Source organism: Salmo salar, chromosome ssa07 (assembly GCF_905237065.1).
Source record: "Salmo salar chromosome ssa07, Ssal_v3.1, whole genome shotgun sequence".
In the NCBI taxonomy this organism is placed as follows: domain Eukaryota; kingdom Metazoa; phylum Chordata; class Actinopteri; order Salmoniformes; family Salmonidae; genus Salmo; species Salmo salar.
In genome coordinates, this window is record NC_059448.1 from 42248647 (window position 1) to 42370542 (window position 121896).

Genomic DNA, 121896 nt, shown 5'->3' on the forward strand with positions numbered 1-121896 from the left:
CATCGCAGGTGACCCCTCTCCAATACGCGTCACACTCGCATGTCCCATCTCCATGGATACCGTCGTTGCACCGGCCGTTCTTACACCTACAGTCTGCAGAGGGGGGGGAATCAGAGCGAGAGAGAGAAATATGCTGATGATAGTAGCATATATAGTGATTGTGTTTCTGTATTGCAATAGCATCCCAATGTTGAATTGCTGGATTCTATATTGTAGTGGCAAGTTGATAGTGGATATATCGTGTGACAGTACCTTGGTCACAGTGGACGCTATTTTACTACACTCTTAGAAAAAAGGGTTCCAAAAGGGTTATTCGGCTGGAGAACCCTATGGGGACAGCCGAATAACCCTTTTGGGTTCCATATGGAACCCTCTGTCGAAAGGGTTTTACATGAAACCCAAAAGGTTTCTGCTTGGAACCAAAAAGGGTTGTTCAAAGGGTTCTCCTATGGGGACAGCCAAAGAACCCTTTTAGGTTCTAGATAGCATTTTTTTTTCTAAGAGCTTACAATACATTACTACAGTACCTTGGTCACAGTACCTTGGTCACAGTGGATGCCGTATTTGCCCTCCTGGCACGTTTCACAAGCAGTCCCGTTGAAGCTCTTGTTACACTGGCAAACCCCTGTACCGTTGGTCCTGTCCTGGCACATCCCGTTCCCATAGCAAGGCTGGCCTTTGGGCCCTGGACACGGCTCACAGTGCTCCCCGTAGAACCCGCCACAGCACCTCCGCACCTACAGGGGGAGCTAGAGTCAATCACAGGGACACGCACTTCTACTCTCACTTCAAATTGGCGTGAAGGTAAAGTATGATTGCCTGTCAATTCCCTCACTCAGGTAGAGCTTCTCTAGACCCTTGTTGATTCCTCTTCTTGGATTTAAAGCATTGAATATGTGTAAGTAACATGCAAACACAATGCTAACAAATTATGTTAACAGTGCTTTTGTTTCTACACCACTGACCCATTCTAGACTAGTGATGCATGCCAAATTACACCCTATTCCCTATGGGCCCTGATCAAAAATAGTGCACTATATAGAGAATAGGGTGGGACACAGTCCGAAATGTGGTAGTATTCCAGTGATAGTGGTGCTGCTGGTGTCTCACGTACAATGGTAGTGTTCTTGCAGATGGTCCTGCAGCCGATGCTGAGCAGCCGTTCCCCCTGGTAGACCCGACTGAACATACACTTTTTCCTGACCAATGCCTGTAGGGAAAACAGCCATAACACAGAGTAATTCGTGAAACATGACAGCCATTTTGGATCCACAATACAGTAGCTGGATATACTTGAAAGGTATCATACCACTGGGGTAGCTCCAGCTGGACAGGGGTTGAGTTGTGGGTAGAAGCAATCTTGACAGGATCCCTTCAGACAAAATATAAATGAATTATTATCTGAGAAAATTAATGTCAAATGTTTAGAAAAAGGAAGAAAGGGGCTTTACTGGAAATGTCTTGAATTGCTGGAAGTCGCAGCGATTTCTGGTGATATCTAGTACTGCAGATAGGCCGTGGATCACCCCTTTACCACCCTGGATGTCTGACACATTTACCTGGGCCTCATTCACAAACAACTACAGAGGAGAGAGAAGAGAAGAGAAGAGGGAAAAAAGGAGCACCACATTTTGAGAGGACTCAAACAGTAGTAGACTATAGCCAATATGGCTGATACAACATTAGTAAAACACAAACAGAATTCCCAGAGCATCCCATAATAATAATACCTTGTCATCCCTGGGTAAGATGCCTAGCTGGTAGGAGAACCCCAGCATGGTCTCCTTGTAGGCTCCAACCAGCAGGTCTACCTTCATTAACCTATCAGACAGCACTATGTGGTACCGCGTCGTATTCAGGTCCTGACAACAACCAAAACACACACAGTACTACAGTTCATACATTATATAAGCACGCACACTCGCATCCACACACACACACACACACACACACACACACACACACACACACACACACACACACACACACACACACACACACACACACACACACACACACACAATGTGTAACAACATTACAAAATCGTTTCAGGTACCATGGTGTCTGAAGCGGTATTCTTGAGGTACTCGAGGACAGCGCCGTCTGTTGGAGCGAATACTGTGTAGGCCGAGGCCTGCTCTATCTCTTCTGTCAGGTTGTGATGCTGAGAGGGAACCGACAGAGACAGACATTTTCCTCAGATATGGCTGCATATGGAATCACACATATTTTTATGGAGAACTTTAATAAGACATTGATAAAGCTGGGGTTGTTCATCAGAGTGCTCCGTTCAAAAATAGAGTTTGGGTGCTGTACGAGAGTGTGGATGAATAGAATAGCAGCCTTATAATGTACATACGACAAGGTAACTCCTGAACAGGGAGAACTCTGGCCTCCGTGCAAGCAGCTCCAGCAGCCCCTCACTGAGACTCCTCTCTGGAACCAACACTGTGTCAATAATGTGGATCAGTCCATTGGTTGAAGCCACATTCGCGGTTGTTATGGTGGCTCCTCCAATCACTGTGGACTGACAGACAATACAGGGTTCACTTCAGATCATGTGTTACAGTATCGCAGTTCCTGTTCACTTCAACCTTAGGATGAAACCTGCCTCTAAACTCACCTCATTGGTAATAGTAACAGGAAGAGCCTTCTTCAGAGCGGAAGTGAGCTGCAAGTTGGAGGATGCATCGCGTAGGTCATCTAGTGAGTAGACACCTTGGATCATGTGATTTCTATCAGGGGATAATCAGAAATAAGGATTATCACAATGGAAGAATCTCAATGCCTATAGCAAAACGTTTTTAAAAGTTGTCCAAGGGAAAATAAAAGAGACGGTTCTTATTGGACAAGTCCAAGTAGTCTCTTCCTGTTTTATAACATATAATTTTGTTTGGTGCCTGATGAATATGACCCAGGTCTTACTTGATGATACTGAGTAGGTTCCCCTGGGTTGTCCAGAAGTCCTTGTCCTCTTTGGTCATCTTGTCTGTAGCTGCTGTGGACGGCACCAGCAGCGTTACGTTCTGACTGTTCATGAGTGGCAGCTGGGAAATGCCTATGTCCTGGGAGAGGGGAGGAGACAAAAGAAAATACTAAATGTCATGCCGACCTAAAACCATACGACCAGCCTCTTACAGGCATACTAGCAGGCTAGCAGAAGGTCATGGTGAGTTGTGAATATGACCTTATGCAGATTGTTGCATGATGTACTACAGTACCCATAATGCTCTGTAACCATATCCGGTTGTATCTTACTAAACGTTCCTGAAGCTTACACTATGTACTCTTAGAAAAAAAGGGTTCCAAAAGGGTTTTCGGCTGTCCACATAGGAGAACCCTTTTTGGTTCCATGTAGAACCCTCTACATTGAACCAAAAAGAGTTCTTCCTGGAACCAAAAAGGGTTCTTCAAAGGGTTCAGCTGAATAACTCTTTAAGGTTCTAGATAGTGTGGTGTGACGTCTCATTGATACAGGATGTCAGAAGTGAAAATAGGTTGTTTCTTATTCAGACAATAAAGAATCTGAACAACAGCATCAACAACACAGGGAAAACGCAACCCCCCCTGCTGTAAAACGGTGAGAAATGACAGTGGTCAAACTCACAGTCACCCATTTGGCGAACTCAGTGACATCAGGAAGGGCCATCAGCTCCTACAGAGACACAGTGGAGGTCAGGTTTGTTATTCAGATCAGTGTAGGTATGTCAGTCCCCTAATCCACAAACATATGTAGCTACCTGTCTTGGCAATAAGGTAGGAAGTGCTCACCTGTCCCACGTTGCCGTAGCACACCTCTCCGTCACCTGTGTATCCATCCTCACACACACACTTCCATGCACCGGACACGTAGAGACAGCTTGCCTTTAGGAGAGAAAGTAGATCAAAGTTCATGAGGTCAAAGGCTATCATCACAGTCAATCAGTATTATGGTCGGTGATTCTATTGGTTCAGTACTTATCGTGTCAGCCAATGAGAAGTAGCGGGCACCCACCAGATAATGACAGCCACCATTTTGTGCCACGCACGGATTGTTCGCCTCGCACTCCCTCCCATTGCCACGGAAACCACTCTTGCACGCACAGCCGCTCTGCATTTGGAAATAGGAACATGCATAGAATCAACTGGAGACTTTGGGCTTTATTGAATGGATGGTTAAGATAGATGGTAGGGGAGAAAATATAGAAACAACATCGCATTGAGTCAATCAGACTGTTTTGGGAGTTTGATGCCCTACCCCCCTCTCTCACCTGTCCAGGGCCCACGTAGATACAGGTGGCATTGGGATGGCAGCCCCCTCTGTCAGGGCCCAGGCAGTCATTGACAGGCTGGCACCCATCCTCATCCATCTTCCATCCTGCCAAACATTGGCATGTGTGTGAGCCTGGCCCTGTCTTTATACACTTGGCCTGTAGGGGGTAGTGGAGAGCACAGTCAGAACAGCTCAGTACAGCAAGCAGGCTACCATGCTTAGGGGAAAAAAGGTTCAATTGAAAAAGGTACTGAAAGACGTTGATGGTGAGATGTATGGTTTTCATACATTGTTTGTGTGTTTTCTGTGCTTACATTCACATCGCATCCTCCACGGTTCGGAAGGGCACAGGGTTCCATATACACGCACGTGATCCCATCGCCTTGGAAACCCGGATTACACACACACCTTCACACACATAAAAAAACATGCCTTTTACTTAGAACTACATTTTGCAGGAGGGACAATCTTGGATACAAAGCACTGTGTTGTCATGAGAATTTAGAACATTGAGTGAGAGAAAGGGATTCTATTTTTATACCAACATCCCCAACAAGGCCGCAGTGAAGCCTGCACATTCACCTGACTGCCCCTCCATTGAAGTTACACTCTGCGTGGGCATGACAGAAGGTCACCTGGGGGCCACAGGCCTGGGTGTGGCGCTCACAGTACTGGCCAGTGTAGCCCGGCTGGCAGGAGTCCACCTTACAACGCCCATCTGCCTCGGGACGGTTATCACACACACCATGGATACAGTCACAAGCTAGGGACAGAGGGGGAGAGACACATCATCAACATGAGACAGACGTGTCATCATCTGGGGACACTGATGTGTCCCTTTGTCAATATAGAAGACGTGGGTGTACTTTTGTCGCAGGCTGGTCCGTATTTGTCGGGGTTGGAGCAGTAGTGACACCGGGAGCCTTTGAAGTTGGTCTCACAGACACACGTCCCGTTTCCCTCGATCCCCTCAGAACACTAAGACACACGGTAGAAAATAAGTATAAATACCTACATGCTGAACATAAACACAAAGAGGAGGATTACGCCAATCACTGCATAGATTCTTTTCTCAGTCAGACTGGTTAAGTGGTTAAGGGATACGTTGGTTAGGTGGGGTGTCTCACCTGTCCATGACGGGAGCAGGGGGTGTTGAACCCTCCAGGACACGGGGTGCAGTCTGGCCCATAGAAGCCCTTACAGCACAGTGGTGTCTGGGGAGAGGGTGATGTAGAGGTGGGGTTAGGGAGGAGGATGGGCATAAGAGGGTGCAGAACTCAAATCAGGTCGGGCCTACAGAGTGTGTGAGGGGTGTTTGAGGTGTGCGAGGTGCGAGGGATGTTGTGTGTGGTGTATGTGTACATGTTTTCCTACATTATCAGGACCAGAATGTCCTGACAAGTCACCAGAATGTCCTGACAAGGCAGGATTTTTTTTTTAAGTGAATTTGTTAAAATGATATTTTAGGCTTGAAGGTTTAGGGTTTGGGGTTAAGGTTAGGTTTAGGGTTAGGAGTTAGGTTTAGGATTAAGGTTAGGTTTAGTGTTAGAAGTTTTGTGTGTGTCTGTGTGTGTCTGTACCGTGAGGGTCCTGTTGCATATGGGGGCGCAGCCAAACGTAGGGATGTTGAAACTCAGTATGTTCCGGAACACACAGCCACGAAAGAAGGTGTTCTACACAAAGGGGGCGACATCAGCAAAATAAACACAGAGCTGTATACAGTACATGGATGGCTGGATGGCTGTATGTCCCAAATGGCACTCTTTCACCTTTAAAGTTCACTACTCTTGTCCAGTGCCCATCCGGCTCTGTCAAAAGTAGTGCACTATATAGGGAATAGGATGCCATTTGTGACACAGACCATGGCGCTGAGTAAACACATACATTGCCTTCAGAAAGTGTTACAGCCTGAATTTAAAATGGATTAAATTTGGATTTTGTACATAGTGGTGTAAAGTACTTAAGTAAAAATACTTTCAAATGCTAATTAAGTAGTTTATTGGGGTACCTGTACTTTACTATTCATATTTTTGACGGTTTTTACTTTTACTTCACCATAATGTGCTTTTTACTCCATACATTTCCCTGACACCCAAAAGTTAAATTTTGAATGCTTAGCAGGACAGGAAAATTGTCAAATTTACACACTTATCAGGAGAACATCCCTGGTCATCCCTACTGTCTCTGATCTGGCAGACTCACTAAACACAAATGCTTAATTTGTAAATGTCACGACTTCCGCCGAAGTCGGTCCCTCTCCCTGTTCGGACGGCGTTCGGCGGTCGACGTCACCGGTCTTCTAGCCATCGCCGATCCACCTTTCATTTTCCATTTGTTTTCTCTTGTCTTCCCACACACCTGGTTTCAATTCCATCATTAAATGTTGTGTATTTAACCCTCTGTTCCCCCCATGTCCTTGTCCGGAATTGTTTATTGTAGTGCTTGTGCACGTTATGCTGGTGTGTAATGGGTTTTGTTTACCCATTGATTTATTGTTCTGTTAATGGTGGTTTTATTTATTAAACTGCGCCGTTGTAAATCAGTTTTTGCTCTCCTGCACCTGACTTCTCTGCCGCCAGTGCACACCCCCTACAGTAAATGATGTCTGAGTGTTGGAGTGTGCCCCTGGCTATCTGTAAAATAAAATAAACTGTCTGGTTTTCTTAATATAAAGATTTTGAAATTATTTATACTTTTACTTTTGATATTGAAGTATATTTTAGCAATTACATTTACTTTTGATACTTAAGTAAATATAAAACCAAATACTTTTCGACTTCTACTCAAGTCGTATTTTACTGGGTGACTTTCCCTTTTACTTGAGTCATTTTCTATTAACGCATCTTTACTTTTACTCAAGAATGACAATTCTGGGCCTACACATAATACCCCATAAAATCAAAGTGGAATTATGTTTTTAGACATTTTTAGAAATTAATTAAAAATGGTAACCTGAAATTTCTTGAGTTAATAAGTTTTCAACCCCTTTGGTATGGCAAGCCTAAATAACGTAATGAATAAATGTGCTTAACAAGTCACATAATAAGTTGCATGGACTCAATAATAGTGTTTAAGATGATTTTTGAATGACTACCTCATAAAATTATCTGTAAGGTCCCTCAGTCAAGCAGTGAATTTCAAAACAAAGAATCAACCACAAAGACCAGGGAGGTTTTCCAATGCCTCGCAAAGAAGGGCAGCTATTGGTAGATGGGTAAAAATTTAAAAGCAAACATTGAATATCCCTTTGAGCATGGTGAAGTTATTAATTACACTTTGGATGGTGTATCAATACACCCAGTCACTACAAAGATGCAGGTGTCCTTCCTAACTCAGTTGCCAGAGAGGAAGGAAACTGCTCTGGGATTTCACCATGAGGCCAATGGTGACTTTAAAAGAGTTATGTTTGGGAAAAATCCAACACAACACATCACTGAGTACCACTCTTCATATTTTCAACGATGGTGGTGGCTGCATCATGTTATGGGTATGCTTGTAATCAGCAAAGACTAGGGATTTTTGGGGGGATAATAAGTAATGTAATAGAGCTAAACAAAGGCAAAATTCTATAGGAAAACCTGGTTCAGTTTGCTTTCCTACATACACTGGGAGACAAATTCAGCAGGACAATAACCTAAAACACAAGGCCAAATATACACTGGAGTTGCTTACCAAGATTATATTGAATGTTACTGAGTGGCCTAGTTACAGTTTGAATAATTTTTTAAAGAATAATGTTCAAATATTGTACAATCCAGGTGTGCAAAGCTCTTGGAGACTTACTCATAAACACTTACACCTGTAATCGCTCCTAACATGACATTTTTTTCTTTTTTAAACCTTTATTTAACTAGGAAAGTCAGTTAAGAACAAATTCTTATTTACAATGACGGCTTACCCTGGCCAACGCTGGGCCAATTGTGCACCGCCCTATGGGACTCCCAATCAAGGCCAGATGTGATACAGCCTGGATTCGAACCAGGGACTTTAGTGATGCCTCTTGCACTGAGATGCGCCACTCGGGAGCCTGAGTAGTGACTTAGGGGTGTGAATACTGTCATCAAGGCAAAGGGTGGCTACTTTGAATAATTTCAAATATAAAATATATTTTTATTTGTTTAACACTTTTCTGGTTACTACATGATTCCATATGTGTTATTTCATAGTTTTGATCTCTTCACTATTATTCTACAATGTAGAAAATAGTAAAAATAAAGAAAAACTGTTGAATGAGTAGGTGTGTTCAAACTTTTTACTGGTACTGTATGTAAATGAGATATTTCTGTATTTCATTTTCAATTCATTTGCAAACATTTCTAAAAACATATTTTCCTTTTGTCATGATGGGGTATTGTGTGTAGATGGGTGAGAAAACAGATATTTTTTATCCATTTTTAATTCAGGATGTAACACAAGAAAATGTGGAATAGGTCAAAGGGTATGAATACTTTCTGAAGGTACTGCACGAGGTTAAGGAAAGAGCCATGTGAAAGCAACTGAAAGGGATGCTTAGGTCTCTATACAGTATTTGCAAACTATTTGAGGTTGAGTGTGTGTGGGTTCTTACTGTGGACACTCCGGATGGGCAGCCGGACTTGGTCACCTTTGAGCAGCTGACACAGTCACCCTGGGTAGTAACATGTCAATGAAGAGAGACACTCAAATGAGGACAAGCAACCAGAACAAACTCCCTCACTAAATCTAAATAAAGGATGACTCTAATAATACGTTATAAAGTTAATAATGAACAAAACCTCTGAAACTAAAACACTTCATGTGAATGCAGGGGACGATCACAAAACCTGGCACTCAAACTCACCTTCATAAGTTTGTTCTCTGTGATGTCACACCTGTGAGGCAGTACCGGCTCGATGGAGGGCGGGATTAGAACCCCGTCCAGCGAATAGAGGCGTCCGTTCTTGGCCTCCACGTCTGCCTCCAGTACAGCCATGCCGTTGACCAGGATTTGACCCTATGGGGTTACGTCAGAGTCAGACACACACACCTACTGTACATGCACACGCACACACACACACACACACACACACACACGCACACGCACACGCGCACACACACACTATATATACCTCTTCGCTTGTGTTGATGTGTCACATGTACTTACGTTTTCAGTCACATTGAACGAGAGGATCTGATTGGCAATGGTCCTAATCCGCTGGTTGGTCACAGCATTATAGACCTCCAACTTCAAACCAATGGAAAACAACAACCATATGCAAACACATTCACAGAATATTCAGAGTAGGAGTGCTGATCTAGGATCAGGTCTCCTCTGTCCATGTAATCTAATACATTATGATATAGACAAAACATCACAGGACATAACAGATCCTAGATCAGCACTAATACTCTAAGAAGATTAATGAATACGGACCTTGAAGTCTAAGGGACTCTACATGATCTGGTTTGGTGATTGACATGTAGCCTAACATGCACACTCACATTGATTGAGGGGACCACATGATTCCTTAGTAGCTCCAGTAGTTTAGTGCTTCCCTGAAATCAGACAAAAATAAGCCAAACACGCACATCACAGTCACGGTCTGGAGACATCACATGCATTGCAAAACGATGTGTGTGTTTGTGTCATCAGAGGCATAAGAGTTTGCAAGTGTACATGCGTGTGCGTGTGTATGTGTATGTGCACATGAGGTCATCCATTCCCTACCTCACTAGAGGTGAGATAGTCCAGCTGTCCCTCCTTCATGGCATCGAAGGCTGTGTTGGTGGGGGCAAAGATGGTGGAGGGCCCAGCCTCCTCCAATACAGAATCAATATTGGCTTTCTGTACAGATGAATCAAACCAAATCAAACTTTATTTAGATTGAATATTTCATACCAAAAAATGTAGTTGCATATAAATACATACAAATAAGAATAACAATACATTAATAAGATATCAAACAACAGGTTGATGTTACTTCATATCTGATATACTATACCCACTGAATAATACATAGAATATGTTAAATAAAATGTAAATAGCATGAAATGAATACAGAAGACAGTACCATCAACAAATCCTTGAACTTGGAAAACTTCCCATAGTCTGATAGAATCTTCATCAGATTCTCCTGGAAAAGATAACATGACAAGTCATGTCAAAATGGAACTTAGCCTAACTTAATAACAACCTGTCTTGTTGCTTTCAGTTGGCTCATTCATCCCCCCTCCTCCTCTCCCCTGTAACTATTCCCCAGGTCGTTGCTGTAAATGAGAATGTGTTCTCAGTCAACTTACCTGGTCGAATAAGGGTTAAATAAATAAAAATATAGGCACAAATGTAGGCGTTACAAATGCTATTCTAAGTATAATAAACAATGTTTCTGGTTCGTCCCAAATGGCACCCTATTCCCTATGTACTGCACTACTTTTGACTAAAAGTAATGCACTAAATAGGGAATAGGGTGCCGTTTGTGACGCAACGTCTGTCTCTGGTATTTGTGCACCTCTCTATCGCTCTCCACGGTGGGTGAGACACTGTCCATCAGCTTGTTGATAATATGGATGATCCCATTGGAAGCGATGACATCAGACTGCAGGACCCCGCCCTTCTTCCTGCTGCCATGGATACGGATCTTGAGCTGCTTGTCCTGTCGGGGGGATCATCAAATTATTTTGCTGACATGACCAGCGTGACCTGTCATTAGAGCAGTGTTTCTCATTGGACCGTCTTGTGCTGTGTCATCACTACTACTATGAGAAGCACACTCTTGGGACGGTGTTCACTTTTGTCAGTCTAAATCAGGAGGGCCTTGGTAATGAGGCTTGCCCCTGTGTGTGTGTGTGTGTGTGTGTGTGTGTGTGTGTGTGTGTGTGTGTGTGTGTGTGTGTGTGTGTGTGTGTGTGTGTGTGTGTGTGTGTGTGTGTGTGTGTGTGTGTGTGTGTGTGTGTGTGTGTGTGTGTGTGTGTGTGTGTGTGTGTGTCTCACGTCATCTGTTGTCACCGTCTCCCCTGCCTTGCCCGTCAGAGTGTAGTAGATGACCCCTTTGTTCAGCATATCATAGGGCATCTCTCCGGCAGCAATGTGCAGCTTACACAGGTACTTAGCCTTCATTGGGTCAGCCATCAGAGTTATCAGCTGAGATAGGACAACAAATATGATAAACATTTCAGCTATAGGGGGAAAAGTAAAAAATATTGGTCTTGTGTTCCAAAAGTATACAAAATATGCAGCAATATAGCCACAGTGTCTCCAGGTGTCTACTGTGTATCATATAGCTACAGTTCTCTAAGTGTCTAGTGTGTATCATATAGCTACAGTTCTCTAGGTGTCTACTGTGTATCAATATAGCTACAGTTCTCTAGGTGTCTAGTGTGTATCATATAGCTACAGTTCTCTAGGTGTCTACTGTGTTTCAATATAGCTACAGTGCCTCTAGGTGTCTAGTGTGTATCAATATAGCTACAGTTCTCTAGGTGTCTAGTGTGTATCAATATAGCTACAGTCTCTAGGTGTCTAGTGTGTATCATATAGCTACAGTGTCTCTAGGTGTCTACTGTGTATCAATATAGCTACAGTTCTCTAGGTGTCTACTGTGTATCATATAGCTACAGTTCTCTAGGTGTCTACTGTGTATCAATATAGCTACAGTTCTCTAGGTGTCTACTGTGTATCATATAGCTACAGTGCCTCTAGGTGTCTAGTGTGTATCAATATAGCTACAGTTCTCTAGGTGTCTAGTGTGTATCATATAGCTACAGTGTCTCTAGGTGTCTACTGTGTATCAATATAGCTACAGTTCTCTAGGTGTCTACTGTGTATCATATAGCTACAGTTCTCTAGGTGTCTAGTGTGTATCAATATAGCTACAGTTCTCTAGGTGTCTAGTGTGTATCAATATAGCTACAGTTCTCTAGGTGTCTAGTGTGTATCAATATAGCTACAGTTCTCTAGGTGTCTAGTGTGTATCAATATAGCTACAGTTCTCTAGGTGTCTAGTGTGTATCAATATAGCTACAGTTCTCTAGGTGTCTAGTGTGTATCATATAGCTACAGTGTCTCTAGGTGTCTACTGTGTATCAATATAGCTACAGTTCTCTAGGTGTCTACTGTGTATCATATAGCTACAGTTCTCTAGGTGTCTACTGTGTATCAATATAGCTACAGTTCTCTAGGTGTCTACTGTGTATCATATAGCTACAGTGCCTCTAGGTGTCTAGTGTGTATCAATATAGCTACAGTTCTCTAGGTGTCTAGTGTGTATCCATATAGCTACAGTTCTCTAGGTGTCTACTGTGTATCAATATAGCTACAGTTCTCTAGGTGTCTAGTGTGTATCCATATAGCTACAGTTTTCTAGGTGTCTAGTGTGTATCATATAGCTACAGTTCTCTAGGTGTCTAGTGTGTTTCAATATAGCTACAGTTCTCTAGGTGTCTAGTGTGTATCAATATAGCTACAGTTCTCTAGGTGTCTAGTGTGTATCCATATAGCTACAGTTCTCTAGGTGTCTAGTGTGTATCAATATAGCTACAGTTCTCTAGGTGTCTAGTGTGTATCATATAGCTACAGTTCTCTAGGTGTCTAGTGTGTATCAATATAGCTACAGTTCTCTAGGTGTCTAGTGTGTATCATATACCTACAGTTCTCTAGGTGTCTAGTGTGTATCAATATAGCTACAGTTCTCTAGGTGTCTAGTGTGTATCCATATAGCTACAGTTCTCTAGGTGTCTAGTGTGTATGTTACCGGAGTTCCTTTGAAGCCCTTGTTGATTGGGACGAAGACGGTAAAGGGGCCAAAGTTGCTCAGGGGCCAAGTAATGGCACCTGGAGCAGGAGGAGGAAGAGGAGGAGGAGGAAAAGAGAGATAGAGAGCGAAAGAGAGAGACTATATCAACCAAGGCCCATGACAAAAGAGGTGCTTTTCTGCAACTTTAATGAGTCACTGATTGGCTGATGATTAATCAATGAGACGCACCAAAGAGTGTGATGGCATTGCTGAGCTGGCCGGTCCATTGGCCCCCGGGCTCTGAGTTCAGATCGTTCAGACGCTGCATGATGTTGCCATAGCAAATCTTGCCGTTGCCCAGGTAACCCTCGTGACATGTGCACCTGGAGTAAGAGAGACGTACAAAGGTAAGATGACCTTTTGAAAAAAGGATGGTTTTACTGCACAGATATCTTTAAACACACTAAGTCAAAGAGAACAGAAACACGCTGACTCTACTATGTTCGGCTCCACTGTTGAACAGTTGGCGTGTTTGCTGCAGGAGTTAGGTCTGCACAAATCCTTCAGGCTGCAGCTCACCCCTCCTGTCAGGTGGTCAAACCCGTCTTGACACTCACAATGAGACTACGAGAGAAACCAAAAACACCACTCAGGGGGAGGTTCACCAAACACATGTCCACCCTCAAATGAATGGCACATTATCACCAATTGAAGCAATAAAATGTTATATTTGACTTGCATTATCAATTAGTTTCATTTGTCGGTTAGAAAAACACACACACGCACGCACGCACGCACACACACACAGACAGACACACACACACACACACACACACACACACACACACACACCTTCCCTGGCCCATCGTACACGCAGCGAGCAGAGTCAGCAGAGCAGCCCCCCAGGTGTGTTTGACAGGGGTCTATGGGAACACACACGTGCCCATCCCCGGTGTAGCCCTGGGCACAGGTACACAAGTGCTTGTTGGGCCCCACATGGGCACAGGTGGCATGGATGTGGCACACCTGCTGCAGGCACGGGTTTATGGCTGTGAGAGGAGACAAATCATCTTATAAACTATTATATACAGTCCATTCGGAAAGTATTTAGACCCATTGACCTTTTCCACATTTTGTTACGTGACAGCCTTATTCTAAAATGGATTAAATTGTTTTTTTCCCCCTCATAAATCTATTCATAATGACAGAGTAAAAACAGGTTATTAGAAATTTTTGCAAATGTATCAAAAATTCATAAACTGAAATATCACATTTACATAAGTATTCAGACCCTTTTCTCAGTATTTTTTTGAAGCACATTTGGCAGTGATTACAGTCTCAAGTCTTCTTAGGTATGAAGCTACCAGCTTGGCACACCTGTATTTGGAGAGGTTCTCCAATTCTTCTCTGCAGATCCTCTCAAGCTCTGTCAGGCTGGATGGGGAGTGTCACTGCACAGCTATTTTCAGGTCTCTCCAGAGATGTTCAATCGGGTTCAAGTCCGGGTTCTGGCTGGGTCACTTAATTAAGGACATTCAGAGACTTGTCCCAAAGCCCCTCCTGCGTTGTCTTGGCTGTCTGCTTAGGGCCGTTGTCCTGTTGGAAGGTAAACCTTCGCCCCAGTCTGAGGTCCTGAGCACTCTGGAGCAGGTTTTCATCAAGTATCTCTCTGTTCTTTGCTCCATTCATCTTTCCCTCGATCCTGACTAGTCTCCCAGTCCCTGACGCTGAAAAACCTCCCCACAGCATGATGCTGCCACCACCATGCTTCACCGTAGGGATGGTGCCAGGTTTCCTCCAGACGTGACGCTTGGCATTCAGACCAAAGAGTTCGATATTGGTTTCATCAGAGCAGAGAATCTTGTTTCTCATGGTCTGAGAGTCATTTAGGTACCTTTTGGTGGAGTGCTGCAGAGATGGTTGTCCTTCTGGAAGGTTCTCCCATCTCCACAGAGGAACTCTGGAGCTCCGTCAGAGTGGCCATCAGGTTCTTGGTCACTTCCCTGACCATTGCTCAGTTTGGCCGGACGGCCAGCTCTAGGAAGAGTCTTGGTGGTTTCAAACTTATTCCATTTATGAATGACGGAGGACACTGTGTTCTTGGGGACCTTCAAGGCTGCAGGAATGTTTTGGTACCCTTCCCCAGATCTGTGCCTCGACACAATCCTGTCTCGGAGCTCTACAGACAATTCCTTCGACCTCATGGCTTGGTCTTTGCGCTGACATGCACTGTCAACTGTGGGACCTTATATAGACAGGTGTGTGCCTTTCCAAATCATGTCCAATCAATAGAATTTACCACAGATGGACTTATCTCAAGGATGATCTATGGAAACAGGATGCATCTGAGCTCAATTTCGAGTCTCATAGCAAAGGGTCTGAATACTTATGTTAAAAGGTATTTTTTTATTTATTTTTAATACATTTTTAAAAAATTAAAAAAACGTTTTCGCTTTGTCATTATGGGGTATTGTATATAGACTGATGAGGAACATTTTTGCTGTCACTCACATATGCATTGATCTCCAGAGGTTCGGTAGCCAGGTAGACATTGACAACGCAGCGACCCATCAAGTGAGCCCTGCATACAGCGAGTGTTCTGTGGACAAAGCAGAGAAGAGCACTCCGGCAGCTCTGAAAGATGACAGAGATACATGCTGTTATTAAGGTGATGAGCAAGTTGTCATTAGATGAAAACATATAGGTAGGTTATAGATCAGGGAGTTAATGCTTTAGCACCCGACAGGAATAACGCATTATGATACAGTTCTAACACATTATAAGACATGTCATAAGCATGCATCACCACTGGTTCTCTTACCCAGATCACATTTTGGGCCTTTATACGCAGAGAAGCAGGTGCATATCCCGTCACCGTGGATACCAGCATTACACAGGCCATGTACACACGTGCAGGCTGATGGACCGGGAAATGGAGAATGATGGGATTGACAGGGAGAGAAACAGGTAAATATTACAATGCAATGGATCACCAACAAATGGCACCAAAGTGGACTCTATCTCTAGGTGCATGGGACAGTCACAAAATGGGGTAGATAAAGAGTCTCAATCTTAAAGAAAGGGACCGAGTTGGTTACCAGAACTACAGGTTGAGCCGTAAAGATTATCTGCACAGTCTTCACACGCAGTTCCCACGAAGCCAGGCTGAGGAGGACAAACACAGTGATGGACCATTCTTTGTCTGTGCGTGTGTGCGTGTATGTGTGCTCGCGTGCGTGTGCGTGTGCACATGTGTGTTTACTTGCATATATGTGTGTGTCTATGCGTCATCATCCAGTACCTTACAGCTGCAGGTCCCGTTGCCCCCCATGCCTTCAGAACACAGTCCATTATTACTGCAGGGCCTGTCTGCGTCCTCTGGGCACTCTGGGACAGGAAGACAGTACCATTCGCATTAGTCTCATATCAACAGAGAGATGGACAACCAATCTCAATGAAACAGTGATTGGAAACCGAATGGTGTGTGTTGTTCCAATGTCCAGGAGAGCACGTGACTTGACAATAGCCCGGACGTAATGCTATGACAGCTGTGTCTCCAGGGATCTGAGTAAGCAGACGTGTTGCACTGCAAACACAGACCCCCTCACCTCTTCGCCCCCTCTCCACTTCCTCTCCTCCTCTCCTCCGTCTCTCTCCTCCTCTTTCCTTCTCATTCTCTCATGTGTGCCTCTCTTATCAGAATTACCCATCATCACTCATCCCCTTCCTTCCCGTAAGCTGCACACACACAATGTAAACACAAGCATGCACAGTGGGTTGCCAAGGGTCTCCTTACAATCAGCAGACTCTAGGAAAGTAGTTGTTCTTGTCAGCAGATTCACACTCACTCAGGGTACTGGGGACCACACTGCATCGGTGAGTAAAACAATTGCAATAATATCCTTTAATGTTTACCCAATATTTACTTTAATAAATGATAACCTTCTAATGTGGGTAATTTGTACCTAAAATGTAACTTTGTTGCACAACATGTGGGGAGAGTAATTCAGTCGACATACATCAAGTCTCACCAGGACAGAGAATACTTCACACGTCCATGTTATCCTGTCACAGAACGACACAGGGGACCATTGAGACAGAGAGGAAGAACTATGGCCCCCGTTAATGTCCTTACTACTGCCCATCTTTTATAACCTCACAACACAATCACTGAGAGGGAGGGAGGACGGGGGAGAGGGAGAGAGAGAGAGAGAGAGAGAGAGAGAGAGAGAGAGAGAGAGAGAGAGAGAGAGAGAGAGAGAGAGAGAGAGAGAGAGAGAGAGAGAGAGAGAGAGAGGGAGATAGAATGTGTGTTAGTGTTTTTGTGTGTGTGCAAGAGAGTGTGGGAGGGGGGATAAGAAGGGTCTATGACAGGAACAAAAGAGCTAGAGAGAGGAAGCCTGGACTCAGTGCTATCGGGGTGTCAGCACATTCCTGGAAGACAGGGGCCCGCTGACGATGAGCCCTAATTGGGAGGAAGGAAGTGTGCGAGTCCCCTGCGCCGAAAGGCCTAACCTGCATCCTGCACCCAATACCACAATGTGGGTTGTCCTGGCCTGCCGGTGCACACAGGACACTGCTGACACACTTTCCTACTTTGGACAGCTTTCTCTTCTGTCTATTTGTTCCCCTGTAACAATTTTTTTTCCGAAACAGGCCACTCTTCCTCTCTGAGGAGGGATGCGAGCGCTTTCCTCCTGTTTTTTTGTCACACAGCACTCAGCACTGGGATTCAATGGCAGTAGCAGCCAAGTACACTTCTGAACTCTTCCTATCAAAACATTCCCTCAGAGTCCCCACAGCTTACCGTGTTACAGAACCACCAAAACATGAGCAAATACGAGAACCCTCTGTTTCAAAGCAAGCCTTTGAAAAGGGAGCATCTGGGGTTAAATAGCGTTTCAGAAATGATGTCACCACCACCGAAATGGTTTGTCTTTTCATCTCGTGTTGCTTTCCTCATCAATGCGGCTTGGTGACTCATCGATGAGCAGCAGTGATTGATTACAGTATTGGATGCAGTGTGTTGTTTTGCTCACCGATGCAGTCTGGTCCCCAGTACCCTGGACAGCAGCGGGGCTCAACCACCTCCTTGTAACACTCATGAGAACAGCCCTTGATAGACAGCACCAGGCTGGGCAAGGAACTCACACGGTACCTACAGAGAGAGAGATGACATACTACTGGGAGATACCTGCTGTAGGATACAGTGCCACAGTAGTCACAACGCTCTGTACAACATACCTGGTTGTGTCTTATGTTAAGCAGAGACATGAGATATTACTTAGATACTACTAAGAGATATCTCCTCCATCTATTCTATTTCTCCCTCACTCCCTTCCCCATTCTGTCCCCTTTTCCCCCCATATCCTTCTTCCACCCTCATTTCCTCCCCATATCCCCTCTTCCACCCTTACCCCCTTGCCCACTCACTTGCAGTCCGGCTTTCCCTTCCCGGGGATCTTCTTGTTGAAGCCTGCTGGACAGCCCACGTTGGAACTGATGCTACAGGAGTGACACTCTGTCTTGGTCATCACCAGGGTTGTCATGTCACACCGGTTCTGTTGTGGTGGAGGGAGAAGAGCGGATACTGTAAGACACACAGACCTGGTGCTGTGTGTCATTGTGGACTGAGGAACACCCCAAATAACCACACACAACAGTGTACCGACACGCTTTTCTTATCTCTGTTGACTTCCCATTGTGTGTCAGAAGTCATAAAGTCACATCACGGTTTGAGAGTTACCTGATGAACGTACCAGGGCCGAATCTCTTAGCTGTTCCCAACTGAATGTTGAAGCCAATGCCCTATTGAGCCCTCGCCAATCCTCTTATCCACTCAAATCAATGGAATTTTCCACAGTTCTTAAAACAGTGGAGAGGTCAGACTATTATTTCCTGCCTGTCTTTCATCATACTAGAATAACATTAACCACCACTTTATAACCCAACACCCAATCCCCGAACAGAGAAAACTGTGTTTGTGCATGATGAATAGTTTGTTTTTTGGCAGTAGTGTACTCCTGGGTATACACAGTGTTTTGACATCATCAAAGCGTATTTGAGAGGATTTGTTTACTTTGACCAGAGTTGGACAGACGTTGGGTAAACAGAAAGATATTGTTTAATGACTTCTGCTGGGACCTGCATCATCTGATCTGATCTACCCAGCATGCAACAGTACCCGGGCGCTACTCAGAGAAACCACAAAACTCAGACAAAGACAAACACAAACATGCTAGTTATGTTTCAAAACCACATAGAGCCAACCCCTGAAACACAGCACTAAGTCATCATACAGTACACCATCCAAAATCCCCAAACCACACAACAACACTTTAAAATGTCCAAAACAGTAAGCAACAAAACAAGTCAAGCTGAATTGTTAGATACTACTGCACTGTTGGAGCTAGGAACACAAGCATTTCGCTACACCCGCACTTAACATCTGCTAAATACGTGTATGTGACCAATAAAATGTGATTTGATTTGTATTGTGTGTCCAATGCCCACAGCTCCCTGACCACTCTTGGCAGCCCTTCCATACGTCTAGCTACCAATGAGGGTGTGACAGTGAGTCCGAATGATGAACGCACTGACGTGTGTGCGGTAAAAGTGGGACTCACCTTGGCGGCGGCAGCAGCGGAGGCGGTGTAGTGGTCGTACCCCAGAAGTAGCAGCGTGAGCAGCAGTGGTCCGGTCACAGGCGCCATAACTCTGGATCTCTCTCCTTCTCTCTCTCTCTCTCTGTCAGTATCACTCGCTGTGCCCCTGTATCTCCCTCCCTCTACCTCTCTGACCCACTCCCTGTCACTTTGAGTCACTCTTTTTAGCTCTCTCTCGCCCTCCCTCTCTGAGGCACGTCAGTGGACTGTGACCGCTCACTTAGCCCATCTGACTTTTCAACAACCTCCCTCCTCTCTCCCCCTCCCCTCAACTCCCCTCTTTCCTGTGCCAGTAGTAGCAGAGAGGGTCACCTGCATTCATACACTCCACACACGTGCACATACACAAACATGTATGGGCATACTGTCCATGCAAACACACACACACACGCACGCACACACGCACGCACGCACACACGTGCGCACGCGCTGGCGCTTACACGCGCATACGCACAGACATACAGACGGACACACAGACGCACACACTGACACACACAATCCCCCCCCCCGGCACACACACACACAATCCCCCCGGCACACACACACACAACCCCTTCATCCGTCTATACTCCAGCATCTGTCAGCAGTTGGAAGGGGGGGTTAGGTCTGGTCTTGTCTTCAAACAGTGGTGTTGGAGAGAAGGAGAATGGCAGGACATCCTGGACTGTAAATAAGATTCACCCTCTCCTGTCCCATCTGCACTCTTCCTGACAACATTCTGTCCCGTCATGACTTTCAGACCCAGCGTTTTCCCAGACGAGGTCAGGATGACATGCTTTATGCTGAGTGGCATTACTGACCTAACATACACACACATAGGTGTACGCACACACTCATATAAGTGTTACCAAAGCAGTGCAATGAGATTTGACAGAGTTGAGGGTGGGGTTCATCCTTTGTTTACGCTGAAGCATCAAGATACAGATGGATACATACTACACAGGCAATCTTCCAAATACCAAAACATCTAATTAACTAACATACAGTGTTACAGTGTTGACTACTCATATAATCCAATCAACACCAACCGTGTTTAATCCCATTTATCATATCAGCTTTATTTGGCAAATGGCCCAAAAAAGAAGGGATTACCATCTGTCACCTTCAGCCCTGATCCAGCCTCTCCACAAAGTACGGAATCACGCTAATCGTGCCAGAATATGATGGGGTGATTCCATTTCAGTAGAGGGGCCACTCAGGTGAGAGGGGAGAGGGAGATCCTCAGAACATCTTGAGCAGGGAGCTCAGAGGTTACGGTTGTGGTTGAGATGGACAGCAACAGCACGGCCCTGGCTGATCTAGGCTTGAATTGGGGTTTGGACCATGGCACACCATTGGCAGAGGGTGGCACAGCTTTGGCAGAGGGTACAGTGCCCAGCATCTTGGCAGTGGCCACAGTCTTCCCTCAGGAGGGCTACAGCGTCCTCTCTTTCCTCATGTTCCTCCTCATCACCATCGTCTCTGTCTCCAACAACCTTCTGGTCACGGTCGTGTTGACGAGGAACACACACTTCCTGTTGATCCCCATGAACATCATCGTCCTCCGCCTGGCCATCTCCGACCTCCTCCTCGTCCTCTACGGCTCCATCGTTGCTACGGTGACCGACTAGGTTTTCTGTCTCTTCTAAGCCTTTGCAGTCATACATTGGTGAGTCGTTTTTGATGCTATTTGTACTGGCTGTCTGATTAGATCATTATTTTAGGTGTTAATTGTTTTCAGGTTTTTTGACCTGTTAGTAAAGAGTGTCCCTCAATTAAATGAAGCTAATACAGAGATTGATTGAGACATATTTTAAAGGAATGTACAACTGCTTTGAAGATGACCCGATGAAGAAGCATCCAGGGCCTGGGGGTGGTGTGGCTGGCCTGCCTGCCATGGGCCCTCTACTGGGCTGGGGCTCCACCTGGGACAACTTCAAATCATATCAAATCAAATTTTATTTGTCACATACACATGGTTAGCAGATGTTAATGCAAGTGTAGCGAAATGCTTGTGCTTCTAGTTCCGACCATGCAGTAATATCTAACAAGTAATCTAACCTAACAATTTCACAACAACTACCTTATACACACAAGTGTAAAGGAATTAATAAGAATATGTACATAAAAATATGTGAATGAGCGATGGCCGAACGGCATAGGCAAGATGCAGTAGAAGGTATAGAGTACAGTATATACATATGAGATGAGTAATGTAGGGTATGTAAACATTATATAAAGTGGCATTGTTTAAAGTGGCTAGTGATATATTTATTAAATCAATTTTTCCATTATTAAAGTGGCTAGAGTTGAGTCAGTATGTTGGCAGCAGCCACTCAATGTTAGTGATGGCTGTTTAACAGTCTCTCGGTCCCCGCTTTGATGCACCTGTACTGACCTCGCCTTCTGGATGATAGCGGGGTGAACAGGCAGTGGCTCGGGTGGTTGTTGTCCTTGATGATCTTTTTGGCCTTCCTGTGACATCGGGTGGTGTAGGTGTCCTGGAGGGCAGGTAGTTTGCCCCCGGCGTTGTGCAGACCTCACTACCCTCTGGAGAGCCTTACGGTTATGGGCAGAGCAGTTGCCGTACCAGGCGGTGATACAGCCCGACAGGATGCTCTCGATTGTGCATCTGTAAAAGTTTGTGAGTGTTTTTGGTGACAAGCAGAATTTCTTCAGCCTCCTGAGGTTGAAGAGGCGCTGTTGCGCCTTCTTCACCACGCTGTCTGTGTGAGTGGACCATTTCAGTTTGTCCGTGATGTGTATGCCGAGGAACTTTCCACCCTCTCCACTACTGTCCCGTCGATGTGTATAGGGGGGTGCTCCCTCTGCTGTTTCCTGAAGTCCAAGGTCATCTCCTTTGTTTTGTTGACATTGAGTATGAGGTTATTTTCCTGACACCACACTCCGAGGGCCCTCACCTCCTCCCTGTAGGCCGTCTCGTTGTTGTTGGTAATGAAGCCTACCACTGAAGTGTCGTCTGCAAACTTGATGATTGAGTTGGAGGCGTGCATGGCCACACAGTCGTGGGTGAACAGGGAGTACAGGAGAGGGCTGAGAACGCACCCTTGTGGGGACCCAGTGTTGAGGATCAACGGGGTGGAGATGTTACCTACCCTCACCAACTGGGGGCGGCCTGTCAGGAAGTCCAGGACCCAGTTGCACAGGGCGGGGTCGAGACCCAGGGTCTAGAGCTTAATGACAAGCTTGGAGGGTACTATGGTGTTAAATGCTGAGCTGTAGTCGATGAACAGCATTCTTACATAGGTATTCCTCTTGTCCAGATGGGTTAGGGCAGTGTGTAGTGTGATGGCGATAGCGTCGTCTGTGGACCTATTGGGGCAGTATGCAAATTGGAGTGGGTCTAGGGTGTCAGGTAGAGTGGAGGGGATATGATCCTTGACTAGTCTCTCAAAGCACTTCATGATGAAGTGGTACCCTGCATGGTACCCTGCATGGTCCTCTGCTTCCTATTTCCTTCTGTGGTTCTAGTCTACTGCTACAGTAATGTACTCAGCACCATGAGGAGGGTACTAGGTGTGGGTGTGCTAGCGTGTACAGCATGCGTTGACTGTACCTGTATGTGTTGTCTCAGCTGAACCGTAGCGTGGAGCAGCAGGGCAGTAGATCCTAGCCATGATGGGGGCCTTTATCCTCTGCTGGCTGGCCTACTTCTCCACATCCCTTCTCTCCTGGACGCACTACCCACCTACTTGGCCAAGTCCAGTCCCGTATTCAACCCTGTTACCTACTTCCTGGCCAACACAGGTGATGGACAGAATTTCCTTGTCAGGGGTTATAGGTTAGGGGTGAGGGTGTGAAGGGTAAAGGGTGTATTTTGAGGTGCAGTTACTCTCCCCACAAAGAGGCCACCCAAGTACAGCAAATAGTACATTTAGATAAGACTGGTAAAGTACTTGGCAAATTCATGGTAAGGTAAGGATACTAGGCTTGAACTTCCACCAATTTTTACTTTGAAGATTTTAGCTTCAATTCTGAAATGGCAGTTCACCACCTCCTCTTTAACCATAGTCCCATCCCTCTCTTCTCTATCTATCTCTCTCCCTCTCTGTCTGTCTCCTTCAGCTCCGTGATTATGCTCTGTAGCTCATGTCCTGTGGCCACTACGTCCCCCGTGTCTTTGCCGATACAGATGACACTGGTCAATGGTAATTGGCTACAGACGTCGTGGAAACATTCTGCCAACACCAATACAGATGTATGATCTTCATTTGAGCCAGTTTGCTACAGCAGGAATAATCCTGCAGCAACAGGAAATGTGAATTATTATGTGGATTTCAGAAGCCTTTTTAAACCTCAACTACACTACATGTTTAAAATGTCCTCCATTGCAGGAAAGGTCTCCTGCAACAGGGTGATCAAATTAAGATCCTACTTCTGTACCTATCATCGTGGACAGAATCATTGTTCAATCTCCACTGGAACAGATCTACACTAAAGCCAGAGGACGCCATACATAGTTTTAAAGTTCTACAGTATTATTACTTGATGTGTCTTGGACCTATCCTGTGCATATAAGCTTTTACAGACACTCTTTTAATTAAATTTGACAGCAAACAAATGATAAGCTTCCAGTCGTTTCAGGAAATGGTAAGCTTGTGTGACCCTTAACCTCCTTCCAAACCCTTCAACCCATAACATTTTTATCCATGTATGTCATCTGGCTAAAAAGTACTTCTGAAGGCTTAAAGAAAACGCTCTGTCCTACTCCTTTGTCACCAGATTTGCTGAGATTACTTCCTGATTAGTCATCCCAATAAGAGCATCTATCATCCCCAATAGAGGATTAGGGGTTTCTGGATAACATAGCAACATTTATAAAGAGAGGATTTCTTATTTGATTTAGTGGATTGCCCCTGGTAAATCTGGGTGCATGTTCATACATTTTCTCTAGCAGGTTTGTCTCTTTGTATACATTGTCAAGCAATGCCTGCATTTGAACTCAAGAGGACAGCAGAGAGTACAGAATGAGAGCAATGCTGTAAGGACCTGTTGAAACAATAGGCTATAAATGCACTGCTCATCATTGGAGGCTGGTGGAAAGAGCTATAGGAGGACAGGCTCATTGTAATGTAATTGAATGGTTTCAAACATATGGAAACCACATATTTGACGCCATTCCATTTGTTCCATTCCAGACAGTTGAATGAGCCTGTCCTCCTATAGCTCCTCCCACCAGCCTCCACTGCAGATCATATTATTGTTGCTAGGGACTCTTTTGGAAGAAGCTAGCCAGCTAACGAAGAACAACAAAGAATATCTAGTTAACAGAATAAAAGAAAGAGAAAATCAGGACAGAAGAAAAAGGATATCAAAGTGAAACAGTTCTCTAAAGACACAAGAGACAATAATACAAGAAACAACACTTCTGTAGCTTGTCAACTATGTGTCTGTCTATCCCTGTTCTCTCCCCTCTGCACAGGCCATACAAACGCTTCACACCGCATGGCCGCTGCCACTCTAACCTGGTGGTCCCAGCGCGCACGACCCACGTGGAGTTCCAGGTCTCCGGCAGCCTCTGGAACTGCCGGTCTGCAGCCAACAAGGCTGAGTTCATCTCAGCCTATGCCTCCCTCCAGTCCCTAGACTTCCTGGCGCTGACGGAAACATGGATTACCACAGATAACACTGCTACTCCTACTGCTCTCTCTTCGTCTGCCCACGTGTTCTCGCATACCCCTAGAGCATCTGGCCAGCGGGGTGGTGGCACTGGAATCCTCATCTCTCCCAAGTGGACATTCTCTCTTTCTCCCCTGACCCATCTGTCTATCTCCTCATTTGAATTCCATGCTGTCACAGTTACCAGCCCTTTCAAGCTTAACATCCTTATCATTTATCGCCCTCCAGGTTCCCTTGGAGAGTTCATCAATGAGCTTGACGCCTTGATAAGTTCCTTTCCTGAGGATGGCTCACCTCTCACAGTTCTGGGTGACTTTAACCTCCCCACGTCTACCTTTGACTCATTCCTCTCTGCCTCCTTCTTTCCACTCCTCTCCTCTTTTGACCTCACCCTCTCACCTTCCCCCCCTACTCACAAGGCAGGCAATACGCTTGACCTCATCTTTACTAGATAACGTTCTTCCACTAATCTCATTGCAACTCCCCTCCAAATCTCCGACCACTACCTTGCATCCTTTTCCCTCTTGCTCTCATCCAACACTTCTCACTCTGCCCCTACTCGGATGGTATTGCGCCGTCCCAACCTTCGCTCTCTCTCTCCCGCTACTCTCTCCTCTTCCATCCTATCATCTCTTCCCTCTGCTCAAACCTTCTCCAACCTATCTCCTGATTCTGCCCTCTCAACCCTCGTCTCCTCACTTTCTGCATCCTTTGGTTTTCTCTGTCCCCTATCCTCCAGGCCGGCTCGGTCCTCCCCTCCAGCTCCATGGCTCGACGACTCACTACGAGCTCACAGAACAGGGCTCCGGGCAGCCGAGCGGAAATGGAGGAAAACTCGCCTCCCTGCGGACCTGGCATCCTTTCACTCCCTCCTCTCTACATTCTCCTCTTCTGTCTCTGCTGCTAAAGCCACTTTCTACCACTCTAAATTCCAAGCATCTGCCTCTAACCCTAGGAAGCTCTTTGCTACCTTCTCCTCCCTCCTGAATCCTCCTCCCCCTCCCCCCTCTCTGCGGATGACTTCGTCAACCATTTTGAAAAGAAGGTTGACGATATCCGATCCTCGTTTGCTAAGTCAAACGACACCGCTGGTCCTGCTCACACTGCCCTACCCTGTGCTTTGACCTCTTTCTCCCCTCTCTCTCCAGATGAAATCTCGCGTCTTGTGACGGCCGGCCGCCCAACAACCTCCCCACTTGACCCTATCCCCTCCTCTCTTCTCCAGACCATTTCCGGAGACCTTCTCCCCTTCCTCACCTCGCTCATCAACTCATCCTTGACCGCTGGCTACGTCCCTTCCGTCTTCAAGAGAGCGAGAGTTGCACCCCTTCTGAAAAAACCTACACTCGATCCCTCCGATGTCAACAACTACAGACCAGTATCCCTTCTTTCTTTTCTCTCCAAAACTCTTGAACGTGCCGTCCTTGGCCAGCTCTCCTGCTATCTCTCTCAGAATGACCTTCTTGATCCTAATCAGTCAGGTTTCAAGACTGGGCATTCAACTGAGACTGCTCTTCTCTGTGTCACGGAGGCTCTCCGCACTGCTAAAGCTAACTCTCTCTCCTCTGCTCTCATCCTTCTAGACCTATCTGCTGCCTTTGATACTGTGAACCATCAGATCCTCCTCTCCACCCTCTCCGAGTTGGGCATCTCCGGCGCGGCCCACGCTTGGATTGCGTCCTACCTGACAGGTCGCTCCTACCAGGTGGCGTGGCGAGAATCTGTCTCCGCACCATGCGCTCTCACCACTGGTGTCCCCCAGGGCTCTGTTCTAGGCCCTCTCCTATTCTCGCTATACACCAAGTCACTTGGCTCTGTCATATCCTCACATGGTCTCTCCTATCATTGCTATGCAGACGACACACAATTAATCTTCTCCTTTCCCCCTTCTGATAACCAGGCGGCGAATCGCATCTCTGCATGTCTGCCAGACATATCAGTGTGGATGACGGATCACCAGCTCAAGCTGAACCTCGGCAAGACGGAGCTGTTCTTCCTCCCGGGGAAGGACTGCCCGTTCCATGATCTCGCCATCACGGTTGACAACTCCCTTGTGTCCTCCTCCCAGAGTGCTAAGAACCTTGGCGTGATCCCGGACAACACCCTGTCGTTCTCCACTAACATCAAGGCGGTGACCCGATCCTGTAGGTTCATGCTCTACAACATTCGCAGAGTACGACCCTGCCTCACACAGGAAGCGGCGCAGGTCCTAATCCAGGCACTTGTCATCTCCCGTCTGGATTACTGCAACTCGCTGTTGGCTGGGCTCCCTGCCTGTGCCATTAAACCCCTACAACTCATCCAGAACGCCGCAGCCCGTCTGGTGTTCAACCTTCCCAAGTTCTCTCACGTCACCCCGCTCCTCCGCTCTCTCCACTGGCTTCCAGTTGAAGCTCGCATCCGCTACAAGACCATGGTGATTGCCTACGGAGCTGTGAAGGGAACGGCACCTCCATACCTTCAGGCTCTGATCAGGCCCTACACCCAAACAAGGGCACTGCGTTCATCCACCTCTGGCCTGCAGGCCCCCCTACCTCTGAGGAAGCACAGTTCCCGCTCAGCCCAGTCAAAACTGTTCGCTGCTCTGGCACCCCAATGGTGGAACAAGCTCCCTCACGACGCCAGGACAGCGGAGTCAATCACCACCTTCCGGAGACACCTGAAACCCCACCTCTTTAAGGAATACCTAGGATAGGATAAAGTAATCCTTCTAACCCCCCCCCTTAAAAGATTTAGATGCACTATTGTAAAGTGGTTGTTCCACTGGATATCATAAGGTGAATGCACCAATTTGTAAGTCGCTCTGGATAAGAGCGTCTGCTAAATGACTTAAATGTAAATGTAAATATTATAATAAGAAAGATAGTGAGTGAGATATATTTGGAAGAAATACAGAGATAGAGAAAAATAGAGAGAAGGAAAGTCAGAGAGAGAGAGAGAGAGAGAGAGAGAGAGAGAGAGAGAGAGAGAGAGAGAGAGAGAGAGAGAGAGAGAGAGAGAGATTGAAATAAAGTGAGAGTGGGGATACCACTCATTGGGCAGAAAGAGGAATCAAGTCGAAAGTCGAGGAGAGGGAAGAATGAGTGTTGTGTTGAGAATCTTAAGTGTAGTGATGTATGCTCTGGATGCCTGCCTTAGGGTTAGAGGGCACTGGCGCCAAGAATGCTCCGTCCAGCCAAACTCCTAAGGGTTGAACCCATGCCGACTGGCAGGGGTTGCAATGGACGGCACTGTGAGATTCCGGACACATGAGGACACACAGTCAAGGAAAGACACAGTCTGAAAAGAACATGACACTTGGCTCAGTCTACTATGTTTTTATGCTTGGATGCACAAGTACTTCCCATGGAAAACATGAAGAAATATATGTAAAATCCAAACAGAGACAAAACATGACTTATGGTCCGCATATGAATGCATCCAACTCTGTGGGGATGGATGGAGCACAGCAGCTTCAAACAACAGTCAGTGTCACTGGGTTTTCACTGGGTCCCAATGTGTTTTATTAAGCAGATATTACAATGCTGTCGGGGCTCTCATAGCACCTTTGAAGCAAATCCTCACCCCCTCTGTGATTGGCTAAGAAATAACACTCAGAGAAAAACCTGTCTGGTGTTGACTTACTGAAATAGGCATTGTTTTCAGCTGTGGATCTCCTGTTGAATCAACCCAGAACAGCATCCATCCATATTCACACTGTGTTTCATTCTATCGTATATAAACAGACACGCAAGGCCACAATGTGTAGTGGATTACAGAGATCTACATTGACAGACTGTCTGTTTCTCTGAATGTGTTTACATGGGTTCCAGATTATGTGGCAAAGACCTCCATCGTAGAAACATTGGGCGTATACATTACGAAAACCGTTTAGAGTTTCTATTGGACAAATTCAGGTAGGCCCCTCCATGTTTCGTTCTGTTTGCTTACGTTTAAAAAACGTTGTGCAACAGAATTGCCGTAATGAATACGCCCCTGGTCTTCATTTGTTTGGTGAGAGTGACATCTTACAAGGCCGAGTTTGTGTTTCCGTCTGTCCTGTTTAAATAAACTCACTAGAAGTCAAACGTGTGCTGCGTTCCTCCTCACATACATGTGTCAAACTACGGTCGGCCACAGGCTTCAAGGGAGACTACAGATGTATCATAACAAGTTCTCCGTGAGTGGTCTGGATTAATTGAAAGTGTTTATTTTAAAAAAAATGGATAGGGGAGAGGATATATTTATTGAGTTAAGCGTAAGAGGTGAAGATTTATTTTGGTCTTGTGGACAGAGAATAAGTTGAGCATGGCCAAGATATGAGAAAGGAGTGAGTGTTGACCTACAGTATGAATCTATTGTCATGTTGACTGTGGCATAGACATACAAGGAGACTTTTAGGATTTAGAGGTTCAGAAACAGATTAGATACATGAAAAATACTTTCAACATAACTTTTATGCAGGATATTACAGACCTGTGAGCAGTCCCATGGGGCTCAGTTGGTACCGCATGGTGCTTGCAACACCAGGATTGTGGGTTCGATTCCCATGAGGGACCAGTACAAAATTGTATGCACTCACTACTGTAAATTGCTCCGGACAAATAGTGTCTGCTAAATGACTAAAATGTAATTATGTCCTTAGTATCTCACTTTATAGACTAATTTAACTGAAAAAGGACAGCGAGAAGTAAGACATACGTAATCCTCCATTTATTTTGTGAATTCTCGGAATGCAACTGGAGCACCTGATTCCTGAAAGCAGTCCTCTGAAAACAAAAACGTGACTGAAAATCCTTGAGGTCAGAGCGCTTCGGGCACACGTCAACTGCTCTCCTCCGTCCCGTCCCACTTTCTTTAGGTCTGGGTTTCCCCCTCTCCTCTCACCAACAAGTCATAGTGCTGCTGGAAGCTTCAGGGAAATGTTAGGGTCAGTATCGTTAGACTTTTAAAGGCTCTTTAAGAGAAAGCACTCGCGGTATTTAGCACAGCATCGCCACTTCTCACATAGCACAGCCTCTCATTCAGGAGAGAGAGAGAACAAGAGAGAGAAAGAGAGAATGAAAGCGCGCGCGAGAGAGAGAGAGAGAGAGAGAGAGAGAGAGAGAGAGAGAGAGAGAGAGGTGGACAGAGGTAAAGGAATAGAGAGAATGAAAATGGGAAGAGAGTGAGAGAGGAAGAGAAGGAATAGGTTTAAATTCTTAGAGACAGCAAGAGGAATGCTCAGAAACCAACTCAAGCATCTCCATGGTTCTGCTGCCAGTGGGTCTACTGAGATCAAACTGCTCCATTCCTGTGAGGCATTCCTTCATTTATAGCTGGTCTTGGATCCAAACACAAACACAGGACAGAGAAAAAGTGGATTGGACAGCAAAAGGATAACAAAGGACCTTAGTAATACAATGATGACAAACAGAAAAGCAACACATTAAATGGTACAGTTTGACAAACACATGCTGTATGTCTAAGAACATTGGATGGGCTTGAATCTTAAGACACTCTCGTCATGTGATACAGCATAATTTAATATTTACAAAATGTAAACAATTTACAAAAATACTACGTCATTTGACATATTCTCAGTTAAAGCACCTGTAGCTTCACTCTGCCCTGAATTTTGCAATCTGAATAGTACAAAACAAACATTTTAGGTTTCAAGAAATCTTTCCAAAATATCTCAAATAAAAATATCATGGTACCATATCTTTTTTTAAGTCATTAACTATTTATTCCAAAAATACAAAGCATTTGAATGATTATTTCAAGACTTCTTACTATGCATTGATACTGCAAGCTTTCCAACAAGTATAAGCCTAATCTATCCACCGTCGATCACCATAAAACCATAGGTGGAAGCAGGATCTGTCCTTACTCCCTAGCCTGTAAGAGAGCCATAGAAATGACACAAAAGATGGTTGCCCAATCCCTGTACTGTCTATGGCTCTAGCCTTCTGTTGTCTACATGAGACTTCGTTCTGATCTGGAAATGTACTGACACTGTTTGCTGCATCTACTCTACAGTCCTTTAAAGCTGTTGCGGCCCTGCAGGACAGGGTTTCCACCCCCCTACAAGCACTTTTTGATCCCTTTGTTGGTCCTCTTACACACCATTCACTGAGTCCATTTGTAAGACTTGAAGAGTGAGGTTTTAACTTTCATCAAAGTTCAGTTTGTTTTATCATGGAGTCCGAGTTTCGGTGCTCATTTCTACTCATCAGAGTAAATTGTGAAGATGTCCATGTTTGGTAGTCAGAGTGTGTGGATCCTCAAGCCTCTGAAACACTGTGGAACTCCTGTCCCATTGGATAGCCTCCTACAAGGCTGGGCCCTGATAGGCCATTCAAAAGTCAACTATTTTCCACTGTCTTTGTCCACCTCCGATGGTGTGGTGTATAAATACTGTCTTCCTGAGGGTTGTTGATGCTGCGCCCCTCTTGTCCATGGGAGAGAGGAATGATGGGGGGAGTCTTTTAGTCTCTCATTGGGGACGGTGTGTGTGTGTGTGTGTGTGTGTGTGTGTGTGTGTGTGTGTGTGTGTGTGTGTGTGTGTGTGTGTGCCATCACCTGCCTCCCTCTCCCTATTTACAGGTGTGCATGTCGTTCATGCTCTCACACTTCTGACACCTCACATAGCAACACCACACAAACTTACACTCACACCTCTCTACGTGGCGAACCACGTGCGTATTATACCCTCGACCGCAGCAGAGCAGGTTACACCCGTCGGGGCCGGCCGAGGTGCGGTTACACCGGCGCCCTCTAGTGCCCGCCACGCCCCAGCGCCGGTCCTCCAGACAGTAGTTAGGAGACTTGTTGAGGAAGATAAGTTCTTCCTTCCCGATGGGCACGCGGCGCTGGTCCTTCTCCTTCCTCCTCACCTTCCTCTTGGAGCGGTCCAGCACCTGCACGCTTCCCTCGTAACGCTCCTTCAGGAAGTTGCCCACGCGCTCGAACGACGCCATGGTGCGCCAGCACGTCTTCACGGCGCACGAGCCCGACACGCCGTGGCAACGGCAGTCGGTGGCCATCGTCTTGGCGACGGCCTGAAAAGCGGGAAAGATGGAGAGGATGGTGTTAGGAATTACAACAGACTTACAACACTGTAGGAATTACAACACTGTAAATGTTACGACAGACTAGCTACCAGAACTCTGTTTGATAGAGACTGCCTTTTGTTTACACAAACGCTGTGGGAATGTTTTGATCAAAATCACGATCTATTGTTCTGAATGCTGGATCTTGGACTGGGACTGTAACATGAGTCCTGAGGTTTGTGCATTCTACTTCTAACTCTGACACAATAGACTCCCTGGGTGCTGTACAACATTTGGAACAAAAGTTAAACTGTCCTTCACAGTTTAAACAGAGATTGAGGAGACGTTTTCTTATGACCGCAAACCCCAGGGCTCTATAGCGGTCTTTGGATGACCCCAGAAGAGCCTACCACTTTCACCCCTTTTCCACCTCTTCTCCCACTCCCTCTTCCCTGTTGGTTCAGTTTAGTTGGAAAGGCGGTGAGTGTGTGTGTGTGTGTGTGTGTGTGTGTGTGTGTGTGTGTGTGTGTGTGTGTGTGTGTGTGTGTGTGTGTGTGTGTGTGTGTGTGTGTGTGTGTGTGTGTGTGTGTGTGTGTACGTGTGTGTACGTGTGTCTGTGTGTACGTGTGTACGTGTGTACGTGTGTGTGTGTGTGTGGTGTGTGTGTTTTACTGTAAACAGATACACTGCTACCATTGTGTCCACATCCCTCTCCAGTGGTGAAGCCCTCTCCTCCTGACAGTGGCTAGTTGATAAGAGAGAACCCCAGTAAGTGTGTCTTAGCGAATGCCATTTGGTGGTAACGCGCATGCCCTGCCCACCTGAGGATCTTTTTCAGCCATCCATTTCCTGTGTTTGAGGGGTGCAAAATCCACTTGTCACTTAAATCTCACTGGATCGATCGCTTTCATTTTACTCCTGCTTCATACTCTTGCTTGTTCCTGACGTTTTTTTTTCTCCTAGTTAACGTTACAACTGCAGAAATGGTTGTAATGACCTGTAAAACACATCCCGGTAATGGCTGAAATGGACTCAATGGCAGCGGCGTAAAGTATTTAAGTAGAAATACTTTGAAGTACTACTTAAGTCATTTTTTGGGGTATTTGTACTTTACTTTTACTTCATTATTTTCTTTAGGAATATAGTGTACTTTTTACTCACTACATTTTCATTGACACTCAAAAGTACTCGTTACATTTGAAATGCTTAGCAGGACAGGAAAATGGTCCAATTCACACACTTATCAAGAGACTACGTGGTCATCCCTACTGCCTCTGATCTGGCGGTCTCACTAAACACAAATGCATCGTTTGTAAATTATGTCTGAGTGTTGGAGTGTGCCCCGGACTATCCGTATATTTTCAAACCAAGAAAATGGTGGCGTCTGCTTTGCTTAATATAAGGAATATGAAATGATTTATTCTTTTACTCTTGATACTTAAGAATATCTGATCAATTACATTTACTTTCGATACGTATATTTAGAAGTTTATTTAGGACCAAATACTTTTACTCAAGTAGTATTTTACTGGGTAACTTTCACTTTTACTTGAGTAACTTTCTATTAAGGTATGTATACTTTTACTTAAGTATGACAATTGGGTACTTTTTCCACCACTGATAAATGGAATCATTGTTATACCGTTGAATATATAAGAACACTAAAGCTTTGTCTGGAATTTAACGCACTGTCTTGACACGTACATCACAAGAAAGACAAGATAGATAACTATTTTGATGGGTGTTCATTTTTTGTGGAATTGTTTTTAAAAAGCAATAATTTAATACAGTTGAAATGTTTACAAAATAGATGCGCTGAAATGAAAGCAACTCCCGAATATGAACACTCGGATTATAGTGATATGTCTGATCTCGCAAACAATGTAAAGTATGTTTAGATAGGCGTAATCTGGAGCCAAGCGTGTTGACTTTATCGGTAGGTATCCTGCACACCTGTTGAATTATGCAAGAGTATGTGACAACAGTAATTAATGAGGAAGTCTAGACAGCGCAGGTGAGTGTAGTTAGGGTATGCATAGAAAGTGTTGGGTGATTGCAGCCCTCTTCCACTCCGTTATGTTAATTTATTCATATATACAGCCTGTATATTTATGCAAATGAGCCACCTATAATTTTCTTTCTTTTAACACAAAATATTGGAAAATACCTGATACACTAAGAAAATGTATACCGTGCCTTCAGAAAGTATTCACAGACACTTGACTTTTTCCACATGTTGTTGTGTGACAGCCTTAATTTAAAATGGATACAATTTAGATTTTTTTGGTCACTGAAAAGGAAAAGGAATAGAGTTAAGCACTGGCAAAGTGCTAGAGGAAAACCTGGTTCAGTCTGTTTTCCAACAGACACAAATCCACCTTTCAGCAGGACAATAACCTAAAACGCAAGGCCAAATATACATTGGAGTTACTTACCAAGACAACATTGAACGTTCCTGAGTGGCCTATACCTAAATCTCCCACCAAAATCCCTGAACTCCATTCATTATTTGTCTGTGTCAGTAAAATGTTTTATGTGATATAACTAAGTCAATAGCCAATGGATTATACAATTTCAAAATGTTTGGAGTATCTTCATCCATTGTCCAACTGTTGCATTTATTAGAATTGTTTTTAAAACCTTTTAACAATTTTGATGACCGTTGCTACAATTTAGATGGCCTTGTGTCTGCTTGAACATTCATTAGTCACGCTGTCACGCCTCACCCATTAACTCCCATTATCGAGGATGTTACTCTTTCTTTCCCCTCTCTCCTTCTGTCCCGTCTGAGCATCCCCCTCTCACACTGACCTTCTTGTTCTCCCTTCCCTCTACTCTGTTTCCTCCAATCTTTCTGCTTTTCTCTGAATATCGTTCCCGCTCTCTCTAACACACACACACACACACACACACACACACACACACACACACACACACACACACACACACACACACACACACACACACACACACACACACACACACACACACACACACACACACACACACACACACACACACACACACACACACACACACTTCCTAGAACGTCTCCTGAAAGTATTTTTAACAGTGTGTGATAAATTCTATTAACCACTGAATGGTTTGGTCTTCAACCCTCTCCAACCCCATATAGTGAACGAAAGCCAGAACTGTAACAGCTACAGTAGGATTCCTTTCATGGTGCTAGATTAGTACTGTCATATCAGTCATTCATTCAGACACAATGAACCCTACACCTGCTAGAGTCTTGACTAATAGAGTTACAGCTCCCATGAGCCCTATTCAGCTTTTACATACTCCCCAGAGTACCCTTAACAACTGTGTTCACTATAAAATACTCTTTCTCTCTAGCTAGGTTGTGGATGTGTGTGTGTGTGTTTTGTTCTGTGGTGTATTGTGTCTAATCTAACATCTGACTTCAACGTTGTGCTGTTTTGGTTCTGTACACTGTGTGTGTGTTGAACATGCTCTGTGAGTGTTCTTCGCCCCTCAATGAGTGTGTGTGTGTGTGTTGGGTCTGTGTGTGCTGCGTCTCACCTGTCTCCCGGCTTCACTGTTGTGCTGGTTCATGGTGAGCAGTGTATCCCCTCCCCTGGCTGAGGACATATTCTGCACTGCATTATCTATGAACTTCCTGCTGAACCATGTACCGTACTGGATATGGTCTGAGCAGCCGCCCCAGTGCCACCCTTCGCTGGGCGAGCCTGTGCCCTGCAGGCTGGTGTCACAGCCGCACTCCGTCATGTTGCCTGCACTGCAGGAGCGCGTCACTGCCTGGACCAGCCCCGCCGCCATCACCGCGTGGATAAACGCCGTCTCCTTGGTCCCTGTCAGAGTCAATGGAAAGAGGTTGTCGGAAGGGCAAAGGTACGCATGGATTATTGCGTAACAGTGGCTGTGGACCTCGAAAGCATGCAATGGGTGGATTCTGAAAAGATTCCACTCTCACACCTTTCAGCCAATAACACTTCAGACAGAGGGAAATGGCACAATTCCAGCATTACAACTTCCGTGTATTTCAGTAGCTCAGGCCTAGATACCAATATAACTTCCATCCATTGTAGTCATATGATACATCTTAGCTCTGGAGGGATACATGTGAGATGTGAGTTCAGCAGACACATAGCCCCATGGGAACTGTCCTGCCCTGTGCGAGGGGGGCGTTGGGTTACACTTCACAGGTTAGGGGCCACAGTAGGCCCTGAGTGAGGACAGACAGCACTGGCTCAGAGAGAGACTTCGAACATGTTGGTATGATGATAAATGTGTAGCATGGATCAAACTGGTATCACAGTTACTTGTAAGACCCTCTGGAAAGCTGACCAGCGAATAGAAACATTAGATTATGTCCTGTAATGAACGAAGGCTGAAAAAAATGTAAACCCAAGTGTGAAAGGGGGTAGCCTACTAATGTTTATAGCTTATGGAATGGGCTTGTTAGACAAAACTCTAAAATATGCAGAATCTTATGGATAGAACAGAAGCATAATGGCACCTGACGACATCAAGTGTAACTATTCAGAGAGTGCAGGTTCTAAGAATGACATAGAACTATGTATGAACTTTAAACACTATCTAGGATAAAACGTAAATCAGAGGTCCAAGCCACAAGTTGATTCAAAACGTTTGTGCAATAATTTACGTGTGGGTAAATGTAGAAAGACAAGCCTTACCTCCATGGAATAACAAGAAATCACCACTTCAAAATTGAGTTTGGCACTTTGAAGGTTGGATCATTAAAACAAATGACAATTGCGGTTAGAGAGAATAAATGCGGTTATTTAGGTTCTCTCTGTTGCATTCTATTATCCCCCAAAAATTGCTGCGCCCTAACCCAATAAGAACATTGTCTCCGAGTCCGATTAGATCAAGTTCCCATTTTTAGAACACGAAGAAAATACATCTGTGATCAAACAGCAAAGAATACGTTTTTGCCGTTGATTGTACGAGTCGGGACATGGGATGGAAATGCGTAGATTTAGCCTATTGTAATATGCATTGGCCTAAATCAACATAAACTATATGGTCCGTTTTTTCTCCGATTTTTTTTCGTCTGGGTAGAGTGAAGAAAGTTGATAGATGGCATGTGACAGGGTGCAACAAGGACAGAGAGGAATTTGGAAGAATGAGTTTCATGTGAAAATAAAATGTTGATAGCTAAACCATGCGCTGACTCTTAACCATCTTGGGAAGATGCACGGAGACAGATTTCTGGAACGATATCTCTAAAACAAAGAAACTGTGTTCTTAAATTACATGTCGACCACGAATCTCCTAATTAGGATAATCCCGGCTGGTTTTAGGACCAGAGGTGAGCTGGAGTTTTCTGTTCAAAGACAACACTTGACCGTGGAAAAGTGGCGTGTTGGGACGGTTAAACCGAAACAGATGTGCGCAGACGTTCTCTCTCTCTCTCTCTCTCTCTCGCCCCATAGGGGATACAGCTGCTTGAGTCGGCAAATCAAATCACCTTCCCTCCCTGGACAATATTAAACATTTTCATGACTCAAACCAAACCGATCACGAGTAAAGAGTTATGGAAAATGGAAGACGTGCCTCTTTTTGACGCACTATCAAATAGAAAGACAATTAAGGGACTGTTTTTATGCAGCAATTGCCTAAAACGGTCAAATAACAAATGATGTGGGCACACATTAAATATCGGATTATGAAATACAACCACTATAATAGATGCGCGCAAAATATAGTCTCATTTTCCAAGTTAAACCCAATCAAAAACAACGTTATCAATGAAATAGGCCAGAAAAGTGCACACGAATTTATGCAAACGAGAACAAAGCACCCTATTGTTTTATGTCTATTAAAACGAGTATTTAAACCGCCTGTCCTTACCACTGGTTAGCTCGTAGCCGAACACAGAGAGCTCTTTGGTGGTAGAACAGTTCCACCGCTCGTGCTCGAACTGCGTCTGGCACTCCGCGATGCCAATGCGCGCGCCGTCCTTGATGCTTGGCAGGAGATGGGGCTTTCTCTTGCACAGGTCCTTCTGCTTGTGCGTCAGCGGGAGATTGGCGCAGCCCAGCTTCTCCGGTACTCCCACGGAGGTTATTCCCAACCACCTGAGACACAAAGCAATCAGCGGAGACAATAAGTTACTTTCTAAACCACTTTCAGCCCCAAACGGAATCGCATTCTATGCGTACAGAAAATGGTGCAATTTGACAAAGAGCCAAGCTTGATCACAAGCAATGAAATATACTTACATCCAACTGGCTCGACAGCAGACAGGATACAGTGAAAACAGTAAAAGAAACAGAAAGCAGATCTGATGTACTCCACAGCCGCTTCTTCTCTCCATGGCCACCTCATTTACAGAAGCCGACTGGCCTCCCGGGCACTGGGGAAGGGTATGTCCATGGAGCGCTGGATCGGTGCTGGGCTCTGTCTCATGCTAGCCCCACAGCATAGGACCCTAACAGAACTAATCCTCAATCCGTGGTTATCTCGAGCAATTCACTAAAAAAACATCCGCGGGGAAGGAGAGAGGACGCGGGCGGAATGGTGATTCTAATCCCGTGTCTCGGCGGCTAGTAGTAGCCTACAGTTGGATGGGTGATAAGTTCCCGACGGTGTTCCCCAAAACGCAGACAAACAGTTTTATCCTGGACTGGGAGAACCCACACAGAGCGTCTCTCAGCGGCGCGCTCCCAGGCTCGGATTGGCGCACCCGTGGATTCATATTAAGCAGACGCGCATGTCCTACGAGATAATTGGACGGACGCGCAAAGAAAAACGCATGCCGCCGATGCCACTGACAGGAACTGAGCAAAACGTTTGGCACATCCAAAGACAAAATTGGCAATAGCACATAGTAAAAATTTATGAAAAAAATGTATGAAAACAAAATGTAATTTTTGGTCTTAATTTGAGGTTAGGGTTAGGAATAATGTTAGCAATGTGATTAAGGTTAGGTTTAAAATAAAATGTTAAGAATATAAATGGTAGAAATAGGCGTGGTGTATGACTTCGTGGCTGTGGTAACTAGTAACGACCGAGAAGGTGGAAGGAAGCACAAAAGCCAGCAGAACACTTCTTTATGATGGTCACTTCACTCAAGCGCTCTAAACCTAATCATGGCACGCGAGAATAATGATCATTTCCCCCCGAAAAATTCATTGATACACCTTGAGTAACTTGAGTGCATAACATATTTATAATAGGCCTACAGTAGATTATCTGATACACAATGATTTGTGATAAACAAGGCCTGGTTATGAATTTTGAATTTCATACCAATTTAATTCCAACTAATCCTTATGACAAACGCATTTATATATTTGATCTATAATCATATTTATAGATTTCATATGCAATGGTTTCCAATTTTAAGATTCATATAATACTACAGTTAGAGAAAATGTGCTCATGATTTCAACACATCGAAATCATCCTCTTAGTCAAAAACGTTTTTCTGGTGCTTGTGAAATGCGTAATATTCGTTAGGTTTAGAAGATTTGGAATCTCATTTTGCCATTGAAATTTATAGCTTAAATGAATAAAGGATTGATTCAAATGCAACGACAATAACCACATTGCCCATTGTGTAACCAATTATGTTTGAGCAAATATTTTCAATCACTATTGAGTCGTTTGCCTTTTCCTGAATAATAAATATCATATCAGAGAGCAATTTCGACGAGACAATTTAATGACATTTTTAAAAGGATTGACTGACAACCTTTCTGTTGAGTATATTGGACTGGGTTATAGGGCGGTATGGGGCAAACGAGGTGCGGTCTACTCAGTCCCCAGAAATGTCACAACCCCCCTCCCCCCAAGCCTTTCAAATTCCCCGACTAAAACAGTGCAGAGTGAAAGGTCTGCCTGAAATTTGACATCAGAGTTCGGAACCGCAGCGCAGGGCAGAGTCCACCATTTCTCCTTGGCGCGACAACAACCCAGGCGGCAGGCACACCGTCTTCAGGGCGGGTACATGTGCCCGAAAGGCAAGCCTTTGTCTATAACCTTTTACATTAACCTTCCTTTCGACCGAGACTGTTGCGTCGCCGTCTACCTTACTCTACCCCTCGCCCACTCAATGCTGTTATTTAGCCACATATCGCACAAGACCATTCCATTTGACCATTCAACACTTTACGCACGCACTTGACGCTGTATGCGTTCCCTTTATTTGATCTACAAACTGTAAAACCAACGTTTTAAACAAATATGGAAATATTTTCAATATATCGTTACATTGTATTACATTTCATTGCGGTCATATAACCTTGTTTATAACGTTTTTTAGATAAGCCTAGGCTACATAATTTGTACACACAATTATTAGTGTAAATATGCCTAAATAAAATAGACTGATAACTTTCTGGAATAAGGCTCTAACATTACGTTGACCTCAAACACGATTTAGGCCTGCATTTAAATCTACATTAGTTTTACTTCTCGATCGTGTTGCTCGATCTCTGCCCAGATCACAAGGTAGGTAGGGTGATTGGATGTGTCGGATTCGCAGGACTTGACTGCAAAGAGGAGTCAGACGGGGCACATTACGCGCAAGACGGAGTTAAACCACATTACACCGACAACCATTTTATTATAGCACAGTTGTAGCCTAATTGAACATTTGTCTCCCTAATTATGTCCTTCTAACCCATGTGACACATGTATAGGCCTATGCGGGACAAGAAATGATGATCAAACTCTGGTCTTGATGGCACGAAGGAAATTACAAAACGAAGAAGGAAAACCATCTTCCTCAGAGCGTCACACGGCTTCATACCTCTGCATGGTTGAATTGGGATGATGACTGTAAAAGGATTTGTCTAATACTGTGCGCAAACAGCATGTGCAGGCTTATCCTCATGTTGTGCACAACTTAAAGAGGAAATATGCGACGCCAACATCCTAATTGTTTACAAGCTAGGGCTTTGTGGAACTTTCAAAATACAGTTTCATGCTTTCAGAACATAGTTTCTGGACACAAAGTTAAGTTAAGAAAATATATATTTTAATGTGAGAATATTGTAGCGGAATAACTGTTATATGTACCATCTGGAAACACAAAGCTGAAGTTAGTGCCATTTGAAGATACACATGTTCTTTAATAATAAATTAATAGTGTTGATAATATTTAGCATGAAGAAAATATGTCTTTCTGGTTTTTTTTCGTCAGTTTTCCTTCAAAATCACTGAATCAAATGATTAGGTTTGCTATCAATGTTCCATAGGACCACTAAACAGAGCTAAGCAGGTAGTCTCCACTCCTGTGTGTGTGTGGGCATGTGTTTGTGCCTATCTGTTACAATTACCTTCATCTTCACCAGCTCAGTTCCCTCCATACAAATGATCAGAGGACAGATCAGACAATATGTAGAAATCCATAGCATACATTACACCAGTCCTTCATTAGCATGTCAACAATATGCTGCATGTAAAACATTATACACTGATTATCAACATTATAGGCACGAATAAACAGATGTAGAAAAACATGTAGAAATATAAGAAAATCGTACATAAGACATTCACTTGAAGAATAGCTCAGCTTTCGTCATATCTTTGGCATAGAATAGAATACTTTGTGGTGTCCACAGAACAGGCGGGTGGATGAGGTACTGTACATGAGGAGGAATAGAACAGGCGGATGGATGAGGTACTGTACATGAGGAGGAATAGCGGGATATCCAAAAGTCCCTCCAATGGCGAGAGAGAGGCTTTCCTGATGCACAAAGGCATCAAAGGCACACGTCAAAAGTGGTTCTCGAACCTCTCCTCCGGGGACCCCCAGACGTTTCACAATGTTGTTGTAGCCCTCAGCTAGCTCACCTGATTAGTTGACCAGTTGAATCTGAATAAGGTGTGCTAGCTCTGGAATACATCAAACACATGGAATTGCCGGGGTTACCCGAGGAGAGGATTGAGAACCAATGCTGTACAACATTTCAACAACGTTTCCACAACTATAAAACTATACAATTGTAAGGGTTTGTGCTGGAGCGTTGAGGGAGCATTGTCGGTTGGTGGGAGAGCAAGGCTTACATTTGGGATGTGCACACGACGCACTCCTTTCGACAGTCACTCTCGCTCTCCTCTTTTTTCTTTCTCCAGCTGCTTCCCTCGTCTTTTGGCAGTAGGCCAGCGATCCCCCTCTTCGACCATCTGGAAACCTCTACCTAGCAGAGGTAGCAGTCACATGACAGGGGGCCCAGTGTGTGGGCCAATCAGAGGAGGTCTGTGTGACAGACAGTGGTGATGTCTGTCACACGGCTGACCAGTCAGGACTCTCCTGTTACTCCAGCACTTCCTGGACGGAATGACCTTTCATTTTCTTTAGAGAGATGCTTGTATGGACACACACACACACACACACACACACACACACACACACACACACACACACACACACACACACACACACACGTTAGTAAGCAAGGACACAAGTACACACACACACACAGACACAGTCAGTGGTGGCGAGGGGTGGGTCTAGTTTCCCGTGTCTCTCACACACAGTCTGCTCAGCAGGATCTGCGAGTACACCTGGTTCACCGCTCCTCTCACGTGATAGGTGGAGGAGTTAGACCCCACCCACTGGTCCTGGCGCTGCTGGGTGGGCTGATCACTGAGCCCGGTTCCAGTTCCACTGGTTCTGGTTCCAGATTCCTCGCCGTGTCTTAGGAGCTTCATCTTCCTGTGTAGCGGAGCCTTGGAGAACGACAGCTTTTCAACCTTCAAGGAACACAGCGAGGAGAACCACGTCAACACCTCACCTCTAACACAACATCTACATACTGACATTATACTGTAACTAGGTAACTAGACCATGGCCAGAGCTTGTACTACCGGAGGCTGGCTAACGTTGCCTGGGGTTTCACGGAACAGAACAGAGCGCAAACCCATCGTCACAGTCTGGGGTTCCTTTAATATAAACCACACTGGAACAATCCAAGCCTGACCTAAATCCTGACATAACAGAAACCCTGTCCGTCCCCTCAGGGGTTTGGGTTAGACATTACTTCACTCATGGATCCCATACACCTTCTGGCTTCCTTATGGGAAATCCTGTTGTCACTTAAGACACATATGAACTGGGAGGGGAGGGGCGGGGGTACGGAGGGGCGGGGGTACGGAGGGGGGCACAGGCCCTCGTATATATGACCGAAACCACTTCACAAGCACCCTGGGGCCCAGCTGCTACCAACGTGGAGCTTTACTGCCCAATAAAACCCGGCCTAACGGCTAATTACTGATTAACCAGTCCATGGGACAATTTTATAGCTGAATTAAAACAAGTGACTGTTCTTTATACAGGGAGCTGGAGAGGGGGCAGAAGGGGAGTGTGTGTGTGTGTGTGTATGTGTGGTACAGCAGGATTTACTTCTAGAAAGCTCCCTGACATGGAGGGGGATTGTTTAATCAAGAGGGCATAAGAACCGATTTCCTCTGGGCCCAGAAAATGGCAGTTCGGCATTTGGATCTACCGTAGGGTTAAAGCCCAGGATTATTTGAGCCCAAAGATTCCCTCCTGGTAAGTCGGCGTGTGCGCGAACAGTAATAGCAAGTATCCATAATGAAGTTATTTCAGAAATGACAGTGGGAGAGGGAGTCCTTGGGGAAAGAGCTTGCTGTGGAACTAGCTGTGCTCTCTGGCCACTGAGGTTTAGACAAACCATTAGTTATAATTGGTATCAATTACTGTATCCAGAGAGAGACATGCAATACCTGTGTTAAAGTGTTGGTAACATTGTGCTGTGATTTGAATAACTGACTAGGACGTAACCAAATACTGAGAATGACTATAAACTACGGTAAACAAAAGGAACATGCTGCATTTCAATAAGGGCGGGGCAAGAACTTGGAGTGCTGTGGTGTTTATTATTTAGACGAGGGTGAAGGCGGGATGAGAGGGGTTACCTCATGAAAATGGCAGGCGCACCGTCCCTGCAGGAACTCTTTGTAGCGGCCCATGGTGACACTGAATGTGTCTATGACCTCATACCCATAGTGCTTTGCGGCGGTGATGATGTTGCTGTTCTCTCTGTACAGCTCCTGTACTCCTCTCTGGGCAAGTTAAAGTAAGACAACAAAGAAGTAATCGCTACTCAACAGAAGGAAAAACTATCTTAAAACATTCACATTGGGAGCCATATCGTAGCCATAACATTTTTGTACAGTTCTCTGAGGCCCCTATTGCAACACGCCTGAAGTATAACTGGCCTTTGAATTCAATTAGTTGTATTGCTGTTGAACAGGGGCCCATTGCTGATGTTGGACCAGTCAGCATGTTGGAAGCCATGGACTATTAGCCAATAATGTTTTAGATAAATACACATGGCACGGGCAAAGAGCTATCCACCAGGTGACTAAGCACTGCCTTTTAAAAACTTGGACAGATAAGCAGTAATGTGAACAGCGTGGAAAAATAATTAAGAGTGAAGAGAGAAGCTGAGGGGGAAAGAGAGGGAGAGGAAGAGTGAGAGAGAGAGAGAGAGAGAGAGAGTGATAGAGAGAGAGAGAAACCGATCAGTCAAACAGAGAAAAGAGTTGAGGAGACACCAAGAGTGAAACTGAACGCACACAAACGGGAGGATGGACCTACCAGTGAGAGAGAGCGGATGCCGTCCACAGGGAGATGGAAGCCCATGCCCAGAGACTTCACCACCACCATGATATCCTGTAGCCCTTCCCTGGAGGAGAGAAATGGGTAATGAGGTCTATTGGCCAGTGAATAGATTTAATTAAGCAGTTGCTAATTCCTGAACGGTCAGGAAGGGCATTTGCCACAGAGTGTATTCATCAGTGGGTTTACCTCTCCAGCACTTCTCTCATGATCCTTAGGTGGTTGGTGTTGAGCCACTGGACACCTCCTGCCACCAGCACAGTCTGACGGGAGTTCTCCAGGGGTCGCGACCTTCGGAGGGGATCAAAGGTCAAAAAGACATCAGCTCGGCAGTAGGACTATGTCTATTGAACAGGCATAGGCACACATGCTGACAACGCGCTACTGCTTTCACACACACACACACACACACACACACACACACACACACACACACACACACACACACACACACACACACACACACACACACACACACACACACACACACACACACACACACACACACACACACACACACACACACACACACACCACACCACACCACCTGCTCAGCATATCCTTCAGTAGCCACATCCAAAGCAGAGTGCGGTCCCAGAGAGAGAGTCGTGGTTGGGAGACCTGCTGTGTTAAATTACACTGTGACACGACTCCTAACACATGACTCTTAAACGCAGCCCCCGGCCCTTTGATCACAGCAACTGATTAAGGCTTCCTCTCCATATGGGGGGACAGGGCTTCGAGTGTCTATGGGAGCTAAGAGCCAAAATGGCTTCTACATACATATGGTTTCTTGATGCCAATCTAACAGCTGATGAGTAGACTTCAGTGATTACAGGACATACTGTAGTGCAGCAGGGGCGCTAACGCCCACTCTCACCCATCCACCCACCCAGACTCCCCCTCTCCTTCACCTCAGTATGAGCTGCTCCAGGGCCCTCTGGAAGGTGGGTCTGTGGCTCTGCTCCAGCCAGAACTGGGGGTAGTAGGAGTAGGAGACGTGTGTGTGTCCCTGATTGACCTTGCGATAGATCAGGCTGTCGTGTGCCTTGCCCCAGTCCTCCAGACTAGAATTGACCCGCTCCATCAGGAAGTACATCATCCCCCGGTTAGTGGAGTCACCTATGAACATTACCTGAGTGACAAGAATAATGATTTTGATGTGACAGGATCGAGAACACCTGGGTTGTATTCATTAGGGCACACCGTAGAAAAACGTACCAAAGTGTTTTGGAGCATAAAACGAAAATGAACTTTTCTTATTGGACAAGTTAATTTAGTCCCTCCCTGTTTCAGCCCATTTCTTTGGTTTGCTGCCTAATGAATATGGCCCAGTATTCATTGAATTTGCACTTCAAAATGATTTGACAGTAGTTGACTGGCATGTACTTAAATATATAACTGCTGACCTTTATGGCTGACTGCAGCATTGCCAAAATGTGAACACATGAAAGGCAAATCCCACTAGGCACACTGGTTGAATCAACGCTGTTTCCACGTAATTTCAATGAAATTACGTTCAACCAGTGGAAGAGACGTTGAATTGACGTCTGTGCCCAGTGGGATGCTTCTATTACGACCAATCCACATAACACAATATGACATATCAAAAGTGATATGACAGTGCCCAAGTCAGTTTCCAGCTAAGCCAATCAGTGTGTGAAAGAGCCTTTTCAAACACAGAACAGAGCCAAAACAGATGGACTGTAGTTTAGGTGGCAAACATCTCATCTTTGTCAAAAGCTTCTGATTGTCCAAATCTGTTGATGAGAAATGGGGAAGTCCAGAGAAAGGTAACAAACACGACATCTGGAGCAAACTGACGTAACTCGTAACTCATGCATCAAATCACTATTGATACAGATCCATATTAAAGTCTCCTGCCAGAAACAGTCAAGAGTTGAAACGTGAAAAGCCAAAGGGGTAGACTGGGCAGGGTGTGTGAGGACAGGAAGTTGAGAGGCTTTATTAAAATTTGCTGCAATGTGAGATAAAGTGGCTAAAGCCCCACACTGACCTCTGACCTGGAAGTAACTGGCAACTCTTTCACAAACCACTACCCACATTCACCAGAGACAGCTTTCATTAAACCACTATCCACATTCCCTAGAGAGATTTGACTAAGCCTATAGAAAGCCCTAGGACTGTAATACCTACTATGGCTCTAAGGCAGTGGTATTCAAAGCTGGGGTCGCAAAAATGTTTTTTTGTTTTTTTTAGGAACAATAATTAAGAGTAAAGATTGTTGTATGGGGCAATACACAAACATTTTTGAGAATGATCATTTGAAAGATGCAATTTTATTGAGTAAATGTATTTATTGGTTTCTTTTCATTTTGATCAAATATGAAAATGCAATGAATCAAAGGTTATTTTGTTGATGTAAAAATCTAAATTGACCAATTTGAAGGTTGTGTCATTAGATTTGGGGTGGGAGCGCAATAAATTCTTGGGAAAAAAATGGGGTCCCCAGAAATTCTCCCAGACAAAATGGGGTCCCCGCTAAAAAACTTTAAATAACACTCCTCTAAGGTATTATGCCTTATATATTATGCCTTATATATTTCCTGGGTTGGTTTAACGGCTTTACATCCCTGAGGCCCGCTCCGTACTGTGACACCAGTGCAGCAAACTACATGCCCTCCCATTAGCATTACTGGAGGATTTAAACTACAGGCTAAGACTTTAGTTCATACAGTATACTGCTTCTGTCCCTCCACCACTCATCCTGTCCTCAGCTCTGCCAACCCCTGCTGGGTTTACAGACCTATTCATACAGCGTCATATAAACCCCACTCTCTCACCTCAGAGGCATCATACCATAGCCTACCTCATCTATCCTCACCACCTGGCTTCAATGAGACGGAGAGAGGTAGAGAGAGAAAAAGAAAAACAGAGATGTTTGAGGGATGGTTCAGCCCTCAAATTAACTCACAAGGGAAATGTGCTAGACACTGCCTTGTCTTGTTATCCTTACATGATCATCTCTGGTCCATCTTTAGACCAGATGCATGCTGGTTAGCGCAGTCCTAACACACACATCTGCCGACACCTTTCTCACGCTCAGTGCTGACCAAGCACACTCTAAAGTACAGCTGGCTTCCATATCATTCCGTTATCCCCTGTGCAATATCTCTCACACACATAGACATAGTGTGTGTGTGTGTGTGTGTGTGTGTGTGTGTGTGTGTGTGTGTGTGTGTGTGTGTGTGTGTGTGTGTGTGTGCACGTGCGCAAGTTTTATGCATGTGGAAAATATTAGCACTCTCACTGAATCTGTCGGCGCTGCTGTCTGTCTGGATCCATGTGTTGTCTTTTATGACTCAGCTGGAAGGCCTTGTTAGCGCCTAGTTAGCACCCAGTTAGCGCCCGCTGCTAACCTGCCCCAACTACCTACCGCTTTTGGGGAACAAACTCATTTCTAATCTGTACTGTTAGTAGATTGTGGGACAGTAACCTGAGAAGAGAGCTAGCTAGGAACATGAGAGCAGTGCCTGAACTCAGGTCATGGACTATGGACATAGACTGCTTGTCAAACATCTCATTCCAAAATCATGGGCTTTAATATGGAGTTGGTTTCCCCTTTGCTGCTATAACAGCCTCTTCTGGGAAGGCTTTCCACTAAATGCTGGAACATTGCTGCGGGGACTTGCCTCCATTCAGCCACAAGAACATTAGTGTGGTTGAGGAATGATGTTGGGCGATTAGGCCTGGCTTGAAGTCGGCGTTCAAATTCATTCCAAAGGTGTTCGATGGGGTTCAGGTCAGGGCTCTGTGCAGGCCAGTCAAGTTCTTTGACACTGATCTGGACAAACCATTCTGTATGGACCTAGTTTTGTGCACGGGGGCATTGTCATGCTGAAACAGGAAAGGGCCTTCTCCAAACTGTTGCCACAAAGTTGGAATCACAGACTCATCTAGACTGTCATTGTATACTGTAGCGAGAACAGAGAACAAGTTTCCACTGCTCCAGAGTCGAATGGCGGCGAGCTTTACACCACTCCAGCCGACGCTTGGTATTGTGCATGGTGATCTTAGGCTAGTGTGCGGCTACTCGGCCATGGAGTGGTGTACTTTTGGCCATGTAGTGTATGTGATTGTGTCTCAGGGTAAACAAGGTATGACATGATTGTTATTTTCTCATAAAATCTATTTCTGAGCTTAGTTGTGGTCAATTTGCAGTTAAACAATTATTATAATTATGTTCCGGCCCCACGACCATCCACTTCGACAAAAATCGCCCCACTGATGAATTTAGTTGCCTACCCCTGCCTTAGGGCTTACCTTCCTGTACATCATGCAGTCCTGCAGCTGGGGGTGGTCCAGCAAGGGGTGGTAACAGCCCTCGGGTTGCCAGGCAACCTCTCTCCAGTCACAGGTCCGGTTGTCGGCACAGCTGAGGCAAGGAACCACCCAACGACCTGGGGAGAGAAAAAGAGAGGGAGGGAAAGAAATGGAGAGAGAAGAAGGACAGGCAATCAGACAACCAGAAGTGAATGAAGTGGTTAATTGTTCCTGCTCCAAAAAACATGTCTATATTCATTAATAATTAATAAACTATTTCCATGAAGAAAATCTAGACAGACTTTTCACCAGCAAAGCTTCACACTGTGAGAGTTATAATTCTACACACACACGTCACATTGCTCTCCCTGCTGACATTTATTCTCTGCCCTGCAGGGTAGGATATTGGATTTTAATAGCTGAGTTTAACCTCTGACCTTTTGCACTTCAATCAAAGGGCAGAGTGTGTTGGCCGGCTTAAATAAGCCTTGTACAGATACACACACAGCAAGGTTTTATATGGACATCTGGGCACGTATGCATAACATTTCAGAGCAATGAGAATTATTTCTAAGTAGAACATTTCTGAGGATCCTGTAGTGAAATAATTTTTCTGACAGTAATTCATAAAGCCTCTCAGCTATGTATGGAACGTAATCTATAAAAACAATGTGAAGTGATATCTTTTGGGGGGGGACAGACCTGGTACATCCCCAGAGGTGCAGGGCCGAGTTGGGGCCAGGGGCTCGCCTGGAGAGAGTGGCCCAGGGAGTGGCTCCAAACCACAGGGCTGATCTGGTTGCACCACCAGGCCACAGTCCTGCGTAGACACAGGGAGAGAGAGATAGATGAGATTATGAGGAATGGTCCATTGTACTGGGAGGCTGAGGGAACTCCATCATGTTGAGTTGATGTTGTAATCTAGTAACCATTCAGTGCTATTGTTGTAGTTTCCATTCAGTGCTATTGTTCTAGTATCCATTCAGTGGTATTGTTCTAGTATCCATTCAGTGCTATTGTTCTAGTATCCATTCAGTGGTATTGTTCTAGTATCCATTCAGTGCTATTGTTTTAGTATCCATTCAGTGCTATTGTTCTAGTATCCATTCAGTGCTATTGTTGTAGTTTCCATTCAGTGCTATTGTTCTAGTATCCATTCAGTGGTATTGTTCTAGTATCCATGTTGTCACGATGAAACACAGTAATGCAAATGGCAGGTTGGGGTAGATTTATGACCATATGAATTCAACAATTCAACTCATCTGACCATTTATACAACCATATAGACGATGGAAATCTCCTTTGTCAAAGGCATTCATAGCTGTAGTTGTGTACTGATAGGAATGATAATGTTTTCCCCTCTCTGTTTTAGTTATGGGAGGCAGTTACTGTAAAACCAGTCTCCGACCAATGAGTCATCCCTGTCTCAATTTTTATTTTATTTAACCCTTAATTCACCGGGTAATGGTAATGACCTTTCTGCCATTACCTCACTCACTGTGTTTCCATCTCTCTTTTGGGCCCTCTCTTTTCTCACACTCTTTCACTTCTTTACTCAACTCATTTCTCGCCATTACTCCCTTCTTTCTCTCTTCCCTTCGGTATTAGAGAGCTTGGCGGTGGGCGCTGTCCCTCTCCTTGAGGTTGGTGGTGGTGGGGGGTCAAATGGTTGGAGGTGAGGGGTCAGAGGTCAAACAAACCTAACCAGATGAATGACAGCGGCCGGGAAGCTACGTATCGCAGGGGCCCCGTGGGAGCCGCCCGACCGTCTGGCCCTAAGTACAGAGACACCGCCAGGCACCTCCTCTTATATCGGGCTTGCGGCGCGACTGAACCTCACACACACAAACCTAGATGCTCCCCCCCCACACACACACTTACACAAACATACACTTTCCCTTTCAAAAGGGACATGAAGAAACTGAACCTCACACACACAGCCACCCAACCTCCCTCTGAGGGTCTTCAGTTCACACGTCCACACCACATTCCCCACGGCTCCGGCGCAGCTCTCAACAAAGTGCCACAAGACAACTTAACAGGGATTTTCTTGTTCGTACCTGTGCACAGTGTACACGCCACAAACACAGAGGCCCTGGGGTCTGAGGGAGCCGCCTGGGGCCACGGCCCAACCGCCGTTATGGAGGAAACGCACCGCGGCCACCTTTCATCCTTCCCTCCATCCCTCTTCTTAAAACGGACCGGAGAGTCTCGCTGCCACGTAAAAAAGATCTGTATATACAGTACATATATTTTCTCTGCCCTTTCTCAATCTTTTCCCTCTCTTTCTCTCAACCCCCCCTCTTTATTTTACAGTGGCAGGTACACATATAGACCAGCATTTTATCTGATGTCAAGATCTCTTTCCTCCTCCTTAAAATTAATTCTCCAACAGGGAGCTTTAATAACACCAGCCCTCAGTGAAAACCCCTGATTCATGGACCATCAATTCTCAGCCAGGCTCTCCGATAGGACTCTCCTAACGTCACATTCGGTTAATAAAGTGCTGAAAACCAAGAGATGGTTTGTGGCCACCGAGGGATTAGAGAGCAGTACTTCAGAGGAGAATGTAGTGTGTGTGTGTGGGGGGGGGGTGACTTGGTTATAAGGTTCTGAGTCCAACACTACAGTAATCTGCATTGATCAAAGAGCTATGCTAACCAACCTCGATACAAGGGAGTGCTAATCCCCGACACACACACACACACACACACACACACACACACACACACACACACACACACACACACACACACACACACACACACACACACACACACACAGCTAATCCGACCGTGCTCTCCATTAGATCATAGCTGCTTGTCTCTGTGCCAAGTGGCCTTGTTAAGACACCACTACCTGCCTTTGTTGGAGCAGACAAAGGCTGGTCAATCTACCGACTCCAATCCTCCAGGACCAAAAGGACCCTACTCATTAGAGAAGCCAGCTTAGTAGGAAGACAAGTAGGGGTTGAGATCGGAACAAAAAGTTAATTGGGGGAAAAAGGAATAACACAAAATAATAAATATTTGGGGATATAATAAATATTTGGGAAATTCTATGTCTCAAAAGGGTATCAAGCTTTTCCTGTCAATGCGTCAACAGTAGGGCGGGAAAGCCAGCTGAATCTGGCAAGCAGAGAGGGAGCTCGGATAATGGAGCTCGGCTTGAGAAGTAGTAGCGCAAGGGAAACACACCCAGGTACAAACACACACTCCGAAAATCACTCCTCTGAAGATAGGCTCGGTGTAATCCTGAATAAAACAATACAACTGTATAAAACAATAAAGCTAGGGGGAATCTCTTTCACCTCAGTCTTCATGCCGGGTCTCCCAGTGGTTGTTGGCTGCTGTTGAGACGACAGGCCAATCCCTAGAAAGACTGCTGAAATACACTGTACGTTCTGACAACAAGGCAACAGAGCTCTAGAGTTCCTTCAGGGCAGTTATACTGTAAAGCGCTGGATTCCTCTCCTCGGAGAGTCAATTTTATGGTTATAGGAGAGCCTCTGACTCCCAAAGAACACAGTGGAAATAAAATACTGACCCAGTAAAAAGTCGTCGAAATACAATAGAAATACCAGCCTTGAGCAAAATAACTCTTAGGCTTTACCGGTTTGATTGATCAGTAAAGATCTTCAGAGTAAATGCAGTATATATAATAACGAGAGGGACATTCCGAGGTAACAATTTATAATCCGTTTTTAGGTCATTGACACAACCTGTTGTGACAGCTTGAACAGCCACCTTAAAAGCTGGAGTCCTTAATGATGAAACTGCCACATCCGTTTGTGATACTACAACAACAAACGAAGTTACTGCAAACAACCACCACTGTTTTTTCCCCTCTGGCGTCATCGCACACACGATAGAAGAGCACAATACGTACTGCCATTGTTTTGTACCATGCTACGCGACGCTCCTCAGTACGGCAACAAAAACAGTGACAACGGGTGTGGGGCGGCCAGTGACCCTGTTTCCCCCTAATGGGTGGTGAGGCGGCCTGTGACCCTATTTCCCCCTAATGCAGATTCCATCTGAGGCCCTTTATACTCATACCCTTACACGGGTTGAAAATGGCAGATTCGGGCACTGATAAACGCCTAAATTGGAGCATTGTGGCAGTATAGTAACATGCTGTACAGGATGTCAGACCTCAGGCTCTGCGCTTCACAGCGCTGTGTGGGTTTTGACTGACAGCCATTCTGAACTTGAGCACCTAGTGCGACAAGAAGTTTCCCCCATCCCTCCTGCTAATTGGGCAACTTTTACCAAAATGTTGTCGTCTGAGTGAGGGAAATGCTGTGAATTAAGAGGACTCACTGTATTTTGAAAGACGTCGAGGATGATAATAAATACCGATTTAATGTCATACAAGCAAGACAAACACCTGTGAGTCCAAATGTGCACTTCACATTTCCATATCATAAAACTAGTGGTCATGAACATGTCAATGTTTATGACCACTACAAGATGACCTGACGTCATACCCTGGGTTGTTCCGAACAGAATGCACGCATGACAAAATTACGATCTGTTTCTCTGAATTGCTCTGTGAAAGCCTAATTCATTTATAATTTAGCTAGTCATATTAGCAACAGAACAAGTTTTCAAATGATAGCCACCTGACCCAGTTTGAGATTAAAAACGGGACCGTTTTTAGATTGCGTAAACAACAACAGTAATTGTGTGATGGAGGGGATGCAGGGCAGTGTTCCAAACAAAACAACTACAAGTGTTCTTGCTCTAGTTGCTCAAAGGCACGGCTAGGAGAGATCAAAAAAACACCTTATAGTTGAAGACTCTTCTTTGAGATTGAAATTGAAATGACTTAGGAACTGTGCACACTTTGGAGAGGTGTGTGTCCACTTGGAGACACCAGTTAGTCCCCTCACTCAAACCCTTGTCATTTTTTGTTGTTGTCTTATGTTGCACCTACCCCACGTTAATGAATGTATTCAGATTTCGTTAATCAACAAATGTGGCCAAAGTACAGTAAATGTAAAATACACATAAAATCAACAGTGTAATGTTTGGATTCAGTCTTGGTGAACTGTTGTGTCCTCAATTTTGGTCTAATCATTTTCCCATAACCTCAAAACGGATCCCTTTCAATTGCTACCATGGTTATGCATATGCTTTTCATATTTCTCCTGTAAGAAACATTTCAATGTAGCCCTATCCATATAGGTCAATCCCCACGAGTGTAAAGGGTTAAAGAGCATTTCATATAGTCGGTCATCAATAGGATTTGATCAGATGCTATTAGGTTGTAATCCTATCTGTCACGCTTGGGGCTAAACCCCCAATATTCCATAGGTCTTTCTGGGCTCCCCACCATATTCCAACAACAGAAGGAAAACACTAAACGGTCAGGTACACTTAGACAAGTATTCTCTGGCAGACTAGTTGTTTTCTTGCCCTAAAAACTGCACAACATCCATTTTTGTCAAATCGTGTGTATTGTATTGGCTTTTGTTATTCGTTTCTTGTGAGAGAGGGGAAAAGAACGAAAGGGTAGAGTGTTTTCTGGCTAGAGTACTGTTTTCAATTCTACCCTAGCTGAAGTATATGCGCCATGTATTTCATAAATGTTGACATGTTAACAAGACTGCTGCCTGAGTTCTGAGGAAATGTTATTTTAGTTCTTGTGGGAAAATTACATTTTACTCTCCGGTGTGGGAATGAATGGGAGGAGGGAGTTAGGGAGGACGAGTGAAAGAGTGGAATATTCAACACATTAGAGAATGACACACACACACACACACACACACACACACACACACACACACACACACACACACACACACACACACACACACACACACACACACACACACACACACACACACACACACACACACACACACACATCCCTGTATTGCTTACTACTTCCCTAAGCACGCATCCGATCAAACCAGCCTCTCTGATGCACCGTAGCCCTCACAAACCATTGGCTGTCCAATCAAAATGAATCACAGGTCACTATGTAACTGTTGAACGCGGACATGGTCTTGAAGACATAAACAACCCTTGTTAGAGTGACATTGATTAGACCATAGGGATAGACCATAAACCATGGAATGGATTCCCCTTCAGTCATTACATCACCAAGTCATTATTGCAGACAGATACAGTGACCAAGAACCATGCCACAGAATGTGGGAGGATGCAGGTTCCACTAGGTTCCCTCCAGGGCCCTGGGTGTTCACGTCCACCACCCTCTGAGCTTCCCAGATGTCTTCTGATCGCACTCCCAGTGGTCCAAGCGAAAGAGAGGAATACTACCGCCAGTCACGCACGGAGGAGGACTATTAAAGAATTATGGGATGAATATAAACAAGTTTGTCATATCATGTGATTGTAATGACAGGGAAAATTGCTGTGGGACATGGTAGAGAAAAAGCTGGACTTCTGAGAAGTTTGTTGTGTGTACACCAGTCTCCAGACACTCTAAACATCAAAGTAGAGCTTATAAAAATGTCGAGCAATATCCCAAAGGAGATACGGGATATTGCACAAATAGGGCTATAGGATTAGCAGATCATCACACGCACACACACACACACACACACACACACACACACACACACACACACACACACACACACACACACACACACACACACACACACACACACACATACACACACAGCAGTATAACCGTCTTTCAGAATGCATATGGTCAGCCATCAGATAAGAGTTCCTTATTACACACAGAGGAAATGAGAAGAGTTCTGAACTGACAGCTCTAACGCTCAGACCTCTACCCCAGAACCACAGAGGAGCCGCCGCAACATGATACACACACATACACACAGACACATTTATTACCGCACACACATCCTTATCAATCAGTGACCCTCTAACCCACATATATACGCACACACACACACACACACACACACACACACACACACACACACACACACACACACACACACACACACACACACACACACACACACACACACACACACACACACACACACACACACACACACACACGTCTCCTGCTCTCCTCAAGGGGCAGAGTGTGTGTGGTAATAAATGTGTGTGTGTGTGTGTGTATCATGTTGCGGCGGCTCCTCTGGGTCTTCCTGGTTAATTAAAGGTTCAATAAAAAAATACCAGAGAGTAATACCTGTACAATGCATCACACTGGAATGTATGAACAAACGTATACAACAAAATCATGATAAAAGACATGAAGACCTTTTGGCAGGAAGTCCCATGATGGCACTATGAAGTACATGAGACAGAGTGCCAAGTCAAAAGGGGAAAGAAACCCAGCCAGATCCCAGTGGAAACAATGGTCAGCCAATCTGGAATGTGTCTGCCACACAGCGATATCCACACTGCCAAATGTTCAATCACTTGCAGCTCACAAGGACTTTTCCCAGCCTCTCAGCGCAGCCAGTGTAAGATATGTATGCAGATTCCTAGAAGTACAATCACAATTGCGCCAGAATGTTGCGGATTTTAATTCATGAAATTTCAAGGGGGATTTCAATTCCATGCATATGGGAAAACAATGACTTCTTCAACTAGGTTCTTTATCTATATCCATTCCCAACTCTCAGCCTGAAAGCGCTTTGTTCATGGAGGAACTTTGAACCATCAGAGCCACCATATGGCCATTAGGAGACTTTACTGCCAATCACATAAACAAATACATTTAATGACTGTGTGGTCATTTAAAGTACGTTTTAACCATACAGTCCTTCCTCCACATCCACAACAACAACCATGATGTAACCTGGCAACAGAGTGACCTCTGGAAACCGCAGGCTGAGATGACCAGTCCCTATGACCGTGTAAAGATCAACAGAGCATGAGTAGCTAAAGCTAACATGAGCGTTAGCCGCAAGCACTAGCCCGTACTAAGTGAAATGGAGCCATGAGAGCGCTATAGATCCACTGCAGTGAGGACCAGAACTGGAGAACCTGGGAAACCTATAACAAGAGTCCAGGCCAGGACTGAGTCATCCCAACACAACCCCAGAGGTTCAACAAGGGTTTGTTTGTGTCAGGTATTAAACTTAATCTGATATTGTACTGTTTTTTTTGGGACTCAGATCTGGCCAATGGAAGGTTAGGCAGTCCAGTTCTTATGGGCAGTCCATTGCAAGCTTTGTTGTTGTTAGGAGTGTGCAGAGGAAGACACAGAGAGACAAAGACAGGAACAGAGAGACATAGAAATCGAGATGGAGAGACAGGAACAAAGGCACAGGAACAAAGACGGAGAGAAAGAGGACTAAAGTGAGAGAGAAGTCTCGGTAAGCCCAGAGTCTTAGTGAGCCAGTCAGTCAGTAGTAGACAGCCCAAACTCAGGGAACGACGTCGTCATGGCAGGAGAGCCAAATGAACAGTGACTGGTGGAATATTCGGTGGATAATGGTACAGTTATTGCAACATGCACCCATAATTGGGCTGCCGCGACCACAAACGAGAGACGCAGGGCCAGGAATCACTTAAATGAAACCCCTGATTGGGAGCGAGCGTAGAGCTGGATTTACTAGATCATACACCCCCTTTTCTCTTTAACAGAGCCCGCTACGCATGCCAGAAGCCGGATAAAGTCCCAACCGCATCTGTAAAGGTTTAACAGCAGTAGGATTCTATGTTTTTACCAATCCAAATCAATGTTTACAGATCTGCACGTAACAGAGTTGGGAGTGTATATGGGAAATATTTCCCATAAGGTGGAGTTACTACACTGATTGAGTGATGATTAAAGGTGGAAACAGAGACTTGTGGAGAATTGGAGGGAATATGCAGTGCTGTTATTCATATTTGGGTGATCCTCGGTGTGATTGCCAGGGCTATGCCTGCTGCTGAACAGTATTCCACAGTCCACACCGCCACATTGGACATGCTTGGCGTTACCATAGCAATGTGTAAAAGCAAAAGAGCAATGTTTACGCTTTGGTGAGAGGGAGGAAGGAGAAGAACAGTGGGTTCTGGCAGCGGAATGCCCACACATCCACCCTCTGATCAGAACAACAGTACACAGCTCATTACCAGTTTACAATACCACCCAGAAACAATGCCTAATGAGGAAACAGATGCATACAGGAACATATGCAGAGGTGGGGTGGCAAGTAGCCTAGTGGTTAGAGCGTTGGACTAGTAACCCGAGCTGATAAGGTAAAAATCTGTCGTTCTGCCCCTGAACAAAGCAGTTAACCCACTGTTCCTAGGCCGTCATTGAAAATAAGAATTTGTTCTTAACGGACTTGCCTAGTTAAATAAAGGTAAAAAAAAATATGCAGAGGTGTGTGTGCTCAGTGCGAATGAGAGAGAGGCAGACAGAATCCGAGAGAAACAAGGGGGAGTCAGATGGAGAGAAAGGTGGTTAAAAGAAAAAGAGTGAGATGGATGCTGAACAAGAGGCTAAGGGAAGAGGCTATGTGAGAGTCTGTGAGTGTTATGTCAGCTAATGTACAAGTGACCTCTAGTACTACTGTATAATCAAACTGCAAGGTCAAACAAAACACATAGCACAGCTGAAAAACCAGTCCTGTGATAGCCTACTCTCTCTCTCTCTGTGTATGTCCACATTTGTGTGCGAACATACATGCATGTTTATATGCTTGCTAATGTGCCTTAAAACTCAAGTGTGTTTTCCTATGTGATAATGTACCTTAAACTGTACAAGTCACTCTCCCTGCCAACACAATCCACACTCACACATCTTAACATGATGGTTTCCCTCCACTATGAGCTGGCCTCGCTTCTCCTCAGACGTTATTCCCATTTCCCTGAGCCAGGAACGCTGCCGGGGACACCACCGGGAATAACAGCGATCCAGGAGTGACGCCATTAAGCCTAACTGCTCCTTCATGACCGGAGATCTGTCATGTCCTCATGAGAACCATCCTCATTTAACTGTGTAACAGCAAGGAGGCCCATGCATTGATCCAGAGGGGAAACAGGGGAAAGTGAAATAGTGAGAGAGTGATGGAGCGAGAGAAAGAGCGTGAGAGGAACAGAGGGGTGAGAGAAGAGGGAAGACAGAGGGTTGTGTTCGTTCCTGGAGGATGACGTTAGGAAAGTTCCAGTTTCGGGAATCCTGTGGTTGCCAGGTAAGCGATATTCCCAAGTTAGGATATTCCCTCATAGACAGGTGCTGGGAGAGTTGGAGGAGCGGGTAATTAAGTCAGGACAGTGTAAATGTGGGCGTTGCCAAGTTTACATAAGTCTTGCTCTCTGGACCTCCATGTGCCCATAGTCACGAGGAAACACACCATTACCAGAAGCCTGTGTTTCAGACATAAGGAAGTGAATGGCTGCAAACTTTCTACTTTTAAACTCGGACAAAACAGAGATGCTTGTTCTAGGTACCAAGAAACAAAGAGATCTTCTGTTGAATCTGACAATTAATCTTGATGGTTGTACAGTCATCTCAACGAAAACTGTGAAGGACCTCGGCGTTACTCTGGACCCTGATCTCTCTTTTGAAGAACATATCAAGACTGTTTCAAGGACAGCTTTTTTCCATCTACGTAACATTGCAAAAATCAGAAACTTTCTGTCCAAAAATGGTGCAGAAAAATGTATCCATGCTTTTGTTACTTCTAGGTTGGACTACTGCAATGCTCTACTTTCCGGCTACCCGGATAAAGCACTAAATAAACTTCAGTTAGTGCTAAATACGGCTGCTAGAATCCTGACTAGAACCAAAAAAAAATTGCATATTACTCCAGTGCTAGCCTCCCTACACTGGCTTCCTGTTAAGGCAAGGGCTGATTTCAATGTTTTACTGCTAACCTACAAAGCATTACATGGGCTTGCTCCTACCTATCTTTCCGATTTGGTCCTGCCGTACATATCTACACGTACGCTACGGTCACAAGACGCAGGCCTCCTAATTGTCCCTAGAATTTCTAAGCAAACAGCTGGAGGCAGGGCTTTCTCCTGTAGAGCTCCATTTTTATGGAATGGTCTGCCTATCCATGTGAAAGACGCAGACTCGGTCTCGACCTTTAAGTCTTTACTGAAGACTCATCTCTTCAGTAGGTCCTATGATTGAGTGTAGTCTGGCCCAGGAGTGTGAAGGTGAACGGAAAGGCTCTGGAGCAATGAACCGCCCTTGCTGTCTCTGCCTGGCCGGTTCCCCTCTCTCCACTGGCATTCTCTGCCTCTATCCCCATTACAGGGGCTGAGTCACTGGCTTACTGGTGCTCTTCCATGCCATCCCTAGGAGGGGTGCGTCACTTGAGTGGGTTGAGTCACTGACATGGTCTTCCTGTCTGGGTTAGTGCCCCCCCTTGAGTTGTGCTGTGGCGGAGATCTTTGTGGGCTATACTCGGACTTGTCTCAGGATGGTAAGTTGGTGGTTGAAGGTATCGCTCTAGTGGTGTGGGGGCTGTGCTTTGGCAAAGTGGGTGGGGTTATATCCTGCCTGTTTGGCCCTGTCCATGGGTATCATCGGATGGAGCCACAGTGTCTCCTGACCCCTCTTGTCTCAGCCTCCAGTATTTATGCTGCAGTAGTTTATGTGTCGGGGGGCTAGGGTCAGTCTGTTATATCTGGAGTATTTCTCCTGTCTTATCCAGTGTCCTGTGTGAATTTAAGTATGCTCTCTCTAATTCTCTCTTTCTCTATTTCTTTCTTTCTCTCGGGGTGACCTGAGCCCTAGGACCATGCCTCAGGACTACCTGGCATGATGACTCCTTGTGTGTGTGTATGTGTGTGTTCGCCTCATGCGTGCATTCGTGAGGTAGTAGGTACAGTACCAGTCAAAGATTTGGCCACACCTACTCATTACAGGGTTTTTCTTTATTTGTCTATTTTCTACATTGTAGAATAATAGTGAAGTCATCAAAACGATGAAATAACACATATTGAATCATGTAGTAACCAAAAAAAGTCAACTATATTTTATATTTCAGATTCTTCAAAGTATTCACCCGTATTCACCCTTTGCCTTGATGACAGCTTGGCATTCTCTCAACTAGCTTCATGAGGTAGTCACCTGGAATGCATTTCAATTAACAGGTGTGCCTTGTTAAAAGTTATTTTGTGGAATTTCTTTCCTTCTTATTGTGTTTGAGCCAATCAGTTGTGTTGTGACAAGGTGGGGATGTATACAGAAGATAGCCCGATTTGGTAAAAGACCAAGTCCATATTATGGAAAGAACAGCTCAAATAAGCAAAGAGAAACAAAAGTCCATTATTACTTTAAGACATGAAGTTCAGTCAATCCGGAAAATTTCAAGAACTTTGAACGTTTCTTCAAGTGCAGTCGCAAAAACCATCAAGCGCTATGATGAAACTGGTTCTCATGAGGACCGCCACAGGAAAGGAAGACCCAGAGTTACCTCTGCTGCAGAGGATAAATTCATTAGAGTTACCAGCCTCAGAAATTGCAGCCCAAATAAATGCTTCAGAGTTCAAGTAACAGACACATCTCAACATCAACTTTTCAGAGGAGACCGCGTGAATCAGGCCTTCATGGTCGAATTTCTGCAAAGAAACCACTACTAAAGGACACAAATAAGAAAAGGGGACTTGCCTGGCCCAAGAGACACGAGCAATGGACATTAGACCGGTGGAAATCTGTCCTTTGGTCTGATGAGTCCACATTTGAGATTTTTGGTTCCAACCGCTGTGTCTTTGTGAGATGCAGAGTACGTGAACGGATGATCACTGCATGCGTGGTTCCCACGTGAAGCATGGAGGAGGAGGTGTGATGGTGCTTTGCTGGTGACATTGTCTGTGATTTATTTAGAATTCAAGGCATATTTAACCAGCATGGCTACCACAGCATTCTGCAGTGATACGCCATAACATCTGGTTTGCGCTTAGTGCGACTATCATTTGTTTTTCAACAGGACAATGACCCAACACACATCCATGCTGTATAAGGGCTATTTGACCAAGAAGGAGAGTGATGGAGTGCTACATCAGATGACCTGGCCTCCACAATCACCCGACAGTTTGGGATGAGTTGGACCGCAGAGTGAAGAAAAAGCAGCTCAGCATATGTGGGAACTCCTTAGAGACTGTTGGAAAAGCATGCCAGGTGAAGCTGGTTGAGAGAATGCCAAGAGTGTGCAAAGCTGTCATCAAGGAAAAGGGTACAACGTAGAAAATATTAAAAATAAAGAAAAACCCTTAAATGAGTAGGTGTGTCCAAACTTTTGACTGGTACTGTACCTCTAGTTGCTTCAATCTCTCTCTTTCTATCACCCCCTCTGTGCAGACTGTTAGGTTAGAGCAGCTGTAGGGAATTATGAGGGGATGACCGCGGGTGTTAACCCCTCGCCCTGAATCACAGACCCCTAAATCATCCCACCCAGACTGGCCCTGTCAACGGCAAGGAAACACAGCCCTGACACGCACACACGCACTCACGCACGCACACAGTGAGAGAGAGGGAGAAGATAGAAAGACAAGTGGTAGAGACAGAGAGGAGAGGAGCGTTTCAACATACACAGGGTAACAGGGGTCGTGGGGGGGGGGTCTTCTAACCCGACAAAGTTATTTCCCCCCTAAAAGATAAAAGCACCAAACCATTTAATGAATGTTTCTTAGAATGTCTATCACCCCTCATCGTCTCTGACTGATCAAACCAGATCAAACGCAGCAGCAGCGATTATTTTTATTGGACTGAGGGGGACCAACAGGAGTTTTAATGAGAAGACCTGTCTCCCCCTCTTCACTCCGTCTCCCCCCTCCCCCCCTCCGCTCCAGTATGATAACACGGGAGCGGAGGGAGGGAGCATGAAGTCAGCCATTGTCTGAGTGAAGTGGCACACTCCTGGGCTGAGCGAGGAAGGAGAGGGGTGGAGGGGGGGGGGTTAACAGAGCCAGCTTCTGTGGATCAGCTCTGGGACTGGGCCTCGGTGGAATTCACAGCTGCAGCACATCAAAGAGCCAGACTCCCACCAAGCCCCCCCCCCCTTGACAACAACACCAGGAAATAAATGCTTAGTTTCCCTCTACGAGACGGGATAAGGATAGGTGTGGAGACCAGGGTTGGGAAACTGGGACAGAGCTGCGATCTTGCCTGTGTTGATGGAATGGGAAGTGGAGGAGATGTAGACGGTAATGGAATAAACTGAACATGTGTCCAGCCATAACAGTGGACATATAAAGATATAAAACTATGTGTGGAAGGGCAGTCCTCCTTCTGTAGTAACAGAAAGTGCTCCTGGTTGGACTTTCTCACGGGTGAGTGTACCAGTCCTCATAAGTGAGCCATGGCTGGGCATAGCACACCAGCTTTGTGAAGTCAATACAGACGGAGGATGGGATACGAGACAAGGAAGCTACTCTAGACTATTGAGATCCACCCTCAGTCAGTTTCCCATTCCCACCTGTGGCTATCAACATAGCTAGATAACCAAGCAGCATCAGACAGCCAGACAGCCTGCTGATATGAACACTGAAGCCCTGAGCCTTCACATGATAGCACTTCAAAAGCCCCACACGCCGCATCAATGGAGGCCTGTTCTAGGGCCCAATTCTCCTGCCCCCCATGTAGGATGAGTGGACAATATCTCCCTCATTCGCTCTCTCTCTGACACACGGAGGAAGAGAGTGAACGACTAGAATTTGAGCGGAAGAGGGGAGCAGATGAGATAGTAGTTGTTAGCAGAGCGTGGTTGTCAGTGACATGGAAAGGGAAAGGGGGATAACCTAGTCAGTTGTACAACTGAATGCATTCAACTGAAATGTGTCTTCCGCATTTAACCCAACCCCTCTGAATCAGAGAGGTGCGGGGGGCTGCCTTAATCGACATCCACGTCTTCGGCGCCCGGGGAACAGTGGGTTAACTGCCTTGCTCGTGGGCAGAACGACGGATTTTTACCTTGTCAGCTCGGGGACAGGGCAGGTTGCAGAGCAGAGAGACCTGTGTCGGAGGTCAACGAAAACGCCATCACCTCAGAGAAAGTGTGAAATATAAAAAGGCACATCAAAACAGCACACGACAAGACAAAGTACAACATTGCACAAAGCAGAGAACCATATATTCGACTTTCAGTGTTCCACACACGTTGACAACCCCTCAGTTGAAACACTATTTTGCACAGCGTATGTGCTGTGCAACTCTGAGTAGAGCATTAGAGGGTTACATCAGCTTAAGAGAATGAGCAACCACATCTGAAATATCCCTCAGTAAGAACATAATGCTATGGATTTCCTGTCCTATGGGTGGAACACATAAATGTGGGGACTTGTGGTACGGAGAGGGAGTTTATACTGGGTTTGCCCTGGGGTCACACTGCTTACGACTACACCAGACGCTCTCACCAATTAGCCCTCGTTAGCACTCATTATTCCCAAAACACGACATAAGGCTTCGTCCAATGCAATTTAAATCAAGGTTTTGTACGTTTCACACTAAATACATTCCATCACCGTCCTCATGATATCCCCTCTTCAAATCATCTATTTTACAAGAGCAAAATCAGCAGCCAAAACCCTCCTCAATATGGTGGACATATTGCAGAACCCCGAAGGCCCTTTTCTCACTGCTGTGCCTCAGCTGGTCTAATTGACAGGTGATGCATTCAGGTCACTTTGATATGGAAAGTCCCTAACCTGTGTTTAAAGAGAAATAAAGAGAGGGGCTGGATGGTGATATAAGAGAGAGTGAGGCCAGGGGGGACTGAGAGAGAATGAAGGAAATGGGAATGTGCTCTGGCATCAAAATAATTCCTCTCCTCTGCCACTTTGTCACTCTCCTCTCTGATCCCTTAACGGTTTCCACAGCATGGATCACATGGGGGGTGGTGGTGGTGTGAAACTGTTTGCCTGATTTGTGAATGTATGTCTGAGCATGAATGTGTGTGTGTCTGTGTGTGTGTGCATCTGAGCGTGTGTGTGGTGAAGCACAGAGCTGTGAGAGCACGCTCGTGGTTTGTAGAGACTCCAGTCTCTGGGTGTTTCTCACACTGACTTCAGAACAGAAGGAAAGCATTAAGCCTCTAGCGTTGTTATACCCCAGACCACCCGGACTGGCCCAAGTCTTCCTATCTATACTCTGCCACAATCTCTCAGTGTGTGTGTGTGTGTGTGTGTGTGTGTGTGTGTGTGTGTGTGTGTGTGTGTGTGTGTGTGTGTGTGTGTGTGTGTGTGTGTGTGTGTGTGTGTGTGTGTGTGTGTGTGTGTGTGTGTGTGAGTGTGTGAGTGAGTGAGTGAGTGAGTGAGTGAGTGAGTGAGTGAGTGAGTGAGTGAGTGAGTGAGTGAGTGAGTGAGTGAATGTGTGAGTGAGTGAGTGAGTGAGTGTAGGTGACAATTAGATTCTTTCACTTCTAAAATGGCAAATAAATGAATTCTCGCTAAGCCAAGCAGATCAGGATCAGGAAGAGCAAGGAAAAGTTGTGTTTCAGATCAAACTTTGAAAAACAATTTGCTGTGCTAGACAGGCCCTGCAATTTGGTTATGTCTGCGTGTCACATTCATGCACCAAGAATGCCCATCAAAAGCTGTGGAAATATAATTATTTCAGACTGTACATCAAGGGGGGGATGGTATTGCTTGCCAAAGTCCCTCTGGCATAGCATGAGCTTGTTGTGGCCTTTTGGTACTGGGAGCCAAGAGCAGAAGTAAGTCGAGTTGTGAGTGAGTGAGTGAGTGAGTGAGTGAGTGAGTGAGTGAGTGAGTGAGTGAGTGAGTGAGTGAGTGAGTGAGTGAGTGAGTGAGTGAGTGAATGTGTGAGTGAGTGAGTGTAGGTGACAATTAGATTCTTTCACTTCTAAAATGGCAAATAAATGAATTCTCGCTAAGCCAAGCAGATCAGGATCAGGAAGAGCAAGGAAAAGTTGTGTTTCAGATCAAACTTTGAAAAACAATTTGCTGTGCTAGACAGGCCCTGCAGCTGGGTGTAGGAGTATGATGGGTTGGGGTCACAGGGTTGGATGTGGGTCAGCAGCATTCCATTCGTCCATACAACCGGTCCCAAGTCAGCCTCTAGCACGTCTGATAGTAACCCTTCCTGACTGGTGGCTGATGGATGAGATAGAGGAATAGGATGGTGGTTGGGATTCCCTTTAGGCTCTGAGTCAAAACAGATTACATTCATTACAATGATGACGATTAATTAATACAACCTCTACAGGATCGGTGGGTCCCCCACGGGACGGTTGAGCTAACGTAGGCTAATATGATTAGCATGAGGTTGTAAGTAACAAGAACATTTCCCAGGACATAGACATATCTGATCCAGTTGTCATCCATCACCATGGTTGTTGACCTTCAGAAATCAGGCAATGGGTACAAAAATAGCTATTTATTTACTTACCACTATTAGGACAATAATTAATATGTTTAAAACAACTGGAACAGTGGCAAACAACCCTGGTAAATGAAGTGTATCTTGTCCCCATGCACAGTGAGGAAAACTTGGTTGCTCGCATCTTGGGGTCACCAAGTATCCAAATCCACAATTAGACGGGAGTTTGCTAAACGGCATTGGCACTTGGATTGGAACCGGGTGCAATGGTCAGATGAGAGGAAAATAAGGGTCTTTGCCCACAGAAACCAATGGCGATGCATATGCAGAAAATAACCTCATACCTACTGTAAAATATGGTGGTGGATCTTTGATGTTATGGGGATATTTTGCTTCCACTGATACCTTTCTTTTTTAGAAGAAAAAAAGATGACTAAAATAATATAAATCCCCAATATTTTTGAACATTCAATATAGCTCAGTATTTGTATTATTATTTTATACATAGTCTTTTTTTCTAATTTGTATCAATGGTGCCAGTAATTTCAGGGGTGACTGTAATATCCACATTAGATATAATAATAATAATAATCATTGTAATTAATGTAACCTTTTTTGACTTTTCCTAAAGGGAATCACAACCACCATCCTATTAGTCCATTTGATCCACCAGGAGTGGTTACTCTCAGACATGCTAGAGGCCGAGTTTGGACTGGGTGTATGGGCGAATGGAATGTTCTTCACACACACACACACACACACACACACACACACACACACACACACACACACACACACACACACACACACACACACACACACACACACACACACACACACACACACACACACACACACACACACACACACACACACAAATCTGTGACCCCAACCCATCATACGCCAACACCCAGCAGTATCACCTTGCACTGAGATGAAAGGAAGACGAAGGGTGTGTGTCTATTCCTCCATGACGACCTTGTTCCCAAGACGAGTAAAACACCTGTAACCCCCCACCCACCCACCGAAGGGGTCACCCGCTGTGTGGGAGAGTGCAAATGTGTTTAAGTGAGTGTACCAGCTGTGGTGGGGTATGGTCAATGAGTTAGAATGAGGTACAGTGGACAATGTAGGGAGGTTCAGACTGTGTTTTCCCAGACCCAGACACCTTGTAGTGACCCTGAGGAGGCATAGGGAGGACAATCATAGCAACACTCCCAACACCAAGGACACAAAGCTAGCATACCAGCCACACACACAATTGCAAAGGGACAAATTATATCCTATATAAAATGTACAGTGATAGAATTCAGAACATGGGCCGTTCTTACAGTATTATCAGTATTCTCCCTGTACACCAAGTCAGAACCGTACGATAAATAAAGGGGGCATATAAGCAAACAATGAAAGCTCTTACAATATTAAATTATGACATTTTTCTAAAACAGGCTATAGACTAAATGTGCACCAGCAAGTCAGGCTAAGTTATGAAGGGAAAAGGGAGCAAATTATTAGTTAGGCACATGGGCTACTAACAGCTTACTACACAACGTACACTTACTAAAAGTCTCTTTTTCAGGACCCTGTCTTTCAAAGATAATTCATAAAAATCCAAATAACTTCACAGATCTTCATTGTAAAGGGTTTAAACACTGTTTCACATGCTTGTTCAATGAACCATAAACAATTAATGAACATGCACCTGGGGAAAGGTCATTAAGACACTAACAGCTTACAGACGGTAGACAATTAAGGTCACAGTTATGAAAACTTAAGACACTAAAGAGGCCTTCTACTGACTTTGAAAAACGCCAAAAGAAAGAAGCCCAGGGTCCCTGCTCATCTGTGTGAACGTGCCTTAGGCATGCTGCAAGGAGGCATGAGGACTGCAGATGTGGCCAGGGCAATAAATTGCAATGTCCGTACTGTGAGACGCCTAAGACAGCGCTACAGGGAGACAGGACGGACAGCCGATCGTCCTCGCAGTGGCAGACCACGTGTAACATCACCTGCACAGGATTGGTACATCTGAACATCACACCTGGGGGACAGGTACAGGATGGCAACAAAAACTGCCCGAGTTACACCAGGAACGCACAATCCCTCCATCAGTGCTCAGACTGTCCACAATAGGCTGATAGAGGCTGGACTGAGGGCTTGTAGGCCTGTTGTAAGGCAGGTCCTCACCAGACATCACCGGCAACAACATCACCTATGGGCACAAACCCACCGTTGCTGGACCAGACAGGACTGGCAAAAAGTGCTCTTCACTGACGAGTCGCGGTTTTGTGCCCATTTGTCGGAGTCGCGTTTATCGTCGAAGGAATGAGCATTACACCGAGGCCTGTACTCTGGAGCGGGATCGATTGGAGGTGGAGGGTCCGTCATGGTCTGGGGCTGTGTGTCACAGCATCATCCGACTGAGCTTATTGTCATTGCAGGCAATCTCAATGCAGTGCGTTACAGGGAAGACATCCTCCTCCCTCATGTGGTACCCTTCCTGCAGGCTCATCCTGACATGACCCTCCAGCATGACAATGCCACCAGCTATACTGCTGGTTCTGTGTTTGATTTCCTGCAAGACAGGAATGCCAGTGTTCTGCCATGGCCAGCGAAGAGCCCGGATCTCAATCCCATTGAGCACGTCTGGGACCTGTTGGATTGGAGGGTGAGGGCTAGGGCCATTCCCCCCCCCAGAAATGTCCGGGAACTTGCAGGTGCCTTGGTGGAAGAGTGGGGTAACATCTCACAGCAAGAACTGGCAAATCTGGTGCAGTCCATGAGGAGGAGATGCACTGCAGTACTTAACGCAGCTGGTGGCCACACCCGATACTGACTGTTACTTCTGATTTTGACCCCCCCCCCCTTTGTTCAGGGACACATTATTCAATTTCTGTTAGTCACATGTCTGTGGAACTTGTTCAGTTTATGTCTCAGTTGTTGAATCTTGTTATGTTCATACAAATATTTACACATCTTAAGTTTGCTGAAAATAAATGCAGTTGACAGTGAGAGGACATTTCTTTTTTTTGCTGAGTTTATAATCCAGTGTGATAGCAAATAGCACCAGGAAATCATTGGTGGCTGTGCTGTGTGAACAATTTGTCAAGGATTCAGTCTGTTTTTCCTCTTTTCTCTCGTTCGCTTCTGACCAAAAACAGGACCACATGTTCTATGGTAGAGGATGGTTTATGCCTGCTGGGATGTGAGGACCGCTTGGTGACCACAATAACTATTTGGGAGACAGTCAGCTCTTCCCAATGGACCATAATAACCACAGCCCTCACACTACCAGCAGGGGAGAACCATCACGGGCTGTTATGAGCTGTGTGTGTGTGTGTGTGTATTTATATAGTATGTGTGTGTCCATATGAGGCTCAGAAGTGGTTGCCAGTGTGTGTAAGTATGTAGTGGAGTAAATTGAGCCAAAGGGGTAAGTTGAGCCACCCTGGTTTCTAGGAAACCATACACAAAATGTATAATTTGACCAAATATTTAGGAAGAGGTCATCATTTCATGGAGTCTGAAGGAAAAAACACACATGGAAAAAGAGGTAAGCAAGTTAGGTCCAAAAAAACAGATTTCCACCAAGTCAAATTAATTTACTGTGTTAGAAGTTCCATGACGCTTGTATTTAAACCAAAGTAGATCATCATCAATGATTGCCCTATACATCAGTTGGGGTCTCTATAAGCTTCAATATGAGGTCCTAAACCTAGCATGAAAGTGCATCCTTGTAGCTGTTTGGGGTAATATAGTCCAAATGTTTGCCTTAGGGTAAGTTGAGCCAATGGCCATGGGGTCAGTTGAGCTAATGGTTGAGCCAATGGCAAGTTGAGCAAATGTAAGTATTTTCTTACCAGGCATAATGGTAGGCATTATCACTGGGATGAGGTAACACCAGGGCTTGGCCTATGTTAAGTGTTTTTTTAAGTAGAAAGTGTTTGTTAGGTGTGTCAAAAGATGCTTAAAATGATTAAAAGACAAAGTGATTGTGATTGTGTTGAATTGTGTTTGGGAAATAAAGATAGACATGGTTATAAAAATGTAGTGGCAATATTTAATTCAGTACAGACATTTGTAGGCGGCTTAATTTACCCCATAAATTGTTGCGAGAGACCACTTTTTGGGGACAAGCTATGTTTTCAAAACTGTAATGTTTACATGAATTCTGATTATTTCCAGGGATACACAACATCCTAAAATCTATGTAGATAGCATTGTTAGAAAGAATACTATATTTCCCTCGATGGAGTGATACTGAATATAAATAACTGACTTAACTTACCCCACTGTCCCCAACTGTTTCTATCACTGTAATGTCCAGAAATGCTCCTCCTCTTAACGGCTCATATTCCTGCATTGATTGGTCAGCTAAGGCTCCGCTCCATCAACCCTGCCCCGCCCCGGGACACTGCCCCATCGCCACCCTCATACCCAAGATGCATCAGGAGATAGGGTGGGAGGTTTGGAGAAGAGTGAAGGGGGGGGGGTCAGGTGAGGGAGGGAGGGACAGAGCGTCCTGGACCACATCCCAAACCAAACTCTTACTGGGGTGTGAAAGCTCAAATATAGCCCCTGACACAGGAACTCATGGGAACATCGGACCCTCTCAATCCCTTTACCTCTCCGGCCGACCCCGCTCCTCCACATTCCAACGGTAATCTGGAAAATACCGGCTTCGAAATATCAACCAACTGTATCTCGACACTGCTGCTGCTCCACTGCCTCTCGACGCCATTCGCAGCCGTAACCGACACTAAACTTTACACAGACCAGCCGCGAAGGCTCGCTCGGTGAAACCCAACCGCCGACATGACCAATGCTGTAAAAACGAAGGAACCGCACGGTTCCTTCTCAACCGAATGAATTGATTTTCCTTTGTTTACATGCTATGAAACTTGTGTTGGGTGCCAGACCAACATTGCTCATAGAAGGAAACACTTCCCATGCTCTGGGAATTGAAACCATTGCTCTGTAAAAGTCAATAGTGCGTCTCATTTGAATATGGTAAGAGAATAGGGAAATTGTATTTTGTGTTCCTCTGACGTGGTCCTCCAGTAAAGTCAGTGAACCCCAGACAGCAAGTCACTCTTGGTTAACTTGATGGTCCCACTAACCTTACATTTTTACCTTGTTTTACTCATAATGGAGAACAAAAACACATCTTAAAGTGCTGATCTAGGATCAGGTCCCCCCCTATCCATATACAGTTATTCATTATAATCTAAAACTAAACACTGATCCTCTATCAGCACTCCTACTCTTGAGACTTTGTGAATACAGGCCCAGATCTCTGACAGTGCTTGTCCATCTGTGAGTGTATGGTAGTGAGTTACAAACGTGTAGAAACAGCCTGCCCGCACCACCTACCTGCACGAAGCCACACATCACATGCTCCCCAAACATGGGCAGGCTGGGCCGGCTCTCGCGGTACATGTGCAGAGTGTATATTGTCATGACAACGGGCTCGGGCTCTGTGGTGAGCAACTCGTCCGTCACTAGGATGTTGATTATGCTGTTGCCCAGGCCGACTGGGTAGTTTGCTGTTCTGTGGAAAAAACAGAGGCAGAGTTTCTCAGAAACAAGGTCCAGAGAGGTCCAGGGAGATGAAACACACATAAGCACAAGCACACACACACACACACACAGAGCGGAGATATGAAAACACACATACAGGATGGTGAGAGAAAGGACAGATTATAGAATAATTCCTAAATGTCACGTTTAGCGTCGTGTGTGTGTAGCCGTCTTACGTGTGTGTGTGTGTGTGTGTGTGTGTGTGTGTGTGTGTGTGTGTGTGTGTGTGTGTGTGTGTGTGTGTGTGTGTGTGTGTGTGTGTGTGTCTGTCTGTCTGTCTGTCAGAGGTCAATCCTCTGACCCCAGTGCTACTGAGTCTAATAGGTGCTAATCAGGGATTGGCTGCTGAGATCAAAGCTACGGACATAAGAAACAGAGTTCTACAATCACACAGAGTAGAACTCAGAATGAGTTCCTGACCAAAACACTGGACTGAAAACCTGAGCAAAACATGAATGCCCTGACCAAAACACTGGACTAAAAACACACATTCCCAGAATTCAGATGGTATAACTCACTTATAGACCTGAAGACTGGCAGGTGTAAGCAATATAGGACAAGATCCATTTAACCTATGAAAGGGCTTGTTGGAGATCTAACTATATGACTGCTAACACCTACCATCTCACTGAATGTGACCCAGCTACATTTGAAAGGTCATGGCTGGAAGGGTCTCACCTAGGTCCTCTGTGCTCATCCAGGTGTATGTGACAGGCTGGGCTGATTGGCTCAGGGCGGAGGCGTAGGGTCACCACATCAAAGGGGACCTCAGCACGGTAGTCCTTCACCCAGGGACTGAAGGGGGGGCTGAGGGTCAGAGGGGGGTCTGTGTACAGTTGTCTGAGGTGGGGGTCCACACACCGCTCTGATACACACCACAGGGAGAGAGAGAGAATGGATTATATACAGATAAAAAGGCTTGCATAGTCACACCGTGTCCCACTGTATTTTTCATATTCAGAATACTGTTAGACATTTATCCATCAGAAGGAGCATCAAAGAACAAAGATGGTTATCTAAAACATGCATGCTCAGTGTGTGTGTGTGTGTGTGTGTGTGTGTGTGTGTGTGTGTGTGTGTGTGTGTGTGTATGTCCCCATTCAAAGGGATTAAAGATAAAGACATTCACACCAACACACACACACACTATGTAATGGGAGGAATGTTAATAACAGGGTCCACAGGTGTTGAGCACAAGCCCAGAGAATGGGAAGCCCTCTTCCTGTGGAGGCAATTGACTCTGATGTGTGCCAACCTCAAGCAGTTTGCAGATGCAGGGAGCACAATAGGGCCACCTACCCACCCGAACCACCGCTACAACGCGTAATTTTTTTTTACCTTGAACACTGCAGCAGAAGCCAACTCCTCTGCTCTTTCGTCCGCGTGAGGCTACAATACATCGAGTTCCCCAGGGAAGCTGTGATGCGCGGGTGAAGCTGTGAACCCAGCTGTAGCCTATTGCATGATTGTGTTTATGAGTCGGTTATTAAAGAATGTGAAACAATTTTGTGTATGTTAACTATTGCACGATTGTGTCCATGAGGTGTATGTTTACTGCTTTTCATTAAATCATGTATGGCTAAAATATTGTTATGGCCTAAAATAAATGTTGTTCATATGGGCAGAATATTGTAGCCTAGGCCTACATAAATTCGTAAATATGGGTATATAAAGTGTGGCGCCTTGAACGCGCCTCGGCCACAGCATTTGTTTGTCTGAAAGGGTACACTATGGCTTTTTAAATGCGTCCACGAAACCTTCTCTGGAGTTTCGAAGCGCCACTGAATGGGCATTTAACTTGTCGGTAAAGGAATGCCGCTTCTTAAGCGGGGCTAAAGTCCATCACTAGGCAACCAAAACTGTCAATGAAATTATCTCGAGCTGCCTGCGCGCAGACCACTCACTCCTAAAAAGTACTTTGAAGTTCGTTAAATACAATGATTTTTAGTAGAAAGAAAACACATCTACCATACCATAAAAAAAACAAGAAACAGCACATCAATCAGCAACGTTTATTGTTGTCAGGGAAACAATACCGAACAGTCTATGACCCAGCAGAATCTGACTGTCTAAAAAGGTACAGATGCTTCTTTTCTTTATTGTCTGAAAGGTTATCAATTGTTGTGATCGACCGGTTACTATAAAGGCGTCATATGTATGAAAATTGTTCGGTTAACTTGGAGTTAACGCCGTCAGTGAGGGTAATGCGCCCTCGGCATTCGAAAGCATCATATTCCGTGCATTTCCAGAAGGACTTATTTGCGGTCTGTCGTTCCAATCTGTTGGTGTAGCTTTCATGCGCCGGGATATTTTTCCACGCACAGAGGATAAATTCGGGTTCCATTGCTTGTTCTGCTCCTCTGAGAATAATGAATAATGAGGGTAGCAGTGCAAGATAATTTTAAGAATAATATTTTGATTATTTGCATAAGAAAGACTTGCAATTCGATTGCTGGACTATCATAGCCATCCATGCAGTATTTTTTTAATTGAAATGTCGGCCTTTGACGAGATACATTTTTTCTGCTTTAAATTATTATATATTTTTTATTTATAACTGATCAAAATTAGGTATGCTATAACCTACAACATTCTGCTCATATGAACACATTTATTTTAGGCCGTATAAAGAAAAGCTATGCATGAGGATCAAACAGAAACATTGTTTCACATTCCTTAATAAAAGACTCAAACAGAAATAGGCTATATTGCTGGCTTCACAGTTTCCCAGCCAAACAGGCCTATAAGGAAACTCGACGTATATCGACAATGTTGAGTGAGCGAGAGGGTCTGTGCTCGGTGTAGTACCTTCCACAAACAGTTTTGCTCTACAAAAAGACACGTATGCCTCCCAGTGTGGAGCTCTGGTGAACTCGGAGCGTCACACTTCAAACCATTGAGACATACAGCATTCTAATTACAATGCATTTCTATGCATCCTGTTGGTGAGGTGCTCCAGAGCCAGCCAATTAGCCTACACCTGAGCAGCGCCTCACCTTTGTCTCCAGGGAGGTCCTGGGAGCCTGAGTGTTGGTTCCACCCGGTCTGTGTCTCTGCTTTATTGGTCCTATGAGAAACATGGAAGACTGTCATTATTTAGAAAAAATATGTCCCATTGCAACAGGGAATAATGGGAACATCCACTCAGTCATTCTGAGGGTTGTCCCTGCAATAAAAAAAACCTAAAGAGCGATGACAGACTTTATGCCCTCTAATAAACAAACCTTTTTATAAGTCTATCAATCACATTCACAGTCTCACACAAACCAACTGCACAAATTCATAAATATGGATATAGTAAAAACACACATATGGTGATCAAACACACACACACACACACACACACACACACACACACACACACACACACACACACACACACACACACACACACACACACACACTTTCCATGCCAGCGTCAACATTCCAATTGGTTCCTAGCCTATAAGAGGTCCAAAGGTGTTTATCAACACTTGTTATAACCCTCACCCAATCAAAGTAAACTATACTGGCTGTTCTCCAGATACTCCCTCCTTTTTCTCTAGCCTGATAAATTCTCCCTTTTCTTCTCCTCTACACCCGTTTCCTCCACTTCCCACATCCAGCACCCTGTTCCCCTTCCACTCCTCTTCCAAACCCTCCTCTACCCCTTACCATCCCCATTCCGCCACTACCTCCCTCTCCTCCCATCATCCTCATCATTCCGCCTGGTTCCCTGCCCGTGAGTGTGCTACATGCTCCTAGCTCCGTGCTCAGCCCCAGAAGTCCACCCAGCCCGAAGGCAGAGGGAGGCTGTGTTCTGATTGCCAGCAGCCCAGCTCCGTGCCACAGCCCTGGGAAGGATGGGAGGCCAGATGGGGCCCGCCAGTGGAGCCAGTACCCAGCCAAGAAGGGATTTAACCTAATTCTGTTCCAGTTTGAGTGGATTGGGCCTGAAGCTCCTCTCTCCTGCTACAGCCAGACTAACGTACATGTGCCAGGGGCTTAATGAAGGCATGCTTAGGAGGGGTTGGGGAACGAAAACCATCCTTAAATTCAGCCAAGTTTATTCCCCCCCAGACCAGTCATTTGTCTGTTTTTTGTTTTGTTTGGTCTATCCTTTCCAAATATATGGAGAGTAAGACAACACCAAGGGGATTGAGCAAGGTAACAGAACCTCATGTGAACTGATTGACGTGTGTGTGTGTGTGTGTGTGTGTGTGTGTGTGTGTGTGTGTGTGTGTGTGTGTGTGTGTGTGTGTGTGTGTGTGTGTGTGTGTGTGTGTGTGTGTGTGTGTGCGTGTGTGCACGCTTGTGCTCACCTGTAAGTCTGGTTCCTTTGCTCTGTATAATGAGAACAGACTCTGTCCAACAATGCTGAGAAATGCAGCCCACTCCCAGACTCCTCCGCTCTAGGGAACGATCGAAAGAGAAAGTCTTGGATAGGAGAGCGCTGTGGAGAAGCTGCGGGATAAAGCTGGATACAGGCAGGTTTTCAATTACTGGGAATACAGACAATCTAAATAACATGATTACAATCTGGAATCACTGCAAGTGTTCTGTAACATTGATTACATTATGCTTCAGAATGAATCTGGTTATACTCTATACAGTGCATTTGTAAGTATTCAGACCCCTTCCCCTTATCCACATTTTGTTACGTTACAGGCTTATTCCAAAATGGATTAAATACTTTTTTTACCTCCTCAATCTACATAGAATACCCCATAATGACAAAGCGAAAACACGTTTTTAGAAATGTTTGCAAATGTATTACACATAAAAAACAGAAATACCTTATTAACATAAGTATTCAGACCCTTTGCTATGAAACTCGAAATTGAGCTCAGGTGCATCCTGTTTCAATTGATCATCCTTGAGATGTTTCTACAACTTGATTGAAGTCCACCTGTGGTAAATTAAATTGATTGGACATGATTTGAAAAGGCACACACCTGTCTATATAAGGTCCCACAGTTGACAGTGGATGTCAGAGCAAAAAAAGAAAGCCATGAGGTCGAAGGAATTGTCCGTAGAGCTAAGAGACAGGATTGTGTCGAGGCACAGATCTGGGGAAGGGTACCAAAAAATGTGCAGCATTGACGGTCCCCAAGAACACAGTGGTCTCCATCATTCTTAAATAGAAGAAGTTTGGAACCACCAAGACTCTTCCTAGAGCTGGCCACCCGGCCAAACTGAGCAATCAGGGGAGAAGGGCGTTGGTCAGTGAGGTGACCAAGAACCCGATGGTCACTCTGACAGAACTCCAGAGTTCTTCCGTGGAGATGGGAGAACCTTCCAGAAGGACAACCATCTCTGTAGCACTCCACCAATCAGGCCTTTATCGTAAAGTGGCCATACGGAAGCCACTCCTCAGTTAAAGGCACATGACAGCCCACTTGCAGTTTGCCAAAAGGAGGCTAAAGGACTCTCAGACCATGAGAAACAGGATTCTCTGATGTGATAAAACCAAGATTCAACGTTGGTCTGAATGTCAAGCGTTACATCTGGAGAAAACCAGGTATCGCTCATCACCTGACCAATACCATCCCTATGGTGAAGCATGGTGGTGGCAGCATCATGCTGTGGGGAAGTTTTTCAGCGGCAGGGACTGGGAGACTAGTCAGGATCGAGGGAAATATGAATGGATCGAAGAGAGAACCTTGATGAAAACCTACTCTAGAGCGCTCAGGACCTCAGACCCGGGCAAAGGTTCACCTTCCAACAGAACAACGACCCTAAGCACACAGCCAAGACAACGCAGGAGTGGCTTCGGGACAAGTTTCTGAATGTCCTTAAGTGGCCCAGCCAGAGTCCAGATTTGAACCCGATCGAACATCTCTGGAGAGACCTGAAAATAGCTGTGCAGCGACGCTCCCCATCCAACCTGACAGAGCTTGAGTGGATCTGCAGAGAAAGATGCGAGAAACTACCCAAATACAGGTGTGCCAAGCTTGTAGCATCATACCCAATAAGACTCAAGGCTGTCATCACTGCCAAATGTGCTTCAACAAAGTACTGAGTAAAGGTTCTGAATACTTATGTAAATGTGATATTTCAGTTTTTATTTTTAATACATTTGCAAAAATGTCTAAAAACCTGTTTTTGCATTGTCATCATGGGGTATTGTGTGTAGATTGATTAGGCTGTAACGTAACAAAATGTGGAAAAAGTCAAGGGGTCTGAATACTTCCCGAATGCACTGTAACAGAGAGTAACATGGAATAGAGGTTTACCAGTTCAAATGGCCCTGGTGTCCTCAGCTGACGGAGGAACTGGAGGAGGAGGAGAGTCTGGTGTTCTGGTAGACAGAGACCGTATGTCCCCCCACAGCCACCATACTGACCAGAAACATACAAAACAAATTGTGAAGGTCAGTGGAATTATGATATCCATACAAATTTCCCTCTGAAATTGTCATGTTAAAAAGAGTCCATCGTCGTTGCCCTGATAGATTGAGGAATTTTTAAAGTTAAACACAGTTGTTTAGTACCCTCTGTCCATTGCCTGTCTCGGTGTGTGAAGGGCTCTTCAGACTGGCCTGTCCACTGTGTGCTGGGAGCAGGAAGAGAAGAGCATCTTCTAGGATGAACTCTTTTGCGATCTGTCCGTCAAACCCTGGGTCCCTCAGCCCATCAAAGTGCAGGTCAGTCTCAGCCTTTCAGACAGGGATTATGGGAAATTTAGCAACGGCTTTCATTAAGGGACTGTACTGAGAGTAAACATGTTCTGCCACCTACTGGATATATGAGTTATCTTAATACCTTAGGAAACGTATGAATGGGTGCCAACACAATGACCGGATCCCTTCCCTCTACCCTGACTCACACTTAGAGGTGTAAGCAATGAGGGGAATTCAAGGAAGGAATTGGTCACATTGAACCTTAAGAGACATGTTGGTTTCCCTAAGATGAGTACATGGAACAGGCTATACAGCCTACAGAAGGAAACATCATCATGTTTATTAGTGGCTCGGGTTATAGGAGTGGAACCAAATGGACACCATGTTTGGAATCTGGAAAAAGGGGAAGGCATCTCTGGGTCAAACCAATTAAAATACTTCAAGGGAGGCCCTTTAAGTGAAATGGCTTTTATAACTGTGACTAGTTGTATCACTCACCAGTATGCATGCATGGGTATGTGCGTGTGTGAGTGCACATGCGTGTTTGTATGCAACCCCCACATGTATGCAGCACAACAGCTAAAATACTGACTCTCTCTTCTCTGCTCAACTCGGAAGTCACACTACATGACCAAACGTATGTGGACACCTGCTCGTCGAACATCTCATTCCAAAATCATGGGGATTAATATCTAGTAATAACTCCCTTTGCTGCTATAACATCCTCCACTCTTTTGGGAAGGCTTTCCACTAGATGTTAGTAAATTGCTTCCATTCAGCTACAAGAGGTCTAGTGAGGTCGGGCACTGACCAGTTTGGGCAATTAAGCCTGGCTCGCAGTCTGCGTTCCAATTCATTCCAAAGGTGTTCGATGGGGTTGAGGTGAGGGCTCTGTGCAGGCCAGTCAAGTTCTTCCACACCGATCTCAACAACCATTTCTGTATGGATATCACTTTGTGCACATTGACATGCTGAAACAGGAAAGGGCATTCCCCAAACTGTTGCCACAAAATTGGAATCACAGAATCGTCTAGAATGTCATTATATATTGTAGTGTTAAGATTTCGCTTCACTGGAATTACGGGGCCTAGCCCAAACCATGAAAAACAGCCCCAGACCATTATTCCTCCTCCACCAAACTTTACAGTTGGCACTATGCATTGGGGCATGTAGAGTCCTCTGGCGGCGCGCTTTACACCACCCAGCCGACGCTTGGCATTCCGCATGGTAAACTTAGTCTTGTGTGCGGCTGCTCGGCCATGGAAAAACAAAACTCAGTAGTGTTGCAAACGAGGGCAGCCGGTTTTTACGCGCTATGCACTTCACCACTCGGCAGTCCCCGTTCTGTGAAGTTGTGTGGCCTACCACTTCGTGCCTGAGCCATTGTTGCTCCTAGAAGTTTCCACTTCTACAATAACAGCACATACAGTGGACCGGGGCAGCTCTAGCGGGGCAGAAATTTGACAAACTGAATTGTTGGAAAGGTGGCATCCTATGACGGTGCCACGTTGAAAGTCACTGAGCTCTTCAGTAAGGCCATTCTACTGCAAATGTTTGTCTATGGAGATTGCATGGCTGTGTGCTCGATATTATACACATGTCAGCAACGGATGTGGCTGAAATAGCCAAATCCACTCATTTGAAGGGGTGTCCACATACCTTTGGATACATAGTGCATGTTGACGTCTTTGAACGTTGCAATCTCACAGTCTTATGGCACCACCTAGTGACTACTCTAAAACAGCATCAGTAGAGACCGGCTACAGTAGTAATGTGCCGACCAAGCAATAACCCCCTCTTACCTTCACTATGATAGGCAGAAGGGAACCACTGAACTGAAGAGTGAATGTCATCAGCTGGAAACACAGGAGACACCTACTGCAGGAGAAACAGTCACATAGAATAGTGACAAATCAGAACGATGTACAAAGATGAATAATTGAACAGTTGTGAGGTTGATCCGAGGGTGGCTAACCTGTGCCGAGAGCTAGGCTCCTCATTGGTCAATGCTGCCACCCTCAACACCTGACCTATGACCTCCTTCACATGGTCCAAGGCCTCATGGGATGCATCAGGACCCAGCTGCTGCAGAAGAAAGGGCTTGAGCTGAGAAGAGAAGGAGAAAGCGAGAGTAAAAAAAAAAGAAAGACAGAAAGAGAGAGAAAATAGGATAGAGAAAGAGACGGGGAGGATAAAGAGAGAAAAGTTGTCAGTGTTAAAAAAAGTCTGAAGAAGTTCAAGTCTGTACCCAGCAGAGTTGGATAGAGTCCAACTTAATTATAACACCTCAGTATCAGTCAAGGCAATAACTGTTTCGAGCTCATGTGGAGAGATTCCATCTCATATTTTAAAGGAATTGTTCACATGCTACGCACTGCCACGGCAAAATAAACACTTGATACTCTGTTCCAACAGGTGGCAGTAACAGTCCACATTCGCTAATCCACAACCCCAGTTTTGATATGACAGATGAAAACTCCAACCACTCTCTCAGTCCCATCAATATTACATCTAATAGATCTAATCTAGTTAGATTACATTTCATCTGACAGAGACAGATTTCATTTGAGATAATCCCAATAAGGTGCCAGTGAGTGACGGTTGGACAGGGTTGGGAATCAGGCATTACTGTGCTCAAATCCGAAGCATGTGGCGTGGTTGGCTAGTCCACAGCAACACATGCACGCGCGCATGGTTGATTCTGCAACTTCGGGCACTTTGGCCCGGCAAGCTTTCAGAAATGAAAATGTATTGAAACACCATTTTACCAGTATTATAATTGTCTTTGATTTGTCTAGAAATAATATCTGATAATGGCTGCGATCGTACTATTCAGGAATTGATATATTTTCGTCATTTTTCTCAGACAGCCATAGACAAATGTCATTTCCATCACGTCATTAAACATCCATTTAGTTTGAAAATGAAATATCATACAATTATTTTTATAACACATTTCTTATTCATTTGTACATTAACTTGCATTGAATATTATTTTAAGTGCTTTTTAAGGTTTCCTAAAATTAATAATTCAACACAACGCCTGAATGTATAAACTTGCCTTTGTGACAGCGGAAAATATTTATTTATCATAAAAAATAAGATATTTCCACCCAACCTTTTTGTGAGATTATGATAACAGCCATATGATTTCCATATCTAAAACAAATCAATCAATGTAAATTATACACAATATACTAATTTACCTAAAAATATGGGTGTGGTGGAAATGACAAGGTGTAGTGGAAATGACATCTACTTAAAAAAAAAAAAACTTATGAAAACAATATTTTATTGCAAACATTTTGATCAACAACCATTGTAGAACATTTAATTAATTTAAGAAAAAGTAAGATTCCAAAAGTGGGCAGCGCTCAAGGAAGTAGGCCAGTGTTTGAGAGATGAGCCCAGATTGCAGAGGGGTCATCCGCATAGAAGAGCTCAGTGAGCAAAGTGAAACGGTATCATTTGTGGTATGTCCAACACAGGTGTGGAGGGTCACCTGCATGTGAGAATCCCCAAAGTGAACTGCCTGGATTTCACTGGTGTATTTACGCAGGTAGTTCTCTCAGTGGCACAACTTTGGTTTTAGAAGTGGGGGGAAATAATTATAATAATTTGTTTTATCCTGTCGGATAAATACTCCAAACAGCCAACCCGACCGCTCGGAGGTGTCTGCATGGTCCTAAAGCACACCGTTGCCTCATTTTGTATCACATTCAAATGATAAAACTGGTTGGGGACAAAAATGCAATTTCAGAATGTGAGGAGGACATGCTGCCCCCCCGTCCTCCCCCCCCCCCGTCCCCCCGTCCCTCGTCCCCCCCCGTCCCCAGTGAAAGTTGCGCCCCTAAGTTCTCTGCAAAGTCAATATGCACGATGATCTCTTTTAATTCTCTCAGTTTGGAGTATTGGTGTCGAAAGTTGTACATGTTTCCCCAACTTCTCTTTCAATCCTTTGGAGAAGTCCTCCAGTAGAATATGCAGTGTGCCACACACCTTTTCTAATACTGTCAAATGTACAGTGAACTTCTCCATGTTTCCCTCTTCAGCTTTGTTTTTCCACTCAAACCACCATGTCTGCTCACCAGCATCAAAGCCAGATGTTTAAGCTCTTTGGCTTGGCAAAGGGAGAACTCCGTACATACACTCTTTCTTCAGGATCTTAGACTGAATAAGGTTCTCATTGTGGCTGCAGCTGATCACTTTGTGATGCTGTAGTTTGTCCACCATGAACTGGAGGTTGGCGTGGGTTTTGCAGAGGCATGTGTCCCTATCCCGGACTGTTGGCTTGACAACCCAAAAATACATATTTTAAAGAATTCACAGTAGGACATTTTAATCTCTGAATATTCCCTCTTAAACGTCTGATAAAAGGTTCTGAATTGTGCCATTCAAGAAGCGCTTGTGTTTTTTTTTCTTGTTCCTCGTTAGTGTGTCCTTTTTCCCTGTTGATGCTCTACTGTTGTCATCACGTTCATAGAATCTAGGGATGTTCTCTTCTGTCGCTGTGCTATTTATGTTACACTGCTTTTTCCTGGAGTATTGAAGACTTGTTGGCCTGTTTTCATTTGCCCTCAATGCTTTTGCTGATAATCCAAATTCTCTGTTTGCAGCTTTGACCAGGCCATACTTTCTCAGGATGTTGCCTCTGAGCATTTTTGAAGCCACTTGTTTGTCTTTGGCACTGTGCATTTTTTTAAATACTTTTGCTTTAACTCTGCAATGATGGCATTTTGAAACAATAAAATCCTTCTCAAGTTCTTCGGAGTTCCCTTCATTTCCTGTTTTGTCTTCGTCTTTGGGGAATCTTGTCTATCCATTTTCTTCATCAGTTGATCATACCTTTTTTTCTATTCCTCAGTTTTCCGTTAAGCTTTATCAGGTTTGACATTTGTTTTTGAGCGACCTCTTCCAACCTTTTTCCTTCCAGCAAGTATTAGACTTCTCATTCCTGTTGCAGATGAGGAAGGGGTATCAGGGCGTGCATCAGGGCAGGTAAGTTAGGGGCATGTATGATGGCCTCATGTTCTGGCTGCAAGTCATCTGGTGACTGAGGTGTGGTGTTGCCTGATAGGTAGGTCTCCATTGCAACTGTTCTCTTTAAAGTCTGTCTTCTATTCCGTTGGTTGCAGTTCCATTGCCTTCTCTTGCTTCTTTGTTCTCGCTTTGTAAGCTCAGAGATAGATATCACTTCTCCCTTCTCTTATTTCTTCCAGTATCTCTCCCTGTCTTTTTGCAGATGTTCCTGGTATCGTATAGGATCATTTTGTATTTTGTTTTTATGTCTGTGACCTCTGTGCTGTTTTAAGTGGCATCTTCTAAAAACAAAGAAAAAAATATATAAGTAATATACACTGCTCAAAAAAAAAAGGGAACACTTAAACAACACAATGTAACTCCAAGTCAATCACACTTCTGTGAAATCAAACTGTCCACTTAGGAAGCAACACTGATTGACAATAAATGTCACATGCTGTTGTGCAAATGGAATAGACAACAGGTGGAAATTATAGGCAATTAGCAAGACACCCCCAATAAAGGAGTGGTTCTGCAGGTGGGGACCACAGACCACTTCTCAGTTCCTATGCTTCCTGGCTGATGTTTTGGTCACTTTTGAATGCTGGCGGTGCTTTCACTCTAGTGGTAGCATGAGACGGAGTCTACAACCCACACAAGTGGCTCAGGTAGTGCAGCTCATCCAGGATGGCACATCAATGCGAGCTGTGGCAAGAAGGTTTGCTGTGTCTGTCAGCGTAGTGTCCAGAGCATGGAGGCGCTACCAGGAGACAGGCCAGTACATCAGGAGACGTGGAGGAGGCCGTAGGAGGGCAACAACCCAGCAGCAGGACCGCTACCTCCGCCTTTGTGCAAGGAGGAGCAGGAGAAGCACTGCCAGAGCCCTGCAAAATGACCTCCAGCAGGCCACAAATGTGCATGTGTCTGCTCAAACGGTCAGAAACAGACTCCATGAGGGTGGTATGAGGGCCCGATGTCCACAGGTGGGGGTTGTGCTTACAGCCCAACACCGTGCAGGACGTTTGGCATTTGCCAGAGAACACCAAGATTGGCAAATTCGCCACTGGCGCCCTGTGCTCTTCACAGATGAAAGCAGGTTCACACTGAGCACGTGACAGATGTGACAGAGTAAGAAGACGCCGTGGAGAACGTTCTGCTGCCTGCAACATCCTCCAGCATGACCGGTTTGGCGGTGGGTCAGTCATGGTGTGGGGTGGCATTTCTTTGGGGGGCCGCACAGCCCTCCATGTGCTCGCCAGAGGTAGCCTGACTGCCATTAGGTACCGAGATGAGATCCTCAGACCCCTTGTGAGACCATATGCTGGTGCGGTTGGCCCTGGGTTCCTCCTAATCCAAGACAATGCTAGACCTCATGTGGCTGGAGTGTGTCAGCAGTTCCTGCAAGAGGAAGGCATTGATGCTATGGACTGGCCCGCCCGTTCCCCAGACCTGAATCCAATTGAGCACATCTGGGACATCATGTCTCGCTCCATCCACCAACGCCACGTTGCACCACAGACTGTCCAGGAGTTGGCGGATGCTTTAGTCCAGGTCTGGGAGGAGATCCCTCAGGAGACCATCCGCCACCTCATCAGGAGCATGCCCAGGCGTTGTAGGGAGGGCATACAGGCACGTGGAGGCCACACACACTACTGAGCCTCATTTTAAGGACATTACATCAAAGTTGGATCAGCCTGTAGTGTGGTTTTCCACTTTAATTTTGAGTGTGACTCCAAATCCAGACCTCCATGGGTTGATAAATTGGATTTCCATTGATTATTTTTGTGTGATTTTGTTGTCAGCACATTCAACTATGTAAAGAAAAAAGTATTTAAGATTATTTCTTTCATTCAGATCTAGGATGTGTTGTTTAAGTGTTCCCTTTATTTTTTTGAGCAGTATATATATAAGTAATATCTATAAATATAAGCATTTTCTAGATTAAAATAATTAAAAACATGATTAAATAAGCTTAAAGTAAAAAGTAATAACATAATGGATTTTTGTCATTTCCACCAGTTTCTGTCATTTCCGTCACAGGTAAGGTTGTGATGAAAATGACTGATGGAAACGATGCGTCTGCTGTTTTTGGAGAAAAATGACAGACTGCTTAGCATGCTTTGGCCAGTATTACAGCTAGCATATGGTTTACACTAAATAATCAAATATACTTGAAAAATCTAAATTCTACCACAAATTGAAGAAATTGTAGCCTGTTTGGAAATGACTGACAATAAAAATATTCTCTACACAAGCAATATTTACCTAGATTTTTCTTCTGGACATCACATCCTGAACAACTGTCCTCTGCAGACATGTGATTCCATGTCACAATACGTTTCCATGGTAACTAAGTCACCGACCTTCTAGCCATCGCTGATCCTCTTTTCATTTTCCTTTGGTTTTGTCTTGTCTTCCATCACACCTGGTTCCAATCCCATCAATTACATGTTGTGTACTTTACCCTATGGTCCCCCTCATGTCCTTGTCGGTGATTGTTTGTTGTAGGTGCTTGTGCACGTCTGTCCCGGTGTGCATCGGGTTATGTACCCATTATTTGATTGCTCTGTTTTCCGGTGGGTTTTTTGTTATTAAACTGCGCCGTTTGGAAACAGTTTTTGCTTTCTTGCGTCTGACTTCTCTGCCGCCGGTACGCACCCCTTAGACACACACACTGAACACTATTAATAGGACCTTTTAAATGGGACCGGGAGTCTCCGGAGACAACAACATAATGGCAGTAGGATCAGGATGTTAAGAACTCCAGATATTTGGCATGGTTTTGGTCATCTGGTGACTCAGCTAGAGTTTTAGAGACACGTAGGAGATGTCAACGAGACGTTAACTAGTCAGAAGAGATATGAGATTGGAGAAGAGTTGATAGTTGATTGGTATAACAGAGTGGAAAGTTGGGTTATTGGAAAGGAACACTACGGTTTACTGTGTTTCTGCCGCAGAGAGACAGTTCTGGCAGTAGTTTTGTGTGTGTGTGTTCGCACAGGCTCCAATATTTTAGCATGTTTACGAAAAAAGAAGCACAAAAACAACACTAGGCCTGAATGCAGCTTTAAGAAATAACTGGAGAAAATAAATAGCAAAAACATTATGTTCCCTCAAAGCTGTATATCCAATCTATCCATTATACTGCATGTGCAAGTCAGAGTGTATCCACTTGGCCTGTTTGCAGCACAGTGTGAATTGAAAGCCCTAAGCTCATTTACGAGCAATATGCTAGGAACGCACTTAGCCAGCTACCACACAACCCTCCACTACACAGCTGTAACAGCCTAATCAACATCACATGGAGAAAATACGCAGCACAAACATTCTGGAGAAACAAGAGTTTTCTAAGAGACATAGATCAAGATCTGTACTGTTTACTGTAGGTCCAGCTTTATCAAGAACTCGGGGCTACATTCAATAAAATAGGGTGTATATATATATATATAACCTATTTTATTTAATATAGCCCAACACAAACACCACCGTTCAAAAGTTTGGGGTCACTTACAAAATGTCCTTGTTTTTTAAAGAAAAGCACATTTTTTTTACCATTAAAATAACATTAAATTGATCATAAATATAGTGTTGACATTGTTAATGTTGTAAATTACTATTGTAGCAGGAAACGGCAGATTCTTAATGGAATATCTACATAGGCGTACATTAAATAGTACCCGCAAAACACCAGTCTCAACGTCAACAGTGAAGAGGCGACTCCGGGATGCTGGCCTTCTAGGTAGAGTTCCTCTGTCCAGTGTCTGTGTTCTTTTGCCCATCTTAATCTTTTCTTTTTATTGGCCAGTCTGAGATATGGCTTTTTCTTCGCAACTCTGCCTAGAAGGCTAGCATCCTGGAGTCGCCTCTTCACTGTTGATGTTGAGACTGGTGTTTTGCCAGTACTATTTAATGAAGCTGCCAGTTGAGGACTTGTGAGGCATCTGTTTCTCAAACTAGACACTAATGTAGTTGTCCTCTTGCTCAGTTGTGCACCGGGGCCTCCCACTCCTCTTTCGATTCTGGTTAGAGCCAGTTTGCGCTGTTCTGTGAAGGGAGTAGTACACAGCGTTGTAAGAGATATTCAGTTTCTCGCATGGAATAGCCTTAATTTCTCAGAACAACAATAGACTGACGAGTTTCAGAAGAAGGTCTTTGTTTCTGGCCATTTTGAGCCTGTAATTGAACCCGCAAATGCTGATGCTCCAGATACTGATGCTCCAGATACCCGCCTATGTAGGTATTCCATTAAAAATCTGCCGTTATGGCTTTTTTGAGATATGGCCAGTCAAAAGTTTGGACACACCTACTCATTCAAGAGTTTTTCTTTATTTTTACTATTTTCTACATTGTAGAATAATAGTGAAGACATCAAAACTATGAAATAACACATATGGAATCATGTAGTAACCAAAAAAGTGTTAAACAAATAAAAAAAATGTTTAATATTTTAGATTCTTCAAAAGTAGCCACACTTTGCCTTGATGACTATTTTGCACACTCTTGGCATTCTCTCAATCAGCTTCATGAGGAATGCTTTTCCAACAGTCTTGAAGGAGTTCCCACATACGCTGAGCACTTGTTGGCTGCTTTTCCTTCACTCTGCGGTCCCAATCATCCCAAACCATCTCAATTGGGTTGAGGTCAGGTGATTGTGGAGGCCAGGTCATCTGTGACAGCACTCCATCACTCTCCCTGGTAAAATAGCCCTTACACAGCCTGGAGGTGTGTTTTGGGTCATTGTCTTGTTGAAAAACAAATGATATTCCCACTAAGGGCAAATCAGATGAAATGGCGTATTGCTGCAGAATGCTGTGGTAGCCATGCTGGTTAAGTGTGCCTTGAATTCTATATAAATTACAGTGTCACCAGCAAAGCACCCCCACACCATCACATCTCCTCCTCCATGCTTCACGGTGGGAACCACACATGCGGAGATCATCCGTTCACCTACTCTGTGTCTCACAAAGACATGGCGGTTGGAACCAAAAATCTCACATTTGGACTCATCAGACCAAAGGACATATTTCCACAGGTCTAATGTCCATTCCTCGTGTTTCTTGGTCCAAGCAAGTCTCTTCTTCTTATTGGTGTCCTTTAGTAGTGTTTTTTTTCAGCAATTTGACCATGAAGGCCTGATTCACATAGTCTCCTCTGAACAGTTGATGTTGAGATGTGTCTGTTACTTGAACTCCGTGAAGCATTTATTTTGGCTGCTATCTGAGGTGCAGTGAACTCTAATTAACTTATCCTCTGCAGCAGAGGTAACTCTGGGTCCATCCCTGTGGCGGTCCTCATGAGAGCCAGTTTCATCATAGCGCTTGATGGTTTTTGCGACTGCACTTGAAGAAACTTTCAAAGTTCTTGAAATTTTCCAGATTGACTGACATTCATGTCTTAACGTAATGATGGACTGTCGTTTCTCTTTGCTTATTTGAGCTGTTCATGCCATAATACGGACTTGGTCTTTTACCAAATAGGGTTATCTTCAGTATACCACCCCTACCTTGTCACAACACAACTGATTGGCTCAAACGCATTAAGAAGGAAAAAAAATCCATAAATAAACTTTTAACAAGGCACACCTGTTAATTGAAAAGCATTCCAGGTGACTACCTCATGAAGCTGGTTGAGAGAATGCCAAGAGTGTGCCAAGCTGTCATCCTTGGCTAAATGAAAAAATCTGGAAACTGATGAAAGAACGAGATCATGCTCTAAAAACAGCCCTAAAGTCCAAATTAGAGCATGACAGACGTAGGTTTACCATGTTGAGAAATAAGGGGATGAATGAAATCAGACAGGCCAAGGCAAACTTTTTTGTTAACATAATTGGTGAAGCAAAGGGAAATTCTAAACTGATCTGGGAGAATCTAAAAAAGTTAACAGGGAAAGACCATAGTAACACTGCAAAAAGACTAGAAATCATGGTGAATAACAATCTAACACAGGATGCAGTCGAAATAGCAATAGGTTTCAATTCCTACTTTATTGACTCTGTCAGGGTACTGACACAGAAACCCTCCACTGGTTTCTTGGGCTCAGTGCTAGTAAATGACGCTCAACCTGTCTTTATCATAAGGGAGGTTTCTGAGTCAAAGGTGAACAAGGTGATTAGTTCACTAAAGAACTCTAAAGTCAAAGATGTGTTTGGGCTGGACTCTACCTTCTTAAAAACTACAAAGAGTCACTCATTGGCCCCATTCCTAAGGTCACCAACACATCTATTGGTCTGGGGGTGTTTCCAAGGGTATGGAAGTCGGCCATAATAATGGCCGTCTTTAAATTGGGTGACCCTGCTGACATGAGTAACTACAGTAGTATACTACCTGTGGTGTCGAAGGTTGTTGAAAAGTGTGTAGCAGAACAACTGATTGCCCACCTCAACAACAGCTCCTTCACATTACTCTCCATGCAGTTTGCCTTCAGAGCAAAACACTCCACAGAAACGGTCAACTGCTTTCTTCTGGAAAATGTGAAGTCCAAGATGGACAAAGGGGGTGTTGTTGGGGCTGTGTTTCTGGACCTAAGAAAGGCTTTTGATACTGTTAACCATGAGATTCTCATCACAAAATTGTCCAAGTTCAACTTTTCCTCCGATGCCTTAAGATGGATGAAATCATACCTTGGAGGCAGAACTCAGTGTGTCAGAGTGAGCAATGAGCTGTTGCCCACTCTTAGCTATGATGTGGGCGTGCCCCAAGGGTCAATACTGGGCCCCTCCTGTTCAGCCTGAACATTAATGATCTTCCTTCTGTCTGTACTGGGTCTGAAGTTCAAATGTATGCAGATGATACAGTGATATATGTGCATGCAAAGAGCAAACAACAAGCTGCACAAGAACTCACCACTGTAATGGTCCAGGTTACAAAGTGGCTCAGTGACTCGTGTTTGCATCTCAATGTGAAAAAAACTGTGCATGTTCTTCACAAAGAGGGCAACAGATGCTACTGAGCCAGATGTCTATGTGTCAGGGGAGAAGCTCCAGGTGGTATCAGATGCTAAGTACCTTGGCATCATACTTGATTCCAACCTCTCTTTTAAAAAGCATGTGAACAAGGTAATTCAAATAACCAAATTCAACCTAGCTAATTTCCGATTTATACGAAATTGTTTGACTACAGAGGTAGCAAAACTACTTCAAATCTATGATACTCCCCCAGTTAACATACTGCTTGACTAGGTGGGCCCAAGCTTGCTGTACAAGATTAAAACCCAATCAGTCTGTCTACAAACAGGCTCTCAAAGTGTTTGATAGGAAGCCCAATAGCCATCATTACTGTTACATCCTCAGAAAGCATGAGCTCCTGAGTTGGGAAAATCTTATGCAATACACTGAAGCATGTCTTGTATTCAAGATCCTAAATGGCCTGGCTCCCCCTCCACTCAGTATTTTTGTTAAACAGAAAACCCAAACATATGGCAGCAGATCCACAAGGTCTGACATGAGAGGTGACTGTATAGCTCCCTTAAGGAAAAGCACCTTTAGTAAATCCGCTTTCTCTGTGAGAGCTTCCCATGTCTGGAATACACTGCCATCAGACACACATAACTGCACCACCTATCACACTTTCACAAAAAACATGAAGACATGGCTTAAGGTCAATTAGATTTGTGAACATAATCCCTAGCTGTGTATTGCCGCTTTCCATGTTGTCTGTTGTCTGTAGCTTGTGAGGTGTGGAAACACTTGGTTGCTTTTATGGATTTTGACTTGTTGCTTTTTGTGCCATGTTGCTCTGTCTGTATGCTACGTCTTGCTTGTCCTATGTAGCTCAGCATGTGCTCACTGCTCAGTGATTGTCTATATTGTAATTGTTTTTAATAACCTGCCCAGGGACTGCGGTTGAAAATTAGCCGGCTGGCTAAAACTGGCACTTTTACTGAAACGTTGATTAATGTGCACTGTCCCTGTAAACATAAATAAACTCAAACAAGGTAAAATGTGGCTACTTTGAAGAATCTCAAATATAAAATATATTTTGATTTGTTAACACTTTTTTTGGTGACTACGGTACATGATTCCGTGTTTCATAGTTTTGATGTCTTCACTATTATTCTAGCAGTAAAAACACAGAAAATCTCTGGAATGTGTAAGTGTGTCCAAACTTTTGACTGGTACAATATATATATTTTTATATATATACACAGTTGAAGTCGGAAGTATACATACACATAGAATGGAGTCATTAAAGCTTTTTTTCAACCACTTCACAAATTTCTTGTTAACAAACTATAGTTTTTGCATGACACAAGTAATTATTCCAACAATTGTTTACAGACAGATTATTTTACTTAATCACAATTCCAGTGGGTCAGAAGTTTACATACACTAAGTTGACTGTGCTTTTAAACAGCTTGGAAAATTGCAGAAAATTATGCCATGGCTTTAGAAGCTTCTGATAGGCTAATTGACATAATTTGAGTCAATTGGAGGTGTACCTGTGGATGTATTTCAAGGCCTACCTTCAAACTCAGTGCCTCTTTGCTTGACATCATGGGAAAATAAACCAAGACCCCAGAAAAAAAATTGTAGACCTCCACAAGTCTGGTTCATCCTTGGGAGCAATACCGCTCAGGAAGGAGAAGCATTCTGTCTCCTAGAGATGAACGTACTTTGGTGCGAAAAGTGCAAATCAATCCCAGAACAACAGCAAAGGACCGACGTAAAGATGCTGGAGGAAACAGGTACAAAAGTATCTATGTCCACAGTAAAACGAGTCCTATATCGACATAACCTGAAAGGACGCTCGGCAAGGAAGAAGCCACTTCTCCAAAACCGCCATAAAAAAGCCAGACTACGGTGTGCAACTGCAAATGGGGACAAAGATTGTACTTTTTGGAGAAATGTCCTCTGGTCTGATGAAACAAAAATAGAACTGTTTGGCCATAATGACCATCGTTCTGTTTGGAGGAAAAAGGGGGATGCTTTCAAGACGAAGAACACCATCCCAACCGTGAAGCACTTCACAAAATAGATGGCATCATGAGGGAGGAAAATTATGTGAAGCATAATATATATTGAAGCAACATCTCAAGACATCAGTCAGGATGTTAAAACTTGGTTGCAAATGGACAATGACCCCAAGCCTACTTCCAAAGTTGTGGCAAAATGGCTTAAGGACAACAAAGTCAAGGTAGTGGAGTGGCCATCACAAAGCCCTGACCTTAATCCTATAGAAAATGTTTCAGTCAGAACTGAAAAAGCGTGTGTGAGCAAGGAGGCCTAAAAACGTGACTCAGTTACACCAGCTCTGTCAGAAGGAATGGGCCAAGATTCACCCAACCTATTGTGGGAAGCTTGTGGAAGGCTACCTGAAACATTTGGCCTAAGTTAAACAATTTCAAGGCAATGCTACCAAATACTAATTGAGTGTATGTAAACTTCTGACCCACTGGGAATGTGATGAAAGAAATAAAAGCTGTAATAAATAATTCTCTCTACTATTATTCTGACATTTCACATTCTTAAAATAAAGTGTTGATCCTAACTGACCTAAGACAGGGAATTTTTACTACAATATATATTTTTGGGGATTAAATGTCAGGAATTGTGAAAAACTGAGTTAAAATGTATTTGGCTAAGGTGTATGTAAACTTCCGACCTCAACTGTATATCACATTGAATATAATGAATTTATACCCCCAGATACCTGGTGAACAGATTAGATTGAATAGCGTCCTCAGTACCTGTGTGGTGTGGCTGTCCGTGTCTTCGTTTGTCCAGACCAGGCCCGTGTGATGAAGGAAGGCTGTGAGGGGCGTTACCGAGGTGACCAGGACATAAACTGTCACCATGGCAACGAGGCCAGGGCTCACCAAGTTAAGTGTGGTGATAGCTGGGTTCCTAAGGGAAGGGAAAACAACAACAACGATAACATTAGCTAAGAAAATCAAACCCATTTGTTTCAACGAGCGAATAGAGACCCCTGAACATAATTGAGCTGTCAGTTTCGACTAAGGGAAACGTGTTATTACTGGCAGAGTTGACTGACCAATCACCATGTGCCACATGACGAACATCTCCCAGCTTGGGGAGGGGCGATCCACAGGCAGATGGATTGATGCGTAATGCCAGCCCTGAAACAAAACACAGTAACAGAGAAACACACAAACACAAGTGATGAGAGACATTAATCTGTAACTAGTGATGACAGAGACGATTTAATTTATCATCTATCCTATACTGTCACAAGGGATTGTCATCAGGGCCGTTATCCGAGGTGGAGTAGAGCAGTTCATTTTTGCTGAGTTTGCATTCCTTGTGCTGGTTATGAGTTATGAAATAGCAGAGCAGCTGTGTGTGTGTATCCTTGCCAAATAAGTGTCAATCCCTATACATGTTTTGCTTTGCATATCAACAGCCCACTGGGCACAAATGTCAATTCAACGTCTAATCCACATTGGTTCAATGTAATTTCCTTGAAATGACGTGGAAACAACGTTGATTCAACCAGTGTGCGCCCAGTGGGAGGGAGTGAGAGTGTGTTGTCATTCTCTGGCACCGTACTACTAATGAAATTCCCCACCGGTGGAAACGTGGCGCCAGTAGAAAGAGGGTGTGTGTTCTAAGGCCCAAATCACTATCAGTCCTGGGCATGATCCCAACTCCTCTCACATCCCCCGGACTCAAATCACTGGCCAGAGAAGGATGAACAAAGCACTCAAATTCAAATCAGTTCTACAGGTAATCCACATCCCTCACATATGATATCTCAATCACAATCTAACGTTCTAATGGAGCTAGACTAAGTCTGATAGACGGAGGAAACCAAACCACACAACACTGTATTCCCTGAAACCACACAAAACCCTGAAAGAGTCCCAAACCAGGAAACGGACCCCCCTGCCCCTCCTCTCCGCCTGCGTCAGTCAGATTCACTCTGCCATTTGTAAGATAAATGATGTGCTCAAACAAAGGATGGGCAAAGACCTGGGTCCTGGTCTAAGGAAGAGGGGTGTGGGCGGTCTAAATGACCTGAAGAGGGGCTGTGAGGGGGTCTGCAGAACTTCAAGCTGAAAGGGGGCAATTGAGGAGGAGACACTAGCCTTCAACCGGGACTGCACCAATGCCAACATTTGTGTGGAAGACGAGCCAAAAAGAAAGGACAATATTGTTCTAGAAGTGGGAGACAATCTGTTCTGTACAGGGAAGAGAACTCTAAACAAAGAGTAAAGAGGTGGAAGAGAACACACAGAGGACCCTCAGTTACTGTCTAAGTCAAGCCCGTTGGTTGTCATTTATCTTCCTTCTGAGATATAATGAAGATAAGTGGCCAACCAAAAATATATTTTTTGCCCTATCTCCATCACAGCCCCTCTCTCACTCACTCAATCTATTATCTTTCTTTTCATGCGGTTCTAACAGAGGATGAATATAAGCAGAGATGCATTGGGTCATTATTAACAACTTTCTGAACTGATCGTTCTCAGAAAGCCAAATTATAGAGAGAGCGCAGGTATGAAAGCCGTGCAACCTTTTGAGGAAAACAACCCACGCATCTTCTCCAAAATGTATTTTCACCTCGTCATCTACGGTTTCCACCGATACAACTTTAAATAGTACTATAAGTACTTCAATTTATAGAAGTTTATACAATTTATAGCAGTTATACAAGTCTAATTACATACGGGTCATTTCCATGAAAACGCATCTGTATTTTAAATGTCTGCTGGCATTGGTCCAAATCTCTACTTTAAGGAACTCAAAGAGCTCGCCTGAAAACTAAAGGTTGTCTGGAAACAGGTGATGACTCACCTAGGTCGTGTTCATTAGGGCACACAACAGAAAATGTTTTCAACGTTTCTTATTGGACAAGTCTCCCCGTTTCAGTCAGTTGTCTTCAGTTTGGTGCATAATGAACACGGCCCAGATATCGTGTATCACTCAGCGCTCCACCTGTTGACTCACCTACTAGCCGGCTGTCTGTCTGGAAGCGACAGAGTCCGTCCACATCAGAGAAGGCCCCCACCAGCCCAGGTATCATGTTGACCTGAGGAGATGACAGATGGGATCCAGTGGATCCAAAGGCAACAAATGAAAGTTAGTGGACCTGTTTGAAGTTGAGGCAAGAGGACTTAGCCAGGTCCCAGATCTGTTTGTGCCGTCTTGCCGACTCCTATAGACCATAGTACTAGCAACAAACCGATCTGGGACAAGGCTAAGGATGGTCCTATGCGGTGTGATGTTATGGGATGTTAGTGTTATAGGAGTGTGTGTAAAGGAGAGAGAGAGAAGGGAATGTGATGTTTGTTGTTGGAGGAGTTCACTGTGTGTTTTCCTGTCGTGTTTGAACTGAGATCCACCATCTCAGGACAGAGCCGTTTTCACTGAATTCTCTCTTGGAAACCGACTTCGTCCTGGCTTCTAAAAATATTTTCTAGAAGAATCTCTGGGTGGATCTGATTTCCCATGAATGTTAGAAAAAAAACTGGGGGTCATTAGGGGATCAAGCTTCACAGCTGGGGTTTTAGGAGACTGTGTTACACCAATATGAAACCCAGATTAAAACTACACAACCAACGGTCAACAATCCGACATGGGGTAACATTCCCACATAGGTCACCAATGTTCCCGTATGAGACGTCCTTCCATTTGAGCATTCCCGTACAGTGTGTGTGTAGCTGGTCTCACCCTCTGATGGGGCTGCAGATGGGAGAAGGACACTCTCCTCAGACAACTCTTCTCTGAACCGCTCAGACACACCAACACACTCCACCCCACACTGCCACCTGGGAGAGAGGGAAATGAGAGGGAACGGTTAAAAGTAAGCATCTTGTACAAATAAATGAAGCTTTGAAACCATACCAAATACGGTGCTCCGAGAGAGAGAGAGAGAGAGAGAGAGAGAGAGAGAGAGAGAGAGAGAGAGAGAGAGAGAGAGATAACAGAAATCGAGAGAGAGAGAGATATAACAGAAATCGAGAGAGAGAGAGAGAGAAACATCTGGTAGTGATTGTACAGCCAGTATTTGGAGAGGAGAGGAAACGTGGTGTTTTTGGCCAGAACCATAGCTGTTTTGATCTCACTGTTCTGAAGCATTGAGAATAGGAGGAAGTGATTTAACAGCTATTATGGCAGCCTAGAGATGAATGGATAGCAAGAACTTTACCTTTGTGTGTGTAAATATATATATATTTACATATATATATATATATATATATATATATATATATATATATATATATATATATATATATATAATATATGTGTGTATGTGTATATATATATATATATATATATATATATATATGTGTATGTGTATATATATATATATATATATATATATATATATATATATATATATATATATATATATACACTGCTCAAAAAAATAAAGGGAACACTTAAACAACACAATGTAACTCCAAGTCAATCACACTTCTGTGAAATCAAACTGTCCACTTAGGAAGCAACACTGATTGACAATACATTTCACATGCTGTTGTGCAAATGGAATAGACAACAGGTGGAAATTATAGGCAATAAGCAAGACACCCCCAATAAAGGAGTGGTTCTACAGGTGGTAACCACAGACCACTTCTCAGTTCCTATGCTTCCTGGCTGATGTTTTGGTCACTTTTGAATGCTGGCAGTGCTTTCACTCTAGTGGTAGCATGAGACGGAGTCTACAACCCACACAAGTGGCTCAGGTAGTGCAGCTCATCCAGGATGGCACATCAATGCGAGCTGTGGCAAGAAGGTTTGCTGTGTCTGTCAGCGTAGTGTCCAGAGCATGGAGGCGCTACCAGGAGACAGGCCAGTACATCAGGAGATGTGGAGGAGGCCGTAGGAGGGCAACAACCCAGCAGCAGGACCTCTACCTCCGCCTTTGTGCAAGGAGGAGCAGGAGAAGCACTGCCAGAGCCCTGCAAAATGACCTCCAGCAGGCCACAAATGTGCATGTGTCTGCTCAAACGGTCAGAAACAGACTCCATGAGGGTGGTATGAGGGCCCAACGTCCATAGGTGGGGGTTGTGCTTACAGCCCAACACCGTGCAGGACGTTTGGCATTTGCCAGAGAACACCAAGATTGGCAAATTCGCCACTGGCGCCCTGTGCTCTTCACAGATGAAAGCAGGTTCACACTGAGCACGTGACAGACGTGACAGAGTCTGGAGACGCCGTGGAGAACGTTCTGCTGCCTGCAACATCCTCCAGCATGACCGGTTTGGCGGTGGGTCAGTCATGGTGTGGGGTGGCATTTCTTTGGGGGGCCGCACAGCCCTCCATGTGCTCGCCAGAGGTAGCCTGACTGCCATTAGGTACCGAGATGAGATCCTCAGACCCCTTGTGAGACCATATGCTGGTGCGGTTGGCCCTGGGTTCCTCCTAATGCAAGACAATGCTAGACCTCATGTGGCTGGAGTGTGTCAGCAGTTCCTGCAAGAGGAAGGCATTGATGCTATGGACTGGCCCGCCCGTTCCCCAGACCTGAATCCAATTGAGCACATCTGGGACATCATGTCTCGCTCCATCCACCAACGCCACGTTGCACCACAGACTGTCCAGGAGTTGGCGGATGCTTTAGTCCAGGTCTGGGAGGAGATCCCTCAGGAGACCATCCGCCACCTCATCAGGAGCATGCCCAGGCGTTGTAGGGAGGGCATACAGGCACGTGGAGGCCACACACACTACTGAGCCTCATTTTGACTTGTTTTAAGGACATTACATCAAAGTTGGATCAGCCTGTAGTGTGGTTTTCCACTTTAGTTTTGAGTGTGACTCCAAATCCAAACCTCCATGGGTTGATAAATTGGATTTCCATTGATTATTTTTGTGTGATTTTGTTGTCAGCACATTCAACTATGTAAAGAAAAAAGTATTTAATAAGATTATTTCTTTCATTCAGATCTAGGATGTGTTGTTTAAGTGTTCCCTTTATTTTTTTGAGCAGTATATATATATGCATACACATACACACATATATATATACACATACATGCACACGTACACCTGTATACAGAGAGAGATTAAGTGTGTGTAGTGTTCTTTGTAACCTATAATCATTGCTTTCAGGTCTTGCAACAGCTCCCTTATCAGCCTGCCATTGGTCTGAGTTGACCCCGATCCAGCCCAGAGCCCCAGACCTTCAGAACAGCACACACACACACACACACACACACACACACACACACACACACACACACACACACACACACACACACACACACACACACACACACACACACACACACACACACACACACACACACACACACACACACACACACACACACACACAGCCTGGAATTGAGTGATTTTAGGGGCAAGGCCATTTGGCCTTCAAGAGGTACCGAATCTGCCAGGGCACCAAGGCCATTTGCTAGGGCACCAAGGCCATTAACCAATATTGCCAATTAAAAGGATTTGAAAAACTAAAAACTGTTGCTTTTCTGTTAAGAAAAACATAAGTGTATGCAAATGTACATAAATAATTAGCCTACATGTGTAGGTGATAGGCTTTGGCTACAACCTGTCATGGCCAGATCGATGCTGACATGAGGGAGGCACCTGAAAATGTAACCAAACATTAATGAGACTTTTAATTATATATATCAGTGGAGGATCCTCCTTAGAAGGGGTGGACCATTCTCACCAGTGAAATTGCAATAAAAAAAGTGAAACATTAAAAAAGTGATCATTTTTAGATAAAACTATACTAAATATATTCATAAATATATTCATTTCACCAAATAATTGAATAAACTACACTGTTTTGCAATGAAGGTCTACAGTAACTTCAACAGCACTGTCTGGGGTAGCACCATGGTGTAGACAGACAACAGCTAGCTTACATCCTCCTCTGGCTAGATTGACTTCAATACAAAACCTAGGAGGTTCGTAGGCCTCACCCCCTTCCATAGACATACATGGTAATTATGACCACTTCCGGAGGACGTCCTCCAAACAATCAAAGCATTTGCAGTATGAACTGACATGTCCATCCAATCACAGGATTAGGATCAGAGAATAAATCTAGTCTGTTGTATTGGGATTGTGCCACAGAGCATTATGGGGGTTTTATGTGTTGAGAAGCTTGGTGGCATTGTTGGATAGAGATTGAGAGTGAAGAGTGATAGTTGAGCATTTTTGGGATATTATTCAATTCAAATTCGTTTTTTTCTAAATACAGGAGACAGAGGAGGTATATTATACATTTTTTTCAGGACTTTATTTTTGTGTCCAGTTAGTGCAATATGTTTAAATTTGCCTTGCTAACTTCAGTAGCAAGTAGCAGTATCTAGCTAGCAAGCAGCATGAGCATGCAGTTTTCTCCACCAGAATGACTAATGCTACCGAAAATGTTGTGGACTTTTTGCTGAAGAACCCATTTCATTCTCTGTGGTACACGGAAAAAGGTGCGAATTAATACCAAGGGTTGACCTCTGCCTGAGATCAGTTTCATGAAGAAGGATGAAAAGGTGAGGGCGTTCAATACCAATTGGTATCAAAAGTATAGCTGGTTAACAGGGAGACTTTCATCAAGCTGCCTGTATTGCTGGCCTTGCCTGCTTTTTGGAAAGTCTGAGCCTTGGGCTGTGACCTAAAGAACATTGATTGCTCAGGTAAACGGCACCACAAAAGCAGGGAGCATATAAATGCCCACATCAGATTCAAGCTTCTGGGAAAAAGCTGCATCGATCATGTAATGGACGAAGGTCCGCGTATTCAAACTGCGCAACACAATGGGAAATTAAGAAGAAACGGATGTATCACTGCAATTTTGGGCATGCAAGAATTTGCTTTTAGAGGACACGATGAGAGGGAAAGTTCCACTGACAAGGGCAACTACAAGGAGCTTGCAGAGGTAATAGCACGTTATGATGCGTTACTTGCTGAACATATGGAACTTTCTACTGTCTTTTCTGGGTTTTCGAAATCAATTTAGAATGATTTGATAGCTTCCATCGCATCATCCATTAAAAGTAAGATTAAAGGAGAGGTGGACGCAGCGCCGTTTTTTCGCATGGCAAATAGACGAAACCACAGACATCAGCTGTCACTTGCAGTTGTTAGTTAGCGTCAGGTATGTGGATGATGAGGGCTTTATTCAGGAACGTATCTTGGGCTACTTTGATCTGTCAACAGGGCGACATGGCCAGTCTGTGTTTGACTGTGAATTCTGAGATGTCTGAGTTTAACTTCATGGAGAAACTTGTTACCAAAACCTACGAAGGTGCTGCTGTAATGGCTTCTGACTTAAATGGCCTGCAGGCAAACGTAAGAGAAGTAGCTCCGAGTGCCACTTTTGTGTATTGCACACCGGCTCAATTTAGTTCAGAGTCAGAGCATCAAGTTCATTCCCAAAGTTAAGGTTGTCTTTGCGACACTGGGCGGTTTCACCACTTGTTTTTGTAAGTCGACCAACAGTGTGATGTTTCTTGAATAGGCTGGATGTGCACGCTTGACAAAAAAATGCACCAACACGTTGGAATTTCACTTCTAGAATTGTCAACACTGTGGCGAAAAGCTATGAGTAACTGAAGGACACCTTCACTCACATCACAGAGCACCCGACCATGGATGATGATACTGTGTCATGGGCAGATGGGTTCAAGGCAAAGCTGGAAGATGTTGATTAGATTTTCTTTACTTCTACCTTTTGAGGAGATCTTTGCTCACACATAGTGCAGCAGCAAGCCATGGATGTAGCCTACTGTAGGAAAATAGAGAATCTGACAAGCAGAATGGAGGAGCACAAGTCTGATGTAGTATTCAGTGCCATATATAAGAAGGCAGCAAGCATGACTGAGGATCCAGAGATCATGCAGAGGAGGAAGTGTTGGCAGGGCACTCACGATGTAAGGCACACCTACAAGGCACTGTATGACTCAATTCATGATAACATCAAGTCTCAGATAGCACAGAGGTACAAAATCCTGGACAACATGCAATTCCTGGAGTTGTTAGGTGGTTGTAAATTTGATTCATTCAATAGAAAATTGGGTGCTGCCATAGAGTTACATTAGAAGTGCCCATCCAAGAAGGCTCAAGGTCATTGGCCTCAGATAAAATGACGTCAAATCACGTTATATGTACCGTAGCTTTGATTGGACTTTCAAAATCTTAGCTAGCAGTCATCATCATGAATCAAGTTGACAATCTACTGGCAAATTCTTTTCAATCCTTGTCAAATGAAGATAAATAATGAAGGTAAATTATAGATAAAATGGATCGGTGATCATCGGCCACTGGACATAAACATTATACAACAAGTTGGAAATCGCTAATTTTTAACAATGAGTGGTTTGGAAGGAATCAGTGGCTAACTGCAAGAATTGCAAAGCAATCACTAGCCTGATATTCAGTGGAATGGGTGCGTGGTCCAAGTCTGGGTTTAAGTGTCTCTTTTTCAAACTTAAAAGGATAAACATTCAACATTGGCCATGCTGTCAATCCACCATGGCTTCGGCCGCGCTCAAAACAACTGGAAACTCAGAACAGAGAAATCTCAGACTTAAAGACAATAGGGAACTCGTGAAAAAAACTAGCTCCGACTGGGAAAATACATTTTGAACGGTCACCCAACTCAGAATTCCAAGTCGGGAACTCGGGCCTCTATCTAGAGCTCCGACCTGAAGATCGCTGACGTCATGATTCAACCTTGTTTTTTCCGAGTTCCTAGTTGTCTTGAAAGCACCACACATCCAGAGAATGCCAGACTTTGATGACTAAGTTTGATGACAAACATTTGTCACAAAAGACCGCCGCACCGTCTTCCTGTTCAAGTGAGCACAACAAGATGAGTCCAAAATTATATCTTGTATGCTGCTGCATAAATTATGTAATATGCCAGGGAGATATGTATACTGTATCTAAGAAAGTAATAAACTCAAAGAAAGAAACGTCCTCTCACTGTCAACTGCGTTTATTTTCAGCAAACTTAACATGTGTAAATATTTGTATGAACGTAACAAGATTCAACAACTGAGACATAAACTGAACAAGTTCCACAGACATGTGACTAACCGAAATTGAATAATGTGTCCCTGAACAAAGGGGGGGGGGTCAAAATCAAAAGTAACAGTCAGTATCTGGTGTCGCCACCAGCTGCATTAAGTACTGCAGTGCATCGCCTCCTCATGGACTGCACCAGATTTGCGAGTTCTTGCTGTGAGATGTTACCCCACTCTTCCACCAAGGCACCTGCAAGTTCCCGGACATTTCTGGGGGGAATGGCCCTAGCCCTCACCCTCCGATCCAACAGGTCCCAGACGTGCTCAATGGGATTGAGATCCGGGCTCTTCGCTGGCCATGGCAGACCACTGACATTCCTGTCTTGCAGGAAATCACACACAGAACGAGCAGTATGGCTGGTGGCATTGTCCTGCTGGAGGGTCATGTCAGGATGAGCCTGCAGGAAGGGTACCACATGAGGGAGGAGGATGTCTTCCCTATAACGCACAGCATTGAGATTGCCTGCAATGACAACAAGCTCATTCCGATGATGCTGTGACACACCGCCCCAGACCATGACGGACCCTCCACCTCCAAATCAATCCCGCTCCAGAGTACAGGCCTCGGTGTAACGCTCATTCCTTCGACGATAAACACGAACCCGACCATCACCCCTGGTGAGACAAAACCGCGACTTGTCAGTGAAGACCACTTTTTGCCAGTCCTGTCTGGTCCAGCGACGGTGGGTTTGTGCCCATAGGCGACATTGTTGCCAGTGATGTCTGGTGAGGACCTGCCTTACAACAGGCCTACAAGCCTTCAGTCCAGCCTCTCTCAGCCTATTGCGGACAGTCTGAGCATTGATGGAGGAATTGTGCATTCCTGGTGTAACTTGGGCAGTTGTGTTTGCCATCCTGTACCTGTCCCGCAGGTGTGATGTTTGGATGTACCGATCCTGTGCAGGTGTTGTTACACGTGGTCCTTCACTGCGAGGACGATCGGCTGTCCGTCCCTTCTCCCTGTAGCGCTGTCTTAGACATCTCACAGTATTGACATTGCAATTTATTGCCCTGGCCACATCTGCAGTCCTCGTGCCTCCTTGCAGCATGCCAAAGACACGTTCACGCAGATGAGCAGGGACCCTGGGCATCTTTCTGTTGATGTTTTTCAGAGTCAGTAGAAAGGCCTCTTTAGTGTCCTACGTTTTCATAACTGTGACCTTAATTGCCTAACATTTGTAAGCTGTTAGTGTCTTAATGACCATTCCACAGGTGCATGTTCATTAATTGTTTATGGTTCATTGAACAAGCATGGGAAACAGTGTTTAAACCCTTTACAATGAAGATCTGTGAAGTTATTTGGTTTCTTTTTTTGCTGAGTTTACTAAGCTGTTAGTAGCCCATGTGCCTAACTCTAATAATTTGCTTCCTTTTCCCCTCATAACTTAGCCTACTGTTCTGACTTGCTGGTGCACATGTAGTCTATAGCCTGTTTTAGAAAAATGTCATAATCGAATATTGTAAGAGTTTTCATTGTCTGCTTATATGTTCCCTTTATTTACCCTACAGTTCTGACTTGGTGTACAGGGAGAACACTGTAAGAACGGCCCATGTTCTGAATTCTGTCACTGTACATTTCAAAAGTGCTGAACAAATAGTTATATTGACTACATCAGTCCTAGTTCGCTTTTTAATGTCTTTATCAAAATCACGGATTGCCTCTTATCTGCTCATCGTCCCCTTATGCAATAGTTTGTACATCTCAATTATCAGTAGAAACCAATTTTTTTTAAGCAAGTCAGCCATATCAGCTATGTTTTTTTTAAAGGCAGTAAATTAGGCTGAATTAACTTTTTCGCTGCCAGACAGGTCTCCGCTGATAGCCAAGTGTAGTGGTGGTAAGGTGTTGCGACTGAGGGGGTGGGGTGGGGGGGTAGTTTGCCCCACCAAGATGTACATGCTAAAATCGCCACTGCCAATAGAATATGTCAACTTTTGGACTATGGGGGATAGTAGATTGACATAGGCTAGTGCTTTTGCTGTTCGTTACTCATCTTGTTGGCTGACGAAAAGTAAATGTGGACAGTTCTAACATCTTCAATATTTTTATTTATTTATTTATTTTATTTCACCTTTATTTAACCAGGTAGGCAAGTTGAGAACAAGTTCTCATTTACAATTGCGACCTGGCCAAGATAAAGCAAAGCAGTTCGACAACATACAACAACACAGAGTTACACATGGAGTAAAAACAAACATACAGTCAATAATACAGTAGAAATATGCGCCTCGGAATTTGGTAAGAAGGGCGCTGCATCCCCAATGTGTCGGTCTTCACTTGTAGCCTACTTCGGATCTGCGATGCCTGTGAGAAGGATCCGTTCACGGGCATTGACTAATAAGAATTGAGATATCTGAGAGAGCACGTGACTGAGAGGTGCTTCGGAGTAGGCTACGGTGATTGGCAGCCGGGAGAAGGGAATTATAATTATTATATTCAGCCCAAGGGCACAACGGCCACTTTGGTCGCAAGGGATACATTTTCTTAGAGGGCATTACTGCCTAACAAGGGGGCATCGACAGCCATGGCCGCCAATGCCATCAGAGAATTTGAGCCCTGACACACAAGCACGCACAGTCTGATGGGAGACTGAAAAGGCCCTTAGAGAAAACAACAACAGTAACAGTAAATGCCAATCTCTGTCTCTCTGTTTGTGTTGGCTTGAGTAAACAGGAAATGATTGGCTCCCTCTAATCTGATGCATTCGAGCCAATAAGAGACTAACACAATTATGACTCATCAAATTAAAGACCTGGACTCTTTCTTCCAGGAACCCTACCCTTTCATTCCAGTACGCACCAGTTTTTAAGCCCTGATGTAGATCGGACAAATCCATTATATGGGAGACTGGGCTGAAATGATCTGTCACACACGTAACCTACCTTGGCAATGACACAGGCAGTGTCCCAATACTGTTAAATGGCCCCATTCCTTGTCTCCTTCACAAGCAAAGGCCACCCCTGCTAATGACACAGGCATATCCCAATACTCTTAAACATTCCACATTCCTTGTCTGCTCTTTCCATCATAAATACGCACATGTGCAAGGACTGAATATGACGCTTTTATAGGACACTTTTAGGACACAGTCCTAAAGACATTTACCAGGTCCATGCTATTCAGTTTCTGGGCTGGTAAAGTCATTATGGGTGTTGCTGTTTACCTAACGACCTGCTGGGTTCTTTGATCAGGGTGACCATAGCCCCAGTGTGGTCTACAGGCTGACCTGTCAATCATCACACTGATGGGGTGAGAGACAGCTGGGCGTTCTGACACACAGAGCCTGACCCCTGCGACCTGGCGATACTCTCCTCTTGATAGTAAACCCCAGGAGCACACACACACACACACACACACACACACACACACACACACACACACACACACACACACACACACACACACACACACACACACACACACACACACACACACACACACACACACACACACACACACACACACACTTAGAGGCACATGCACACATACCTGTCTGCACACATACCTGTCTGCACACACACACAAACACTAATCCTTGGGACTAGTCTTACTAGTAGAGCAGTGATTTATGACCCTGAATGACAAGGGTAGTTTAAACATCTGGTCTCCTATAAGTGTCCCTCTCTATCGCTCTCTCCCCCTCTGCCTTCCAGCTGAACTAGCCACATGGTATTTCTGTGCTGAGCTCCAAGGATTTTCCAGTAGCGTCCTTCACTGGGTCACTGGAATACCATTCTCCTTTTCCAACTCCATACACGCTCACACATCCCGGGCCAGACAGAGGGAGAGATTACAGAAAAAGTATTGAAATAAGACGAAGGAAATCTTGCCTTATTCATCTGTCTTTTTCTGCAGTCCATCAACCTTATTTTGTCTGGCTGGGATGGGTGTGTACAGTCGAAGGCGGTGTGGGGAGAAGGTGGGGTAGTGAGCCCTAAAAACAGCTCCACCCTCCAGGACAGTAAACCCATCAGGGGGTGCAGAACAGCCTCTGTAGCTGTTAACCCTTTAACCTCTTCCCACCCACCTGCCTGGCCAGAGCAGCAGGCCTCTCTCACACACACACCTGTGTTAACCCTGCTCTAATGTCTGTGTCTGTACGTCATGAGTGACTGGAATACCGCCATCCGCGTGTGTGTGTGTATGCGCACAAGTCACTTGCCTGGGGACAAATAGCTAGTGAATGAAGCCATTGTGTGTATACTTCCTTTCTCCTCACTTGACGAGGGGAAGCACATGTACATGGAATAAGTGAATAATGGATTGTTTGTGTATGTGTGCAGGTACAGACTGTACCGTACAGTGTACTATTTATCTATCAGCTTCTACCTCTCTGGGACCCTTTCCACTCATTCCTTGTCTCTCATCCCTCTCCATGCTCCCTCCCTCCCTCTCTGCTTCTCTCTACCCATCCTTCCGTCTTAACTGTAAAACCTGCTCACCTCTCTTTATCTTGCCCTAATCTCTCCATCCTGCATCTCTCTTGATCCTTCTTCTCCTCTTTCCTCCTTCTCCTCCGTCCTTTCTTCCACCTTCCCTCCCACCACTCTCGCTCACTGCTATCTTTTCTCAGTGCTAGCCGATGCTGTTGAAAAACTTTTCTCTTCACCTTCCATCTCTCTCTCTCTCCCTCCCTCCCTCCATCTCACCGTTATCGTGTCTCTGGGCTGTGTTGGTCTCGGCGTATCGGGACAGGCTGACCTCGTAGCCTCGCTGCTCCAGGATCCGCTGGAACAGCTGGACCTCTGTATCCGCGGCTACGTGCTGACCCGTCAACACGACGGCCCGCGTGACCCGCCCGGCCCGGTTCTGATTGGACCCCTTGACCTGAGGAACAGCGGGGAGAGAGGGATGTTCAATATCAACATATAGAGAGGTCACTCCGACCACCAACAGCATTGCTGTATATTTATATGCAATACAAACAAAGACCGTACAGACAGTACATGATGCCAAGAGTGACCATTTCCTGGCAGTTCATATGGAACTTTTTCTCATTTCAATCCTATTTGTATTTACATTTTTGATTTAACCTTTATTTAACTAGGCAAGTCAGTTAAGAACAAATTCTTATTTACAATTACGACCTACCCCGGCCAAACCCTAACCCGGACGACGCTGGGCCAATTGTGTGCCACCCTATGGGACTCCCAATCACGGCCAGTTGGGATACAGCCTGGAATCAAACCAGGGTCTGTAGTGACGCCTCTAGCACTGAGATGCAGTGCCTTGGATGCTGCGCCACTCGGGAGCCAGAATGTATTACCGGCACTAAAACAATGCACCCATAAACGATCGAAAAGGGCATCAAAACAGTGAACAGAACAACCCTAGAGCACTAGGGAGTAGAGCCTGAGCCAAACAAGCTTAAACCCTTAGCGAGCGAGAGAGAAACCAGTTGTGAAGGGTTAGGCTGACAGAGACATATGAAAGCTATGTAGCTGCTCAGCTCGCTCTGTTTACACAACTCTGGGCTGGATAAGCTGGATAAGGATAGCAGCAGGATCAAACTGGGATGGCTGGTGCAGGGGTGAAGGTAGGGAGGGGAGGGGAGATGGAGGGTAGGAGAGAGAGAGAAAAAGTTAATCTCCTTTGGTAAGGAGAGGGAGGGCAGTTTTCACTATATCATTTCTGAAGTAGAGGGACTTTTCTTTCAGAAATGTTCGCCCCTCCCTCTCCGTTGCCTGCTCATTCATTTGTCTCTCTATCAGTCTCTTCCTCTCTCTTATCCCTTTCTCCTTTTCCTTTGAATCTCGCTCTCCGGTCTTTCTGTCTCTCTCGCTCTCCATTCGTCTCCCCTCTCTCTCTCTCTTACCCTTCAAATCACTCTCTCCAGTCTCTCTCTCTCTCCATACCATTCCACTCGTCTCTCTATTTTCTCTCTTTCGCTCCTCTCGTTCTCCCGAGGCCTGTGGTGGCGTGGCCTGTAAACGTTTCCATCTGGGAGCTGCAGGCCACATCAGAGGGAACGTCACAAGACCCCCATAGCTACAACCAGTTGCTCGACCCTCCCATCCCCTTCCAACCAGCTCCACAGAATCCTTTCCACCCTCCAATACACCCACAGCCCCCTTCTCTCTCCACTTTCCAATACACACACTCCCCCTTCCCATCCTCTCTTCCCCCAGATACTAATCTCAAACATGCAATTATTCCACAGTGCTCATCCTGCTGCCTGCCTGCCTGCCAATCCGCCATGGCCCAGTTCAGACACAAACATTATTATTTCATTAGGAGATTCCCCAAATTGGGATCCTAGGCCTAGAACTCTTTTTGTCCTCTTCAATTTTTCTTCCTCTCCCTCGCTCCCTTTCTCCCTGAGTAATAACAAATACACTCCACCACCCCTTCGTCCTCCTCTCTTCTTCCTCCAGCAAGGAATACACTCCACCACCCCTTCCTCCTCCTCTCTTCTTCCTCCAGCAAGGAAGGAGCGAGTTTACAGTTGGCCCATAACACAGAGTGAAATATTAGAATAATATTACTTTAATAAGCGGGGAATCGAATCAAGGCAATCAAACAACAGAGGCAATCCTCTGAGCAGCGCACCTTCAATATAATCTGTAGCCGAGAGGGACTCATATTAAACACACTCATAAACAGTTTATTTGGCAGAGTGAGGGAGAACCACTGCTGGGGAAATGATGTTTGTATTGATTATACTGTTTTGGTATACACAGCACACAGCCGCGAGCTCAAGTTTACCGAGGAAATTGCTTCCACTTTTTCATTTGGTAACTGATTTGATGAGCAAAGAAGTTTGTATCAATACTGCATAATGCCTCTTTGCACGTACAGAAATAGTGTTGTGAATACAGCCGATTTATGATGTATTCATAGTTTAGTTTACCAATGGTTAACAAACTATTTACTAATTGTGTATAATGAGTTTACAAGCAGCCCTTAAAATGAAGGGTTCTCCATGTTTTCTAAAATGACCTAATCTGCCAGTGCTGACATCACCAACGAGAAAAAAAATACTGACCCCGCCCCTTGTCCCCATGACGACCCTGTGATGGACAGTGGAGCCCATCTAGCTGTCAGAGGGGCAGTAGCATTGAGTGTACAGTATCTGGTATGTGTTCTGCTGATACTGAATCCCAGTATCCCACATTTAGTCGTATATTAATAGACCTGCTATCTTTAACAGTCCTGGCTGACTGGGCCCGACCTATGATTCTTCCCAAGAGTTCATGCTCTCTGGTCCTTCCACCCCATAGCAACCCCCTGGCCATAGCTGCGGGAAGTAGGGGTGCTGAGGGTGCTGCAGCACCCCCTGAAAAATCTGAATTAAAAAAAATGTGGCACCAAAATGTACAGCAACCCCTCCCTCAAACTACTTCTAGTGGCTATGCCCCTGGCAATCCCCTGGCAACCGCTCTGATGCTAGCAGACATATGGTTACGGTAAACATCTTCACCTTAACCCCTCGTTCCAGTCCAGATGATGAAGACCCATACACACAGTACATGAACACACTACCTAACCAATTGTGACACTAAACTTGACCCCAAACCACAAGACTTCAACATCATCCACATCCTCTCCCCAAATACATTACTCAATACAGCTTATTGGCTTGAATAAGACGTACAGCCAGGTTATGCCCCACATTCTCTGCCACCACTGCTGAAATATGAACGCAACAGAGTGATGTGACGTCACAGCAGTGTTTTTGGATGGTCACGTGAACTGGGTGGCGCTCTGCTCTGGGTTGGTTTCCAGACACAGTTCTCTACAGTTACACTGCATTTCTAAGCAAAACGAGACAGATGTATCACTTTAACCCCAACCTTCTACCACAATAGTAACAACACTGACACTGTTAGTAAATATGGGGAAAGACAGCTTTCAATGGACTGAGAGTACTACAATATTTATGAGTGACTCACATGATCTCAGCAGCCCATACAAATCAAAGCGTTTCCATACGAGCGTGAAAAGTCAACCCACATAAATCTCCCCTGGGTTCACTTCACATACCACATCCAGTGTGTGATAGTTAGCCCTCTAAGGTGGGTCTGTTAACCGTGCGCTATAATGCCCATATTTCCCTCCGTCCGTGGAGAGACGGAGGAATGCAGAGGGTTAATGGGCCTTGCACTTGTTTAGAAGGAAAATACATGTGTGAAAGTTTAGCTGTCTGGGGAGAGGGAGGAGAGAGAGAGAGAGAGAGGGAGAGAGGAAGAGAGGGAGAGATGGCGAATTAGGGGACAGGAGGGTGAGCCAAAAGGAGAAAGGCCTGTTTGTGTGAGACTGCAGGGGAGTCTGGAGAGGCCGAGGCTGGCTGTATAAGCCCTGGTTCTGGCCCTGTCTATGTGTTGGTATTCATCTGGGTCTGGAGGGCCTGTTTGGTCATGCACTACCATGCTGCTTCTCTCCTTGGTTACTGGTGAAGGATCTGCCAAGGAGGCTTTTTCTTCTGTTCTCTACTTCTCTCTTTTATTCTCACAGTCATTCTCTCCCTGCCTCCATTCCCCATCCCTCACTCTCTTCTTCCTCCACTCCCTCTGACACTCCGTCAAAATATCTATCTGAGCCCTTCATCGCCCCATCTTTCTGGCTCTCTTTCCCACTCTCTCCTTCCATCCCTAACCTTCTCTCTCAGTGACAGGATGTGGCTTAGTCTTACCACTGGCTCCATGGGTAGAGTTCAGTGTGTCTGAGAGGCCCAGGGATATAAATACTCCCATCTCAGCCATGCACACAGAGACAGACAGAGAAACAGATATACAGCCCACTGGCAATATATAGACACCCATTCCGTGACTCATATCACCCAGTCACATCCAAGGCCAAACATCCATATTGAGGGGGTCTGCAAAATGCATATCCCCCTATACCATATAAGTCGCATTCAGTACATTGAGTAAGAGATCTTGTTTTAAATTGAGAGCAGTCAAAACAAATCAGAAAGTCATCATTCAATCCCAAAAAACGCACATTTTACATACGCAAATATGTAGTTAAACATAACAGAAAGCTACATGCATAATGACTCAATGTACCCATTTGAAATATGTGTCCAGAGGCAACTTGAGCATACTTCCTTATAACCGCATACCCTTACAAACAATACCTCCTATGCTGTACTCACAGTTGAAATACTTACCCGACAAGACATTAACCCATATCAAATATAAACATAGACCTACACATTGGCTGGCTACTAAACATCCAATTCCATAGAGTAGTGAAGCGTGCAAGGATCAGACCTTTACAATACAGACCTCAGACAAGAACTATGGGTACACAGTGGGGACATACTGTACATGCTCTTAAAACTGCCCTACTGTACTGTAAAGTAATGCACACATCAGACAGGTGGGGCGAGCTGTCTAAAATAATCTCCAGACTTCCAAGTATTTGTCTCCATCCTTCCTCAGTACAGTAATATGGTGCAGGTGTCTCCATCCTTCCTCAGTACAGTAATATGGTGCAGGTGTCTCCATCCTTCCTCAGTACAGTAATATGGTGCAGGTGTCTCCATCCTTCCTCAGTACAGTAATATGGTGCAGGTGTCTCCATCCTTCCTCGGTACAGTAATATGGTGCAGGTGTCTCCATCCTTCCTCAGTACAGTAATATGGTGCAGGTGTCTCCATCCTTCCTCAGTACAGTAATATGGTACAGGTGTCTCCATCCTTCCTCGGTACAGTAATATGGTGCAGGTGTCTCCATCCTTCCTCAGTACAGTAATATGGTACAGGTGTCTCCATCCTTCCTCAGTACAGTAATATGGTGCAGGTGTCTCCATCCTTCCTCAGTACAGTAATATGGTGCAGGTGTCTCCATCCTTCCTCGGTACAGTAATATGGTGCAGGTGTCTCCATCCTTCCTCAGTACAGTAATATGGTGCAGGTGTCTCCATCCTTCCTCAGTACAGTAATATGGTGCAGGTGTCTCCATCCTTCCTCAGTACAGTAATATGGTGCAGGTGTCTCCATCCTTCCTCAGTACAGTAATATGGTGCAGGTGTCTCCATCCTTCCTCAGTACAGTAATATGGTGCAGGTGTCTCCATCCTTCCTCGGTACAGTAATATGGTGCAGGTGTCTCCATCCTTCCTCAGTACAGTAATATGGTGCAGGTGTCTCCATCCTTCCTCAGTACAGTAATATGGTACAGGTGTCTCCATCCTTCCTCGGTACAGTAATATGGTGCAGGTGTCTCCATCCTTCCTCAGTACAGTAATATGGTACAGGTGTCTCCATCCTTCCTCAGTACAGTAATATGGTGCAGGTGTCTCCATCCTTCCTCAGTACAGTAATATGGTGCAGGTGTCTCCATCCTTCCTCGGTACAGTAATATGGTGCAGGTGTCTCCATCCTTCCTCAGTACAGTAATATGGTGCAGGTGTCTCCATCCTTCCTCAGTACAGTAATATGGTGCAGGTGTCTCCATCCTTCCTCAGTACAGTAATATGGTGCAGGTGTCTCCATCCTTCCTCAGTACAGTAATATGGTGCAGGTGTCTCCATCCTTCCTCAGTACAGTAATATGGTGCAGGTGTCTCCTAGCCTTCTATCAGTATCATCAACTGAAGAGTTTCCTTCATATGCTACCACTATTGCTGCTAGCAGTCCGTTCAATTTAGATTACTGATCATTTAGAAAAGGATACCAAGTAGAGGACTAATTAACAGTATTGGGACCCAGCCATTAGAGTACACCAGGGGAGGCTCCTCAGAGGATTTCCTCAGTGAATTTCATAAAATGTTTAATTGTTAAACACTTAAAAAGTTATCATTTTTAGATAAAACTATACTAAATATTATCACGTTACCAAATAATTTATTAAAACACTATTTTTCAATGAAGGTCTACAGTAGCCTCAACAGCACTCTTTAGGTTAGCATCATGGTGTGGCCGGAGGACAGCTAGCTTCTGTCCTCCTCTTGGTACATACACTTCAATACAAAACCTTGGAGGCTCATGGTTCTCACCCCTTTTCAAAGACTTACACAATAATTATGACAACTTCGGAGGACGTCCTACAACCTATCAGAGCTGTTGCAACATGAACTGACATGTTGTCCACCCAATCAAAGGATCAGATAATTAATCTAGCACTGAAAGCATAAGCTACAGCTAGCGAGCCTTGCAGTATACAAAATGTGGTGAGTCGTTGACTCAAAGAGAGAGAAAGACAATTGTTGAACCGTTTTGAACAAATTAATTTCCTCCAAAATGAAGAAGCAAGAGAGAAATAGAGATAGATTGTCTTTCTTTTAACTTTAAGTTTCACTTAGTTAGCAAATGCAGCTAGCTAGTTCAGCCAACACAAACACCCTGTTCAAATTTTTTATTTTATTTTTTTATTTCACATTTATTTAACCACGTAGGCTAGTTGAGAACAGGTTCTCTTTTGCAACTGCGACCTGGCCAAGATAAAGCAAAGCAGTTCGACACATACAACAACAGAGTTACACATGGAATAAACACACATACAATAAAAAATACAGTAGAAAAATCTATATACAGCATGTGCAAATGAGGTAGGATAAGAGAGGTAAGGCAATAAATAGGCCATGGTGGCGAAGTAATTACAATATAGCAATTAAACACAGGAATGGTAGGATGTACAGAAGATGAATGTGCAAGTAGAGATACTGGGGTGCAAAGGAGCAAGATAAATAAATAAATACAGTATGGGGATGAGGTAGATTGGATGGGCTAATTACAGAGCTATGTACAGGTGCAGTGATCTGTGAGCTGCTCTGACACCTGGTGCTTGAAGCTAGTGAGGGAGGTAAGAGTCTCCAGCTTCAGAGATTTTTGCAGTTCGTTCCAGTCATTGGCAGCAGAGAACTGGAAGGAGAGGCGGCCAAAGGAGGAATTGGCTTTGGGGGTGACCAGTGAGATATACCTGCTGGAGCGCGTACTACGTGTGGGTGCTGCTATGGTGACCAGTGAGCTGAGATAAGGCGGGGCTTTACCTAGCAGAGACTTGTAGATGACCTGGAGCCAGTGGGTTTGGCAACGAGTATGAAGCGATGGCCAGCCAACGAGAGCCTACAGGTCGCAGTGGTGGGTAATATATGGGGCTTTGGTGACAAAGCGGATGGCACTGTGATAAACTGCATCCAATTTGTTGAGTAGAGTGTTAGAGGCTATTTTATAGTTGACATCGCCGAAGTCGAGGATGGTCAGTTTTATGAGGGTATGTTTGGCTGCATGAGTGAAGGATGCTTTGTTGCGAAATAGGAAGCCGATTCTAGATTTAATTTTGGATTGGAGATGCTTAATAATGTGAGTCTGGAAGGAGAGTTTACAGTCTAGCCAGACACCTAGGTATTTGTAGTTGTCAACATATTCTAAGTCAGAACCTTCCAGAGTAGTGATGCTGGACGGGCGGGCAGGTGCGGGCAGTGATCGGTTGAAAAGCATGCACTTAGTTTTACTTGCATTTAAGAGCAGTTGGAGGCCACGGAAGGAGAGTTGTATGGCATTGAAGCTCGTCTGGAGGTTAGTTAACACAGTGTCCAAGGAAGGACCAGAAGTATACAGAATGGTGTCGTCTGCATAGAGGTGGATCAGAGAATCACCAGACATCATTGATGTATACAGAGAAGAGAGTCGGCCCAAGAATTGAACCCTGGCACCCCCATAGAGACTGCAAGAGGTCCGGATAACAGGCCCTCTGATTTGACACACTGGACTCTATCAGAAAAGTAGTTGGTGAACCAGGCGAGGCAATCATTTGAAAAACCAAGGCTGTTGAGTCTGCCAATAAGAATGTGGTGATTGACAGAGTCGAAAGCCTTGGCCAGGTCGTTAATACGGCTGCACAGTAATGTCTCTTATCAATGGAGGTTATGATATCATTTAGGACCTTGATCGTGGCTGAGGTGCACATATGACCAGCTCTGAAACCAGATTGCATAGCAGAAAAGGTACGGGGGGATTCAAAGTGGTCGGTAATCTGTTTAGGGGGATGCTATGTTAGTTAGCTGGTTATGACTATTCATCACAACACTGGAAGTCAAGGTAAGCTTTTGGTTTTACAAATGTATTGCCATCGGGGCCCTTCGGTGTAAGTGCTAAACTGCTTACTGACTGTACACTGTAACGTTACTGCATGATTGGAGCAGGTTTACTAACACGTTAGTTCTATTAGCTATGCTGACTATGAAGTTAATATGGTGACATCGATGTAGACTGTGTGTAGCCGTTATGATATGGTTTGGAAAGTTTTTTTCGCCTGGTCACATACAGCTGATGTGTTGTGCATTGAAGTCCACAAGCGAAGGGACAAGGTGAGAGGAGGAGAGTGCATAGATGAGAGAAGGAAAACAACATGGCTGCTATGAATGTGAACTGTGTTTACACATGATCTGGGGTGTATTCATTCTGTTGAAAAGACATTTCTTAAACGGAAGCAAATGGAACAAAATGGGGATAAATATACCTGAATTTGTCCAATAGAAACTCTAATTTGCAACTGCTGGACTAATGGTTACACACTATATCAGCTAGATGCATGTAAGAGCGTGCAAGGCGGTATTGAATGTGTCACTGTCTGTGCACCTATGTTGTAAACTTTCATTAATAGGCTCCCTTATGATGTGTATAGGGAAAATTTTAGTATCATGTAGTAGCCTAAACCTTTCGCTGTTACATTGAACTAGGTGAATGGAATATGAATGAAAGTCCTCCAATATGTTGTAATAGAAATAAGGCCATACTCATGAAAAGAAAAGTGTCCTCCCTCATCTTAAACAGCACTGACCGCCACTGGAGTACACACATGGGCAGACCTACCTCCGCAGCACCCTAACTGACTCCCTGACCCTACCTCCGCAGCACCCTAACTGACTCCCTGACCCTACCTCCGCAGCACCCTAACTGACTCCCTGACCCTAGCTGCCTAACAGACTCCCTGACCCTACCTCCCTAACTGACTCCCTGACCCTACCTCCCTAACGGACTCCCTGACCCTACCTCCCTAACTGACTCCCTGACCCTACCTCCCCAGCACCCTAACTGACTCCCTGACCCTACCTCCCCAGCACCCTAACTGACTCCCTGACCCTACCTCCCCAGCACCCTAACTGACTCCCTGACCATACCTCCCCAGCACTCTAACTGACTCCCTGACCCTACCTCCCCAGCACCCTAACTGACTCCCTGACCCTACCTCCCCAGCACCCTAACTGACTCCCTGACCCTACCTCCCCAGCACCCTAACTGACTCCCTGACCCTACCTCCCCAGCACCCTAACTGACTCCCTGACCCTACCTCCCCAGCACCCTAACTGACTCCCTGACCCTACCTCCCCAGCACCCTAACGGACTCCCTGACCCTACCTCCCCAGCACCCTAACTGACTCCCTGACCCTACCTCCCCAGCACCCTAACTGACTCCCTGACCCTACCTCCCCAGCACCCTAACTGACTCCCTGACCATACCTCCCCAGCACTCTAACTGACTCCCTGACCCTACCTCCCCAGCACCCTAACTGACTCCCTGACCCTACCTCCCCAGCACCCTAACTGACTCCCTGACCCTACCTCCCCAGCACCCTAACTGACTCCCTGACCCTACCTCCCCAGCACCCTAACTGACTCCCTGACCCTACCTCCCCAGCACCCTAACTGACTCCCTGACCCTACCTCCAGGGCACCCTAACTGACTCCCTGACCCTACCTCCCCAGCACCCTAACTGACTCCCTGACCCTACCTCCAGGGCACCCTAACTGACTCCCTGACCCTACCTCCCCAGCACCCTAACGGACTCCCTGACCCTACCTCCCCAGCACCCTAACTGACTCCCTGACCCTACCTCCAGAGCACCCTAACGGACTCCCTGACCCTATCCAAGACCTTCTCCGAGAGTCCGGTTAGTGCCAGTGGTCAAAATGCTGAAACCTCCTCCCTTACACACTTTCAGCCAATCAGTGTCAAAGCAGCAAAAGTCTGTCATCCTTTCTGGCAGGAGTTCCACTCTGAACACCACTAAACATGCTCCATACACATGTGGCGAGTTCGAACGCCACTCTGATGGAAATACCAGTGCCATTGAATCACAGTGTGTGTGTGTGTGCGAGTGAGGCTGTGTTCCATGCTTTTCTGATCCATGGTCCAGCCTCCTGCCTCCTCCCTCCTGCCCTGGGACTGAATGGGGCTGTCAGGGTCTGGAAGAGACTCAAAGGGGATAAAGAGCTGGAGAATCACATTCCGTAACTCTGATCTAAAACTTACTACTGGCCTACTGCCGGAGCACTCATGCCGGTAGCACCCGGGAAAGCCTGGGACAGCTATACACAGGTGCTAACTGCATACACACGCACATGGACACACACTCTCACACACGCATTGCAAACCTATAACACAAACACCCTTGCCAAAACGCCCCATCCCTAACAACTCTCCAGCAATTCCAATCACCATCCCGCCATAGACAGATACAATACTGAACACCCCATACACACAGTGTGAAGCTACTCATTATGACATGCCACAGAGGGTAACAGGCACAAACACTACAGTGGCTTTTGTAACGATGGCTCTAGACATGCCAACAAGCAAACCCCCCCCCCCAGTCACACTCAATGTCAACTATGAAAGACTCCTTTGAGTATATCATGAAAGGAGAAATAAGGGCAACGTAATGGCTCAGACTTCAAACTTCTGATTCACAATAAGTCCAACATTCAGAACTTTTAGAGTGGGTTTCTGGAACACGGGGTTTCACTCAGCTAAACTGAGGCAGTGTGTTTGTGGTGGATAACAAATTCGGCTGTGACAGCTCGCTTTCTCCCTGTCAACCACATAGTCAGCATAGTCACATAGTCAAGTCCAACAGACTGCCTCCCTCTCTATCTCTCAACACCATCCCTCCTCCCCCCTCTCCTTGTTTATTTATTCTCTCCCTTCCTCTCCAAGGGGCCAAGACAACCAGAGAGAAGGAAAAGTATGACCTAATAAAATAACTGTTCCAGGAACAATTTCCTAATTTAACCCATAATGGTAAAGGTTAGAAGTGGGTAAGTAGAGCTGATCTAGAATCAGTTGTTAGAGGTAGATGGTAACCAGAGAGCTGTGTGGTGACCTGAGGTACTAGCAGCTGATCTGCGATCTATGGCAGCATCACTCTTGTCAAAATACAACACACACTTCTTGAAAGACTGAAAAGCAAACACAGTAACAGTGGGATTACTAGAATACTCTCACAATTACAGAGCAGTCTGTCATCCTATTGTGTTACCCACATGCACATATGTATGCACAAACGCACACTGTTAGTCTCTTTGTCACCCAGTCATACACACGCTCTAGCTAGCCCATACAATGTCAAGCAAGGCTATAATGGTCAAGGCATTGGCCACATTTGAGGCAGCTGGGTAATAAATACATTTAAATCACTCATCTTCGGTTTACCTCAGATTATGTCAGCTGTCATTTTATGGACGCATGAGTGCTGTAAAATGATGGTTTATCCGACTTGATTAACCGCCAAACTGTTAGGCTACATCAGGGAACACTTTTTTTTTTACCGTTATTTGACCAGGTAAGTTGACTGAGAACACGTTCTCATTTACAGCAATGACCTGGGGAATAGTTACAGGGGAGAGGGATGAATGATCCAATTGTACACTGGGGATGATTAGGTGACCATGATGATATGAAGGACAGCTTGGGAATTTTAGCCAGGACACCAGGGTAAACACTCCTACTCTTACAATAAGTGCTATGGGATCTTTAATGACCTCAGAGAGTCAGGACAGCCGTTTAACTTCCTATCCGAAAGACGGCACCCTACACAGTGCAGTGTCCCCTATCACTGCCCTGGGATATTCTTTTTTAGACCAGAGGAAAGAGTGCCTCCTACTTGCCCTCCAACACCACTTCCAGCAGCATCTGGTCTCCCATCCAGGGACTGACCAGGACCAACCCTGCTTAGCTTCAGAAGCAAGCCAAAATAACCCAGGAAATTGATATGCAACCTTGTTTTGAAAGGTTCATACAGGTGTCAATCATCTACGTGGAGCGAAGAGCGCGCATTAAATAAAGCCGCACCCGGGATACTTCTAGAGCACGTGTCCAGCTGACCAATGGGCATTGAGCCTCGAGCCCCTAGCTCGCTCATTTAAATACCTCAACACTACATATATAGAAAAAAAACTGTTCGCTATTCTTAAACAGTTTACGTTACTTGACAACTAAATTAAAATAGGCTCAACCAGTTAGTTATATAGGCTAAACCAAGGAGTCAGCATCCAATAATTTTGTTGTGAGACTTGAAGCTAAGGTTGTTGGTGCTCATTAAAGTTAATTAAACTCAGACGGTGTTTTGAGCCCAAAAACAAAACACAGGCTGCATAGAGAGCCATGCAACCCTTGCACGCAACTAACGCAGCACTGTGTAAAGAAAGACTATACCCATGTGTTTTGATTATGAAATGGACTTATAGTCATTGTGAGATGGACTTGTATCAGAGCTTTTCCCATTGTGGGATGGATCAAAGCTTATCCTTGAATCTCCAATATTCAAGGTTCATCCCAAGTGCATGTAGGCTACCTAAAGCACAGGACAAAAATTGCAAAATAGACAGCATTTAAGTGCACTTCTATTATGAGCCCACTTACATATATTTCCCTCTCCAAAGCCTCCAGGGTAGAAATAAGCCTCGAAGGGTCCTGCAGAAGTTCATCAAATACCTCCAACGCTCCAGTCATCGTTGACTTGTTGCGTTCATCAGCCGCGGGTGGGCCGCCTTTGAACCGACTCCGTGCCACCATCAGGGTCTGGTAGAAAAGACACACCGCGACCCCTAGGAGCAATAACCGTCCGGAGCAATACCTGCGGCGGAGCGTCCAGAGCCCCCGAAGAAACATTCCCGCTTCACTCCCAACTTTGCTGGCAGAAGAATAAAGGCATACCATGAGGGAAGATATTTAGCCTACTTCTTCTCCGCGTCCCACTCAGACCTCACACAACTCTGGCCGTTAGCCCCGCTGCTCTGTGTTTTTTCTATCTGTAAAAACACGCACTTCAGGAATAAGCCACGACCTGAAACATTGTGCTGCATTTTATCTTTCAAAGATGACCTGGTTGGTATTTCAGAGGGGGTACATGGTGTCCAAGAGCCGTCGCTATGGCAAATTTGAGTGTTGATTTGTGAGCTGGCACAAACAAACAAACAAAACCTTTTCCCCAACGTTGTTATTCCGTTATTCGTGATAATGAAGTTAGATCAAAGTGAGCCACAGTCCAACTTTCACATCCTCGAACACTATGGAGCCCCGAGAGAGCATGGAAAAGTTTTCCCTCTCTCTTTCTTTGGGGAAGAGTGCCTCTCAGATGATTAAAAACATTCTCGAGAAGCGGAACCTCATGACTGTGGCTAGATCAGACTCTGCTCCTGCCCGCTGTCAGAAAACTGCCATTCCCATCCAGAACCAAAAGGAGGACGCATAAAAATATGAGATCAGACACAGACAGAGCCAAAATGAAGTTAGAAAAATGAAGAACTTCACCAAGACTTCAGAGCCCGAAATAGGCTACAGACTACAAAGAGGGTTTCAACTATATCGGAGCGCTGGCTGCGCACGGGGGGGGCGACTTCACCTGGTTTGGGTTAGGCTACTCTAAGAGAAAAAAGTCAACAGTAGCCGAACTTCCTCTCCGTGCAGACGGGTGGATTACAGTCTCACACACACGTCTACTGGTTCCCAAAAGTAAAACTCCCTCGGGTAAAGAAAAAAATAAGTGGCGTTTATACCATAGATCCTTTTCAACTGAATAGTTGAGGAGCGTTCTTGTAAACGCTCCGACAGTTTCGGGAATTCCACGATGTACACTGAGCGGTCTAAATGTGCACACATGCCTCCTCTGTCGGGGGTCGAGGTATGCTCCCCCTCATTCCAAATTGCGGTAAAAGACAAGGCTCACTTTGCTATTTGTGGCACATACACCAGTCCTCCATTGGCTCATTATTTAGAGAAAGGAGTTGGAGCCCTGCTTTGTTTCAGTCACATGTGGTGAGAGAGAGGCTATTGAAAAGGTTCCCTCTTTGGAGCAAGGGCCGAAAACATTCTCCCTTTTTTTGGTGAAGTTGTAATTTATCCGAGACACCCCAGGTTCCTTCTAAAAAATATAGTTATTATGGCAGTTTTGTGTCTACCATCAATAGAATGACTGACAGGAGTGGCTACTGTCTACTCAAATCCCCTTGTGTGTGAGGGCTGCAACACTGCTGGTTTTCCTCCTCAAATCAGGGAATGATTTAGACCTGGGACACCATGCAGGTGAGCTGACTCATGGTAAATCAGTGGCATTCATTAATACATTTCCTGCCAAATAAAGAAAAACAGCAGTACATCAACCCTTGAGAGACATGATTGAATAGCTCTGTTAGTGCGCATTGTTTGAGAGCCCAAATACAATGTTAAAATGGGGCGAGCAGGTCACTATTAAAGCACAGCGG

General features: G+C 44.9%; 3 protein-coding genes across 5 annotated transcripts in view; all 3 read right to left on the reverse strand.

The window, feature by feature from the left end:
- Positions 1-19845, reverse strand: part of stab2 (stabilin 2) — a 37481-nt gene extending 17636 nt beyond the window's left edge. The window contains exons 1-38 of one of the 2 annotated variants that reach the window (XM_014207974.2): positions 19569-19844; positions 18376-18503; positions 17982-18100; positions 16244-16329; positions 16041-16107; positions 15764-15859; positions 15454-15576; positions 13795-13991; positions 13436-13566; positions 13192-13325; positions 12961-13040; positions 11202-11351; positions 10720-10863; positions 10282-10344; positions 9939-10055; positions 9713-9766; positions 9375-9455; positions 9072-9224; positions 8820-8879; positions 5833-5925; positions 5380-5466; positions 5119-5230; positions 4835-5015; positions 4567-4660; positions 4251-4409; positions 3995-4090; positions 3772-3864; positions 3608-3655; positions 2926-3065; positions 2624-2735; positions 2360-2527; positions 2057-2164; positions 1731-1862; positions 1452-1580; positions 1310-1372; positions 1115-1210; positions 542-737; positions 1-93 (exon numbers count right to left, since the gene is read on the reverse strand). The exon at positions 1-93 is cut by the window's left edge and continues 3 nt beyond it. In XM_014207974.2, the coding sequence (XP_014063449.1) occupies positions 1-93; positions 542-737; positions 1115-1210; positions 1310-1372; positions 1452-1580; positions 1731-1862; positions 2057-2164; positions 2360-2527; positions 2624-2735; positions 2926-3065; positions 3608-3655; positions 3772-3864; positions 3995-4090; positions 4251-4409; positions 4567-4660; positions 4835-5015; positions 5119-5230; positions 5380-5466; positions 5833-5925; positions 8820-8879; positions 9072-9224; positions 9375-9455; positions 9713-9766; positions 9939-10055; positions 10282-10344; positions 10720-10863; positions 11202-11351; positions 12961-13040; positions 13192-13325; positions 13436-13566; positions 13795-13991; positions 15454-15576; positions 15764-15859; positions 16041-16107; positions 16244-16329; positions 17982-18100; positions 18376-18503; positions 19569-19655 (4270 nt within the window). In that variant the 5' untranslated portion in view covers positions 19656-19844. Of the gene's footprint in view, positions 94-541; positions 738-1114; positions 1211-1309; positions 1373-1451; positions 1581-1730; positions 1863-2056; positions 2165-2359; positions 2528-2623; positions 2736-2925; positions 3066-3607; positions 3656-3771; positions 3865-3994; positions 4091-4250; positions 4410-4566; positions 4661-4834; positions 5016-5118; positions 5231-5379; positions 5467-5832; positions 5926-8819; positions 8880-9071; positions 9225-9374; positions 9456-9712; positions 9767-9938; positions 10056-10281; positions 10345-10719; positions 10864-11201; positions 11352-12960; positions 13041-13191; positions 13326-13435; positions 13567-13794; positions 13992-15453; positions 15577-15763; positions 15860-16040; positions 16108-16243; positions 16330-17981; positions 18101-18375; positions 18504-19568 lie in introns of both variants that reach the window. The other variant, XM_045722003.1, reaches the window with a different exon arrangement.
- Positions 19846-30709: 10864 nt separating this feature from the next.
- Positions 30710-39150, reverse strand: wnt16 (wingless-type MMTV integration site family, member 16). The gene is made up of 4 exons (XM_014207973.2): positions 38467-39150; positions 38096-38322; positions 35780-36069; positions 30710-32248 (listed from the first exon to the last, which is right to left on the reverse strand). The coding sequence occupies exons 1-4, from the start codon at positions 38559-38561 to the stop codon at positions 31784-31786; spliced, it is 1077 nt and encodes a 358-aa protein (XP_014063448.1). The 5' UTR covers positions 38562-39150; the 3' UTR covers positions 30710-31783.
- A 2056-nt stretch (positions 39151-41206) lies between these two features.
- LOC106609304 (cadherin-like and PC-esterase domain-containing protein 1) lies at positions 41207-121303 on the reverse strand. 2 transcript variants are annotated; one of them, XM_045722004.1, is made up of 21 exons: positions 120056-121303; positions 107116-107293; positions 96140-96237; positions 95417-95498; positions 93501-93585; positions 93196-93352; positions 80468-80598; positions 80295-80367; positions 78364-78528; positions 78107-78211; positions 76193-76347; positions 74888-74958; positions 72570-72756; positions 71685-71862; positions 49827-49944; positions 49125-49261; positions 45755-45975; positions 45030-45131; positions 44820-44907; positions 44135-44281; positions 41207-42949 (listed from the first exon to the last, which is right to left on the reverse strand). In XM_045722004.1, exons 1-21 carry the CDS (start codon positions 120350-120352, stop codon positions 42707-42709), a joined length of 3018 nt encoding a protein of 1005 aa, XP_045577960.1. In that variant the 5' UTR covers positions 120353-121303; the 3' UTR covers positions 41207-42706. The 2 variants fall into 2 exon arrangements, with proteins under 2 accessions (XP_045577960.1, XP_014063447.2); XM_014207972.2 differs by having other exon boundaries at positions 80295-80370.
- Between the last annotated feature and the right edge of the window lie 593 nt (positions 121304-121896).

What these genes read in the sequence shown, in the direction of transcription:
- wnt16 (XM_014207973.2), bottom strand. Translation starts at nt 38,561, where the DNA reads ATGGAGAGAAGAAGCGGCTGTGGAGTACATCAGATCTGCTTTCTGTTT. An exon ending in TGCTGTCGAGCCAGTTGGAT is followed by an intron (nt 38,323 to 38,466) that starts GTAAGTATATTT and finishes TTTGTGTCTCAG; the next exon opens with GTGGTTGGGAATAACCTCCG. An exon ending in ACAGTGAAGCCGGGAGACAG is followed by an intron (nt 32,249 to 35,779) that starts GTGAGACGCAGC and finishes CCCGCTTTTCAG; the next exon opens with GCCGTCGCCAAGACGATGGC.
- LOC106609304 (XM_014207972.2), bottom strand. Translation starts at nt 120,352, where the DNA reads ATGGTATGCCTTTATTCTTCTGCCAGCAAAGTTGGGAGTGAAGCGGGA. An exon ending in ATGAGAGAAGTGCTGGAGAG is followed by an intron (nt 44,908 to 45,029) that starts GTAAACCCACTG and finishes TCTCTCCTCCAG; the next exon opens with GGAAGGGCTACAGGATATCA. An exon ending in GCGCCTGCCATTTTCATGAG is followed by an intron (nt 42,950 to 44,134) that starts GTAACCCCTCTC and finishes TGTTCCTTGAAG; the next exon opens with GTTGAAAAGCTGTCGTTCTC.